This window comes from Paramormyrops kingsleyae, chromosome 1, assembly GCF_048594095.1.
Source record: "Paramormyrops kingsleyae isolate MSU_618 chromosome 1, PKINGS_0.4, whole genome shotgun sequence".
Taxonomy (NCBI): Eukaryota; Metazoa; Chordata; class Actinopteri; order Osteoglossiformes; family Mormyridae; genus Paramormyrops; species Paramormyrops kingsleyae.
Window position 1 is genome coordinate 36,419,255 of NC_132797.1, and position 121,896 is coordinate 36,541,150.

A 121,896-nucleotide genomic window follows, 5' to 3' on the forward strand; every position below is an offset into this window, starting at 1 on the left:
CAACGAGATAGGTGAGATCACCCATGTGATGATGCAGTAATTACAGGAATACTTACTCTGCTTTGAATGCTTTCATTCTTAATTGCTGATTTTTTTTTACAGCTTTCCCTTGTATGTATGTGTCCTTAGAAATATGCAGAACTGTCTATTCATCACAAAATCTTATGAATCGAAGAAGTGCCTTGTAGCAGGTTGAAAGGTCCTGCTTAAATAAACCCAGACAGCTGTGCAATTACAGATTACTAACACCAGGTGTCATCCAAGTGCACTTTCTAATAAATGGGTCATTGGCACTACAGTATTCAAATAAACTATTAAAGGATTGTCAGCAAGCTGTGGGAAAGCGGCACAGTCTGACACGCTAAGGTACAGGTGCAGGTCTAATCAGAGGCACCAAAAAACCCGGACAGAAGAGAAGACATGGTCAACCAGACAGACACAGGAGACGAGGGTTTTCTGTGTGGTTTACTGTTAAACATTGGTTAGAGAGGCCCCTGTAATTTCTTTTTAAAACTATAATTTTTCCCCTTCAAAATGTGGCAGTTTTTTATGGATCAGACATTCCTTTGGAGAGAAAAAAACAACACATGAAGTACAATACCGGCAATTAATGGTTTCAGCCAAGAATCCCAGGGAATGTGTGTTTAAAGGGGAACACTCGACTTCTCAGCAGCCGCTATCCTCAGGCCTCCCAGACTTATTCTGTCCTGCTGTCTCCCCCTGCTGCCCCCCCTCGTAGTTCAGTCCTGCATCTCCAAGCGTTTTCCCCAAACTACGGTCACATGGACGGGGATGTAGGCGAACGTGCATTTGTGTAAAATTCATTTATGCATGGTAAAATATTTCGGCCTGCGAGTCTTTAAAATGCTGATTTTGTTTTAAGATTCTGTTTGTCCACAAGACAAATGTCCAAAGGGTCCACTTGCTCCTGAGTTACAGCTGTGATATGTATATAAATAGCTACGATAAATATATATGTTTGCCCCCTCCCCTCTCGACCGCAGCGTGCGCAGGTCCTGCTTTATTCCGCAGCTTTGTGATGCTGGCCTGCACGTCATGCCAGTCTTCATATCTATACATTAAATGTGAGATGAAAGCTGAACCCACAGCCAGCCGCCCTGCCCCCGCACTGCCACCCCTCGGCCATGTCTCCTGTATGTTTACCTTATCATCACAGACCTTTATTGGTAAATAAGGGCTGCCCACCCAGCCCAGATTCACTGTGAAGTCTAACCACTGCTGATGTGCCTGTGTAACTATAGTGCTGAGTGTTTAGGCTATTAAAGAGCCTATTTACAGTCTTGAATTACCTATTGATTATGTCTGCCTTTTTCTCTGTTTACTGAGGAAATAAATAACATGTGTTTTTCTGCCTCCCTCACTGCAGCCCCCCCACCCCCTGATCCACTTCTTCCTCTCCTTTTTCACCACCAACTCATTCTCCTTATTCACTCTTTTAATTAGCATTTTACCTTTCATTGTTTCTTTTTCCCAGGATGTTCCCCTGGTAACATACGAATTTGCTCAGTAAAAAGTGTGAAATTGTACGTATTCTGCACACACTCAGCCATTCGCTAGATGGCTGTTTGTGGCAGATATAAATGCACAAGATCGGCCTTGGAAGAAGGCTGTAATCAAAATCCTCCGTGAGGCACAAGGAAAGCAGAGCTGGCAGCCCGAGGACGTGGGGTCAAGTGTCCTGCCGGGGTGAAGGATGGCATTGCAGAAGGCTGACACACATGGACAGCACACACACACACACACACACATGGACAGCACACACACACATGGACAGCGCACACACAGACACACGGACACACACGGACAGCAGACACAGACACACATGGACACACACGGACAGCACACACACACACACAGACACATGGACAGCGCACACAGACACATGGACACAAACGGACAGCACACACAGACACACATGGACACACACGGACAGCACACACTCACATGCACAGCGCACACACACACATGGACAGCGCGCACACACACACACGGACAGCACACACACACATGGACAGTGCACGCGCACACACACACGGACAGCACACACACACATACACACACATGGACAGCGCACACACACATATGGACAGCGAACACACGCACACATATGGATAGCGCACACACACACATGGACACACACGGACAGCACACACACACATATGGACAGCGCACACACACACACATGGACAGCGTGCGCATACACACACATACACACACACAGACACACACACGGACAGCACACACACATACTGTATGGACAGCGCACACACACACGGAAAACACATACATATGGACAGCACACACACACATACACACACACGGAAAACACACACGTATGGACAGCGCACACACACATACACACACGGACAGCGCACACACACACATTTAGTTTAACCATCACACACACATATGGACAGCGCACACACACATTTAGTTTAACCATAACCATAAACACACTGCCACACAGACTCTACCCCTGAAGGATGCACTTTATGACATTATGTCATTTTTGCTTTTGTTTTTTAATTTTGCTTCCTCCCTTTCTTCATTGCCTCCTGTGGCCCGTCTAGTTGTGGTCAGTCACTCTGGGCAAGTGTCACCCTCATCAGCCTGCCTGCTTGGCAAGGTGTGGATCAAACCAGTCCAGAGGGATAGATGGAAAGGCAGATAAGGCTGGTTAGCACCCCCCACTGTGCTCACTGTTGGGCTGGCCGCCTCCCTCCTGGGGATAGATGAAGCTCTCAGCCTTATGGGAACGCTTTAACTGGAGCTGAGTCCTGCCAAGCCGGGATCAAATCTACTCTTTTTTCACTGGCTTTTTGTGATTAAACAGCGAGGTGGTGTGTGCACAGCTGACCCAGTGCATCATGGGTCGGTGAATGAGCTGTTTTGGCTCTGCACTTTCCCATGCTGGATGACATCAACATGAAGGCCTTTCTGCATGAGGCACATGCTTGGGGAATAAGAGTGCTTTCCCCAGGCTAAGCTCATGTCAGGCCATCTTTTACACAGAGTGCATGCTTTTTGGATAGATTTGGGATGACCATGGTGTGTGTTACATGTTGCCAAATTGTTTAGAGAAATAGTGCACTGTAAAAGTAACTCTTTGACACTGCGGAATATTAAGCAGCTATTGAACAACAAGGTTTGTTCTGTAGGAATTCTCTCACTAACAATTTACATGCACACTTACATGTGCTTCTGAATGCTCCCCTAAAGTACTCGTTCTGCAGTTGTGCAAAGTCAGTTTAAGGGCAGATTTTATTGGAAGGGAATGGGTTACAGGGCTGTAAAATCTGCTGGAAATGCATAAAATTCAAAGTCATTCCTCAGATCTGGTTTGATAAAAAGTGGCTGCTGATTTTACTTATTACAAAATATTTTATTAGTTTGACAAAATTCCAGTTTACCTTAAGCAGATCATTGAACACACATATGTGACTGCAGCTACAAATACCTATTGGTTACACTGCTTTGTAACTATTTTTGACACAATGGAAGACCTTGGCTTGTGGTGTTTCCATCTGATGCACTTACCGTAAATGTAATTAAGCAGAATACTTCAGGATGGAGGCTTCTGGTTTATTGCATATTCTTACATACATTCAGTATATTGTGAAACCAACAAATCTAAACTGCTGCATAATGTATTATTTATCTTTACGGGTAAAACAGCATACTGCAAAATAAGATGTTTTACTATTAATTCAAGTCAACTGTATTTTTTATATTCTCCATAATGTCCCTTAATCATCCAGGGGTTTAAGACCACTGCCAGCTGGATTAAGTTTATTCTCTCATTCATCCAAACAAATCTGTGTGAGATACTGCGGCTTGAAATCCCTGTGTTTGGCATTGTGAAGTTCACTAGAATTATTCTGAAGAATGTTTTAAATACAGCTAATTAGTGGTAGGTTAACAGACTGCCGTAAAATTCAGACTACACGTTGTTCTAACTTAACTGATTAGATAGATAATCAGTACTATAAACAACTAGATATAGCTAATTTCTACAATGTCCTTTGGAAATAGCGATTAAGTCAGGGTTAGATGCAGATGCACACTTCTATGGGCTCCATCCAGTGCACAAGTACTGTAATATGGTAGCCTATGATTTTTACTTTAAATTGATCATTAGAGAAACACAGCTGTTTCCTTGCTCTCATACTGTACTGCATGCAGTGATAATGTTGCTGGTTGCTGTTTAAAGGCCTTGCATGCATGTAAGCTGGCGCCCAGGGTCCCATCTGCTTCTCCGCACTGCCTCCTAGCAGCCAGCAGGCCGTGTCGCCCTCATCCAGCCTCTATGCAGGGCACCCATGTGTCCACTGCCACCTTTTAAACTCCCCGTGCTGTGCACAAGCCTGTATGTTTTAATCAAATGCGTTACGTTGTCTGGGGAAGCTTTTATACCATTGGAAAATTCTCTTAGAACACCTTTGTAAGACTCCTTCTGGAAGCTAATTCACGTTCTTGGGTTAGTTTAAATCCAAATGCTTTTCTCTGAACTTCTGATCATTACCTAGCTAGAGTTTGATGATCTGACTGTGTTTGAGTAGCACAGCCATTATTCACCAACAGAGGGCAGTAGAAGATTGGTTAAAAAGCCAGCCAGCCGTGAATGGCCAGACAAAAGAGACACTTTATAGCTCTTAGCTACAGGTTGTTCACACTGCCAGAGGGCTGTTTTCAGCACAAGCGTCCCATTAACAGCTCCTGAAATCTGCCCATATTCCTGCCGCTGCACCGGGGGCAGAATGTGTGTGGCAGCGATCTGAAGGATTCCTGCCACCCACAGGCAAAAGGAGGTAGAGAGAGCAGGAGGAGGCCGGGGAGGAGCTGCGAAAGCTCTGTCAGCACCGGTGTTTACATGCCGGGAGATGGGAAGCACGTGTCCGTGTGGGACCCACACTGGCCCCGCTGTGCACGGTACTGGGGAGGGGGGGGGGGTGCTTCAACCCTCAGACTAAACACCAGCTCAGAGCAGAGGCACAGGGGGCTGTGGGCGTGTGGGACACTGTGGCCCGACACCCCTGGCAAAGCTCATGGGAACACAGCGGCCCCTCGGGGTGTCAGTCTGCCGAATGACACATGCTGGTACAGTGCGGTCAGACCGGACAGCCCTCATGCTTCCCAGCCCAGGCTGCTCCATCTGTTCTGTTTGGGGGCATATTCATCTTTCGTAAGTTACTTTGTAATTTTGCGCTAAAATGTAATTTCAGTAAAAATTTTATCAATCATGTAAATAATAAAGCCAATTCCAAATTTACAAGCACACGCAGACACACAGATATGTGTGTGTTGGCTGTTGTGTTTTGTCTATGGATAAATGTTAGCCGGGGGGCTAATTATCGCCATGGAGCTCTGGCCGAATAAAACACAGCTGACAGGGTCGCGCTAATGAAAGGGCTTGTCAGACTGATGGGATTTACCATGATTTACTGAACTGTTTGACACTATACTATGGTGGTGATGATGTAAGCAATACCTCACCAAGGGAATCTGAGCCAGAGGCCAAAGGAAAACATTTTCATGAGAATTAATTGTGCCTTGTATAATTTTAAGAGTCAAGTGTATGAGGGAATATTGCAATTAAGAGTTTATCTTACAAATTATTACAATAGTTATCGGTCACATGTAATTAATTAAAGCAAAGCTCTGTTCAGTGTAAAACCTAGGTGATTATATTTTCTGAAATGTAGTCAGGTAAACAATAAAACTCCTTTTTGCGTATGGTGATTCGCTGACTTTGTCGGCCCTTTTACACTGCAGAGAACCAATGGCAGCCAAATTATAGACAAATTAAAAATACATCCTTATAAACCAACACTAGCAATTACCTCGCTAAGTATAGGACGCCAGTGGGCCTGGTTTTACAGCCCATGAATTGTGTTACAAACGTGTCCCATTGACGTGTATGGTGTATGTGCCTGTACGTCTGTACACGTGTGAGACCGGGCAGCCCATAACCGCTCGTGTCGTCTGTGACTTGATGATTCTGAGGATCAGAAATTGTGTGTGAACAGCAAGTCCTCTCATGCCAGGGCCGAAGAAGCGATGTGCTGCAGTACAAAGACTGAGCAAATTATAATGATCATGTTTCCCATTACTTGCAAGAGAGTGTAATCCTGAAGACGGGTGTGGAATGGTAGATCTTATGAGGACGACACACTGCTGTGGCCCAACGGAACCTGCTGCAGCCTCGCAGGTGAATTCCCCCCCCCGCAATCCCCCCGGCCCTGTGCACTTTCCCTTGCCCCACATGATTAGAGCGCGACGAGCTCTCTCGTGCCTCGTAAACAGCAGCATGTGAAGGCTTTATGGCAGGATGGAGAATAGTGCATGGTGTGTACTAGCCATGGTGAGCAGGATCTCTGGTACGAGGGTCAGACAGGGGCCTGAGTCGACCCCACCCGCACCCCCGCCATCCCGGCCCCGCCCCAGTGACAGTGACCCGGAGCCCCAGATTGTTTGTGCTGACCAGGATCGCGGGGTGTGGCTGTCGCTTGTGGTCGCACTGCGGTCACCCTGCGGTCGCGTCGGCTGGCCGGCCCTCAAAGCTGTCCGCAGTGGAGCCACGGCGCCTGGGTTCTGGGCCAGAGCGCAGTGGAGCACTGGTCCACACTGTCCCTCCACGGTGGCCATGGCCCTTGTGGCTGTGTTTATAGCTGAGCGCTAGCAGAAAGCGACTTTCAGATTCTACATTGATTCTGCTTTCCGTAATTGTTTCTAGCTGCTATAAACACCTCCAGGATTGTCCTGATTGAGGTTCATAGATCAGTCATAATAAATAGAGTAAAAAGTGCTGTAAAATATCCCTTCCCTGCTGCCGAGGGCAGAGTGATGAGCCACCATGACATTACATTCATTACACTGCCCAAATTGTCACAGCAAAGGCACCTGTGCGCTGTGCCCAGGCCAGAGGCTGCCATGTCTGTCCTCCTGCCTAAATAGCCGGTAGCACCTTTCACACTATAGCTAGCTTTGGTCAGTCATGGAGGAACAGACTTCCGGGGTGCATGTGTGAACAGGCACATATGGACGGCGGAGGGGGCCGGCCACCCCGCAGGATACCGGGCAGCAGTACTGGGTCCGGAAATCCAGCACCGCCACGTGCGGACTGTGAACGACCTCGCCCCCCCCGCCCCCCCCGCGTGGGGAAGGTGCGCAGCGGGACGCCGGTCCCCCATGCGGTGCGGCTCTCCACGGGCGGCAGATGGAAGGAATCAGCGTGTTAAATTATGGACAAAGCCGCAGACCGGGAGGGAGGGAGGCAGGGAGGGAGGGAGAGAGAGATGGAGGGATAGAGAGAGAGAGAGAGAGAGAGGGAGGAAAGATGCAGTGCTTGCCGCGCCGGATGCCGCCAGCGCAGGACATATTTAGCGGGTTGTTTTTCGACAGGGCGCTCCTCCGGCTGCTCCCGCCCTCGGCGGCGACTGTCTCGTATTAATGGATAATGGCTGTGCCGTTTACAGCGGGACCAGAAAAACAAAGGATGCGGAGACAAAAGCAGCTGTCATGCAGAAAAACCGCAGCCATTATTACTTCTGAGGAGACCGTTCCAATGGTCCACTGGCTTTGTACTTAGACAACATCAAAATAAAAAACTGCCCCCCCCCATCCCCATGCAGGACCTCGATGGTGACCCACAAGGGTGTGGCCTCTGACCCGCTTGTAATACTTTCCAATTTTTAGTTTAACCATAATTTAACGGAAATTAATATGATCTAAACTTTGCCACAATTTCCTATGTTTGTTTTAAGCCAATATTGTGTTGTAGATTTGTGTAGTTTGTACTCAAACTGTATTTGAAAGCATATTTTACTATAAAAAATGTTTTGAAGACCCTTAGAGGATAAACTGATATATAGAAACTCCAGAAACTTCAACTCCAGACAAAAACACAGTGAGTTTGTTATTACTGATTATTAATAGTATAATACAACTAGAAGAGTTGAATAAATGATAAGATTTTCCTTTTACAATACAAAAGATGTCGTAATTGTTATAGACAGAATGCAGGTGACCTGCAGTACATTTGGGATGTCATTTCACATTTTGTACTGTGAACTGTTGTTATACTATAACAATCTTATTACTTAATGCACTTGCAAACAGGAGACAAAAAAGAGCAGAAAGGAAAAAAAAGATGCTGAATGCTGACTCTCTCTGGTTTATGACATTCTTCAGGGGGACAGTGCAGAAGTGACACCAGTACTGACCTTTAGAATGATACAATCAGGTGATGATGAGCAAAATAGTGATTGATTCAGATTGAGGCCTGTTTAATGATTTCTGGGGGGATTAGAGTGCTGTACTGTGCTCTCGTAAATGACCCCCTCCGTCTTTTAAGATAAGCAGCCACAGGAGGTGGAGCTGTTAGCCCAGACAACCATCTCCAACGGACCTACTGTACAGCTCCAGCGGCACAGTAACACTGCGGCCTTTTCTCGCACAGGCACGGAGTGTAACGCTGCTGCACTCACAGGGAGCTGACTATAGACATATGCAGCATCCCACTCAGCTAACCCAATCATTTATTTCATCTCTTTATGGTGGATATCAGCATCTGTTAAATTTTTATCATGAGTTTAAAATTTTTGGATTGCTATGAATTAATCATTGGAAATTAATGGATCCTTTTAGAAACATTATTATTTTTTGATTGCCATTTAATTATTAATAATTTGGTCCATTTTTCCCACTTTTCATTCCCACGTATTTATTTCTGCATTAACATCATTAATGATCTCCCCTGTTGAAATCTGATATTCCATTCCTTTTGAATTATGGTGAGTAGCCGCAGTAAAGTACCGCTAATATAAGCTAAAAATATGCTAATATATTATTACGTTTATTTAGTTCCCTAGGATGCTCCAAACTATTTTATGAAATAAAACTTTTATGAAAGTATCCTTCAGAAAAAATAAACAAATGTATGCTAGAAAATAGAAAAATAAAGAGAAATCATTACGTTTCATATTAATTAAATTAATTGACTTCCTATATATTTACTTAAAATATTTATGTAAAACTACAGTTCCCAGCATCCCTCTGCATGAACACCTCCCTCGTAATGTTAGCAGTCCATATGCACACATACATATGCATCACATAACAAAGATGACCTCTCTTCAAAAAATGCTACAGACCTTTTCTTTGTCAACTCACTGCATCATTGTTTCCATAAAAATATTGCATGATCAGTAAACATTTTACTTAAGCATGAATTCATTTCCTGATTTAATAAGCCGAGGCACCCAGAAGTGCAGTGGGCCGCCCTGTCGCCTGACAGCCTCAGGCTGTGTGGTTTGGGTTCTAGGCCCAGCTCTGTATGTGGAGTTTGCATGTTTGTCCCGTGTTTGCTTTGGTTTTCTTTGGGTACTCTAGTTTCCTCCCGCAGTCCAAAAACATGTTAAACATGTGGTTAAGTTAAACACTGTCTCTAAATTACCCATAGTATGTGGCTACATGTGAACGTGCCCTGCATTGTGCTGGCATCCCATCCTGCCTTGAGCCCTTTCTGGGGCGGGTCCTTGCTCACAGAGCCCAGTGATTGCAGAAAATGGATGGATGGATGGATAGATTACCTCAAAATGATTTCTCATTATGCATATTTGCACATATAGATTATAGATCTTGTTAAAGCATAATAAGAGGCAAATGATGTGAAAGCATTTTGCTTCTATAAAGAGAAGTATAAAATTCCATCCATCCATCCATCTTCTAACCCTTTACCCAATACAGGGTTGTGGTAAGTTTTAAAATTTAATTTAGACAAGACAAAAAGAGGCAGATTTTTAGTTTTCGACTTTGTATGTTTAGCATTATGTGAAATGGAGACTTAAATGACTGCTGGCTTGCCAAGGTTTGGGTCGCAATGAACACCTCATTGCAGTTTGTTACCTCTGCATCTGCAGGCTTTAGTTAAGGTACCAAGAACCCAGGTGAAAATAAGGCAGAACTTGAAGGTTCATGGGCTCATACAACAACACAGTCTCCTCCAGTACAGTCCCTGGAGTACACAGCACACAGAGTTCATACTCATAACATACAGCTTAAAGTAGGCTGTCACTTCTCTCCCACTTTGTGTGTTTGGAGTTCGTATGTCCTCCCTGTGCTGTGTCAGTTCCCCTCACTATCCAATGACATGCAGTCAGGCCAGCTGTCATCTCTGCATTGCCCGTGGTGTGAGCGCCCTGTCATGGCCTGGGGGTGTGGACCCCCTGCTTAATGCCCACGGCCCCCTGTACTGGGTAAGCAGCTGGAAGATGGATGTGTGAGCACGTCTGCGCATTGTAATGCAGCACATGGTGTATTTCTTGAAATGTAGTGGCGCAGTGGCCTGCTTTGGCTGCCTTGTCATCAGTAGCCCGTGGTGTATGTGACCATATGGTAAATAATTACCAAAGTGGATCCTTGATCTCCCTTTAAAAACATGACTCATCAGCACACTAGGGTAACATTGGGATTAGAAGTAACGATATTACAGCATATATATTTAAAAAAAAAATGGCAGCCATAAAACTAAAGTCATTTTTTATTTTATTGTTGCTTTTAAAATCTTTCTTCCTGGTCTGGACAAAGTTCTGAAAAGTTACGATGCCACCGTTTTATGCACGTGAGACATCTGACAGACACTGATAGATAGAAGTGGGTGTCTATAAAGTTTACTGGTTGCAGTTCACTCTGTATAAATGTGTCAGATAAATTTACATTAGGGTCTTTGAGGCATTTATATGCCAAATTATCAGCACAATTTAGAGAAGCCCCGGAATCGCTACAACAGGACTTGGTAGGAAAATTGGCAAAACAATGTTCATTTGCTAATGCATTTCAGCTAAAACCCTTTTTTTTTGTTTTGAACAGTATATCTTCCTACAACCCTGTGTTACGGGTCAGTGGTAGGAAGGTGGGTGGATGAATGGAGAATGTCTAACCCTCATGTAAGTTTTATGAACATGGCTCCCCAGGGATGCGCCAGTAACAGTGCGAAGTGTCTATGGTGGAGGTGGAGACTTGGTCCTTTCTACACTGCCCTGGTGTATCTGGCGAGGATGCCTGCCTCAGCCCAGGAGCAGAGCTCACCCAGGGTCTGTGAGGGTTGAACTCCCCCTCACTGATCTGCAGTGATGCTGAATGTCAGTCAAAGAACCACAAGGCTTCAGAAGTATCCATAATTAAGGGTTTGGCTCTCTTTTCAGAGTGATTCAAAGCGTGTTAAATCACCCAGTAAAGGCCGTAGACTGAAAAGATGTGGGCAGCTAAACAGGACATTGGTATAAGTGCATGTAGTGTTTGCCCTCCCAGGGATGGCAGTGAGCTATTCGAAAAAAATCCAGTAAAACAACAGGGACAAATTAAGGAAATATTGAGTATGCTTATCTTGCCAGCTTTACTGTTATGAATTTTTTACAGTAGAATGGTGTCATCGATTGCATTTTTTAAAGCAGTTTATGCTTTTATTTTTTGTAGATAAGAGTTAGAGTAACTGTTTCTGGTGACAAATGTGACAGCTGTAAAAGGGGACAGTATTAAGCCCAGTGTCCTTCATCAAACGCTGTATGGATTATCTACTATAAACAGAGTTATAATATAAAACATTGACTTAGCAGCTTTTGGAGTTCAAACTTTGAACTATCCAATAAAAAGGAAAAACTTGCAGGGAAGCAGGAATATTTTACGAGTTTTTTTGGCTAATAAAAATGATGACTGAGAACTGCAGCTGCCCTGTTGTTTGTTAATGTGTGTTACTAACTAGGAGGGGCGTGTGTGGCACCAGTCTGCTTATAAGCATAAAGTTTGAGTTATTACTGAAATACACTGAAATCTGTCTGCACTCATGTGCTCCGGTGCACGACAAGCCGCAGCATGCGGAAGGTAGAAGAGTAGATTATGCTTAACAGCTGTTTGTTATTAAAAAGGAAAAAAACTGAAATTTCCTGATTTAGGAACTAATTTAATGGGACTGTTTTATATGCCCTGTGGCATCTTTGTGACCTTAAATAAAAGTTAACAGTTTGAGGATGCTGCAAAGAGCTTTCCTTTAATTTATAGGTTTATAGATCACAGGCAGCAAACACCCGTTTGTTTTTAATGAAGGAGCGAATAGAGTTATGTTATCCTAGAAAAGACATGGGTGCTATATTCTGTTACATTATTAGATAGTGCTTACACATAATTCCTCTGGACTCTCAGGTTTCAGAAACATAATTTTCTTGCCTTATTGCAGATATGGGTGCAGAATGTTTGATTTGGAATATAAAAGCATAACATTCCCTTTAGGGTATGTTGTGCTGTTGCTAATCTTTTGAACATTGTGACATTAGCAATGAAACACGGGTAGACACATTAAAGGGATTCTCAAGACGATATTAAGAATCGCCTTATAAATAGGCCAAACTCTGCTTGACATTAAACGTCTATTTTCCATTAGGTGGAAGGAGGAGGTTTATGGCAAAACTTGAACTGGCATGGATTCTGTCATTCACAGTTATTAGAGTAGGTGGAAGCTGTGATTTAATCTGAGCCAAAAGTCTGGAGATCGTCAAGTCATGTGCTATTACATGAACAGAAAACACATTAGACAGCCCTCGATGTATTGATTTGCCCGCTCTCCCTCTCTGTCATGTTAATAAACCCACACTTATCAGGACTTACTCAGAGAGACAAAACCGGCAAACTAGATTTGTGACTAGTTTCTATTGATAAATATGCGTTTATCATTAAGATTTTTTATTTTAAATGTGGTTTCAGTTGATCGCATTGGCAGATGTTGCCTCCTGTTTGTCATATAAACATAATAATCAGAAATTTCTTTTTCATAAAAGTTCATTATTTTATGGCAATCAGCTTAAGTGTATTTTCAAGTATACAGATAGCAAATGCAATGGAAGAAGCAGATATTGCTCAATTAGCTGTGAGCGGCAGTATCACTGACATTGAAGAAGACTGGTTGAGAGGAACCCTGGGGATCTTTGGTGGTGCAGTAGATGTTCATACAGAGTGGGCTACTGTTTATATGCTTCTTCAGCTCACAGCAAGAAAATAGACACATCTGGCCTGTGTCCACATTGAGCCTCGTGGTTCTGTAAATTGGGCATTGTCATGCATGTAGATAATTTCCTTGATTATTCCTAAATTCGCTGTCATGGCCTTGATGAAGGGTAAAAAAGGCTGTTATACAGATCAGGTCCCAGTGGCAGTTTGTCCATCTGACCTCTGTTCTCACACCAATGAATCGTGCGAGCTGGCTTGCAACGGCATCTTTCGCAGGCTCACAGGAAGCCAGGTCAGGGGAGGCCTCCTTCCTCTAGGGGGCACTGTGCCGATCGGCTGTAAATTCCGTCGCATCCTCCCACTGCCGTTCAGCCACATAATGGTGTGTGATGAGAGCAGATGCTGAGCTAATGACAACCTGGTAGTGCTCAACCACATCATTAGCACCCCCCCAACCCCCAGCTCTCTCTGGCCTGCCTGCCGCCAGGACCTCCTCCCACACCGCCTGTCTGTGTGCCAGACCCCCCATGCCTGTCAGTCTGTCTGTGTTTATGTATATGCTGGCGTGGCTCTACATGGGTGTGTGTCTGTGTATGTTTGTGTGTGGATTATGTATATATTACATTATGGGGACCAAATGTCCCCCACAATGTGATCAAAACCTTTTATTTTGACGCTGTGGGGATCATTTTTCAGGTCCCCACAAAGATCTGTGAATACAATCAAAAAACTAAAAATGTCAAAAGTCTCGTATTTTTTTTGGTTACTTAAGGTTAGGTTAGGGCTGGGTTAGGGGTCAAGGTTGTCATGTTGGGATTAGCGTTTTCCCCATACAAATGAATGGAGAGTCCCCACAAAGATATAATTACAAACCTGAATGTGTGTGTGTGTGTGTCTGACATCATCTGCACCCAAAAAGTGTGACACTCAGTGCTGTGTCCTGTTACTCTTATATAAAGCTTGCTTCCAAAAGGCAGAGGTAGTGAGGTAGTACGATTACCGGTCAAAGCCACTAATGAACGGTAATCCAAACCCTGACCATTCCCTGGGACAAACACGCCCTGTGTCTGGAGGCTTGTCCCAATCACAGATGACTAACCTGCTTTTCCTCGATTATGAGCTTTGGCAATACATAAGGCTTAGTTTGTGTTAATAAACAAATCAAACTTTGAACACAGCTGACAAAAGGGAAGGAATGAAGAAGAAAGACACTGTGTATTGTCACCTGTGCCCCCCCCCCCCCACCACAGCCTATGGGCACCGGGGGTGAAGGAGGGCGACCAGGTGGGGAGGAAGGTGGTGCTGCACCTCCTCCAGCCAGCTTACTCCTCCCCTCCCCTTCTCCTATTCCTCCCCTGCCCCTCAAATAGCAATTGCAACTGCTCCCCCCTTCACGTCCCCCCCCCCCCCCCCGTCTCGCTGGGATCCCCTACCCTGTGCCACTCAGCCAGGCAGAAGGGTGTGTATGTAGGTGCCTAATGATGCAGGAACTTATGTGCAGATGCTGCTGTCTGGGATGCGATACTCAGAGAGGGCAGCCCAGCCAGGGCCGCCATCCTCCTAGCGGCACGTTAGCGAAAACGCTCTCGCAACGTTTCACGTCCGTGTGATGTGCCGTCCCTTGGGGCCACTCCGCTCTCTTTGTTTACCCTTTAGGTGGAGTGCGGAGCCCCGATGAGTTTTGCTGAGCGCTGCACATCAGGACTGTCCTTCTGATGCAGTGGCTGGCATTCATGCAACATCATTTCCATTTTTATTTATCGCATTATCTTGTCTGCATACCTCCCATGTGCAGCCTGGGAGCGACGCATTAGCCTTTTTTAATAAGTGGGGTGGAAAATGGGGCCTGGCAGTTCAGAGCTCATAAACGACGTGTTTACTGAACGTGTTTGTGAGAGGCCTCTTGGTTTTAATCAGAGCCATTAGGCTTGTAAGCTGCAACAAGAGAATAAATCAAGGAGACGTTGTATATGCCCTATTGTATCAGGGTGTCAGATCCGCAGTTAAATGTAATGTTGTGCCGTGGCCCCTGATTGAAAGCAAGAACAATGACCACAAGGAAAACGAAGTACCTTTCACCCAGCATGACCAGCATGATCAGCTGGCTGGCATGAGATTTTAAATTCGAGACTAATCTGCACACACATTTACATGTATGTAACAGTTTTATTACCTTGCATACTATCCCAACGCTTTTGATGTAGATGATTTTAGGTTTGTAATGGAATAATACAGATTTTGCATAGGATTTCTTGCGTGAGCCACCATGGTTTGGTAATTGCCTGAATATTTCAACATGTGATAAAGGGTAACACAATAAAAAAATGCTTAGACAAAAGTTAACCACCTGTCCTCCATCCAGCACTTATCCAGTTCAGGGTCAGAGTGAGCCTATGCCAGGGAGCACAGGGCACAAGGCAGGGGACGCCCTGGATGGGATGTCGGTCACAAATACCGGCACACACACTCTTATCTCTGGCACTTTACCAGTCCTGCCTGACCAAGTAGGACCGCAGGAGGAAATGAATGCAAAACAGAGAGAACATGCAAACTGCAAACACACAGAGTCCATTTTCGCCGCTATGAGCGAGCCAGTGGCTGCAGACTCGCTGCTTTATTTATCCCTGCGTGGGGACTTTGTTTGTCAATAGAGGCGAGGGCTGTCAGGCCACTTGTGATCAGACAGCGCTTAGTGGCGCCGCTCTGCCAGACTGTCACCTCTGTTCTGTATCTACCGGCTTCGGGGGGCCGCGCTGGAAGTGCAGAACCATGTCAGCGAACATGACCTGCTTAGAGTGGAGCTGGGAGCCAGGCAGCGGGCTGCCGATGAATAATACAGCCAGCCGCTTGCAGGCCTCAGTGGGCATTTTAGGATGTGGCTTAGCGTATGGCCGATACACAGCAGGTGCTGTAGTGCTGTTTAGACTATAATCAATGCCATCGCTGTAGACTTTGACTAACACTCTCAGTTTCTGTCTTCAGACTTCGTCCTGGGGGGCCGGCTCCAGGAATAGGCAGAACAGGCAGTTGCTGGGGGTCCCTGAATTGCCTGCACTGTGAAGGAAGTAAAATTTTCTTGGTTGAAGGGCCTTTGCCTCGGGCTCCTGAAAAGGTGCAGCCGGCCCTGTCACCTGTCTGTTTCCCAGAAAGCAGAAGTCTGTGTAGATACTGTACTCATGATCTGTTTGATGTTTACTAAATATGCTGCTGTATACCATAAGCTTTATCCACCCCTTCTATATCTCTTATATTCATATATTTCACATTGTCGATAGTTTAAGTTCTTGTTTATTAACTTAACTTCATGTCGTTTATCTTCACATGTATCACTAAGCATTGCTGAAAAATCATATGCATTGAATTTGTTGTAATTTGCAACAATGACAATAAAGACATTCTATTCTATTCTATTCTATTCATTATATTAGATATTTGACAGATATTGAAACGGTTAACCCTCACTGCAGGTGGTGAAAGAGGGTGAAACATGTCAGTGATTATTTGTCAGCTGCATATATTACAGCCTTCTTTGGATTTGTAGGGCATGAACATGATGATGAACAAAATGGACTTTATTTCATTTCTTGGTGGAATTTCCCCAATAATAACCGCTCAGTGATCACACAGCAAGCTCTTACTGGAAACTGAAGGACGCTGTCACCTTACTGCGGTGCTGTGTGTGCTGCTGGAAGCCATACAGATACGTAAAAGCAGCTAAATGCCTTATTAATTTATTAAGCTGAATTTTAATCCAGACTGGCTGTGGCTGGCAGCAGTGTTTGCCAGCAATATACTTACATTTTGCATTTTGTGTGTGCTTGGCCCATGGAGACTGATTGCTGATATCTTTCTGGGAAGCCTCTGAAGGTATGCGTTCCTCTAGCCAGGGCCCAGCTGGGTCTCTTTATTGCCTCGTGGCGTCTGTCTCTCAGGTCGGCTACTGGGCACCGGGGAGGCGCTAAATGCTGAGTAGAAACAGGCAGGGAGGGCTGAACGTCGACAGCTTAAATGCCAAGCCTCTTCTGGCACAGGATCCTGTCCCTGATCATCTACCGCAACCCCCCCCCCCCCCCGCCCCCCCACTCCATGTTTGTTCCCGTCAATGCGATTGAAGCAGGAGGCGGGCAGCACTTGGAGAGAGAAGGGTTAACTAAATGGGCCGATCGGAAAAAAAAAGCAACAATTTCCTTTATTGTTTGGTTTAATTAAATTTTCAGCTCTAATTACAATTAAGCCACTTAGTATGTATAATAATGTTTGCATCACAGAGTAGCACAGATGCAGTCCATCAACGCAATTAAATATTAAACTTGGGGGGGGCTTATTAATAGCGGTGCGGCACGCAGCCGTGCGGTCGACGTGCCAGCCGAAGCTGCCGGGACTCCTGCAGAGACGCCTGGAGACCCAGCGCTCCCTCTGCCAAAAGCACACGCCGCTGAGTGACCCATGTTCACCGGGCAGGCAGCGGAAAGCACTAGCAGGGAGCGCATGACAGCGAGTACCTCTCTGCCTCGCCGCGGAGTCATTAGCATAATGCTAAGTTACTGCCGTGGCCCGAAACAATTCATAGCATGCCAAAGAAATTAAATTTTAAGCCCAAATGAAATGCTTCTTACGCCCTCCTCCCCCATGAACGTTTTTTGCTTTATGTTGATCTATGTCCCCTCCATAATAGGCACAATAATAAAGTGATGGACTGCTGTCTCACACTGGGTGCCCCCAAACCTCGTCCCCTGTGCTGCCTGGGGGGAGGCTTCGAGGCCCCCCATCACCCTGTATGGGAGAGCTGTTCAAACTGCTTCCCCAGTATCACGTACTTGGGTATTATTATTATTATTATTATTATTATTATTATTATTAAGAGGATTAAAATACTAATGGTAATTATTTTATTCAACAACATAAGCAGAAAGTGTCTGCCTATGATTCCCTTTTTTTCTTCTTCATTCCCTCTCTTTTTCTCTTTTTTCCTAACTTTTTAAAGAATCGGTGCATCCCTTGGCAAGGGGAATCAGGGAATTATGGGCAAGTAGGAATGCATCCCTAGCGCAAGATCTGAACGGTTAAGTTCAGTTAGCGACTCCCCACTAGTCTGCATGCCTGCTAAATATAGCTGCCATAGAATAAACCTAAATATATGTCTTCTTTTGGGGTAACAAATGGGTGTTGCTGCCCTACAGTGTAATCAGACATAATTTTAGCTAAATATTTTTTTCAAGGAAACAAACAAATAAAGTAAAAAAAAAAAAAAATCGAAAAGGCAGTGCTGAGAAGAATGAGACTGCACTGGGTTGGCGTGTGTGGCAGGAGTGCTTGGCACGGAGACAGTGGCCAAGGGCCTGACCCAGGCCGTGCAGAGGGTGACACTGTGCACCCTGGAGACAGTGAAGTCCAGCATATCTTACCATGGATGTGGATCTTGCTGCCATTTGCTAAAGTTACCTACAGTACATGCGCAAGTGTCTGTGCGTGTTTGTGTGAGAGCTGGGATACAGCAAGCAGTAAGTCTGACTCAGAAACATGTTAATATGCAGCAATGTGTATAAATCAGTTGATTTTTCATGGAAGGTTCCCTGCAACCTCTCTACAAAACAAAAACAGTGGAACACACAACTCACCTCCATCCAAACCATTGTTAAACATCAACTGTTTCCAAACGTTGAAATATTTCCAAAGTTGTCTGTACGGTACCAACAAAAAGCTTTAATACATTTATAATAAATAATAAGCTGTTGCTATTTTCCCTTTTTTGAAAAAAAAGCAGTGCAAGCAGTTGCTTGTCCATAAAGTGTCCTGGTTCACAGCATAGGACAAAGGCTGCATGTGAGTGACTCACAGGGTCTTGGTATTTGTTTATACGTACAAACTGCAGGCTGTGAGGCCTCTGAAAGCTGAACCGTCACGGTGCGTCAGGAAAAGGATTCACTAAGACCTTCATGGAAGAATCCCCTCATCCGAGTGTAATAAGGGAGGGAACCATCTTCCGCCTTTACTCTGTACACTTTATGTTGACACTCTTCTTCCACTGGAGACTCGGGCTGATGTTAGCCTTTTGTCTGATAAAAAGTCCTGTAAAACCTTAAGATTTAGGTATGCCCACATTTTAGTGGATGGTACTCATGTTAAATGAATGGGAATTTCACTATGAGACCCCAGTGCTGATTAAGAGAGCACTTAACTAACAGGCTAATAAGCTGAAACCTGAGAACTGCTTGAGGGTGGGTGACATAAGGGGGTTGGGGGGGGGGGGTCCCATTGGTCTTTTGTTTGCATTTCTTTGGACGCTGGCAACAACATGGCCAGGCTGATGTACTTGGGACCCATTTCAACACACAGGCAGACACACACACACACACACAGACATGCACACACGCACACACACACACACACATGTAGGGTAAACATATCCTTATGGGGACCGCCCATTCATTTCAATGGGAATAATGCTAACGCTAACTATGACAACCTTAACCCCTACCCTGCCCTAACCATAACCATAAGTAACCTAACAAAATACAAGAGTTTTTGCATTTTTAGTTTTTTATAGCAGTCACCGATTTTTATAAAATAGAGTTTTCCCTTATGGGGACCAGGAAACCGGTCACAGCTTTTTATTAAATTGATTTTGCCCTTGTGGGGACAAGTTTTTATCACATTGTGGGGACATTTGGGGACACAAACGCACTCACACACACATGAAAGGCACAATTAAAAGAGAAATATTAAAACGGCATTTCCCAGTAAACATTCAGCGTAACGCTATGACCAGTACAAACTCCGCGATGCATGTAAATGCTTCTGAAAAAATAGGCTGTGACATGAAACCATTCGGGGTGCAACAAGTGGTATATTTACTGAGCTGCGTCACACGCGTAACCAACATCGAGCTGCCTATGAAACAGCCGTCTTATAATCCAGCCACAGAAACAACATGCATGACGTCAGAGACAGCAGAGCTTCTGGACTGACAGAACAGACACAGCAGAGCTTCTGGACTGACAGAACAGACAGTCATACATCATGGATTCAAAAGCCGAGCCTCTGAACTATAGGTGGGGGGACAGAATCCAGGGCAGCATTGCCAGAATCACAATCCCAAAATCCCTGGGATCTGGCTGAAACACACACACACACACACACACGCACATGTAGGGTAAACATATCCTTATGGGGACCGCTCATTCATTTCAATGGGAAAAATGCTAACGCTAACTATGACAACCTTAACCCCTACCCTGCCCTAACCATAACCATAAGTAACCTAACAAAATACAAGAGTTTTTGCATTTTTAGTTTTTTCATAGCAGTCACCGATTTTTATAAAATAGAGTTTTCCCTTATGGGGACCAGGAAACCAGTCCCCATAAGTGAAAAAAAATGGATATTTATCACGTTATGGGGACATTATGTCCCCATAAGGATAGGTAAACCCGCTCGCACACACACACACACACACACACATACTGTATGTACCCAGACAAGTGACATGCAGATCATTGCTGAAAGGAGGAATCAATGCAGCTCATAATGAAATGCTGAGTTTTATCTTAGCAATTTCAAAGCATGAATGCCGTTGTATGCTTCCGTTATGGCAATGCCTGTGACAGGCAGCAATGAAGGATTAGGACGTAACTTTGGGAACGGTTTGTACCAAAAGAGGGGTGGCGCCACAAGAGTTTTTCCATGCAAATGTGCAATATACTGTACATGTTACGGCCATCATTTATTCCTGATGTGATATCTGATGCTTTCTCTGTCGTCAGGATGACGTGGTTTGGTTTCTGATTGTTCAGAAGAAACTCTGTCCTGTGGGTCTAGCTTTACCATTGGTTCCTTGATTTTTAATATTCTTTAGACCAGTCTATAATTCACTAATGGTACAAATGAATTAATTGATGTTTCCTCTGATAAAGGATAAAACTATTTTGTGAAAGTCTCTTGTAGGGCTGCATCTGGGTATAGGGTCACTTTGAAATTTCTTTTAATTAACAATCAGCCTATCACTAATTTTCCTGTCAGGTGTCCTAGTAAAAAAATGTTATCTTGTAATAGCATTATGAAAGAGGGTTATCTGAATTTGCACCCTAAAATTGCAGTGAATAACACTTTTGTGTCTGGAGGGCATTACTATAACAATATGGGTTGTGGAGACATACTTAAAGGAAATGAAAGCAGGGAGAGGAAAATGGGGCGTAGGAAACACGTCCTGGCCTGACATCTGGGAGGAGGGTTACCTGTAAAAATGGCAGACTGGGGCCAGTATCTCTGTGTTTAGTCTCTGCTTGACACTCAAACAAACAAACAGGATGGAGAGCCTGCAGGGTCACATCCATGATGCCGCCTTTCTGCTCTGTGCTGCCAAGCCTCCCTGTAATGGGAGTAATCAGTGCCCCTTATCTGGGTCTGCCATCAGTGTCACTGGCAGTGCTATCACATGCTCATCTCCACTAAGCACGCTGTTCAAACACACAGGTGGGGGGGGGGGGCAGCTTTTATCATCTCTCACATCAGTCCCCAGACTTTTTGACCAATAGGTGTTCCACTTTGAAAAGAAAAGGTATCAATCATTCTGGATAAACACAATTCTCCTTACCTGTTTGTAACACTTTTTGAGGCATGCTTCAAGTATATGTTAAAATTCACCAGGCATCCATGAACGTTTTAGCGCATTGAGCCTGTGTGTGTGTCTGTGTGTGTGTGTGTGTGTGTCTGTGTGCGTGTGTGTCTGTGTGTGTCTGTGTGTGTGTCTGTGTGTGTGTGTGTGTCTGTGTGTGTGTGTGTGTGTCTGTGTGTGTGCGTGTGTGTCTGTGTGTGTGCGTGTGTGTCTGTGTGTGTCTGTGTGTGTGTCTGTGTGCGTGTGTGTCTGTGTGTGTCTGTGTGTGTGTCTGTGTGCGTGTGTGTCTGTGTGTGTGTGTGTGTGTGTCTGTGTGTGTGCGTGCAGAGACATATTTATGACTGAGGATTATCCTGATGTACCACAATGGGTCCAAAGAGCAAAGCTGCGCACCGGCACCACTGTCTTGTCTCTCTGCTCATCATTAACTCTGAACTACTTAATGGTCAGGCCTTACTGACTTTATGGCCCTTGATGGCTTCCTTTCCCACCGGTCGTCCTTGAATGTCAAACAGACAGAGAAAAGAACAGTGTCTGAGTGTAATAGCTAAGTAGGTAAGGGGAGAGGTGTGCAGTCTAATGAGGGATGGTGCAGTACCTTCACCCAGTGCCTGGGGGCAGTATGTACACAGAAGTTCCACCTGTGGCTTTCCATCCCACCTGGATTCACACACACGTCCCGTGGCTCTGTAGGGGTTTGTTTTTCTTAGCTCATCTGTAGATTACATCTTATTTTCACCGAGAGCTAAAATGTTTAATTGACATGCACAACAAAACATGACGGGACCTAAAACACACGAGTGAATGGGCAAGGAGATATTTTTGATGGCGCTTGTGTGATTTGTTGGGTCTTTGAACAGTCGCTGTGTGTTTTATATCCCACCTGCACTGCAGTGTTTCATTAAGAACATTTCAAAGGACATAAGCTGTCCTGCTGCCGAAAACCTTTTCTTATGCTGCAACAATAAGGCCTTGAAGGAGCTTTGATCTTCTGCTTACAATGGATATGAACTGGCATCAGACAGTAGTGATGCTTGGTTGTTTGGTTTAGCAGACTCATCGCTTAATAGCAACTAGGTGGAACCTGCACTGAAGCCCCCCCAAGCTCTCCCTTCCTGCTACCCACCCTGCATTCATCCATCAGTGGCGGCACCTCATTTTTGTTTTAAGATGCTGGGGGGGAGAGGGGGCACCCATCCTCCACAGATGGAGTAACCCCCGTACCGGCGTAATTCCCAAAGAGTACGCCCGCCCGCCCGCCCGCCCGCCGATATCCCCCCGCCCGCCGATATCCCCCCGCCCCCCTCTGCAGTGAAGCCGCTATATTTATCTGCTTGGTAGGAGCGGGGAGACACACTAAGTGGCAGTTAGAGCGCAGTGTGGTCGGCCCCAGCGGTTTCGGCGCGGTGTCCCTGTGATTCCTCGTCAGTGCCTTTAATTACAGCCCTGCTTGGGCGGTAGTGTGCAGCGTGCCCTAGGAGAGGCGCGGCCAGGCCTGGCCCACTCCCAGGAGACAGAAGACAAGGACCCAAAAGCTGTCCACTCGCCTCTTCCTGAAACAGCGCCCTCTAACTCCACTTTCTACAACAGCGCCCTCTAATGCCTGCGAAGCTTCATGAAATCTGGGAGCTTTTTTCCTGCATAAAAAGGCAAAAGTTTGTACAGGTTCTGCTTATTGAAACAAGTAGATAGTCAGTGGTATGTTAACACATAACAGTTGTACTAGTTTTTTTCTGTGGAGAAATCCTTACTTTTCCTTTTGTAGATTAATGTGTGTGGGGGGCTAAAACTGTGTTTCAGTGTGCCTGGTCTCATAGGGACACACACAGACAACACAGAGGCAGAGAAACTGCCATCAGCTGCCCCATTCTGTGGTAATTACTGGACAGCTGTGAGAGGGAACGGTGATGTGAAGCAGTTTACACACACAATTACTATTAATGCTGGAGACACATGTGCCGCCAGCTTTATTTATATATTTCCCACGCTGCCGCTGTGCTGACTTGAAGCGCGACTGATTGGGGGCTGCTGTGCACTTTGGAAGTATTGTAGCATGAGAAACGCACCTGTTAGACTCTTCCTCGCTCCTAGCTGGCCCTCCATTGTTACTCCACACCTTCCCAGCTGGCTGCTGTACAGTGTGCCCAACCTGTTCCTCAATCCCTGCACAGCATGTTCATCCTGTACCACTATCACTGCACAGTGTGTCCATCCTGTACCTCTATCCCTGCACATTGTGTCCATCCTGTACCTCTATCCCTGTACAGTGTGTCCATCCTGTCCCTCTATCCCTGTACAGTGTGTCTACTTTGTACCTCTATCCCTGTACAGTGTGTCTACTTTGTACCTCTATCCCTGTACAGTGTGTCTACTTTGTACCTCTATCCCTGTACAGTGTGTCTACTTTGTACCTCTATCCCTGTACAGTGTGTCCATTCTGTTTCCCTATCCCGTCTATGCGTGTGCCCATGTTCTTTGTTTGTTTACTGATGTGTTAATGCAATCCGTTTTTTCCCCCCCCGAATGTCACTTCCTTTTCTTGCTCATAAAAATGTCTTCAGTGGTGAATATTTGTCTTGCAGGATAGGGGGTAACAGCGTACCGTGCAGCGCTCTTTAGAGGTCAGTGCTGGAGAAAGCAGCACGTTGTCAGGAGTTGTCCTTGCTCCTCTTCTCCTTGTGCTCCCTCCATCTCCGCCTTCCTGGCTCCCTCTCCTCCTCCCTTGGATTGCAGACCAGATGCCAGCGTTGGCCAAGCCGTCTCTGGAGGCTCCCAGTAACATATTGGTTTATAATTAATGAAATTAGTGAAATTATCTGTTGTGAAGATTCGAGCTCTGTTGCAGGGCTATGTGCGAAGGGAGGGAGCGAAGCGGGGAAAGAGAGACTCGGAGCGAGGGAAGGCTGTGCCGCAAATGAAGAAAAAGTGCAGTCAGTGAGTGGAGACGACAGGGCAGGGGAGGAAGGACAGAGCCGGGAACATGGGGACGGGCGCAAAAGAGTGAAGGGCGGAACGGAAGCCAGAGCAGGAAAAGTAACCAAATGAAACAAAGGGGGACATTACAGGTAAACGGGAAAGCAAACATAACGATCAAACACTGAAAAATGAACCAAGGAGATGACAATGTAACAGTTAGTGTAGGTAGGAGGCAGGCCATCCAAAATTCAATTCAGTTCAATTCAATTCAATTCAATTTATTTTATATAGCGTCTTTCACAACACACTCACCCCAAGGTGCTTTACATGGGTGTGTTGTGTTACATTCCTGCATCAATTATACAGAATATTACAAAAATAGGAAAGACAAAGAAATTATAGAATGAAAGTCGGATGGCAATGAAGGAGAGGAACCAAAAACCAAAAAATATGTGCTCCGTCATATAGATATCAACATATCTAATCACTTGCATATTCAAGATATGCAACCAAGAGGTTTTCATGTGAATAACATCACTAATCATACACCTGGGTTTTCTTCTGGGAACTTGACCATAAATGTCCTTTAAGGGGTACTGTATATATCACGTGGTGTGGCCATGAATCAAACATGCTCAAAAACTTATCCATTACAGCCAGGGCAACGAACTAGGGCTGCTTCCTTTTTCCAGAGAATTCTTTTAGCAAAACAATACAAGGAAAACATTATAGCTGGCAGACCTTTGCAAGGGTGGACATTGTCTGCCCAGTATGTTGGTGTGACTCCCAGTACCAGCATGGCTTTTGCTGTATGCCACAGCCCTATTCTGATACATTCAAAAGTTCTCTGGGTCATTTTATCATCAAATATAATTCCTGCTCCCAAACACTGACCTCCCTGAATTTCACAGTAGGTGACCAAATTTTTTTCATGAAGGTATTTTTCAAAAGCGGTGCCCCTCTCGCAGACTGCTTCCGTAATGGTGCTGATTAATAGGCTGTTATTAACAAAAGGTGAATTGTTCTACCCGCCGGGCACTTTGTAACTGTAGAGCTCCATGTTAATGTAACGGCTTGTTTATGATCGCAGTGATTAACTGCCATTTGCTGCTCTTATCCCGAACCCTGTATAGACGTAACATAAATTGTTTCTCTTTCTCTTGTTTCCCTTGCGTTCCCTCATCCTTCTCTCTGCACTAACCAGAACAACTGATGGGGGGAAGACGTGAAGGAGAGGATGGCTAAGATGGGTAAAAGGAAGCTACAGTACCAAAGCGGAATACATAGAAATATAGGCGAAAAGGTAAAGAGAACACGGCGGTAGACATTTGCAATAAACTGCATTTTGGCTAGAAACAGGATGACCACACCAAAGGTCTCTATTAACCCAATAAAATCACATATGCATCCAATAAACTGCATAGTAAATTAGGCTGTCTCTAGGACATTTAGTAGGGGGCTTGCTGTTTCCACACACAGAGATCTGAGGGTTTTACGGTGATTTACACCCAGCACACTTGGACTGTGCCAACTACCAATTATAATATATGCATGATATCCGAAAAAAATTTGCTCTGAAGAAGATGACTTCACTTTTCGTTAGGTAAACAGACCAATAGGGTATCAGAGTGACATATGTCAGTCACAGATAGAAAGGTACAGATTCAGTTTATAACTAGAGAGCCTTTAATTCACTTGTATAAGTAGCGTAGTCTGCACTCTGCTTCTCCTTAACTCCACACAATGGAAGTGGAAACCTGCCTGATAGCTGTAAGGTAAAAGAGGATGGAAATGGTAAACAAGCAAGCATTTCAGGGCAGGGAGGAAGGGGGAGTGGAGGGACAGGCAGCGTCCCAATGCAGTTATAACACTCCCAGGACACTCCTGCCATCTTCTGATTCGTTTGGTGGAAATAATGAAAAAATAAATGAATAAATGGGGGAGCAGGAGTGAACACTGGCTGGCCTCCAATCTCGCTCCCCGGACGGACGCCTAATTACAGCAGCCTGCCTGCCTGCTAACCTCATTCCGCACTATCTAGTCCTCCACGTTAACTAATCCAATTACGCTTCATTTCAAACTTTGCACCGAAGAACTAATAGAATAATGCCCCCCCCCCCCCCCCCATACCCGTAAAATCATCTCGGCGCTCTGTGTTTGGGAAGTGGGCTTCTCAGTCTACCTCTGCAGGCCCCCCCTCTGGCACTGCAGGCCAGGCTGTAATAATTATTATGTAAATAAATGTGCTACACGTAATCATATCTATAGCACAGATCCGATTAGAGCAGCGCTACTCCACGCCGTCCGCCAGCTCAGGGCGGAAAGGTAGCCCAAACGTACAGCCGCATGATGTTCGTCCGCAGTCTCTTTCATATGAGTGTGTGTGTGTACCAATATACCTGCAGAAAAATGCCATTCACAAAGTGCTGTAAATACCATTTACTACCTGATATAAGTATTTGATTAGTGTGACTAAATGTTGAGGTAAGTAGCTAATCAATCATGCATCTGAGAGTGGAAATGCATCATGGGAAGGAAGTGTCGGCGTCTTGTCATGCTGATGACTTGCCTCACAGGGGAGAGGTAACTCTTTAGACTTTAAGTGATCATTACGGTGAAACAGATTAGACGACAGTTTTACAATAGCTTGAACACGCTCAGTCTCATTGAATCTTCAGTGCAGCTTGAATAAAGTTCAATTTGTTCTTTGAAAATTAACAATACTGAAAATGAACAGTTAACAATACTGACAATATTTATCAGATTGACTAGATATTTCTTGGATGTGTATTACCTACCTCAAATACTATACCTGAACATATGTTGAGTATTTAACACTCTTTGGCTAACATCAAGAACAGTCCATTGTTTTATTTTATAGTATAACTTAATTCTCACTTCAAATAGAACACTTGAGTTTATTTACATGTTATGCGAGGGAGCAAGGACAGATAAACTAATAGTGCATTTTTTCCATTAGTAAAATGTATCTATAATGAATTCAAAACTGGCCACTATTTCAAGCTGAAAAATTCCCTGTGCACTAAGGAGAATGGAGGAGACAGGGAGTGAGAGTAGAGGAGAGACTAAATAAATAAAATTCAATAAAATACAAATGTGAAAAAATGTATTCTTTTTGTTTTTTCCCCTGTGCCTCTACTTCCCTTCCTCTCTCTTTCTCCCTCTCTCTCTCTCTGCCTCCCTCTCTCTCTGCTGGTCGCACGCTATTAAACAAACACTCTTAATATTTGGGCAGGCTGGCAGTTTGAATTTCATCTCATAAACGCATCTTGTTTCTCTCAAGACTCGACTGTTTTGACATTTTGTTCGATTAAATTATAAACAAGCAGCCCTCTTGATGGCAATGGTGGAGCCACTAATTTCCCTAATTGTTTGCAGTTGTCTGGGGCTGGAGCAGGCTAGCCCTACCAAGGAGGCAGTGATTACAGGTCTAAAGACTTCCTTTGTGTGTTTATGCGCCAGATAGGCTTCAAACGCGGCGATTAGACAAATTACAGATTGGGGCTCTTGCCGTTTGGGGAGAAGGGGGCTGCCCAGGAGAGAAAGGCATCATGAGGCAGGGCAGAAGGGGAGGGCAGCTGAACCAGGCCAGAGGGGCACTGTGGAGGGAGCCAGGGGTGCTGAAGGACCGGCCAGACAAGCTGGGCCCTGTGTCTGTCACAGGGAAAGGCTTATTAATGAGTGTTTTAAGAAAGCTGATACAGACAGTGACCTACTAGTAACAACAGCATTATAAGTGCACTAGGTACAGAACACTATATAGATACAGAACACCATGTAGATACAGAGTATCATATAGGCACAAAACACTATGTAGATATAGAACACAATGTAGACACTGAACACCATGTAGATACAGAACACCATGTAGATACAGAACACCATGTAGGTACAGAGCACTATGTAGATACAGAGCACTATGTAGACACAGAACATCATGTTGATACAGAGTATAATGTAGGCACAAAACACTCTGTAGATACAGAACACAATGTAGTCACAGAACACCATGAAGATACAGAACACTATGTGGGTACAGAACACTATGTAAATATAGAACATCATGTACATATGGAACACCATGAAAATATAGAACTCCATGCAGATACAGAACACAATGTAGTCACAGAGCACCATGTAGATACAGAGCACTATGTGGGTACAGAACACTATGTACAGTAAATATAGAACATCATGTACATATGGAACACCATGAAAATATAGAACTCCATGCAGATACAGAACACAATGTAGATACAGAACACAATGTAGTCACAGAACACCATGAAGATACAGAACACTATGTGGGTACAGAACACTATGTAAATATAGAACATCATGTACATATGGAACACCATGAAAATATAGAACTCCATGCAGATACAGAACACAATGTAGTCACAGAGCACCATGTAGATACAGAACATCATGTAGACACAGAGTACCGTGTTGATACGGACTACAATGTAGATACAGAACATCATGTAGATAGAGAACCACATATGATATTTTGTGTTTGTCTGACATTTTTGATAAATCTTCATAGGATGATGTCCTTGCTGCTTACGCTGCTCTCTGGGTTCTTCATACCGTGCCTTTGTCTATCCCCCCTTCCCACTGCTGTGTGTGGCCAGGGGCTGGGTGCCTTTCAGAGAGCACAGTGATGAAGAGACCAGAGGCTATGTTCCAGTGTTATGGCGTAAGCAGCCCACTGGCAGAACACCTCCCCTGGAGATGTACCACACTCTCCCACTAGTCCAAAAAGGCAGAAAACCCAAACAAGGCCCCACTCAGGTCTAACACACAGAGGCGAGATTTGAACTCCCGACCCTGGAGGTGTGAGGCCACATTGCCACTCATTTTTGTAACTTAAAAACCCACCAGTATGCTTAACAAGAAGCTGCAAGAAAGGCATCTAATGACGAATTCCAGCTTCCCATGCATGGATCCAGTGCAGTCGCAGTTCTGCTATGCAGCGCTGTCCACACATGAATGCAGTATTGAGGTTATGCAGGAACAATGTCACTACTAGTCAAAGTTAAACTTCAGCTAGCTGGTCACTTTCAAGCTATTAGAAACAGTTAAGGTAGGAGTGTTTATGTTGAGCTCTTATGTTCAAATTTCTGCATGTACCCTGCAGTGCCTAATGCAGCCTGTAGGAGAGCTGATTACAGTTCTGTGTGAACTGTAAACCCCAAAGTGTGGAGCTGCAATCAAGCCCTGCACACTTCTACATCTACGTCTTGGTCTTGGTCTTGGTCTTGGTCTTGACTGAGACTGCTTTATTTGTAGGACAGCATAGTTGCAACTGTGGTATCTGTCACCCAAGGCTGGTAGGGTTGCTGAATCTGCCACCTGTGCCGCCTATCTACCATATCTGGGATATTAGTTCATGAGCCCCCTCCCTTTCATTGGCCAGATCTGTCGTTGGCACCAAGGCAGATGCAGACAGAAGGGGGGGGGGTGTGTTTGCTCCAGCCTGTGGGTGGCTGGCGGCTCCCACAATGCCTGCTGTGTAAGGCGCAGGTCCCTGCAGATGAAAGAGCCCCGTGCAGCTGTGAATGCTATCTGCACGCTCATCGGCAGACTGACTGCGCACGGCTCGCTGGGATCCTGAGACTCAATGCTATCACCGGGGCCATCGTGGAGCACGTCCCTGTCTGCGCAGGGTGGTGAGGAGAGGCAGCTCTGCACGCCCTCGCTGGCTGCTAATTGAGCGTGGCGTGGGGGTGATGGGGCTGTACAGGTGAGCTAATACACTCTCTACCGCCTCTGACCGCATGCACACATAGGCAAACGCAGATCAGCACGGAAAAGTGATCGAAAAAAACACAAGACGATGGGACACTGTATGTTTGAGAATAATTGTTAACAGAATTAACAATTTCTTGGAATATGTGTGCTACATCACGTACTTACCATTTATAGTGTTAAATGGCACACCCCCCCTTTCCCAATCTATTTATCTGTGTGCCTGTAATGTAGGCGGTCAGGTATGCGAGTGGAGACGATGTTATCGGGATGATCAGTCCTTGTCTGATATATCCCAAGACATTCACATCTCCAAGTGCTGCCAAATGTATGTGTCCTGGAGAGCGGAGGCTCAGATAAAGGGCGGCGATGCCGAGCGTGTCCCTGCATTCATCACTTATCGCGCACGACGCAACCATTAACCTTTTTATAGGTTTCTGAGAAAAAAATTAATGATTACTGTCTTAATTAGCAGATTTTCACCATTGCCGACAGCCGCCGCAGCTGACCCTGCCCTGTCACCACGGGCCGGTTGGCCTTCACTCTGTTTTCACGTCTCCTTAACTAGGTGTGGAAAATTAATGGTGGGAATGATTACCCGCATGGCACTGTCTGTCCTAATGGCGGGAGGGCAAAGGGCACTGGCTCTTAATACCACAGGAGTGCATGGGAGTTACCCTCCCACTGTCATTTATTAATCAGGACCAGGGAGGAAAATGAGGCAAAGAGACGCATGGAATCGCCGTGGCGATGTGCTATGGGCTGCTGAAGGGCGGGGCGGAGTTTGCATTGCATCAAAGTCATTATTAAAAATGACTGACAGCATACTTAGCATATTCATTCATGTTATATAGAAATAATAGGAAGGGATTGTTCAGCATTTTATACACTGAATGTAGTAGAATTTGTTTCTGAACCTTAAGAGGATTCATAAAAAGACTCATATTAGCTGAATGAAAGATTCAGCAAGATTCAGACTTGGGCTCTTTCATCCATTCTAGAATATATCCATCATTCTGCCCATGCTATCTGTAAGTGAAACAGTCAGAGTGCAACCAGAAAAAAAGAGTGATTTGGTACAAAGGGGGAACTTTGCAGGCTATTCAGTGATGGTCTCCATTAACATGGTGATGTGTTTTTAAAAATTGCTTTAAGAGTGCAGAGGGCATTCTGCTGAACAATCACTAAAGGATATTTGATGTGAATCTCTTTACAACATGAACACAGCACAGAGACCCCTCTTATCAGTCATGATCCCCTTTACAGGACAGGAAAGCACAATGTTATTTAATCCAGCACAGAATCCTATAGTCCCCTGTCTTCCTGACCTGTCTACCCCCTATAATGTGATGTTTGTATATGTATGGTCGGGTTGATGGCCTGCTTTGCGCTGGTACTTGTGACTAGTGACATGATGAATTGCAACAGCAATAAAGGGAATCAATCAATCAATCAATCAATCAATTTGCTGGAAAGAGCGTCAGGTCAGTGTGGAGCCCCCTGTCGCCCCTGCCCCCCCCCTTGCTCTGCATGCCCCAGCAGCCCCCGTGTCAGAGCCCCCCATGTGCTGGCCTGCAGGAAGCAGAGCTGCTCTGTCACCTAAGTGGCCTGAGGTGCCGGCACTGGAGGAAGCAGCCCATTAAGTGACAGCTCACACATTAATACTGGATAACCTGTGTGTCCGCGCGCTAGTTTGAGCATGTGTCTGTGTAATTTCACAGATTACTCATCGGCAGAAGCACAGGCTGACATCTTAACTATAAAACCAGGAATTGTCCTGGATTTGCTTGTGGTTTTACTTTGTATTACTGCAGGTTGGTTGATTTAGTGGTATGTTTGGATTTGAGTTATTCTGCAGGCTACATCATTTTAGGTCAAGGCTATGCAGATACTGTACTGTGCATTAAGGGAGTGTATTTTTTACATGGAATCATGCACACATACACACACGCACGCACGCACATGTAGGGTAAACATATCCTTATGGGGACCGCTCATTCATTTCAATGTGAAAAATGCTAACGCTAACTATGACAACCTTAACCCCTACCCAGCCCTAACCATAACCATAAGTAACCAAACAAAATATAAGAATTTTTCGTTTTTTCATTGCAGTCGCAGATTTTTATAAAATAGAGTTTTCCCATATGGGAACCAGGTAAAAAAAAATGGGTATTCATCATGTTGTGGGGACATTTGGTCCCCACAAGGTAAGGTATACCTGGAACACACACACACAAATGGCATAATAGTGATGCACTAAACACAATGTAAAGCGTATCTGTGGCGGCTGCTGTGTATTGGCTAGAGAATGCAGACATTTAGTTTTAATGCAGCTGGATCTCAGCAATGCGTAATCCTCCTTGTAGCACTTCAACTGCAAGAGTGTTGCTGGGATTAAATGTGGTGACCAGGCTCTTTTGGGAAGCAGAGATGCAAGCGCGCAGCATGACTGTCAGATCGTAGAGCGGGGTCCTCCACAGACGAGGCTGATGTCATGTGGGAAGAGGAGTACAAATGATGCAGAGCAGAGCGGGGTCATTCAAAGAGGGTGCTGATGTCATCTCGGCTGCGTGTGAGCGAAGTGTGGTGGGGAAGTCCTGACAGGCTGCAATAAAGTGGGGGCCAATGCAAAGCTGACATGTGCTGATCGCATTAGAGCCTGCAATACTGGACAAGCTAATTAGCTTTGGAAAAGGACTGCACTGACTCTCCTTGGGCAGGAGCAGTTCTGGCTCACAGGATACTCTGCTGAAATGGCAGTGGCCTAGTGGAATTACTGAATCTGTTATTTTCTTCCTTATGATTCCTTTGTATCTTTCTATTCTTTGTCGCAATTTTCATCCCTCTTCCAACCACTTAATCATGCTCACTCAGCAGCTGGCAAAGCCTCGAGTCACTCACATTGGTTTAGCTTTTTCCAGGCTTTCAGTGGCATCACATTGGACTGTCTATGGGCCCCCAGCATGTTAAACATACAGAACATGTGATTGGCCAGTACGGTCACTATCAAGCTGACCATTTTTTTTTTTTTAAGTATGGGCAGACAATCCCAGGAGCAATTGAGGGGTTGAGGGCCTTATTCAGGGGCCCAACAGATCAATCATCAGCTGAGCCACACACCACCCTAAGAGCTTGTCTGGATTGGTACATACATCCCTACTGTCAGATAGCAGAGCGGTGCAGCCATAAAAGCAATCAGGGGACATCTTCAGCAGTTTACCCATCCCTCCTGTGACGTGACATTGTCATCCACTGTATGTCATCGACCTCCTGAATCTCTTCAATCTGCTTGACAGAACGCCACAGTACGTTCACAGGTGACGTCTCTCAGCAAGCTGGAAGTCTGCAGGATGGGATCTCCTAACATTGCAAAGCTTTCAATATCTTTCATTCCACATATCAGAGGTGCTTCCCAAAATGCCACAGACGCAGCAGAAGGCACGGACTGGATGCTAACAGAGGGGTCCAGCCATTGCCGTGATTACCGAGAAAATGCTCTGCAGGTCTGCTTAACATGCAAATCCTCCGATTCCCTGACGACCTTTTGCCCACCCCAAATGACTGATTATTTAATCTTAGCTATTTTCACTTAGTCAATATTTAAAAGCCTGCGTTTATCTTGGTTGGCAATTAATACACAGATGTATGGCACCAGTATACAGTAGGGAGACATGTTTCTGTCTTGAGGGAAAGGACACTGGTCTATAGAGGTCCAGTGGGGTCAGATCTAGTCCAAAGATGACAGACAATCAGTAACCATGACCTTCACATTAAAATAAACAGAATCACACAGAATGGGGGGTGGGCTCGTCCACACCTTGCTTGGCGTTAATGGGTGATGGGGATTTAACCTGGCGCCCTGAGAATAATTATTGAACTGAAGCATGTAACAGCACAGTGTAACTTGTCAAAAATAGAGAGAAAGAAGAGGAGATGGGGAATAAGAAGGGGGAGGATGATATGGGAGGAAGGGAGGCATGAAGAAAGAGCAAACTGGCAACCCCGGAGTATGAGCCGAGTAAAAATATACTGAATGTAAGATTTCTTTGAATGACAGAGCATTTAGTGATGTCATGCTGTTGCCAGCCTAGTGAGTGTCTGTGTGTGCCCAGGGCCCCCCGTTGACATTCATCTGCCATTACAGCTACGCCTGGGGGGGCTTGCTGGAAGGGTGGGGTTCCCCTTCGGGGATTCCGCTCCTGCTCCGTGGAAGCAGCTCAGTTCTGACATCTAAGGAGTTCCAGTGTGTGAGGGGAGACAGACGTGATTCAGGCTGACAGCTCTATGATCCTTTTCAGAACCCCACGTTCTACGCTGAGGCTGGTTCTGCCTGGTTCCCAGTTGTACATTACAAATTCTGATACTGGATGAAGAGAAAATGTCATGTCAGAAACTTATTGATTGTCTTGACTTTAATTAATACACATATATATGTATATTAACACCCAGAAATAGAATAAATTATTATGAAGAGTTTAGTCTGATGTCCATAACAAAAACAGATGTGTTAGATGAAGTATTTATTGAAGGGACATATTTTTCCAGTAATTTGTTTGTTCTGTCTCAGTGGGTCAATTAAAGAATATAAAATTTAAATTTATGAATGAAGATTAAAGTAAAACATGAAAACAAAAGTTTTGTGGTAAATGTTTTATAACAATTGTTAATGTGTTTCAAGTATTGGATCTTATAAGTAATGAGTAACAAAGAATATTTATTTAACTACATTTATACTTTATATATTTAACTTCCTTTTTAATTTACTTTATGCCTAGAATGTAATTGTACACAAATTATATCAAGGTGATTATTAATGATTAGCAGGTGGATTAAAATTCCAACCAAAGGATCTCATAGAATCATTGCATCTTAGTGTTAATAATATATCTGGCCAGTCACTAAATTGCTTCAATCACACAAGTCTTTATTTGGTTTTCTTAAGAAAGGTACTATTAATGCATTTTTGTGTATGTAAAACTGTCTCTGTTTTAATCTGCGACTATTTAGAGGTACTCTTCAAAGCCAGGCACTTTTAATTGAGTCAAGTTGATGTAATTAAATGTTTGTTTTAAAGCAGTGATGTGGTTGCCTTCAAATCTATGTCGGCTCTCAGTTCTGTGTGGCCGTTTTCCCACATGTGCTGTTTTTATAAAGTGCATCAGTTTGGAGACGTCACAGTATGACATGAGAAGCCAACAGCAGCTCTGCTGTTCCCAAAAGGATTCTGGGAAGTTGGGAGGGCGACTAGTGCAGCAATCCTGAAACTGTCACAGTGTAAATTAAGCCCAGTTAAACATCGTGAAATTAATACTTTCCTGGAGAGTATGAGATGTTAATGACAAAATCTGCTGCACTCATTCAAAATATAGAAATCTCCATTTTAGTGAGGATTAAAGTAACAGGTTAGAAATCATGAAACATGCTTGCTGACCTGAAAAGACTACAATGGAGGGAAATGAAATATGTACTATTATTTCTCATGTGTCTGTATATTAGCGTGTTTATCAGCGTGTTTATTACGTGACGGAGCTGGGGACTGTGGGAGTGTGCTGGCAGGGGGTCACAGGTGTAAGCGCCCACTCCACAGAGAGTGCCCCTTGGCATTGTGGGTAATAGCGGCTCACGGAGCACCTGCGCCCCTCTCCACCCCCCTCCCTCCTCTAATGGCCTCTAATCATGCTGCCATCACTTCTAATACTGGGCCCTGCAGCTGCTCGATGGTCCCTGTGCAGACAGTGTCAATCTCACAGCCTCAGTCTTACGCAGCTTGCTGCTGACCGTGGGCCATTCAGGACACCTTATTCACTCTGCTTTTCAATTTGCAGCATTTGTTGCTTTTGCTGCATTTTCCCTATAACTGAAGGGTATGTAACGCAATGCATATAAATGCCAGCGCGCACACGATGCACTATCTGAGTGTGGTCATAGTGCATCCTGTAGATGAATGGGTGGGAGCCCTAGCTGGATTTGCCCACACTGCATGCTTCTGTGAAACGAGGTGTGGTAAAGTTTATGACCCCTCCCTGCCCCTGCGGCTTCCCCCAGTGCCCCGTCTAATTACCCCCCGCACTCCTGTCCCAGAATGTAAATTGGGGACCGTGTGGTGTGTGTGATCAGGGTGGGAGGTGTGCCCCAGCCAGATGCAGCACATCTCGGCAGCTGACTTACAGATTATGGGTTAGACGGACAGCAGGAGAAGCAGCAGGAAGAAGAGAGGGGAACTTCTATTATAATACAGGCCACCATGACTGAGCATCAGTAGCAGGTCATGTCCTGAAATATCGTAAATGTCAGTTTGGATTTTCTCATGCCAGACATCGCTCAGCGACACAAGCGGCAGTGTTGGCCTGCTGCCAGGACCTGGCCTTCCCTCGTCCCCCTGCTCCCCAGGGGGCTCGTGACATGGCCTCTTATCAATCACCCCCTTTCCCAGTCCTAATCCCTCCTTGAGCTTTCTGTGGTGGATCTGAATTCCTCCACACTTCTGCAGTGTAGTCTTCAGTAGGCTTCCAAGTGCCATAAACTTCATGGAGGTCAGACTTGTTTCTAATCCTTTGGGTCTGGGGAACTCCCCCCAACTCCGCCACCCACCAGAGCTCTATCAAACCACCTGTAGAGCAAACATTTACCCCCCCAGATTTACAAGTTTTGGAATGAATACTGTCAATACCTTGTGAAAAAGCCACATTTGTTACATTTAAACTGATGTACTATGCTGAACTTGTTAGGAAGATAGTGTTTATGATATTTAAATACCCTTGAATTTTGTATGTTACTTTCCATTGTTTGGAGAACATTGTATGTCAAATGTCAATGACATCCAGTTCATAGGTTTAACAAAGTTCTTTTTTTAGTGTGAGACACAAATCAAGTACATTAAGAAAATACACAAATGGGACACACAGAATCTGAAATGAACTTTCCATTGAAATTGGGAATGAACTTTAAATCATAATTATAAAATAAAAAAACAGTTTTATCCTATGTATTTCTAAGAAAATAAATGTAATGAGATCTGTAAAACATGAATTGAATATACAAAAAATAGTATGAGTAAGGAATGTTGGCTTTGGAGGGTCTGCGTGCATACTGAGTCGCATCTTCCTTCATCGCATTTCTCAGCTTGTCCTAAGGGACAAGTCAACAGGCAGCCTTTATATGGCAGCATCAGTGTCTGGGGACCATTTGAGGGATCTGTTGTTCATTGTTTCATTGTCTCATTTCTGTAACCAAGATTTCACAACGCCAACATCTAGGCTATAGACATCCATCAAGCTAGCAAATAAAACGGTTTTCAGTGCTGATTTATATTCCGAATTGAATGTACTAATCGGAATAAGAAATATTATAGGGGAACGTAGCTGAACGTCTGTTTTTATACTTACCCAGAAATCCTAATCGCTATAAGGACGAGCTCAAACATTTGACATTTACTCTGAATTTACCAAGTCTGTGTTTTCTATAGACTAAGCAGAGTCTTAATTCTATTGGCCATCAGTGAATTTGTGATTTCTGTGTTTTTCACTTGATTTAGGTCCTGCAGGCAAGGTACTTCCTTGCTTTTCTTGTTTTTTTTTTATTAGCATGTTTTATAAATCTGGGATTTGGTATAAGAATGGGAATTGCCTGAATGCGGGACGGCACATCGCAGCTCCATACTTCAGTGCTTCACAGAATTGCGACGGCTAGTAGCACAGTCTCATCCTGGCATCATTCATCCTCATAAAAAGAGCCAGATGGTCAGACTGTTGAACAATCTCTTTTCCGGGAAGGTAGCGTTTAAGAGTGACACAGTTACACAGTGTATGGGGGCGCTGCACATTCCAAAATGCAACTAATCCTACTCATAGGCAAACACAGCCCGCATCCTAAGATTATTAAACCAGAAGCGCTCATTTGTTGCAGTTACATTCAGAACACATAATGCTGGCCTTTTTGCAACCTAAATTTCTAAATACTTCCAAGAGATGAACTTTTATTATTTTCTGTTGTTCTGGAATGTCACAAATTAATAATAAAACCTATATTAAAACCAGAATTTATCTTTGAAGAATTCTTTCAAAATATTTCAAATGAAAATACGCAAGGCATTTGTAGTAGAACCACCCAGTATTCCTAGGGAACGTTAGAGAGTGCATTTCCACAGCGAGGCTACTTAGAAGTTATCACATTTCATGGCTTAGAGACAGATTGATAGACAGATAGCTGGCAAGTGTAACATCAGTGTCACAATTCCTTATTTGGTAACAGGACCAAATAGTTTATGACCATATAGTCTATAAACTTGTGGAACTTGTGGGGTGCAGATAAATTGAAAGTACAGGTCTGCATCGACTTACGTTCAGGTTACATTCCGGAAGTGAGGACATAATTCAATCTGGACTTATCGCGATAATTACAGGGGAGAGGTCAAATATACTGTACAAGATATAAACGTATGACATAAAATATCACACACATTTAACTAAATCTCTATAGCGGCAGTGCAATCAGTTTGTGGCGCATGCTGCAGGTGGGGTAACATATCTGCAAACGTCTACTACATCTGCTTCCGATACCTCTTGATAAATTTTATTAAAGCTCTTACGGGACCTCGGACATAAGTATCATTGGACGTTACTTAATATGACGTAAGTCGACAGATGGCTATAAATCACTTTTGTTCGATACAGTAAAGCTGCATTAACATGAGGACTAACGCAGCTCGTAGACGGCAGCCTGCTGTATCCCGCCTTGCTTTCATCGAAAATAGTTACAAATAGACTCATCCTCTTATATACTGCGTGTCCAGCATATGGAAGTTAAAATATTGCTCAGACTATATAGGCAATGCAACCTTTCAGAGATTCTTGCAATACTGGCCACTGCAACGTCAACATGCCACCATACTGCAGTTACTCACAGGAGCATTGAGAAGAAAGTGGATATTTTTTGCACCTTTATAGGTGACACGTTCCATGCTGACCAGCTAACGAGACCAAAATTGGCTATAAAAGGCATGATGGAATTTTGCCTAGTGAGCTTTCCTACTAAACGGATCAGATTTCATCCTTCATGTACGCCGAGTGGGACGTCAGCCCCGATGGGCCAAGCTGATCACTTATACTTTTCTCAGCCATAGGCAGCCCTACGCAAAGCTCTGGGCCTCGGCTGGCTGAGAGCGAGTCGCAGTGTCGTTGTGACACCGCCCTCCTGCTTGATTCCCCAGTCTCTGTTTATAATTAACAGACCGCAAATGACTGCATGTCAGGAAACTCTGGGAGCCCATATGGCCACGGTTTTGTGGACACAATAAAAAGGCATCATTGTACATTGGGAGAGGCCGAGATGCGCTGGGGAGCCACTGTCTCAGGGCCGCTGCGTGCAAGCGTGTGAATGCTCTGAGTTCATCTGTCTGCGGGGCTCCAGGCTCCTTTCTGCATGTGGCTCTGTGTTTACAGCTCACAGAGTTGTTTTCCAACAGGTCTATTGTTACCCTCAGGACTCTCCTAAATTGTACTATTGTTTTATTCCTTTTTTTCTTTTTGGTCAATTGCATGACCTGTCTGCGATTGAATTCACTGGGTGTTATTTACTGTTGGCTGTACTGACTAAACCATGAAGTTTGTCTAAGACCCCTGCTGATATGCTATGATATAAGATCTCAGTAATAGCTGAGTTACTTCCTCTGGCTATGCAGCTAAAGATCCCATTGACATGTGGACACAAACACCACGGCAGCTGAAGGACAGCTCGTGAAACCCACTCATCTCACTGCCTATGGCAGATGGGGCAGCTCTTAGTTCATTGTACTCCACTCTACTTTTTACAGTCTACTTTAAACCACCATTGAACAAATAAGAAACATCTGAGCTTTTGAGCCAAGCCTAATTTAAATCCAACCAACCCTTAAAAGAACAATTCTAATAATTTCTGTCTTTTAATTTAAAAATGCTTGATTAATAAAAAACATATTAAATACCATTTCTATTCACGTCTGCCTGTGGTGCGCTGGCTCTTTATTCTAGCCTGGGTTGGAGCTGCTGTAGTTCCTTTAGCTGACTGTGTAGGGCCAGTGTTCCCTCGATGGGTGAGTCTGCTGGTTCCTCTCTCTCGTCTCTGTGCAGAAATGCTCACAGTGACCTGGCAGCCTATAGGACTGAAGTGAGCTTGGAATGTTAGCGCAGAGTCATAGGAACTAACCCTGGGTTGATCAAGGTGGCTAAATGGGGCATCCAAATTCCTACACCCCCAAACAGCCTACATCTCCAAACAGCCTACACCCCCAAACAGCCTACATCTCCAAACAGCCTACACCCCCAAGCAGCCTACACCCCCAAACAGCCTACAACCCCAAACAGCCTACACCCCCAAACAGCTTACATCCCCAAACAGCCTACATCCCCAAACAGCCTACAACCCCAAACAGCCTACACCCCCAAACAGCCCACATCTCCAAACAGCCTACACCCCCAAACAGCCTACACCTCCAAAAAGCCAACATCTCCAAACAGCCTACACCCCCAAACAGCCTACACCCCCAAATCCAAGGTTTATTGAAGGTGCCGTATTTAAATGCTACTTGAATTGTTCTTCAGACATTCATGCTAAGTGATGGTAAAGAGAAAAAACATATACCAAAAAGGATCTGTTCTTTAAATTATTAAGTTACTTTATCATTTGGCGCTCTGAACACCTTTGTACCTCCAGGTGAGCTTTGAGATTATAAACCTAGTGCGTTTCAGAGATATTTCACAGGACGTGAATGAGGTTCACTGTGTACGACTGAAGCTACATGAATATGAATCTGCAGAAGGACATGAAAACCTATATGTAAAGTTGATTCAGTTGACTGTAGTAAAGATATTGTTTCTTGGGTTACATATTCTCAAAACGAAAGCACCTGTGTTAGCACACAGACAAATTGAAACTGAAACCTCAGAAAAGTATCCCTAAAAAGCACTATTATTTATTGACAAAAAAGATTGCGTTATTAATGTCAATATAAAATAAGCATCATATAAACCTGCATGCATCTGGTGACCTCAAAGGCAATGTAGCAATAAATTGACTAAATATTTCTGTCAGGTAGTTAAATATTCCAAAGTGCCTAACGCCAGACCCCAACACAGATGATTAGTAAATGGTGTAAATATATTTTCACTGATTCTGTAATGTTGTGCTCAGTGTCTTGCATCATCACATAAACCACGAATAGTGAAAAGACCAGTGTCTGTTTCTTTATAATATATTAGGTTTAAAATGCATATTCTGTGTTTATTTAATTATTCATAATGTTTCTGGGCTTATGCTCACCATGAAAATTACATTTTTAAATTAAGTTAATCTGCGTTTGCTGTAGCATCTCAAGCTGCCTTTTCAATTTATTTTTGCAGTCAACATCCAGTCCTACTACAGCTCAACAGAGGCTCCTATCCATCACCGCTCTCAGCATTTTTTATTGATCAATTATTTACTGAGTCATTTACCATTTTATGATCCCTTTCATTTCCATATATGAAATGTACATGCATGTTTCCTCCATAGATCAGCTCACTAGGGTACAGTCAAGCTGTCCATATCATAGCATAAGTCAGTCATACCCCCTGCTAGATTTACCTTACCATACCAACATCGGAGGTCCAGTACCACAAGCTTATACTTGTAGTTTCAGCCATTAAAACGCTGTGAAATAGAATGTATTATTTTTTTTTATTTTTTTTATTTATTTTTTTTTAGAATAGAATAGAATGTATGTTATAGAATGTGTTATTTAGGCAGTTACTATTGTGGTATCTAAAAAAATTAGGAAAATCTTTTTCTGTATCTTCTGTTCTTATACCTAGTTTTAGTTTACAACGGCAGTGTGTTCGACAGAAGAAAAATGGACATAATCACATTTAGGTCAACTTTTATTTACTGCTTATATCAGGTTTTAGGGTGTCCAGTGACCATGAAATACTCTATGTTACTCTGAGGCACTGTGTGTGCACACACAGGTTTTAGGGTATCCAGTGACTGTGATGTTTGGTGTGTTACTCTGAGGCACTGTGTACACATGCAGTTTTTAGGGTATCCAGTGACCATGAAATACGCTATGTTACTCTGAGGCACTGTGTGTGCACATACAGGTTTTAGGGTATCCAGTGACTGTGATGTTTGGTGTGTTACTCTGAGGCACTGTGTACACATGCAGTTTTTAGGGTATCCAGTGACCATGAAATACTCTATGTTACTCTGAGGCACTGTGTGTGCACATACAGGTTTTAGGGTATCCAGTGACTGTGATGTTTGGTGTGTTACTCTGAGGCACTGTGTGTGCACATACAGGTTTTAGGGTATCCAGTGACTGTGATGTTTGATGTGCTACTCTGAGGCACTGTGTGTGCACATACAGGTTTTAGGGTATCCAGTGACTGTGATGTTTGGTGTGTTACTCTGAGGCACTGTGTACACATGCAGTTTTTAGGGTATCCAGTGACCATGAAATACGCTATGTTACTCTGAGGCACTGTGTGTGCACACACAGGTTTTAGGGTATCCAGTGACCATGAAATATGGTGTGTACACCATGGGCGTCGCCGCCATTAAATCTGAGGGGGACGTGTCCCCCTCACATTTCATAATTATTCATTTGGACCCCCCCACATTTAACATAAAATATTAGTTTTATGCCAGTGTGTCCCCCCACATTCAAAATTCTTCGGACGCCCCTGGTGTACACATACGGTTTTTAAGGTATCCAGTGACCATGAAGTACGGTGTGTTACTCTGAGGGACTGTGTGTGCACATACGTGCCCTGGACTGAAGATAAATATAAATACAGATTGAAAGACCATTGACAGTGAGGTGATTAATAGACATAAGAAAAAATACATAAAATTTTACTAAACCTATGCAGAAATTATTAATACCATGTCAATCATGAAAGCCTTAATATATGCACATTTGGTGTATGATGAGGATATTGTACTTTATTTGAGCTACAGCCAAAGCAGACATTGTCTTTAAGCTTTAAGAAGACCTAGCTAGAAACCCGGTTTAACTAACTTCAGGAATCTATAGCTAATACAAAACAGATGATGGGCAGAAAGGTAGCTGACATCAGCTAAATGCTGTATCAAAGAGAAAAATGAAAAATATTTTCGGCATGACAGCGTTAGCGTAGCATGCTGGCTCAGAAGGTGACACTGGAGCCTCGTAAGGTGACAGTCCCCTAGCCAGTTGTTTGTGTAGCATTTGCATGTTATTCCCGTGTTTGTGTGTCATTTTGGTGGGTTTATCCCATGGTCCAAAAACCATGTTAGTTAGGCAAAATGTTTTCTAAATCTGAAACACAATGATGTGTGTTTGTGCCTTGTGACAGACTGGCATCCCAACAAGGGGGTCCCTAACTTCATGGTCTACTGTAGGCTCCAGGCTCTATTTCCTGGATGCTAAGGTCCTAAAGATCTGAATTGCTGCAGCACATATAATGTTATTGCAAGGATGGCTTCACAAATCTCTTGGAGATGTCGCAAGTGGGTATGCAAATTTGAGTAGATGGGTGAGTCATTTATTGCACATTTAAGGCCAGGTTAACCACAGTCTCCCAGCTATAAATTTATGACACTCATCAGCTAATTGCAGTTTTCGTTTTTTCCTGTCATGAATATCCTTGCATGACACTACTAGAGAGGATAAAACTGTTTTAACTATTGAGGTTCTTCAAATCACATTCAAGCATGCCTGACAGTGGAGATAACGAGCTTAGTCAAGAACCTTACTCATACTTTTGTCCCCAGCATGAGCCACATGAGAAAGAACCTGTGCAGGATTGTGACAATGTCAGTTAAATGAACCTTTTAGCCGTCAAGTGAAATCCAGTTTCCCAGTCTGGGTGGTCCTAGTACACTGGACTAGAGTGTGAATTGGCTCTTATCACAGAATAAATGAATACCACTGGAATCCTGCAAGGCCAACAGTCTTAATCTCCCATGCTTAAATGTTTTGTTTCTAGAAATTTCTTTCTATAATCACAAACAGTCCCTGACCCGCAGGAGAGGGTTAAGGTGAGCCAATTGGGCGAATAATGAGTTCAATTAGGAGATTTGGGACTCATGCAGGATTAAAACCAGAAGATGTTGCTATCTGCACAAATGCTGAGAAAGGCAGAGAGTGATGGATGCCGGCCAATAGCAGGACTCAAAGGTCTCAATAGCGAAGTAGCTCGGCTGTGGAACAGCGACCAGGAATGATAACATTTGATGAACCTCCAGTAGGTCAGTAAATTCCATGCCCCCCCCCCCCCCCCACTGAAAACAGACGGCATGTGCCACGAAAATTCACTCACAGGATTAACAGGGTTAAAAACTATTCTTTTTCACACTTAGTGAAATAATAAATAGCTTGAAATTATTATCAGCTGCCCTGGCAAGCAAATGGGACATGAAATTGCACAAAGTTAACTGGCCTCATAAATAAATCTTTCCTAAATAAGCCTGCTTTGCATCCCCCATCCCATCCCATACATACATTCTCGCCTGAACTAAGCAGAAAACAAACAAACAAACCAGTGCTCCTTGTATACTGAAGAGTCGTCGTCTATCCTTTTTGCTCGTTACAAATCTCATTTGCTTCCTTATACAGCTCTATGTGGTATGCGTGGGGGGGGGGGGGAGTTGCTTTTTAATGTCCTGCTGGCTGATTTACACTGCAGTAATCTCTGGCTGATTTACTTTCCTGAATATTTATTTAAAAAATATCCACTGATTAAGTTTAACCTTGAAAGACCTGCTGAGGTGGCTTTACATTTAAGGCATCAAGCAGAGTGCCACTGTACCATCAGTAACAGCTTGTTTTATTTATTCCTTGGAAAGAAAAAAAATTATATGTGCAGTGTCAGAAATTTTGAGTAAACTGATATAATTATTAGCTTTTCACAAATTACATATCACCACTGAGTAACTCCACTTGTTACACACACAACATACATTAACACACAATAAATAAGATATAGACCAATACCATTGAATGGTTTTCATTGAATGCATTTTAATTAAACAACAAAATTTAAAAGAACAAACTCTAAGAGCCTAACAATGCAAATAAGTTAAAAATTAATCATCACTTAGTGATAACAAAGATGAATTTGATTTCCATAGATAACAAAAGGACTGATCCACATAAAATAATGTTTATTCACATTGTCAATAATCATACTTATGAAAACTTTGATGACAATGATGGTGATAGAACTGATCCTGATGGAAGCAATCATGGTATACTGTTGTACTGAAGCAGGCTGTTGTGCTTTATTTGTGAAGCAATACAATAAATGATAACCCCAGAACTAAACACATCACCGCTAAGTGGCTACAAGAGATGAAACGGTCAATTTGAGTTGGGTCTCTCAGTACTGCTTCCCAGAATATTATTAAAATAAGCTGCTATTGACTGGTTAGAAAGGCTCAATTTTTCAATCATCTGACTGGTATGTTGTACAGGCATGTATGGAGGTCCTCTCTGTTCTGTTTCAGTATTAATTATGTCAGGTACACAACATACATCCAATATAATTCCCTCTTTATGGTGTATTCCTTTAGTTATCTTTTGTTTATACAACATATACAACATATTTACTTCCAGGCTGCATAATGACATAGAGAATTCAAAAGTTCTTGGTTTAGGCATTTTCCCATGTTTACACATTTTTGGGTCGAGACAAACAAATTCTGGAATGAAGGACCTGTGCCCATATGTGCCAATGCTCTGAGGCTCTAATCCCTCGCATTTCATTCCCACATGACTCAAAGCAAATCTTGCACTGCAGGATGGCAGTCTGCTCCAATTACATCTCGCCACATCATAAAGGAAGCAAGTTTCTTCCTTTAGGAGCCGGAGACGACGGAGACAGAGAGCGTAATTGTATGTGACCCTGACACTGCGCTCATCAGGAGGGTACTGCAGTGTTGGTGTCCTGCTGCTCTGCCCCTCCTCCTGTAGCGAGGCAGGAGGCGGAGGACTGGCAGAGAGCACGGGGCAGCATGGGAGCTTACAGCAGGTTAGGCGCCCTCCACAGCTCCACAGCCTGTCATCCATAAGCACTGGTGTATGTGCCTGCTTGGTATCCCCCCCCCCCCCACTCACACCATTTTACTTTACTGCAATTTGGGCAGAATTGGGGTGAGGTGACATTCATCAGCACTGTTTGTCTGCTCTGCATGTGGGACCATGGGGGGTGTGTGGAGTTGCCGGGATACTAATAGCCTGTCTGGACTCTACTGGCCTAAGTGCCGGGTGACTGACAGGTAAGACTGCAGGATGCAGCCCAGTGGATGCACACGTCCCTCACAAACCATACAGAGAAACTGGCATGTGACAGGAACCTGACTTAGAGGACTCTCCGGTAACCCTACTGCTAGGAAACACGGGTCAAGATCAGAAATAAAAAGGCAGTTTGATTCAGGAAAAGGGAACAACTTCCTTTTCTGAAAGGTACTGAAATAGTTAGAAGGCGAAATGTAAAAAAAAAAAAATAAGCAAAGAACCCTACAAGGTCAGTACTAAACAGCCCGTGGCGTTTAGACTTCAGAGAAAAGGACGGCTAATGAATAGCAACGAGAGAAGCTTGCAATCTATGTCAATTCTCATTCTATTTAGATCACAGCTAGATGCTTTTGGAACAACAACATCAGAATTTCTACATAAATGACTGTCATTTTCCATGCGTGTTTTATTAGTAGCCAGACGTGTGTGGCTTTTGTAAGGCCTCTCATTGAAACGGATGGAAAAGATGGACCTCCATACTAAGGGTGAGCCTAGTCCCTAACCTGGTAACATTTTGAGCTTTTTCTTTTCATTTCAAGACAATTAAACACAAATAACCCCCTCAGTAATATTTTCGTCAAAAGTACTTCAGTCGTAGTGTAGATGTACAGTTGTCTATAGATGCCGAAACGTTTTTGGAAATATAATTAAGTGATTCCTTGTCATAGTAGTACTGATGCGGTGAGCAGTGTTTGTGCTGAATGGATCCAGGTAAGCCTAGATCAATGGTTCTCAAACTTTTTGTCCCTGTAAGCCCAAAGAGAAAAAGTGATATACAACCATGGAAAAAATTAAGAGACCACTCTATATTTGTAATATAATTTGCATTTCTAAATACTGGTTTAATCGTTCTGTTGCTGGCAGAAGGCTATGCTGAGCAGCAGGTTGCTTCCAGGTGCAAAATTTCTAAGACAGTAGAACCCAAGAACAATTTGAGGAGATACTGGGAATGACCAGAAACCAGGCAGGTAAAGGGTGGAAGTGACTTTCTAATGCCAGAGATGGCCAACTTATCCAACAGTGGATGACATCAAGTGTCCTTAAAAAGGAATTGTTTGTATCAGGCTGATAGAAGCAGGACTGATGTCCCATAAAGCAAGGAAGAAGCCCTTCATTAATGAGAAGCCGGGAAGAACCAGGCTGCAGTTTGCAAAAAATAAAATAAAAATATTCACAGATGCACACCCATGGTCTCTTAATTTTTTCCATGGCTGTATTTATGACCCCCCAGATAGACATTCCACTGATTAAATGATATCTAGCATAGCTGGCTGCTTTTTCAAATATGCTGCAGAATTATTTTAAACCAGCTGTAGACCATCAAGGGATACATTAGTGACTCATATATTTAAAAATATATGAAATACATTTAAATTGTAGTTTTACGCATAATTTGTAATATTTCCTGCATAATCTGCTATGCTGTTATTAGACACTGGCAGTGAATGGAACATGTCTCTTTTTTAAGAAACATGATATAAAGGATGTCACCAACACATCCAATTATATGTAAATTATGAGAGGCTTATTTTCACCCAGTGTGACATGGCAGACAAGCCATTGCTGATTTCTTGTAGGTCAGCCACAGCTGTCTGGGAAGTCAATCTTTAGCGTTATTGAACTGCACTGTTGACTCCGTCACAAGGTCACCAAATCACAAAGGCAGAGTAGTACACCATTACGAGATGCAGTCATTTTAGAATATGCAGTCACATTTTTGGTTTCTTTTTTTATTATCTTATCAAATTATGGTGGACTATTTTCAAAAAAAGAAAATAAAAATGACACCGTTGCATGTGTTTCCTGGCAATATCGTAGTCAAATAAAAATCACTCAATGCGTATTCCAGAAATGGACGATAAATATTGAAGTTTGCAGCATTAGTATTGTTATTAATAAGATCCATACCTTAACATGAGGTTGTGACCTAGTTTGAGAACCACTAATACTGAAGTTCTGCATATGGTTTCACTCTGAAACTGGGTTTATTTCCTCTCCATTCACATTTCCACTATGATTTATTAAGTCACTGCACCGCAGTGCTTAATGACAGCACGGAAAGGCAGTGGCCCTATTTAGTAAAATCTCTCATTTGATAAGACGACGACCTAAACCCAGAGTCAAGGAAAGGAATCTTAATTTAATTACCACTTTTAAAAGCCATTTTTTCATGATTTTATAAATAAGAAACGATTGTAATCTCAGGGATAAATATTATTACGTAGGCAGCATATCAGTGTGCCAAATTGCGATTATGTATTTTCACAGTTTCCCTGATTTAAAAGCAATGTCTTGGTATGTCATGTATGCCAGGCTGTGAACTTTAAAACAATGAAAGAGATATGATTTAGTATTTTTCCGTGATTCTGATCACTGACACACATGTGTCATGATAGATGAGGGCATGAAAAGGTAGCAGCTGACTCTGGATAACCAATCAGAGCAGGATCTGAAAGACCCTTTCTTTCACTCATGTAGGCAAGTCTAACATTGATTCATACACACAGTTATACTTATAATATAAATATATTTATAGAGAGAGAGCCTATCATCTGTGATTGGCTCAAAATGGCGATTGTCAACATCTGCAGCCGATGTATCTTTTATTTCTTATTTAAATTCTTTTGGATTTAATTCTGTTCATTTGTATTCTCTTTGGAAAAGTATATAGATAGAACTGGTAATATACAGCATTACATGGGTTATTTAATATCCTCAGTAACTACCTCTTTTTCCTGTTATATTTAGATTTTTCCCTTTAAATATCTCTCATTTCCAGGACAACTACCACACACTGAAAACCAATAGTAGACAAAAATAGAAATAACACAACAACAGCAACTGTAATAACAATAATAATAACAATAACAATTATAATCATGGATAAAGATAGTAATAAATAGGGATGTGGAGTTAAGTGTGGGTAGATGTGGTAAAATTGGAAAGCGTGGGATCAAGCTGGAGTGAAAAAGAGCAAAGAGACAGGGAGAGCGACGGCAATAGAACCAGCACACATAATTGGCCAGACTGTTTGCTCACTGGGTCCTGCGTCCTCAGCGTTCACGTTAAATGCCTCTTTCTGCTGTAAACTCTTGGGTGATCTGGTGGCAAAGAGAAAACTGTCCTGGGCAACAAGGAGCGAGCGGCAGAGGCAATCTGGAGGAAGAAGTACTTGGTCACATGTGAGGAACCACGTCCCCTTAAGTAGATATTACTCATGTTTTCTCCATACACATCCTCGTGAAGCATCTCCACTGGGTTTGTCTCTTAGTAGCTCTTTGCAATGGTGAGCAAAGTGAATGAATCCCAGGGTTTGAAGGAGATACTGGAAATACAGCAGGACACAGCAGGTTTTCACACTGGACATTTGGAGCTGAGAGAGACAGAGCCTGTTTGGGGGACAGGCGGGAGTGAAGCGTGAAGTTTGTCACTGAAATGGATCCTTATAAAGTGCAGGATGTAGGGAAAGGTTAGAAGCCTATCTGAATGTAAGTGCTTCAGGTCACTCCTCTTCCTATGCATACAGTATTGGGCAGTGTTTCCCAACTTGGCCCTCAGGGACTCCTGGGAGCTGGAAGGGAGCAAAAATGTGGACTGACTGGCAGGGAACTAGGAGGGAGCAAAAACATGGACTGTTTGGGGGGTACCTGAGGACGAGGCTGGGAAACAATGGAATAGAGGTTGATGGGCAATTGGATGGTGTACAGAGTAGAGATGAAGGTCTTTTTATTTTCCAAACACTGTCAAGCTTGATTGTGGGCTTTGGAAAACCTGTTATCTAACTCTTGACTTTATCCAGAAAGACCCATCACCGTGTCCCTGTATAGCAGGGTTATTCAACTCACGGTCCTCGAGGTCCGAGCACTGCTGGTTTTCCAGCCTTCCTTTACCTGTCAGTCAGGTGTGAAGCCTCTGACCAATCAGAAGCAGTAATTATTAAACAACTACCTGGGAGAACTGAAAACACGGCCTGGATTTGGAATCGAGGTCCAGAGTTGAAGAACCCTGCTGTATAGTATTGAAATCACTGCAGGTACAACTTACTGAAATGTTTCGCTTGTGTTTTTCGTATTTTTTTTTTTTAAGTCTAAACGTATGCAACCTTAAGATATCTCTAAATGTTACGGCCAGCAGAAAACTGCGGCAGATGCCTGAAAAAGGGGGGACTTTTCAGTATTATCTTGAGCAGGTCTACCTGAATATCCTGTTCCAGTCAAACACTGAGTTGGGGTAATGGCTGTCTTGGTGAACATAGTAAAAGGATCAGAAGATGAGAAACGGCTACTGGTAACTTGTTCAGGAATTCAGCACATTTTTACTATGCTCCCACTCCAAATGCATGGTAATACAGCCATTCGTCTACCCAGCTTTCTCCATCACACACGACTCCACAGTTTATCTTCTGAGGTATCACTCTTCCTCCATAATGGTGACTCTGTGAGCCTCTCCGCATGTCTGCTTGTCACCCATCTCTCTGAGCATCTCCTAAGGTCTCTGCACCCACCACCACTGTCAAACTCAACATGGAAACCCTGTTTTGTCTTGCAGTTCCCTGTCCCTTGGTAAATTTCTGCTGCATTATCTCTGATGCTCGGTGTCCCGTGGGCTAGAGGAGGTGTTACTGGGGGGCAAAGAACTGGGGCGTGTGGCTGTGGCCTGGCCTTTGTCTTTCCCCTCTTCCGGCCGGACACTGGCTGCTCCACCCTCTCCGCCATAGAGCTCTTCGTTGCTGTCCTCGCTGGACTCTGTGTCTTCGGAGCCCGAGAGGAGCTCGTCGTCGCGGTACTCCGACACATCCACGCCTCCTCCCTCAGCATGCTCCTTCAGCTTGCCATGGTGCTTCACATGGTAGCGCTGGTTCTGGAAGAACTTGATGATGGTGTGCTTGGGCAGGTCGAGCTGGGCAGACAGTGTGTGGATTGCTTCCTGATCGGGGTACAGACCCACATCCTGGATGAAGCTCTGCAGGATAGCAAGGGCTTCTAGGGAAATCTTTGTACGCGAACGTGGCTTCTTGCTTACACCTCCCCCCGTCTGGGCCCCTTCTTCTCCCCCCATACTGGGCAGAGGGATGGGCAAAGGATCCTCACGAATGGGAGAAGGGTCCTTCAATACCTGGGAGGGCTGTCTGTGCAGTGCCTGCTGACAAATTACAATGATAATAATAATTAGTACAAAAACCAGTTATGGAAACAAGAAATACAAAACTATACTATAACATGAGTTCATTTCTAATCCTTCGCTAAACAGTTTTAGGAATTTATTAATGGTGTTTGAGAGGCATAATTATGTATGAAATTCAGGTTTAAATGGAATGGTCAGTTTTAAGCAGCCACAAATTCACAGTGTTTGTGCATAAGTATATAAATTTGGATTTGATCATTGTTTTTAGAGTGTCTTATGGAGCAGCTTAAGTGAAATTTGCCGTCGGTGTCTCAGTATGTGGTCTGATTCCTAAAAACCCAGGTTCCCAGGTTTTGTCAGGATATGCTTGATGTAATAATCACACTTATTTTATTCAAGGATTAACTAGCTCTAGTAATTAAGTTATCAGTCTAAGAAGCTTTGTATCAAAGTAAAGTTTTCACTCTATTTCATATCCTTCCACCTTTCAGTCAGTTTATTGTGCTTTTCAGTTCATTAAGGAATGGCCAGTTGCCAGAAAGTGAACCACCTGCAATGGACAGCTGAATGACCAATGGCCAGTTGCCAGAAAGTGAACCACCTGAAGCGGACAGCTGAATGACCAACCCCTATTGTATTATTCTTGTAGCTTAATTCAATCTGGGTGCAAGATTTGGAAACACATCCAAAACAAATTCAGTACAGGTGAGAGTATAGATAAAAGGCTGAAGTTCTGTTTCTCAATACTGGAATATACCAGTTCTGCTTTTTGGTGTGATTCCATTTCCATTTTTTGCATGCTGAAATAAAACAAGCTGAATGTTTCAGCCCTACTCAAAACCAAAACGCCATCAGGAACCATTTCAGAAGAGAACTACTTTCACTGGGGTAATTTGGTTTTAAATTCTATGATTATTTAAACATTGTGAAGTTACATAGTTCATGAGAGCTTTGCAGAAAAAACTTTCTTTTTCTAGAGCTATTTATAAATATTCCTCACTGGAAAAGCGGTTTTCAGTAAATATAGAAAAAAAAAAAAGTTTAATGGCAGTATTTTAAGTACTTAGACCTAATAATTTATTTCTGTTTCAGCTCAGTTTTGGCCAGTGGGACTTCGAGTCTGAAATGAAAAAGATTTCATGTTTGTTAATATTCTGCTCATCTATAGTCTATATATATGTGGAGATCCACAGTTTTTTTTTTAATCCGATGTTAGTTGTGTTGCTCGCTGGTTGGTTTTACCTGCTGCTATATAGATGTTATGTTTTGATTTCTACTAGATTTTTTTCATGTTTGGGTCACTTGGATTTGCCCCTGAAATAAATTTTATCATTTTGTACTTAGTATGTTATTTCATTCACATTTAAATTGTTTTTCTGTTGTTCATGGGAATTTGAATGGAAATCTGCAAGAGTAAATCAGTACAAATCACTGCATTCACAAAAGAGCACGTTTTTATTTTGAAAAATGTATACGCCTCTATATGGTAATGGAGCTATACACATTACAGCCATGATGCTTTTGCCCTGTTACCTAGATTGCAGCTTTATATATTACATCATCACCTCATGTTCAAGGCCTCAGCCCAGATTAATTGAATTGGTGGAAAAACAACTGGAACAAAATAAATCTTGGCTGGTCCGGCCTCGTTCATGCACGGCACGGTACTGGGAAAATGACTATAGCCAATGAACTGCTGTCAGACATCGATTCTGCGTTTATATATAAATCCATATACAGCATGGCAGCACCCTGCGTTGCCTGCATTTGTAAGAAGTCTGGAGTTTGAGATATTGGGCTTGAGATCGTATTTTTAAATGCAATATAAATTCTGAATTTGAAGTGCTACGGATTACACTGAAATCAACTACTGTTCTTTCAAACAGTTTACAAGAGGAATTTAACATGTCAAAATATAAACTTAGCTTAATTTGGCATGGGGCACATAGAAGGTGATGTCAGGAGGCAGCGGTGTAATCAGGGATGCTTCCTGAAAACCAACAAATCCAACCAAACAGGGGCTGCGTATTATTTACTTGCGTGGCGACGTGACACAGCCGCCTCTTTGCTAATAATAAAGGGAGAGGGAGGCAGGAAGCTGGAAGGTGCATCTCGAAGACTGTCGTCTTGCCCCCGCTGTGTTTATTATAAGGGTGGAGTGGGGGGGCCTCAGCTCTGGTATGCTAGACTATAAATCTGTGGTACATTAAAATTAAAGGTCCCACATAAGGATAATAGTAATTCTTTTTTTCACTTCAATAATGACAGGGTATTTTTCAAATAATACTGAGGTCAGGCCAGACCATGAAATATTTTTTATTTCTCCTACGGCAGCTGTTGGTGCTGTTGGTGCTGGCGTGAGCGAGCCGTGTGTCGGCTTGATATATTTCTCCCTCTCGCTCTTGCACACACACTTTCCTGCCCCATTTATTATCTGTATAATGTGTTTATGAAAGAAGCAGTAGATTGCAGAGGTCGTGTTGAGTATTGAGATGTGACACATTAAAAAAAAAGAAAAGAAAAAAGTGCAGCTTCTTAGTCTTGCTAAATCGGATATCTATCATTTCATTTGAAGCCGTTACCCTTTGTAGTGGGGGCCACACACAGAATCACAGACGCTTATGTATGTGTGCACCCACAGCATAAAAACGAAAGACGATACACCGAAACGTTGTTGAACAGACACAAACATGTGAGGAAATAAAGGCCTCAGACACGTATGTGCTCAGTACTCCTGACTCTCTGGACTCTGTCCCGGAAGAGACCTGCCCCGGCACCAGCAGATCAGGCTCTGGGATTCCTCACGGAACATGAGGAGAACCTTGGATCAATACTCCAGTGGGTGCAGACAGACAGGCCTGCGCTCAGTCAGCGAGTAACCAGGCCTGACCAGTGATTCGGTTTTACTCCCAAAGGTAACTTGTCCTGTAGTATTTCTACAGAGTGTCGGAAGCCAGAAAAGCTGGACCTATTTCTTAGCAACAGGATTATATAATATATATGTCTAAAAAAAAGCTATTTCCAAATTAAGTTGTCATGAAAAAGCCATTAAATGTATCCCTATGTAAGGATACTGGCTCTTGCATTGTTGTCAGTCATTCACACCGCACTGCATTTTAACCACAGTGTACATTTTGGAAAAATATCTCATAATAAAGTAAGTTACACATTTCTATAAACTATTTTAATGCTTATTAAGGGTATTTTGAGTTTGCCACATTAAAAGGCTATTTATACAATCAAGTAAAAAAAATGTTTTAAAAAAATATGAAAGTATTATAAAATATAAATGGCTTAAGCAATTCTTAATGAGGAATAGTCCTGGTGGGTGTAAAAACAGATTCTGACAGAAAGGAGAGAGACACCATTGCAAAAACATTAAATCACAGATAAATATGTAATGATCTGAAATACACGTTTTAGTGTTCTATGTGACTTCACCTCCAGTGTAAATTGAAGCTAGCTGTTTTTCCATGTTGCTATGTGAGTCACAGTGTGTGTGTGTGTGTGTTTGTGTGTGGGTGGGTATGGGTTTGCATAGATCACATTTGGGGACCAAAATATTGGCAAAACCTGAAACTTCCTTACTTTTGTGGACATTTTTCAGGTCTCCATTTGAACAACCTGAAGGTTAGGGCTGGGTGGGGTTAAGGCTGCTTGGGATTAGGGTTTCTCCCATAGAAATGAATGGAAGGTTAGGGCTGGGTGGGGTTAAGGCTGCTTGGGATTAGGGTTTCTCCCATAGAAATGAATAGAAGGTTAGGGCTGGGTGGGGTTAAGGCTGCTTGGGATTAGGGTTTCTCCCATAGAAATGAATAGAAGGTTAGGGCTGGGTGGGGTTAAGGCTGCTTGGGATTAGGGTTTCTCCCATAGAAATGAATGGAAGGTTAGGGCTGGGTGGGGTTAAGGCTGCTTGGGATTAGGGTTTCTCCCATAGAAATGAATAGAAGGTTAGGGCTGGGTGGGGTTAAGGCTGCTTGGGATTAGGGTTTCTCCCATAGAAATGAATAGAAGGTTAGGGCTGGGTGGGGTTAAGGCTGCTTGGGATTAGGGTTTCTCCCATAGAAATGAATGGAAGGTTAGGGCTGGGTGGGGTTAAGGCTGCTTGGGATTAGGGTTTCTCCCATAGAAATGAATAGAAGGTTAGGGCTGGGTGGGGTTAAGGCTGTTTGGGATTAGGGTTTCTCCCATAGAAATGAATGGAAGGTTAGGGCTGGGTGGGGTTAAGGCTGCTTGGGATTAGGGTTTCTCCCATAGAAATGAATGGAAGGTCCCCATTTAGATAGAGCAGGTAGAATGAACAGCTGTTGTGCTACAGCAGAGCTGGCAGAGGCTCACTGCACAGATCCAATCCAGAAAAATCAAAGCAGAAGTTATTAATGATGCCTACGTCCTCAAATTTAGCCAAGGGCAGCGCTGTCACCTCATTTATGTAAATATCAGTAGAGAATTATATATTATAAATAAGTCCATGCCCCCCCACAGCTGCCCTGTGAAACTGCTGTTAATATCGGAGAAGTTGCACTGAATTTTCTACAAGTTCTGATCTGAGGTTCAAAACTAGCGACAGACAGGAGTGGATACAGATTGCTGAGCTGCCTGAGGAGTTAATAACAGGCAGAATGTCGCACCGCTGGCTGTGAATGTACAGGCACCAGCTGGGTTTACACGTTGGATGCTGCAGCAGTATTGACGTGCTATAGGTGCTGCCTTACAGGCAGCTTTCCAGGGGCTGAGTGTAGGGAGCTGACAGTGTGACCATGTAATTTGGTTCATTCAGGCCTGTGCTCGTACGTTCGGGGTTGTGTCAACCCGTGTGTTACGGTGCTCATGTGCGCGTGTGTGTGTGTGTGTGTGGGGGGGCACGGGTGAGACTGATCGCTGTTGCAGCTGGGAGCCATGTGTGGCCTGTGGTGGCAGGCTGGCTGGAGCCGAGAGGGTGTGGGGGTGCTGTGGGGGCTGATCTGAGGAGGGGCTCTCGTTAGCAAAGCGAAAACCCCAACAATAGCTAAGCAGCCTCACCGGGAGCGGCCACCCAAACGGGCCGCGGTGTAGGATCCGGCCACACCTTCACGCAGCATCCCCCAGTCTCCGGCGACTGACCGTGCGCACAAAGCGCCCCACCCCCCCGCCCCTGTTTCCCCCTCGCCCGCTATGACCCCTCCGCACTGCCAAGTCCCTCCCGGCCCAATCTGGGCCGCGCTGCCTCTGTGGGATGTTATTTTTAGCCCCTTTATGTCCCAGCCTCTTTCGGTGCTGCCTCTGTGTGAGAGCAACACAGGAATGTGTTAATAGTACGACCACAGTTTCCTTCCTAAGATGCTCATTTATTAAAAACAAGTAAAGGAAAACGGCAGATCGCAGGAGGCAGAGAAGGCGATTTGGCGGCCGTCCCGGGGGGGCTGGCTCAGCTGGCTTTCCCCAAGCGATTGCTCAGTGCCACTCTGGACAGCGTGTCTCGCTCAGCCACACAGGGGGACACGGGGAAGAGCCGGGGGGGGGGGGCTTTCAGGATGCTGTCCCCCTGTGGTCATATAAACTGCCCATTAAACAGAGTCTCGTCCATTGGACGTCAATGCTAATACGCTCATATTCGCCCTGTGCTCAGGATGCAGTTCTGCCTGTTTCTGTAAGACCAATGCAACAAACAATGCAACAATGCAAATTACTGCCTCATACAACGCTGCTGTTTCTGGATCAGTGCCGCCCCAGCGTTCCATCCTGAAAAGTCCTTGGCATTACAGACGATAGGAGGACAAAAGGGAACGGTTTCCAAACAAGCTGACTCGTGCTGATCTCACACTGACCTCTAGCCCCCTTAAACATGCACCCTAAGGAACCCTGCACCCCCGTCTAGCATTAAAGGACGTCACACGCAGATTCCCAGTGCGTTCCGGAATATCCTCCCTGGCACCCAAGATCAGCCACTAAGTGCCACACATTCAAACGTGCACTATGCCAAATCACCATGAGCTAAAAATCACAGCACTCGTGCCTTCAGATTGCCATAATAGCATGTCGCATGAAGGTCAGCGTGACGATCCTGCAATCAAAGCAGGAGGGGTCACCAGTCTGCTATTCACCAAGGGGAATCAATTACAAATCAGACCGTCATTTTTCCTGCTACAGCGGCTGTATTAGTTGATTATAATATCCTACGCTCAGCTCAGCTGAGACACCATTAGACGAGCGGCAGATCCTCCTTACTGACCCCTCTGCAGGCTCAGGGAATTTCAGGGCTTCCCTGAGGTATGCTGCCAGAGCCTGCAACCCATATGATGCAGATGAGTGAGAGCAGCTTGGCTGAGCCACACGCTGCCCCCCGAGAGCTGGCACGGCCCCCGAGAACTGCAGGAATATCAGGGGAGCGGGGCGGCTGCGGGGGGGCAAGGTCAGGGCGTGTCTCACATCTCTAATGGGGTATTTCCGCCCCAAGTACAAAGACCTCATCAGCTACACACTTTCAGCATGCTGATGATGTGACTGGTGGAGAAGGGGTTGAATTACCATTAATTAAAATGCGACCACTTTCGATAAAAGACAAAATATTTTACGCCCTACAGTTCGACACAAAACTAGAATATGCTTTTAAATCGGCGGTACTGAGAAAACTCATTAATTGTATGTGGGTATATGATATATGCTGCTAATGGAATGATGCTCATAGATGTGAGTATATCCTTCAGCAGCTTATTCAGGACAGGGTATAGGGGAGCCTACTGTCTTTTCCAGGCAGAGGAGGGTATAAGGCAGCTAACGCCTCGGACGGGATGCCGGTCTGTCGCAGATTAATGCCATTAGCTGAACTGGACATAGACAGATGTGATGAAAGAGGCGTCAACAGCAGCGACGGCGGAAGCCGGAGTTGCAGCTCATGGCTGCGGCGCTGAACCAGATACGGAGCGCTGTGCGTGTTGGTGTGTTTGCAGTGCGGTGCTGGAATGATTCTGGCAGGCGGCATGGAAAATCAATTTAATCAGTAATGCTGGATCGGGGGTGGGGCTGTTTGGGGCAGTGGGCCGAGCCGTGTAGGGCAGTGGGCGGGGCTGTTTGGGGCAGTGGGCGGGGCTGTTTGGGGCAGTGGGCCGAGCCGTGTAGGGCAGTGGGCAGGGCTGTTTGGGGCAGTGGGCCGAGCCGTGTAGGGCAGTGGGCGGGGCTGTTTGGGGCAGTGGGCCGAGCAGTGTAGGGCAGTGGGCGGGGCTGTTTGGGGCAGTGGGCCGAGCCGTGTAGGGCAGTGGGCGGGGCTGTTTGGGGCAGTGGGCCGAGCCGTGTAGGGCAGTGGGCGGGGCTGTTTGGGGCAGTGGGCCGAGCCGTGTAGGGCAGTGGGCGGGGCTGTTTGGGTCGACGGGGCTGCGTGGGGTAAAGGGCGGGGCTGTCAGTCTTAGCGAGGTGGAATTCTGCACTGCAGATGTGTACTATGGCAGCAAGGACATGCGACACCCAGCCTGCGGGGGGCGACTCACCTGGGGGTCGGAGGGCAGGTGCAGCACAGTGTGCAGACGCTCGTTGTGATGGTGTCGGGACTCCTCCTCGTACACTAGGTCCCGCTCGGCCTGCGGCAGGTTCAGGAAGCGGCGGATGGTGCACAGGTTCTCCCAGAGGGTGCGGTTATCCGGACTCGGGTTCTCTTTCCAGCGCAGCAGCTCGCACAGCCAGCCCTGCAAACAGTCAGAGGATGCCTCAAATCCACTGCGGGGCCCGGTCGGAACATTTAACTGCTCATACAGTGTATAAGCTAAGAGTAAACGGGTAGAAGTACAGGCAAGGGGGAGCAAAGAGACGAGAGGCGGGGGGGTGGGGGGGGGGGCAAAGCACAGGACGGCAGGGGAGCAGGCAGAGAGATCTGATTATCTCTGCAAGACTGGGTCCCGTCCTGGCACCAGCTGCCGTGTGCCCAGCCTCCTCTGGCGAGATGCTAATAACTTGATCGTCACTCTCCCTCCCCTCTGCCCCAGCTTCCCCATACCACATCCTCCTACGGGGGGGGGCAGCAGATGGGGGTGCTGAAGCGTGACCCTCCCTGTGACCAAACCCCAGTCCGGCTCTCGCTGGTGACTGCGGTCTGTCTGTCTGTCTGTCTGTCACACAGGGCTCCCCAGGAATATGTCTATGAACCACACGCACATTATCTTAACCTGCTTAATGGTGCACAGCGTGCAGCCTTTCACAGGGACAATGGCGACACAAATACAGCCGTCACAGGTGATTTAATGATTTAATCCAGTGGGCGGCAATAGTTCCTCAAATAACTTCCAAAAAAATGCTCATCCTCTGCCATGGCCATAGGCAGCTGCCCCGTAATCAGCCTGCGGAGCCCCCCCCCCCCCCCCGAATCAAACGTGGCCACGCCATTCAGACTTTCTTCTCCACCTTATCCTCCCCACTCGGAAAATCTGTTCACAATAACCCCAGTTTACACACACCAAGAGCAGGCATCCGCAGAGCTGTTCACAGACTCCGTCTCTTCTTTCAAATTACCATTATCTTACAGGGGAACAAAGAAAAACATATGGAGAAATTGTCACTTTTGTGAATCCATCTGAAAGTCAGGCCTTGTGAAGGGGACAGAGATGTGTACATATTAATCATAACAATCACGGCAGTGTGGGTAATAAAATAAAAGTCCCTGATAAAGATCTCTACGATGACTCATGCTGCACAAAGTGATCTCTTGACGTGATATAAACAGAGCCTGCTCCGTGGGTATGGAACGCATTTGCGGGGGCTTTGATGATGATCTGTGGAGTAAAACAGCCCCCCACTGGCATGCAGGCCGCCTGCCTCTTTATCTCTTGTTGTGCCCGGGCTGCCTGTATTGTTTATCTGCTGCAGAGACACGATGGCACGTCGGACTGCACTCCGTGCAGCGGCCTGACCATCAGATACCACAGTCTGGGGAGGGCGTGCCCCCCCCCCCCCCCCCCACAATAATGTGCTCATGCTGCCTGAGGACTGGAAGGAATATAAGCCTAAACAAAGATGCCCTGTAGCCTTTAACTCGAAGCCAATTCCCCATGTTTTAATATGGCTCGGTGCATCTCAAAGTATTCTATAGAAAAAAATAATCAACCACAATCAAAATGAAGAAGAGAAGAAGAGAAAGGATGGGCATGGATGGACCTCCAGAAGACTCGGAAGGCTCCAGGTGGTAGACCGAGGTCGTAATGGCCATCGATTGGAAAATATCTGTTCTCCATGACTGCCATCTTGCAACCAACATGTTTTTTTTTACTACAATTCAACTAATAGTGACTTTGTCACTAAAAGTCATGGGGAGGCAGCATCCCGTCCAAGGCTCAAGGAAGTCTGCAATCTGCAGAATACAGCACACTCAGGCTCAAGCTAGCCTGCAATCTGCAGAATACAGCACACTCAGGCTCAAGGAAGTCTGCAGTCTGCAGAATACAGCACACTCAGGCTCAAGCTAGCCTGCAATCTGCAGAATACAGCACACTCAGGCTCAAGCTAGGCTGCAATCTGCAGAATACAGCACACTCAGGCTCAAGCTAGCCTGCAATCTGCAGAATACAGCACACTCAGGCTCAAGCTAGCCTGCAATCTGCAGAATACAGCACACTCAGGCTCAAGGTAGCCTGCAATCTGCAGAATACAGCACACTCAGGCTCAAGCTAGGCTGCAATCTGCAGAATACAGCACACTCAGGCTCAAGCTAGCCTGCAATCTGCACAATACAGCACACTCAGGCTCCAGCTAGTCTGCAATCTGCAGAATACAGCACACTCAGGCTCAAGGTAGCCTGCAATCTGCAGAATACAGCACACTCAGGCTCAAGCAAGTCTGCAATCTGCAGAATACAGCACACTCAGGCTCAAGCAAGTCTGCAATCTGCAGAATACAGCACACTCAGGCTCAAGCTAGCCTGCAATCTGCAGAATACAGCTCACTCATCCTCAAGCAAGTCTGCAATCTGCAGAATACAGCACACTCAGGCTCAAGCAAGTCTGCAATCTGCAGAATACAGCACACTCAGGCTCAAGCAAGTCTGCAATCTGCAGAATACAGTACACTCAGGCTCAAGCAAGTCTGCAATCTGCAGAATTCAGCACACTCAGGCTCAAGCAAGTCTGCAATCTGCAGAATACAGCACACTCAGGCTCAAGCAAGTCTGCAATCTGCAGAATACAGCACACTCAGGCTCAAGCTAGCCTGCAATCTGCAGAATACAGCTCACTCATCCTCAAGCAAGTCTGCAATCTGCAGAATACAGCACACTCAGGCTCAAGCAAGTCTGCAATCTGCAGAATACAGCACACTCAGGCTCAAGCAAGTCTGCAATCTGCAGAATACAGTACACTCAGGCTCAAGCAAGTCTGCAATCTGCAGAATTCAGCACACTCAGGCTCAAGCAAGTCTACTTACTTTCATATGGTGAGGATTTTAGCTTAAGCAAATTCTCGTTTGTTGATTATTATCTCAAACATTCATATGACTAAGACATGGGATTTCTATTTGAACAGCACTCTACAATTAGGCTAAACTTATATTTCACATTTTAATTACTTTGATCCCATGTAGCTTAATTGAATAAACTTGCCTTTTTAAAATAAATCAGCAGTTTTTTCACAATATATTAAAAAAAATCAATAACCAAGCCATAAATCTCTGTTAGTGTTATCGAGAAAGGCATTACTGCAGTGGAAGGACACAAAATCACTGTAGCCTAAATCACCTGAAACTCTGTTGCACTAATGGGGCACTGATCAGCTGGGTTAAAGGTGAATAGCATGGTGATGTCCATAGGAAGCTTGGGAGGCTTTGTTTCCAAATGGAACTCACACTCAAGGGAAATTTAACAAGCCAGAATCAGAAGCTTTAAGAGAAAAGCTTTCTCATTAGCAAATGCTCAGTATCTGCAGTGCATGCTACTGTAAGAATGTCTAAGAGAGTTCTGGTTTATGTTTCTCAAACTCTCAGTTACTGAATTTAATTAATTATTACTCTGGATCAATGCAGCAGTCCATGGGCACCAACTGTTTTGAATGGTTTGAGAAACATGCAGTATGATTTACAAGATGTTTACTGGAACTGTATGATGACATGAGCTCTGGTCAGGTTGTCTGAGATGCTGTGGCACTGACATGCCACTGTCTGTGTTAGTCTTCCAGAACATACCTGGCTCTTGTTGGCAGCCACCTTGGCAAATAGTGCCTGGGAGACCTTTGCCCTCTTCATCTCCTGCTGGATCTCATCATAGATAGATGACGTGATGTTTATGTGGCAGTCCATCTTCAATGGTAAGTCGGGACTGGGAACCAGAACCTTTGGCTGTGGGACATTCAAAGACAGACCTTAGGAGTGAAGACCCTAAGACACTCTGAAATTAAAAACCACAAATTCTGCACATACCTCACAGCAACGCTAAATAACCCTAGATCACAGATCACAATAAAATCCTAGCACGTTTTCCACAATAAAGTCCTCACACTATTCTGCGTTTTGTAACACCGAGTAAATTAAGGAGGGCAACACCAAAAGTAGACCTTTAAGGAAGGTAAGAACCATTTTCCAACATCTTTTTATTATTGTGTTAAAGAAAAAACAAGCTAAGTAACCATTTTATTTTTCTGCACTATAATACACAATTTTAACACCGATTTGTGTATGTGATTGACAACAGGAAAAATACCAGTTTTAAAAAACACACAACTCTTTGTGTAGTGTTAAAAAAAACAGCCTTTTTTCCTTTTTGAAATGCTAATCATAATTTGGAAACAGACTAATTTATAATTAAAATGCAGTATTTGGTTAGATATTTGTAAACTTCTGAAAGGTGAGTTAGACGGTTTTGATCACATATGCTCTTAAAACAGTAATATTATGAGAATCCCAAACAATATGTGAAACTACAGATTAACTACTGTCTGTTCCAGCCATGTTGTAAACAAATAGGTCATTGCCCTTCTAGCCTTTATTGATTTAGCAGACATTTATGTCCAACGCAATGACGTGGGATCAGGGTCTGCCAATGTCCATGGAGAATTCGGGGGTTAAGGGCCTTGACCGAGGTCCCACTGGTGACATCACTCTGTCAGCCATGGGATCTGAATGAGTGACCTGATCCCAAACACAGTGTCGCTCCACAGAGCCGCAACCTGCCCACCTCTGCTGCCTCTTATTGCACGATGCAGCAAACATCTCGGGCTGTTTTTTCCCAAATAGTTGCTGGTGCTTCAGTAGTTCCTCTCTGTTTTTTTTTTCACACAAAATCTCAGCTGGGTAGCAAAGTCTCCAAATGTATTCAGTTTTTGGAAATTTTTCCAATTTCCTTTGTCCTATAAACTCTTTTTAGATGTTTATCATTCTCTAAACAAAAAAAAATCAAACGGTAACTCCCCATTTCGTATTTATACTCAGTGTTCATATTATTGCGTCATTATTAAAGCATTTGGACAGCTTGGAAAAACATTAGTTGTTTGTCACATACAGACTGCTGGCCTTGAATGTCACACAGAATGTCACACAGACATGGTCACACACTGGAGCGCATGCCGGCCTATCAACAAAGACACCATCCCTGACCAGACACAAAAGGCTCACGTGCTCTTTGGCAACATGTAGTGACATAAAAAATTTTAAAAAAGAGAAACACAGACAAGGATTATGCACAGAATGAAACAGTAGACTTGGAAACAGTCTGATGCAGAAAATGAACAGAAAGCAGTGCAAACAAATCTTGCAAAACGTAACTGTAAACAAACATCCAAACAAAGGAGAAAATGTGCACAATTGATAAATCTCACAGATAAAACCTGATGCAACATCAAACAGTGTCTAGAAAAAAAAGAGGAAAGCAAACATTCAGAGCTAATCTAATAAGCAGGCTGTGTCGTGGGGGGGCTCGTGTTTTGGTATGCGAGTACCTGTGCCAAGCGAGCCCCTCCCGTGCAGGAGACAGGGGTGGACGGCAGGCCCACGGGCGGATTCATGCTACGCTCACGCTCCTCCTGGTAAATGCGATCGCGCTCCCCCTCGGGCAGGTTCAGGAAGTTCTGCATGGCCTTCAGGTTGACCAGTAGAGACTGCGATGCGGAACGTGGGTCCTCCTCTTTGCGCAGGATCTCCGACAGCAGGCCCTACGGGGCAGGGGGGGGGCGGACGTGAGCGGACAGAGCGGCCACCGAACGTGCAGAGTTGCTCACTGTAACAAAGCCCAGCTCCGGCAGTGTCACCAAGCACACATACAGACCGAGCCCAACTACGAAGTACGTTAAGTATGTAATGATGGGTCACATGCTTTCATACCAGAGACGGAGCAAGAAGCCAACAGTGAAACTTAAGAAAATTACACTGCAAGCATCATATTCACTGAAACAGCAGCTTCATAATAACAACATAGTAGACGTGTGTGTCCTTGGGTCACTGCCCAAGTAATGTGTGCATTCTAGTAGGTAAACAGGTGACTTATGCTCAGTGTGACTGTGTAACATGCACCCCACTGAAAAAACTTTTTTCTTAAACTTTCTCATTGATAAAAACCAACTGATCAAAACAACATCATAACAGCTCTTATAGCAAGCAATCAATTTATTGATTGCCTATAAACTTAGTCCATTGGCAGTATAGCTGGCTGTGAATCCGCTGCTGTTCACAGTGGAGAAAAGCAAAGGCAGCAAGAAAACTATAGCAAAGAAACGCATGTGTGACTTTAGCCAGTCTGCTGGAACAGAGGCCTGTACTGCGCAGCGGGTTACTGGCTTATCCGGGTAACTTGTCGGATTTAAGGTACCACAGTTTAAATGGACTTCATATTTATTCACTTACACTTAAGATTGCCCAGACAATCTTAAATCTGACAAGTTACCCCGATAAGCCAGTAACCCCGCTTCGTAGTACAGGCCCCAGATCTAATAATAATAATAATAATAATAATAATAATAATGATAATAATAATAATAATGATAATAATAATAATAATGATAATAATAATAATGATACTGCTGAGCTCTCTGATCACTGACACAGTGTCACATCAGGTCCCAGGGAGAGGATAACGGCGGCGAGTGGGACGTCTGATGGGTACCTGTGTCCGGTTGAAGGCCACGCGCGCAAACACGGCCTGTGAGACGCTGGCCCTCTTCAGCTCTTCGCGGACCTGCTGGTAGATGTCGGGTGAGACCTCCACGGAGGAAGGGTTTCCCCCGGGCTCGCCGGGCTTTCCGGGCCGTGGGATGGGCGGGTGGTTGAGGAACTGCTGGTTGAGGGCTTGTGGGTGCTGGTGGGCGAGGAGCCGGCTGACGGCCAGCTGCTGATTGATGAGATGCGCCATGGCCAGCTGCTGGCGCACCAGCTGAGGGCTGAGTTGGGGGGACAGCAGCCCCCCGGGGGTGAGCAGCGGCTGCAGTGCGGCTGGCGGGGGCACCTGGCCGTGCAAGGGAGGGCTGTGGTGGAGCTGGCCGTGGGCCGACGGCTGCTGGGGCTGCTGGGATGGGGGCTGCTGGGGCTGCTGGGTAGGGGGCTGGGGATCACCCGATCCAGTCTTCACCAGGGAGCCACTGCCCCCCAGGGAGCCCAGCTGGGACAGGCCAGCCAGGTGGGGGGGGGGGCGCTGCCCAAGGACACAGAAGTCGGCCAGGCTGTCTCTCTCCACTGTGGGCACGGAGGCGACAGGCGACATGACAGTGAACGAACTAGAGTCACATGACGCAGAGGTGTAAAAAAGCCTGTTTGTGAACAATACTGTGCACCACTAAATGACTATCAATCTCTAAGTCAGGCTTATTCAAATCACGGTCCTCGAGGTCCGAGCACTGCTGGTTTTCCAGCCTTCCTTTACCTGTCAGTCAGGTGTGAAGCCTCCGACCAATCAGAATCAGTAATTATTAAACTAGCTACCTGGGAGAACTGAAAACAAGGCCTGGATTTGGAATCGAGGTCCAGATTTGAAGAACCCTGCTCTAAGTCATGGTCATCACCATTATCCCAAAAGAAAACACAAAATGTAGGCATACAGCAATTATCAGCCATATTCAGACCAGGTAACCCACCTTTGATTTCCAAGTTTTCCCGACTTGGCCACATCTTATCCAAGTATTCCCCTGCAGGAATATCGGGAAGGTACAGAGTGATCATCAACCCCATGGAGTGCAGGTCACACAAACACTGAAGTCACTCACCAAACTGCCAAAAAATTATATTACACTCTCATTAAGATCATCTAAAAAGTGGCAGGAAGCTTAAATCCTTAGTTAGTCTTAAATGAAGACATTGGATTTGAGAGTGTGGTGCGAGAAGATTGTTCCCTTTCAGGTGGATGATGGGGAAATCATTACAGCACTAAGACTGACAGGTGGGAGAGCCAATGTGCTTGGTAGACTGCCTGTGTCCTCCCGCCCTCCGCGGGGCTCACATCTGGAGGCTGACAGCGGTTGTTTTTTACAGAGAAGCATAGACCAGAACTAACACTAGCGGCTGTGTAACCCGACGCGATTCATTCTGTCAGCACGTCACCAGGATTTTTTTTACTCTGTCTAACTTGACTTTTTTTTTTCTCTGTTTGGGGTTTGGTGTCAACTTTGATCTGCCGTGAGGCATATTTATGCTGTTTTGGGGGGACCAAGGGAAAAAAGGGTCCATTTTGAAGTTAAAAGGCTAAAAAACCAGAAGAGGGGGCAGACTATATATGGGGATTTGTAAGAAGACCCCTGAGTTTAGAGTGGAAGAAGCACTGGTTTTGATTTGGACAAAGGAGTGTTTATATCCCTCTGCTATATTAAGGGAGACATTAGGAGATAATGTGAGCCATGCATTGTGGAGGCCTGTCTGTCATCCCAGATATCCCCAAGTTCTTAACACCACTGAGGGGTTAATTCAGGAGATGGAATCACTCTCCCTCATTATCGCGCATTAGCGGCCCTCGCAGGCACTTGGATGGCTTAGCAGTTAAAATCAGGAGCAAAGCCGTCTGGCCACGATTCACGCCGTCGGTCACTGTCAATAGCCGTCGATGGCTTTCTGCGTGCCGGCAAGACGCTGAATCGCAGCTGCACTCTGCAGCTCTCCGGCTCACCTTTAATCTTCTTGTACTTCTTGTACCAGCGACCAAACTCTTGACACTTGGTGCTGGAGACGTTGGCATAGTATGAGCTGTTTACTAGGGAGGAGATCATGCTCTGAGGGAAAAAGCAGAAACAGGGTGTGAGAGGCCTGTGAGGGGGTTAGGGTTAGGGTTAGGTTTAGGGTTAGGTTTAGGGTTAGGGCACAGCACACAAAACCACACGCATACGCATGCTGATGATGTAACGATCATTCAGCTTAAACTGCATACGGTGCAAGAACATGTAGAATGTATGAAATAGTACCCGTACAATGGCATCAAGCAGAAAAGTGAAAGTGTGAAAAGCTAGAAAACAAACACATGACACAAACATGAGGGTGGCTCCTTCAGGAACGTGTCACTGACTGCAGAGAGAAGGTAGGCGTTTGCCACTGGGCCTCATTTCCCCCCATTTGCTTCAGTCTGAGTTCATTATCATGTTGGTTGTTCAGGCCTTAATTTTATGGTAATTATATATGTGGAGGATGTATGTTTGAATATTTGCAGAATGTGTTTTGTGTAGTGTCTGTGACTGTCGTGTGCGCTTTGTGTGTGTGTGTGTGTGTGTGTGTGTGTGTGTGTGTGAGAGAGACGCAGCGCGGCCCTTATGCGCACCCCTGTGTTAGTGCCCCTGTGGTGAGGAATGCTGAGATGTTTTGGCCTCCCCTTCAGCAGGCTGGTAATATATTAACCTCAGAGGCATCGTAAGGCACACTTCCCATATGGTGTGGCATAAGTCACTCACTCACAGCACCAGCACTGCTCACTTTGCATGTGGGCAAATGCATTAGCCTGGCGCCTGTTACACTTTCCTCTGATTTCCTAATATAAAATTCACAGTGGAAAATGGTAATCAATAGGTTCACTATCGAGGTCGCTGGCTTGACGGTACGGAATGCCTATTCGCTTCAGCGTGTGCATGCAGGCCGGTTTACAGTTTTTGACCTATTATAACAGCCATGTGTATCACCTAATCAATCCAGGATACATTGCGCAAGAGTGCGACAGCAGGGGCTTCTCCAGGGGGGGTTGTGTCCCTGCTCTTAACCATTATTAACAGATGATACCCCTATATTCTGCACACTATAGCAGTGTCCCAATTCGGGGGCTGCATGCTTTGAGGAATGCGGTCAGCATAGCCTTTGTAAGCCACGTCCTTCTAAAAATCCACATGATGAATATTGGGTTAGGTCAGGCTGCAAAGGATCAATGGGATGGATCCTTCCCGGCTCAGGAAAAGAAGGATGCATTTTTAGGCCGCATTTGAAGGAGCCTTCGAAATGGGACAGCCTTGTCATGCTGCAGCCCCTGAAACGGGAGCCAGCTTATGTATCTGTAGATATGGAGGGGGCTGCGTAAAGGGAAGTGAAGACTGAGGGAGGGGTGGGACAGGCTGTACCTGGGAGAGTGGGCACTCCTTGGCCAGCATGTTTTGGTTCATCTCCTTGAGCAGCTCCTTGAGGGCGTTGCGCACGGTGGCGTGGTTCCACTGCTCCCAGGGCAGGTCCTCCAGCTTGGCAAAGCTGCAAGCATGAAAACCTTCATTTGCTGCCCACTGGATGCGGGACCCGACCGGGAACGTCGGCAGCCGGTCTGGCCCGGCGCTGCGGCCGACTCCAAATGAGTTAATTGGGCATTACATTGTGTCAAGCGACACAACACGGAATAGGCGTTTTGTAAATCAACTGGAAGCGAAAACCACTTCTTGGGGAAAGTGGTTGAAGGATATGTTGAGTGGTGGTAATTTTCCGCATCCAGCTGAATCCAATCCACACTCTTAACGGTGCCTCCGTTCCCCCAGAACCCACGCGCCCCCCCCCACAGCAGCCCCTGCCGGCCCGCTTCGGATGGCTGACCTCTGCAGCTGGATCCGGAGGGTAACCATGTGGTAGACGTCCAGCAGCATGTCCGCCACTGTGGCCTCGGGGGCGTCGGTCAGGTAGTGAATAGGAAGCGGGTTCCAGCGGCCAACTTTGATGATTCCTGATAGAGAGAGAGACACAGACACAAACGCACATTCGTATTCATATTTTTGTGTGGACTGTTCATCTCTATGAGCAAAACCCTAATCCCAACATGACGACCGTAACCCCAACCCAGTCTTAACCTTAACCGTAAGTAACCAAACAAAATATGAGACTTTTGGCATTTTACGTTTTTTGATTGCATTCACAGATCTTTGTGGGGACCTGAAAAACGTCACACCATCCCCACATAACCTTGGTCCCCCACAATGTAATATAACCCTAATCCACACACACACACACACATACATACGCATAGGATGTGACCTCATCAGTCCTGAATGAGCTCAACCTATGACCTCATTACTACAGCCTCCTTCATCCATCCTGCGCTCATGATACGATCAGCTTAAGTTGTCCTGAATTAACTGGAAACCATGAATTTCTCCCAACCACAAGCATCACCTTCATAATGCAAATCAGGAGCGCTGCTTTAGTATTTGTGGTCCTGTACATATCGCTCCCTCAGACCAGGCAATCTGAAGAGGAAATTATGTTTCTGTTCATACCTCATATACTGTGCATGCCCTATATTAGGTCTTGTCTTTCTGTAAATGAAGACAGTTAGGGCTGTAGGATGACATCACATGTGTGGGGTGTGACCTTGCCAACATTTAATTGAGGTAATAAAAATAATCAACATTAAAAAACTTTTTTCCCCTAGATGTCAGGAGGATAGAACATAGTTTGTGGTCAGCCTGCATCAAGTGTCTCCACATGAGAGATTGAATCAGCAACAGGCTGATCAGCAACACCTTTACTCAGCATGTCAGGGGAGAGTCACATGCTAAAAATCACAGATGCCCTTTTGGTGCAGGTGGTTGTGGGTGAAACAGGAGCAGGATTGATGCCCCAGGGAGGTGCTGCTGCTCTGCTCTTGACTGAAGTGTTTAAGCTGCCTAACTGTAATATTTTTTTCAGGTGTATAAAAGTATAGGACACAGTATACTTTAGATATAACCATGCAATGGGAAAATATATCATGCATATTATTTACATAGAAGTCAGTTATAGCCCATAATTTACCATATTTCTAATCATTTGCAATTTTACTCAAAGTGACCTCTATAAATCGTCTACTTAAAATGGGAAACGGCCTTCCATTGTTACCGGCATATTGAGCTTCACTACTGTAAGGCTATCTAATGCTAAGAGGAGGAGACTTTATTCTAATATGCCAAGTTGTTTTCACAGAAATCGCCACTGTTTTTTTGCCACAACGTGCTTCTATGGGTTGGGCCCACAGGAAATGGATCCCACAGCCCTCTATTCTGAGTTCTCCTGCTGTCAGGGCATGTAAATGACCAGTGTTGTCCACATTCTCAGTAGGTCTCCAGGGCGTGTTGGTATAGCAAGACCACTTCCTATATTGTGGTCATTGAGGAACCGGTAGGAATCGACGGAATGGGGTCTGCAGGAAATGCTACTGACTAAGCAAGTCAGCAAACCCACAATTCATGCCACCATGGGAGCACAACACCAGGCACTGGAGGCCACTGGACTAGAACACCTTCAAGACCTAGTGCTGTGTTTCCCAATCCGGTCCTCGGGGACCCACAGACAGTCCACGTTTTTGCTCCCTCCGAGCTCCCTGCCACACAGTACACATTTTTGCTCCTTGGAGCTGGAAGGGAGCAAAAACATGGACTGTCTGTGGGTCCCCGATGACCGGAAAGGGAAATACTGACCAAGTGGACAGTCTTGATAATGGACCCTTGATCTATATTTCAGTCTGCTATCCTTACTGTGATATAAACTGTAAGTACATTGGTCCCTTCAGATCGTCAGGCTGGCATCCTCCACCCGCAGAACAAACGACGTATCTGACAAGCATCCTCGCATGTGTACTCCACTGCATTCCCTGCCTTCCCCAAGACTGTGGCTGGAACTGTGAAGCTAAACAATGCTAATCGCATTACCGTCTGCTAAATCAAACACAGCCGGGATGGGGCTGATCCCCTGCCTCCACAGGGAGCTCGCAGCGCTGGGGCTCTGGACGCTTGTCTGGGGTTTGTGCCTGCAGAGCAGCAGAATCACACTGGCAGCCGGACAGCAGCAAGTCACTGGTGGGTGCCGTCCAGAACCTGACCTTTGGCTGCCGTACCAGCATGCAAAGAACACCAGGGGAGTCTGCAACGACGACAGTGTCTCCAGTGACCAGCCCAAGCACCCAGTGGGGGTTTCCCCAATTCCTCCAGTATCGTTAACTGTTTGCCTCTATGGAGACTAGGATGATTTTCTGGACTGTTTCTGTAGAATATAAAGCAAGCCAATTTCAGATCTGTATTACTTACCTTCACAAGGAGAGCGAGAAAATTGCAAATGACAGAGCCATGGTGCGCTGCATCAGCGGCAGGCCCGGGGTCACGGGCCCCGTCATTCCGTGTTTTCGCTGGATTATTCTAAGTGACTTTGCAGAGACATATTCCCCTGGTAGTGAATCGCAGAAGGGAAGCTAAGTGGACAGATGAACACAATTTGCGTATGCCTGTTTCCCCGCCCCCCGTAGAGTGTTTACAGTGCACGCTGAGCTTTGATGCCCTGCATCAAGCCTGCTTTTCTCATCGTCTCCTTGAGTAATGGAAATGCTCGCCCCCCGAAGGCCAACCTGCCAAGGGCCTTAGGGTCTGTGTAGGACAGCTCTGCTCTTCCACTGATCAGGCCATTGCTCTAGCACTCCACCTGTACCTGCCCTACTTTCGCCTTCAAATGCTAGAAGTACCATGACCTACCATGAAATACCATGTATATATATTTATATATTAACCACTTCATCTCTCGAAGTCTGGCACCAACCACCAAAGCAAATTCCTTGTTTGTGTGAACGTACTTGGCAATAAACTCGATTCTGATTCTGATTCTGACCTGCAGTCAGTTAAATGTGTCTCTGAGAGTCTGTGATAAGCCGACCAAGCCACGCCTTCCGATGTGTTGCAGCTCCCTCTAATTAATGATTCATTGTTATTTAAACAGCACTTTAAACAGCCCACACCAGTTGCTATATTTTTATTTCCCCAGTAGAATGCTTTCTCCCATGTTTTTTTTTTCTCATGCGGTCAGATGGTGGCTTAGTGTGGCCCATTAATTCCCATCCTCACGCACAATCCCAAAAAAAGTGGGCTGCTGCACAGTCCCGCACGCATGTAACCGGCCTAAATTTGGCCGCCCTGCTCCCAACCCACCCTGCCCTTCAAGTATGCATGTGCGCCTGAAGCCTGTGATTGTAGCCACACCTCTGCGCTTATACATGAGTATACTCCATCGCACAATGCATATTTATCAAAATGCTTTTAGAGAGCGGTTAAAGGGGCATGTCACAGCATATCATCAAGAAATAGTCACTGACAATCCACTCTTCAATAATGATTAAAACCATCTCGAATTCAATGCTTTTTTTAAAATCACAATTTCTAAATTCTCATGAGAGGAGTGGCTATAAGCTTTATCATAGGGATTCTTGGTAATAGCACCTGAAGTGTATCTGACACTGCGGTCAGATGCAGAATATCAGCTGCGGCAAGCACAGAATCAATTTCCAGGCAAGGAAAAAAGCTGTACAGCACAAGATTCATTATATAAAACAGAGAGTATTAGAAACATGTTTCATGTACTGTAAGCCTGCTCTGTCATCATTGGATTCCTTGTTGCTAATGTTTGAGCAAAATTTAAACAAACATGTGCATCACTGGTGGGTTGTGACTAGTTATAAGGGTATCAGGGTTACTGTAGTGAAAATCTACACCAAATAGGGTCTCTCTTGTTTTCATAAGAAAAAAAAATATAATTCTATTCTTCTCCTTTCCTGTGTGAATCATGGTATTCCAGCTTCATGGAATTTATTGGAATTATTTTATATGTTTTCATAATACCAAGTTTTCAAGGGAAAGTGGGGGTTAGCAACCAGAAAATAAAAAGACAGATGCTGCCTTTTATATTAACTATCATGGCATTGGAATCTTTCACAGATAGACTGATCAAGGCGATCACTAATGCAGCTCAGAAAAGTCAAAATCAGGGTTAAAATACAGACAATTCCCAACGTGCCTACATTTGATTTTGAAAGATTAAACTGATCGATAGAGAATATCTCTTAGTGATAAATACAGAAATATTTGGAAGTTTTGGGAAACAAAATGTTTAAGGTGCATGTAATTTTACCTTCTTTGGATGTGAAGATAAAAAGCATTTATCAGTTTTGGATGAAACTCCCCTTAAATGTAAAGCAAACAGCTTTATTCTTAATTGTCGTATATTCAAAACACACTTTCAGGCTTTCGTCTGGACATACTCCAAATAATTGTCTGAAGCCTAAAAATACAGATCTGTCCATGCGCTGCTTTAAAAGCCTTCAAACCCTTATAATTGAAATAAACAATATCTCCCAGTTAATTACTGGCTGGGTTAATTAAAGAAAGACCATGGCACTCTGGGAAGAGTTTAAAAATACGGCTGGGACAGAGTTATGCAGGACACAATTCAAACAGGGAGAAAATAGCAGGGACTCTGTATAATTTTGGTTGTAAACCGCAGAGGAAAAATGTATAATTTAAGCCAGAAATTATTCATTTAACATAAACGCTTATTTTAAAAAACAAAAAGTATTCATTTGAGAGGAACGGGGGGGGGGTGGGGGGGGGCAGGGTGTAGCCGGCCAGTTTTATATGTGTGTTTACGGGACAGTACAGGAATGTGGACCAAACTCATTGATTCTCTTTGTGCCTCTTTGTCTCATGCTGCACGCTCTTGTTTTTCTTCGGCTGAACTTTTTAACTGGCTGGGTATTTCTGCTTTTCCCCTTCTATATGCTTTTTTTAAAAATTCTGTGATGTTTTGCTTAATGTCCGGTTTTGTTTCGCTGTTTAGACAGCCTCCTTACGGTTGTTACCGAGCGGGCAGGCCAGACCTCCTGTAACCCTCAAACCAGACGCCTACCTTTTCAATTCACAGCCGCCATCTACTGTATCAGTCCTTTACCTCATCCTTTAATTATACAGTGTTGCCTGCACTGTGTTAAGCCTGATGTTCCGCATTCAAATGAGAGAACGGTGAGACAATCATCTATAACTGTTTTGTTGAAAAGTGTTCTTTCTTTTTACCAATTAACTAATTTAAATGCCCATTCGTGTCATTGAATATTGCCCATAACTAGCTAAACATCTAAATGAAAATAGAGAAATTTAAAGGTAATATCTTCAATATATAAGCTATATTTGACCCTTTTAACTAGTGGAAATGAATTTTGTATTTGGTATTGGTGATTTGTTTTTCAAAAAGCTAATTTGCTCAGCCAGTTTTGGATTTTCTCTTGCTGATTGTATTGTGCTTGATGCTGATGCACACAGCTGTACTGCATGGGTGTGCAATTCATATTACAATTATGGCCCAGTGGGTTCCATGTTTGCCTTTCAATTAGGCACAAATTTACACCTGGCGCCCCAAATACCCTGACTCATTAATGACCTTAATCACACAGCGAGGAGCAGTGGTGGGCGCCAAGGAGCGAGCTCACGCTTCCTGCTGGAGCGGCCTCACAGAGCCATTCCCGACCTCACAGAGCCATTCCCGACCACACAGAGCCATTCCCGACCACACAGAGCCATTCCCGACCACACAGAGCCATTCCCGACCTCACAGAGCCATTCCCGACCTCACAGAGCCATTCCCGACCGCGGCTACCTTCTCCTCCGTGCCTCTCACACATTGAGCGGCATGAATTCCTCCGCTCGTGCAAAACGAAACTTCTTTGTCTTCACAGTTGAAGATGTGCATAAAAACAGCAATTACAGAGCGTGTAGTTAATCTACTGTATCTGTCTCTTAGTTTCACAGCTGTAATTTTGTGATTTCAGTCTTATTCACCACTAAGGTATGGCTCAAAGGAGTGAATTAAAAAAAGACAATACAGCCTTAATTGGACGGTACATTTTAGGGCAAACTGCAAACTGCAAACTGCAAACAAATGTTGATTATCTTTCGCAAACTCCAGGCTGACGTCACACAAGCGCTATGCAGTGCCCACGTCCAGTAATAAACAGCGAAAGTTACTCTCAACCTCCGCACTCATTCTGTCTCAGAAGAAGTACCCTAATTCAGGCCTTTGATCTTTTATGCTAAAGAAGACTTTCTTCCTTTCTTCCATTCTCCGTCCATGTCATCCCAAGCCCATTTTGATTAGTTTAACAGACACTTTTAGATGTTTTTTTCATGTATTTCCTGGTTCTCTGTGACAAAGTCATGCTTTACTATTAGATCAGCAGCCTACTCTTTGTAGTGGTTCTGAGTTTCACATACTGTTGCTCTACTCAAATTAGTGATTTAAATAGTGTTTTTTTTAATTAAAATGAGTGATTTTACTTTTGTTCATGGGCATGGTGCATCTGGAACAGTCATTAGGGGGCGCTGTTATTATTATTACACTGCAGCCTACCCAATGTAGGCATTCCCTGCATTGCAGCGTCCCCCCTCCAGCCAGACCTACCCTGAGCCTGGGCTGCTGAGCTGTGGGAGTAGCCCAGGGCCAGCAGGGCCGTCTCCACCAGCTGGGTGAAGAGGATGTCCTTGCGCACCAAGACGAACTCTGCATGCTCCTCGCGGCCCTCTCCGTCTGAGGGCACTGCACCATCCACCTGCTCCACCACGCAGAAGACGGGAATCATCAGACCTGCAGAGGGAGAGAGAGAGAGAGAGAGAGAGAACAGCTCAGCATTCAGTTCAATTCCCTGTGTTGATCAAAGCATAACCCCAGAGCTCTGTGTATGTCAATGGGGTATCAACATATGCCAGTGCTGCCCATCCCGGGTCCCACTGATGCATGCGATAAAGTGCCATACGAAACTGGGAACACTGGTTAAGCTTAAGTACCTGAAGTGATTTAAATAAAAAACAGACTGAGGTCTGTAAGAAGTGGATAATAAATTATGTTTCCATTTTTTGGTGACTTTTACTTGGATATATTATTTATGGTTTCATGATGAAGTGTAGCTCACATCATAACACAGACATCAGCTTAAATAGGTCACAGGGACCAGTGACAGACATCGCTGCAATAGTCAGCTTTCAAGTAAATATAAGCAGAGCTTGAAGACAAAGACCATCGCTAATACATAACTCATGATACTTAGAATGATTTATTGTAATAAATCTATTTTATTTACTTAGCTAAAGCTTTTACCACCTTTTAACAAGTCACTCATATAGCTTGCAATATTAATAAAGCTAAATATTTATATGCAGGGACAATATAGGCTTAAGCTCAATAAGCAAAGCACAACATGAAACATTTCCATCACAGTTTATTTACACACACACACACACACACATATATGTAATATATGTGTGTGTGTGTGTGTGTGTGTGTGTGTGTATGTGCAAGCACTGGAACTATATATATGTGTGGTGTGCGGGGTTGCTGTTGACGTACGACCGTGATTGGTTTCCGAGTGACTGGTGAGTGATTTGGTCGTTTGTTTTGTATGCAAAAATTGTCATATGTATAGTATACTATGTACTAAAATTATATCACCTTAAAGTCATATTGTTTGGTGTTTTTTTAAACCTTATATAGTACCAATCAAAAGTCTGGACGCACCAAGTCGCCTACAAAGAAGACTGATCGTGTCACATCACCTGAACTGGCCAAGCACAGCAGAAATGTTTTACGAGGAGTTTGATGCTCATGGGAGTTTTACAAAAATGTCCTGGGGGCAGAAGGAAAAATGACTGGTTCTGGGAGATAACCAATCAGATTATAGAGGGTGTGGGTCCAAGCTACTAGAGGAGATGAAACTAAATAATCAGATGTCTTGATCCTGTCTCCTCTAGTTGCTTGGACCCTCCCCCTACAATCTGATTGGTTATCTCTCTGAACCAACTATTGTTCCTTCTGCCATCAGAACATTTTTGCGTAAGTAAAACTCCCACGAGCGAGTATAACCAGAGAGTGAAGGAAAAGCGGCTAATGAGTACTCTGCATATTTGGGAACTCCTTCAAGACAGCTGGAAAAGCATCCCAGGAGGTGACCTCATAAAACTTGTATAGAAGAGAAAGTAGGGTCAGCCAGCCCCTGGAGCATTTGGGGTTAAGGGCCTTTTTCAAGGGCCCAATGGTAGGATCACTCTGCCAACTACAGGATTTGAGCCTACAACCTACTGAGCCCCAATTTGCTCACTCATATCCATCTATTCATTTTCTATACCCGCTCATCCAATGCAGGGTCATGGGCCAAGGGAGTCATTCACGCCTATGGGCAGCTTGGGGAGGGGGGGGAACCAAGAGGAAACTCCATGATGACGCCGGGGAAACATGAAAACTGCTTTGTATCTGTTGGCACAACCTGCTTCAAAAAGTGCAAGAGAATCTGATCATGCTGTTGCTGTTAATTTTATATATACAGTGTCAGTCAAACCTTTGGACACGTCAACCATAGAAAGGTTCATTTGTACTGTTCTCTACAATTTATAATAGACATTAAAACTTCAAAATAACACATATGGAATTATGCACTGAGCAAAAAAAATGCATTAAACACCTCTGTGGCTTGAGACGCCGAAGGTTGCAGGTTGAAATCCCATAGTCAGCAGAGTGGTCAGCTACATATACAATATATGGACAGAAGTATTGGGACACCTGGCCATTACACCTACAGGAACTTTTATGACATCCCATTCTAAATCCATAGATATCAATATGGAGTTGGTCCCCCCTTTGCAGATATAACAACTGCCACTCTTCTGGGAAGGATTTCCACAAGATTTTGAAGTATCTGTGGGAATTTTTATCCATTCATTCAGAAGAGCACTTGTGAGGTCAGACACTGATGTTGGACATGAAAGGCTGACTCACAATCTCCATTTTAGTTCATCCCAAAGTTATTTGATGGGGTTGAGGTCAGGGCTCTGTGTGGGCCAGTCAAGTTCTTCTGCACCAAACTCACCCAACCATGTCTTTATGGACCTTGCTTTGTGCACTAGGGCACAGTCATGCTGGAACAGAAAAGGACCTTCCTCACACTGTTTCCACAAAGTTGGAAGTATAGAATTGTCCAAAGTGTCTTAGTAGGCTGAAGCATTAAGAGTTCCCTTCACTGGAACTAAGGGGCCTAGACCAACCACTGAAGAACACCCCCATACCATTATCCCTCCTCCACCAAACTTTACAGTTGGCACAATGCAGTCAGGCAGGTAATGTTCTCCTGGCCAAACCCAGACTCGTCCAACAGACAGAAGCAGGATTCATCACTGCACAGAATACATTTCCACCACTTCAGATTCCAGTGTGGCGTGCTTTATACCACTCTATCTGATGCTCGGCTTTGCGCTTGGTGATGTGAGGCTTGCATGCAGCTGCTCGGCCATGGAAGCCCATTCCATGAAGCTCCCAGCGTAGGTTTTGTTCTGGGGTTAATGCCAGAGGAAGTCTGGAACTTTGCAGTTATTGAGCCAGCAGAGTGTTGGCAACTTTTACGCACTACGCCTGTTAGCACTCGGCGACCCTGCTCTGTTACTTTACGTGGTCTGACACTTTGTGACTGAGTTCCTGTTGTTCTTCCACTTTGCAATTATACCACTTACAGTTGACAGTGGAATATCTAGCAGGGAAGAAATTTCATGAACTGACTTATTGCAAAGGTTGAATTCACTGAGCTCTTCAGAACGCTCCATTCTTTCACAAATGTTTGTAAACCTGACTGCATGGCTAGGTGCTTGATTTTATACACCTTTGGCAATGGGTCTGAATGAAACACCCAAATTCAGAGATTAAGATGTGTGTCCCAATGCTTTTGTCCTTATAGTGTATAACTGGAAAAATGCTGGTTAAGCACCTACTAATGTGTACAACTGGTCTTGACCTGGTAACCTTTCTGGTTACAGTCCATATCAACAGCCATCATACCAATATTACCAACACTGTATATTATAAAGGAACAGAAGTATATACGTCACACTGAAAAGCACGAACATCACAACAGTGCAAATCACCTGAATACTACAGAAAAACTTAATTTAATCCAGTTCTTTACAGTTATCATGCAGGAAAATCTCTCCGCTAATCTGTTAAATAGTGATGTCTTAAACCAGTGTTTTCACATGGAGAACTGGTATTCGCACAGAGGACTGCTAAGCTCTGGCCAAAGGGTTTAGGATTGAGGTGGACGCACATAACTGCAGAATATGGCGACTATCTAGGTGAGGAGGACATTTAATAAGATTTCCCTTTCCGCAGATAGACAGTGAGAGTTTGGGATCAGACCATCATGCACATAACTCTTCTATCTAAAACCGTGTTTCCCAATCCGGCCCACGAAGAAGTCAACGATTTTGCTACCAGGAGCAGGCGGACTTAATCAGTGAGGGAAAAGCCGATCAGCCCCCCTCCCAAAATGGGTGCCGACTGCATCCCATTCCTACATATGCGTAATTATTCATATCTTTACACCGCAAGCCTCTAATGAATATTTGGTTATGGAAAGTAGATTATGGATTATGGATAGATTATGATTAAGCACATATATCATTGTTTTTACATCCATGACAGTGATGGGACTGGCATAAACCTACCAGCAGATTCTAGATTTCAGGTAAAAGATGTAAATAAAGTTAAGCTATGAATTGCTGATGGATACATCGCCCAGCCGTTCCCAGTCTGAACCCATTCCAGCTGTGCTAGACCTCAAAATTAACAGGCTCATTAATATAATTTCACCAACTCTATATGGAGGTCTGACTATGAAAACTGCCTTAACACAGTGATATCTATTAGTCATGCATACAGTATGAAGCAATTATAAAGACTGCTTTTTTCCAGCTGAATGTTTATTGACATGTACATTTTAGTCATTGTTCCACCAGACCAAAATGTTGCAACACACTTGTTTATTTGCAAGAAAATGCATTCTGCATGCCTGATTTCATCCACAAAAGAGATTGGCCTTTCGGCTTCTAAATGCACAAGTGTGCATGCAGAACTTAATCTGTGATGTTGCAAATTCTGCTGCTATGGTTGTGATTTTGCAGGAGAATAAAGTGCAGCAGTAAAGGGCAGCGACCTGGAGAGGGGCGGAGCCAAAGCCAAACCACCCACGCTCTGCCTCCGCACTCCAGCCTGCTCCTTCCTTCTCCAAAAACACTTAACATGTCTCCTCTCTCCTACGGGCTTCTGGGGGGGGATCCCCTAACAGTGGCACCCCCCGTTTTGCCCCCATCCTATATAAGGTGTCCCCTTGCACTCTCCTCCCTTCAAAAAACCTCATTTACAATAAGAATGGGACTTTGTTCTTGGACTTACTGTCGACACATAATTAATTAGTTTGCCAAATGAACGCGGAGAGAAATACGTAAAGCCAAAGCCCTGGTAGTAATAACATGGCGGCCTGGAAACAGAGAGCCCCTCCCACCACTCAGCTGTCCCTTGTTTTAATCAGTCAATTCCTATATTCCTATTTCCTACCCATTAATCATGCCTGCTCCCAGTTCGGAGAGCTCTTATGGAGTGAATTACAGACTGGAAGCTTGTGCCAATTCAAGTAAGTGAATTTCCCCCAACTGAGAAATATAACTGTCAACGCGGAGCAGCACTGGGCAGTGACCCCTCTTCTCTCTTTCTCACACCTCTCCCTGCTCCCCTTTGCTCAGATTGTATCTTCCGCTCTGTACGATCCCACTGCATTCCTCTCACACCCCTGTGCCCACTTTAATACTTCCTTTCATCGCCTCTCTTATGCCTCTTTTTTATCCACCTTTTTTCATGCACTGTCCATCCCCTTCAGTCCCCTTTAAACTCCTCTGCTATATCAAATCCTCAGTCCCCTTTGCTTTGCAAGTAGCTTGGGTGCAAACTTGAATGAAGACCTTCATGCTGGTCATCTCAGGCTGATCTCCCTGCTATAATCAGATCTCACCGCCCTCTATTCGGCTTTCCTTGATTGTTTCCTTCCTGGTTTAGCCCTAGTGTCCTCTCTCTTTGATTTAGGCTCCATATTAGTCTAGGAGCAGTGGAACTCCAAGCACTATCAGTGCTACAGCAGAAACCCTGGGCCAGCCACACGCAGTGGAGAGGCACAAGGGAGAGCACTAAATTGCTGAAGAAACTGAGGTCTTTACAGCTATCGTGCATGACGTCAAAACGCTCTGGTTCCAAAACCAAAGCCATACTCCACGCTCCATTCGGGTATTCCACAAGGAGTAGTAGCACTGGGGGAATCAATAAAATGTTTGACAGCCTCTAAAATAAATCAAATCCCAGAGTTTAACACGTACCCCTGGTCTTCAACATGAGGCTCAGGCAGCATGGCTGAGCTCACGCAGTTTGGCGTGTTTGTATTTTTGTTTGTGTGCATGTGAAAAGAAGGGTGTCTGTGTTTATGTATGACTTTGGGGGTGTGTCCATGTGTGTGGCTGTGCGTACATGTCTGTATTAGTGTGTGTGCATGCATTAGCTGATGGGAATGAGACCGAGCAACTGAGAGCAGTGTGAATCCATGCATTTGCGCACCTCAGTGAATAATGTGCATATGGCTCACACCCCACTGCTGATATTTGGCTTTGAATAGTCACTGGGAGCTCTCCCTCATGCTGAAGCAGAGTCACACAAAGGGAGCTCTCCCTCATGCTGAAGCAGAGTCACACAAAGGGAGCTCTCCTTCATGCTGAAGCAAAGTCACAGCGGGAGCTTTCCCTCATGCTGAAGCACCTTCACACAGAGGTAGCTCTCCCTCATGCTGAAGCAAAGTCACACAGAGGGAGCTCTCCTTCATGCTGAAGCACAGTCATACAGAGATAGCTCTCCCTCATACTGAAACACCTTCACACAGAGGTAGCTCTCTCTCATACTGAAGCACTGTCACACAAAGGGAGCTCTCCCTCATACTGAAGCACAGTCACACAGAGGGAGCTCTCCCTCATGCTGAAGCACCTTCACACAGAGAGAGCTCCCCCTCATACTGAAGCACAGTCACACCAAAGGAGCTCTCCCTCATGCTGAAGCACAGTCACAAACAGGGAGCTCTCCCTCATGCTGAAGCACAGTCACACCAAAGGAGCTCTCCCTCATGCTGAAGCACAGTCACACAGAGGGAGCTCTCCCTCATGCTGAAGCACAGTCACACAAAGGAGCTCTCCCTCATGCTGAAGCACAGTCACACCAAAGGAGCTCTCCCTCATGCTGAAGCACAGTCACACAGAGGGAGCTCTCCCTCATGCTGAAGCACAGTCACACCAAAGGAGCTCTCCCTCATGCTGAAGCACAGTCATACAGAGGGAGCTCTTTCTCATGCTCACTTTCCTCTCCCCATACTCCCTTCTTTAAATACTCAGCAGATGGGCTGTGGCATTGGGGTGACACGTGAAGCATCTACACATGAACAGAATGCTCCTTCTTCACCGTCACGCCTTGGTGTCCTGAAGTACTATCACACTGTGTACTACTTTAGTGTTGCTCAAACTGGTCCTAGGAGACCCCCAGACAGCCCACGCATTTGAAAAATTGTGGACTGTCTGGCAGGGAGTTGGGAGTGAACTGGCGGTGAACTGGTAGTGAACCGTCTGGAGGTCCCTGAGGACAGGGTTGAGAAACACTGCACTATTACCACACTGTCATTTGTGAGCCCACCATGCAAACTAAATTTACACACAAATATACACACACTCATTGACTACACAAATGCACATATTCATTCATTCATTCATTCATGTTTTCCACACCCACTTGTCCTGTGCAGGTTTGGGGGGATCCACAGCCTATCCCTGAAGCATCAGATGCAAGGCAGGAAATATCCAACTCCAATTCAACTTAGGATTTTTTGGGGGGGCAAACCAGATAACCCAGAGGTAACCCCATGATGAAACAGAGCTAATAAATTCTTCAGTTTGTTAAGTTTTTAGACTATGCTAAGAAAAGCAGCGATGGTTTATCTTTCTGAGAGTTCATTCACTGCACTGTGCCATTGCTGTATCTATACAGCGATTGATGGCAGGCATGGAGACAATCAGTGATTGATCATCTGATGATGTGTAGATATGTGGCCAAATAACTGGCCAATTGGTCACATCAACCTTTCCCTTAGTCCCATGTCTAACACATGACCAACAGCATGCAAAATAAAATACCAACATACATAATGGATAGTACACATTATTTGTAGTACAGTGGTACCTCAGTTCTCGAACTCATTAGAACTCGAATTTCTTAAAAGTCGAAACAACCAGTTCGAAAAAAATGTTACCTAGAACTCGATCTGAATATCAGAAGTCAAACCGTGAACGCCGACCTAAGATAACTTGTACACACCGAGAAATTAGTCACGCGGCACGTCTCTCAGGGGAAATAAAGGGTAAAACTTCAGTCTCCGCTGTGATAGCATCCTGCATGTTTACACTAACTGAATACATATATTTAGACAGTAAAAATACATTCAGACAATGATAGTGTTGTATCTTCTGGCGGGTGAGTGGGGAAGCAGGCGAGTCAAGCCGGTAAGACGGGCAAACGGGGTTTATTAGGCGACACAGGACTGATGGCAACAAACATTAATGACGGATCTAGGGATACTGACACAGACGCGGACTAAATACACAAGAAAAGCCAGGATTCACAGGAAACAGGTGCACACAATCGGGATAGCACACGTAGGTAATGAGGGGGCGTGGCACACACGAGGATCGTACGAGCAAGTCATGACAGATAGACAGTAACAGTAATTGTTATTATATAATAAAATACATTTTAAAATAAAGATTTCTTATTCATTATTTTAATATTAATAATAAAACCATTAATACATTTAATTATAATAATATTGTCGTGACAAGCGGCGACGGAACGGGGACAAAGGCGCAGACGTCAGGGTATCGGGGAATACGGGGTTTAATTACAGGTAAGGCAGGGAAACCGCAGACGGACAATAGAATGACCGGACTGGGGAAACAAACTGAAACGCGGACGAAATACAGAGGACTAATGACAACAACCAGAAACAGCTGATCACACGGGGATTCCGCACGGGGTTAACGAGGGGGCGTGGCACACGGAAGGAGCGGACGATCGGGGCAGGACACATTGTTTGGATACGTTTATTTTCTTACTTTACAAATTACTGTTTTGATAAATGTGCTTAGATGTGTTTAGTACAGTATATGCTCTTCTTGTTTTATCCTGTTCATAAACATATTTAGGTGTATTTTTTTGGGGCCGGGAACCAATTAATTGGTTTTCCATTATCTCTTATGGGGAAATTCGATCACAACTCGAACTTTTTAGGATTTGATCCGGAGTTCTGAATGGATTAAATTCGAGTTCTGAGGTACCACTGTATTTATGAAAGTGTACTATTATTTGCTGTATTGTAAAATATAGCAGTACCTCAGTTATACTTTAATGCATTGAACTGAGGCACACTATAAAAAAACTGATGTTTTTTTTTTATATTTTCTTCTGTCTTGTTCTGACTTTCACCATAAATATGTGGGATTATACCTCCCAAGGACTTTAGCGCGGCTCCATTGTGGCGACTCCGTGGCCCTGGGGGACTTCCGTTGAGCTCCAGTCGACCCATCTTGCCAGGTGGGGGCCCGCTGAGGTCTGGGCTACCACCGCGCCTCTCAGGACTCTCCCGTAGCCGGGGGCTCTCGCTACCCCGCTCCATCCCCCTCCAACCACCAGGGGGAGCTCCCAGCAGAGGGTATGCACCTGTGACAGGGATGCAAAAGTAGTGGGAGATGAAGATTATGGGATTCTCGTGAAGGCAAAGTGAACTGCAGTACAATAACAAACATACAGGTCAAATGAATTCTGGGAGATGTTTGTGAATGTATGGTTTCGGTTTCATGAATCTGTTATTGAAGCAATTGAAAGAACACAGGACACAGAAGGGTGACAACAAGGACTTAAGCACAATGTGCAGGGACACAGGAGCCCTTCCATGAGGTCTCCTCAATACAGCTGCTGCCAGTCAGTCCATAGAACCTACATTTTTTTCTTTACACAATCCAAACTCCCAGATATGATGAAGACACAACACACACTCCAAACACAGTGGCACAGCGTAGAAATCAAAAGCGATTGTGCTGAGGAGCCGGGCTGACCCAGAGCAGGCGGTCACTTATCTCGCTAATCAACAAACAGAACGCCTTAGCTGGAAATCATATATCTACGCCAGCATGAACAGGGAATGTAAACAGGTCGGGGGCTGGGAGGGGAGCGGAAAGGGGGGGGCTTCAGACAGAAGGTGCAACCCCCCACCCCCACCCCCTTCCAGCTCAGTCACTCCTCAATCATACACTCAAGTGAATAGGATGAGATGTCGTAGAGTATGTGCATAGGTAGAAAAAAACTTAATCAAAGGGTTTATGCTTTTCAGCCAAATATCTCCCGCAGGCAGTATCTGTGACACAGCATGATCAGTAAGCTGCATTTGTCTAACACATGCTTTTGTCCAAAGAAACATCGTTTTTTTTGAGAAAACAGGGTCAACCAATCCCTGGATCAAATAAAGGTTAAAAGTGCTGCTCAGGGGCTAAACAGTGAAGTCATCGGGCCCACCCAGGGATTCGAACCAATGACCTTCCAACTGCAGGCACAACATCTGAAGCTGCGCACAGCACTCCAAGGGGAAAAGGTCACCTAGTGGCACCTCATCCCACCTAACATTCTTTGGGAAAAAGCATGAACAGCTCACAGGATAGATCCCACACAAAAAGAAAGGGCATGTGGAAAAAACAAAAGCACTCAAAACTTAACTTATACCAGTAAGAATAAGAAAGAGGAGCCACATTTCTCCAAAGGTGGACGAGAAGGGGAGTGGAACAAGTGACTCAAGTGTGCTGGGTCAAGGACCAAAGGGGTACACTTCCAGATGAAGCTTCTCAGCCACAAGTACCCAGCAAACACTAAGGGTATTTGCTTTATTCTGGCTTTTATTTCCAACATAAAGGAGACAAACGCAGCAGCTATAAACAATCCAAATAAAAGCACAGTGCTTTCAGCCTTGCTGATATTAATTAACACATTAGCAGCACAAGAAAAAGAAACCATTATGTCAAATTCTTGGAAATGAAGAATTTAAAGAGGCATCAAGCTGCAGATTTAACTGATGGCAACAAACATTAATGACGGATCTAGGGATACTGACACAGACGCAAAAGAGAATTCAAGCTGTCACTCAGATACAGTTAAACTGAAAGCACAGTACTAAGCTAGCAGACCATTCTTGTGCAATAGGGGCACATGATCACAATGATATATATACAAAATTAATAGCTGGCATTAAATACGCCTTTCCAGCATAAACAGAACGCTCGCTCTGCTACAAATCCCTCCCTTGACTGTGCTGAGCCACATCCTTTAGAACTTTACCACTTTGTACACTTTACTGGAATGGGGGGATCCCATGGGCAACTGAAGGCCACAAATGAGGGGCGATGGAGTGAGTCTTTTGGAGGAAAGGTCCTTGCGCTCAGGAGGTTCCTGATTGTCTTCAATGGGAACATGGGTGACTGAAACAGTGTAATGCTAAAATCTAAATCTAAATAGGAATAAACGGGAATAGAGCCTGTAGAAATGGTCTGAATATCCATGCATTTGATAGGTATTTGCAGCCGAATCATTAGTATGATATGCGCAGTGCTGCCCCCGCAGGTTAATGGTGGGATTGCTCAATAGTCAAGAAACCACTTTGGGTGTGTGGCCCACTCAGCTGCGTAGGACATTCTCTTGTGCTTCCTGCACATCATTCCAGTTGAACCCGAACTTAATGGTGACTCGGAGCACAGCGTAGCGTGCAAATATATTTAATGCTAATAAATCTTAACAACTCTGAGTAGCAGCGCCTGCTCCCCCACCCGCTCATGAGAGACAAATGCGTCTGCTTCTAATAAACAGTTTTGCACGGCATTAGGGAATGGCAGGCGACGGATTAGCCGACTGGGTGCTCCCTCTGCCCCCTCCCACTACTGTAATACAGCCATTAATAGAAAGCAGTGAGTCCCAGAGCAGGCCCCTTACTCGCAGCTTACAGCTCCCTCTCGTTCACAAGAAACAAGCTTCAGTTCCTCTTTTCTTAACCTCTCCATCACTACCTGATACTGCCTTTGTCTAGCATCACCTGTCTTCCTCGATTTATTTTTTCTTGTATCATTCCTTCTTTGTACCTGTCAGTTATATCTTTTGCACCCAGAGCCAAAATCCAACTGTGGAATAGTAATTAACAGTAACAAATGGATGTGTGGAAGCAAGGAAGGCGGCAGGCCTGAATCTAGCTGTGCCCTGTAGAAAGTACAGTGCAAGGCAAACTTTCAGCATTACAGTGCTAACACAGACTTGCAGAGAATGCAGCCGGGGAAAACGTTATCCAGTTAGCAGTTAAACAATCTGGTACATAAAAACGAATCAAAAGACAGGGTGCCGCTTCCAGCTTAGTGCTGGGAGCCTCTTCTCCCATCCGGGGCTCTGTCCTCCGCAGGGCAGCGCGCCTTCGCTTGGCTTGTTCCCCTCTGATCTCCAATTACACATGTCATAACTTGAACAGATCTAGAATTCCAATAATGCTGATCTCAATCAATGCCACTCCTGCATCTCACTGTTCATCGAAAAATACGTAAAACATTTTACAGACAAGATGAACTTTGAGATTATACAGAACCATGAAGAAAATATGCGAATATCGCCTTAGAATTACTGCACCCTCGGGGGTACTGCCCCTGTCAAATAGGGCACTTTTTTTTACCTCGGTCTTCTACGCAGCATTTGGAGAATTGAGATCGGGGTTGCATATAATCTTTTCCTGATAATTTGATCACATTTCAATTGCATAAATGCATATTTTAGTGCTTTTACATATGTTTACAAACTTTCCGATGCTGTAAGATTTCCATATATTTTTATAGACTGTGCATTTGTTTACATGACTGATGCTGTCGAATCACATTCTTCATGATGAATCTAAAGTGGATTCTGAGGCATCAGCTCACAGCATCACTCTCAGGTGCTATTATAATAATTACTGAAACCTTTAACTGAAGGTGCAACCACAATGGAATCACTTAAGAGTTGACTGTGATGACTCCTGACTACAGAGTAACTGAATCTTGTTACGAGGCAACAATCTGTTCATTCTTCTCTCGCTTTCTTTATGTAAATTCACTTTACTACATTCTCCTCATTTTCATGAATAATACTCCAGCTATTTTAAGGGAGAAGCTGAGGTTAAATATTGACACACAAGACCTTGCAGCACCATTTGTTTTTTTTTCACTGCAGTAATGTATATTAATACTGGACATTAAACTATTTCAAATTATTGAAATAGCCTCTTGATTGAAAATCAGCTCAAAATCCATTCCTGCAACTATAACAATACATACATTTCTTTAGGATACATACATTCTTTAATAAAATTTACAAAATTACAGTGGGATTCCTTTAGATGCAATATTGGTTCAAACTGCTTGTCACTTATATTTTGGCTAATTTTGGCACATTTACATTTTATGTTTATTAAGGTGCACTGTCCATGTCAAATAAACCATAAATAAATAAATACTGTACCATAAATTTGTTGTTATTGTTATTAATTACCAGATAAGCACGTGAGCACTATGAAGGACCAACTGCAAGTATTGTGCCACAACTATTGCAATCAAATTATTTATCATTTGTTAAAAGGAATGATACTTAAAAACGTCTTGGTCATAATCACTGCGGTGATGAGCTGTGATGTGACTTACTGTGCCTGCTTTTTGTGTTACTGGCAGTGAGGCCTTGGTCTGAGTCAACTGTGCTACATACAGGACGCCGAGGGCTGCTGACAACACACGACTGATCAGAACGCACTTACAGGCGTGCACAGGCAGAGAGGCAGATGGGAGAGAGACTGCAGAAAGAAAGGTGGAGAGTGAAAAACAGAAGAGTGATATGAGACGGAGGACAGATGCATCAAGGGTAACAAAGACATGATGTAAAGCATAAGAGGGAATGAAGAACCCTGTATGCAGGTAAATGTGGTCATTTCAGCACGGCAACAAATGCAAATTAAAAACATGTGGCATTATGATGACATGGATCTGTGACGGTGCAATGAACCGCAGTTGCCAGATCTCTAAGATCTGATTCACAGAGGTCAGCTATGGCTTTTCTATTTTTACGCAGTTGCTTAATTGACTTAAGCAATTAAGTCATTAATTAAGCAATTAACCCTCGTTAGAATTTGAAACATTAAATAGCACAGCTGTAATGTTGGTGGTTTCTTATCAAGGCGTATTAGGTTATCGCAAACATGCAACAGACTCACGCTAATGTCTACTAATGAATATGACCCTTGGCAAAAACCATGCTCTCTATCATACGTCATAACTATACCACCAAATGGAATCAATTATATGTAATTATCATCATTTTTACAAGATCTGCAGCTCTGTCTGCACACACGCTTTTACTGTGCCTTCATATCTGTGCAAGAAAGAAACTTTATATGCACATACGTACATGTGCATGGGACTAAATTAATTTTTATTTTAGTTCAGGAAAGTGAGAGATGGATATTGGTGTGTTAGGGGCTGTCGATAATTGGGTGACTTTTGTGGAGTGAAGATGGGACAACAGATGTTCTGCCGAACATGTTCGGCTCTTTTATAATCATTAAAATCTGATCATAAAAGATAAATAGTTCACAGTGGGTCTTTATTATTCTTTATTATGTTCTGTCCACTCGGTGTGTCTCTCCACACACACGCACGCACACACTCACACGCACAAGTTCACACACAACCACGGAAACCACTGCTGGCACAAGACACAGGCTCACTCCTCTGACACTCACAGGGACCACACACCGACCCACAGGACAGGGTGAACGCAAAGCCTCACACAAGGGAGTCAAACTCAGTGATTGCCAGTGCCACAGAAACCCGAGCAAATTGCAGAGAGTCACTATGCACGGTGCGGCAACAGCGGCTTTGGCGTCCACACACCAAGGGCCAGATCCTGTGTGGCACAGTCTAAACGCAGCGAAGCAAGGAGCACAAAAAAGAAGTGCCCTGTGCTGGGAGCAGCCGAGCTAAAGCCTTCAAGATGAAAGCAGCTCAGCTCTCGATGGGATTCTTTGCTGTTAAAGCATAAATATACATTTATGTTGCATATGCAAAAAGATTTTATTTTCTGCCTATAAAGGCCTCATTTAAGGCTGCCATTTATCACCTACAAATAACATCTACATCTGCAGAATTTTTTTTTTTACTAAAATATAACAATAAAGATTAAAAAACAAAGTAAAACAAGCAGAAGGTCAGAGTGGCATTTGTTAATTCTTATTGACAGTGACACTGTTGCAATTATCAATATTGCAAGTTCACAAAATATCGCCTCTACCCCAAGTCAGGGGTAATGAGGAGATCACCTCTAGGCACAAACCAAACACCTCCTTGTAATTGCAAAACTTGTTCTAATTACACTGCAAATAGCAATAGTCTAGCTTTGAGTACTATAGATCAAAGTGACTTCATCCTAGAAACCAAAGCAAAAGCAAACAAAATACTCGGCTGTTGTCTCCCCTATCTTGTCTCTCCAATTATTACCATTTTAAATAACTTAGCAATCCGCTCCTCACTTTTACGGGCCAGTATCTCATCAAAGCCGCACCTAAATGCAAGGTCGCCCTTGTTCTCCAAGGCCGTGCAGTGGAGTTGCGCTCCACGCTTATTTTGGACACTTCAGCACAGAACAATTAGCATGGCTTTTGGATTCCAGTTCATTTTACTGTTGCCACAGTTGGCAAACCCATAATTAGTTACAGAACCTTAAAGTTGAAGAGGGATTATTATAACAGCTCTATGGTTTAGTGTTTAATTTTCTAAAATTATATTTGGTGCAAACTTTCACCTGTTTTGCTGTTCACACAGCTCTGAATTTGTTGACAGCCACAGTGTTGATCTGAATTAACTTTGAAGGTTCCCCTGAAATACACATTTAGCAGAACACAGACATTGCACAGTAAGACTCTTTCTTTCTAATATGATGTTTATTCAGGTCTTCCGTATTTATTTGAGTCATGGATTTAGGTTATGAGCATACATACGCTATATATTATATCATATTTGCGAATTTAGATTTTGTATAACATTCCATCTAGCAAATTAGGACAGCCGATGGCAAAGCAATTAAAATGCATGTAAAAAACTGATTCATGTTATTATTACAAAAACCTTTATTTTAGATAAATGTTAGATTATCTGCAAGGAGATTAAACACTACCAGAATAAATGATACTATTTTACATAGCTTCATAAAGTTTTTCTACATTATGTATATATTACATATTTTGACCTTTAGTGATTAATTTTTAACTTATTTTGAACCGATCTTTGACAGTCTTTATTATATTCACATTCAACATCACATAACAATTATATGTTAATTTATAATGAATATAACAGAGAAAGCGTGTGGTATTGTGTCCTTCTTAGTTTCTTGTTGCTTATCCTGCCCAAAGGTGCGAATGACGAATGGCGTATAGTGGGCGATGCCCTGGCACAGGGCCCCCGGGAAAGCAGCGGGCGCCCTGTGATGGCTGGTAACAGACACATCATCCTGGGATGAGAATCCAAACTGCTTAGGGCAAACCTGCCACAAGACACACAAGGCCCTGCAGCCCAAGTGCAGCGAGCCTCTGCTTACTGGGCTGGTCACACAGACTGCGGCACAGTCCCTCCAAGCAGTTTGCTAATATGCAGCTATAACACAATGCTGAGGTGACTAAGTGACCCTGATTCAGTTCCTGTGCTGCAGTGCTTTTAATCAAAATCATTTGTAAAAGAGTGTAATACGCAGATCCAATGGAATACTGAGTAAGTAGAACACTGGCCACACCAAAAAGAGAATGAAACCATTAGGATTGTTCCTCAACTTTAATGGTAAATAATCACCAGAAATAGATCAGACAAGATTTCCTGAAACGATCCAAATACTGAGGCGCTGCTTCCCTGTGCTCTAAACAGTGCCCTGTCGTGTTCTATCTCATCTGCTGTTTAATAGCCCTGACACACCCCTGATATCTGTGGTGAGATAGGTCAAATCACACAGGGGACCAGGAGGAAACGGATACTGCGGGTGTGAGGAAATACGGCAAGCAGGGGGGTGTTTGGGGAGGTGGGTGTGTGGGGAGGGGGGTGTTCAGGGGAGCTCATATTGCTGATCCCTCTTGAAAAGTGTAGCGGAACGGCAAAGGTACATAATGCATAATACAAAAAGATCTACAGGAAGCAATAAAGAAAAGCATGTGTAAAAAAGAGGGGTTATTTATAAGGATCATACATAAATCTTATTACTAATAATTCTGCTTAAACTCTTCCAAAAGACATTCTCTGGACATTTTCTGTGACAGAGTGTCATGCACACTTTAGAGGGACTTTTTAATTGTGCGGACAGAACGGACTGTACACAACCCACACAGCCCAGTAAGTGGCTTTGAGAATTTCCTCAGCATTTTCCCCTTCCACAGCTTGGTCTAACTACTAGAGATTATCTGGCTCTAAGATAATTGAAGACAGTGATGTAGAAACATTTGCAACTTTCTGGTTAACCCTGGGTCAATTGCTCTTAACTTTCCCTGCATGCACAGGGATTTAATTCAAATACAGCGCAAAACGCTGGACACCGGAAAATAAAAGTGATCTTTTATTTCTTCATTCTAGTTTAATCTTTCTTGTTAACCATCTGTGAGTTATAAACTTAAATCTGCAAAAATCCTGTGAAAAAAGGAATATGGAACCAAGGCCAACACTGAAATAAAGTGCAGAGCAACAAAGAACTGGCATAAATATAAAATTTTGCTTCTCAAGCTGAAACAAATTTGTTTTACATTTGACTTGGCAGCACAGGTTCTCGGACAGCAGCAGAGTGATGTTTGTTTCAAATCAAGTACGCTTTGATCATATTGTTAAACGAATACTGTTGACATTCTGTGAAACAAACAAACAACAGGTTCTAAAGAAGACTGTAGAATCATTTAAATGACATTTACAGGCTTGCAAGTATAAGTCCTGAAATTAAACTGCACTGTATGAAACTAAAACTGATTTCTACTTCTAAGCTGTTATTTAAGACAATATCATACAGGAGAGCATGTTTTTGCATGTTAAATTACATTTTTCTATGGGCTTTAACTAATATAAACAGATATTTCACATTTCTGCCAGAACAGAATATGTGGAAATTAATGTTAATAAAACAAAGTGAAAACGGACAATATTTATTCATGCAGTTATGATATTTAGAACTTGTATAATTCTGACAAAGAACAAAGAAAAAACTGTATCCACTTGTTAAAAACACATTATTTACGAGACTTATTACAGCTGTATTGTTTTTAATCAAATGCATTTCTTAGTATTGACCGCAATAGGCCCACATATTTTTGTTTTCCCTGCATTGTGACTGCACGTTGTTGACCTATCTGTCCATGATCCGTTTCGTCCTGTATTCGGTAAGCAATACACTCATGAAGAAAGCTAATTTCATCAGGAAAATAGATTTAAAGCACACATTAATATATTTTACAAAAGGTTCATACATTTTTAAAAACTATTAATGGTTAACAACAAGTTAAACAATTAAGAATATATTTTAATTTTGATTTTTTTAAATTGCAAATATTATTTGATCATCGCAAGTCTTAAAGGTTACCATCATTTTTTGTTTTGCACTTACTCTTTTATATACTCACAAACTCATGAAGCCCGAAATATTATGGTAGTCTGTTCTTAACGGATTTTGCAGAACGCCAACGCGAATATTTTGATCATTTGTAAGATGCAGTTTAACTGAATGCTGTGGTATGATACGTTAAAATGGAAAATTCGCTTACAATAAATTCAGACCTTAAGAAATACAATAAATGTATAAAAAGGAAAAAACGATACCATTAATATATCTATTTTAAACTGTTGATATTAACCTCGAAAGATACGCTTGAGTATTAAACATGTTACCACAAAGACATGCTTATAAAAATGTGTCATAAGTACAATTCCCGTTTTGTTGTACTTATGACAGCATCAGTAAGTGAAGCGAACCATGATGCGTTAAACATAAGTCGAAAAAAATCTGCTTTTAGAGCTCGCAAAATAAAAATTTCACTCATTCTCGGACTGGTTGAAACCAGCATGCGGCCCTGCACGGTGTCTGTAATAATGAACTCGAAATCTTCCCCAGAAAACGCCTCGGGTCACAAGAACGTCTCGGTTTACACCTTTTTGTAAATAATAGAGCAATAATACTGCACTTCATAACATAAACTTGTAAAATTATATCTTAAACACTAAGCTAAAAGAAGCTTAAGCTTAAACACTAAAAGATCATGCAAATGGAGAAAAATTATTTGTTCTAACTGAACACTGTGTAACTAACTCGGCTGCAATGGTAAAACTTAATAAATATATAATATTTTATAGTAAATAAATACAATGAAATGCAGCTGATTAACTACAATTGTTTCTAAGGTAATCATTACAAATAAATCTATTTTAAAAGCGATTATAACAGTTTCTTCTACAGCATAATGGTACTAGTAATTATTAACTTCATTAATAATGAAGAGTATATGAACCGTATAACAACAGCAATTTAACCAGAAGTTATCCTTAAAAATAAAGACGTTTACTGTTAACAGATGAAGGTACGACGGCAATTGTGCAAACGATCCGGGTTAGTGACAAAACTCGATGTCTTTTATATTTTATTGTGATTATGGTACACACGTGTTGCCCGGTGAGGTTTTCCGGGGAAAAAAGTCTCAATGTCTGTGTACAACACAAAACAAATGCAATTTCTCATCTAATACCCAAAGGAAACAAGGAAACAAGAAAACTTAGATCCCGTACAGCTAAAGACGCACCAAAGACATATGTAGGATTTCGCATTGTAAAAAAGAATAATTCACCTCTTCTTGTTTTTCTCTTCGTTCGAATAGACGTGGAGATACACATGAACACACACGGTTTTGTCTGTTAAACGAAGACCCAGTATTTCTGTGAAACATCACATGCCCCCAGGAATTAACCACGGAAGATCTGAGATCTCAGTTAATGCTTCCGATCTGTCAAGAACTGCCTGGCAAGCACGAAACTTTACTGTATAAGGCGGTCTTAATTGTATTTTTAGTATAGATGCAAGTCAGCGATAAAGTTAACATGGGCTGTGTGACAACAATTTAAATAAATATCAAAAATGAAACCCACTAGTTTTCAAGATAAGCAAAGTTTTCTGTGTAAGATATTGCTTGGTAATAACGTTCAATCCGTTTTTCTGTGAAACAACAACTTATCTCTAGCTAGGAAGTAAGCAAACGGAAGTATTCCGTGTAGACAGTAGTGAAACTGCATTAACATTAGCACTTATAAATCAAATTCATGTATTTTTATTGAGAATAAATATTATCGTTGTTGTCGTTGGGGTTGCATTTTGTTTGTCATTGCTAACATTCGTTCTATCCATGGTGACCCCCCCCCCAAGGAGTGCGATACGTGATTTTTACTAATAGATGCAGCTGGTGCATGATCTGAAAGTTGGATTCCTGATCATGCGGTATAACAAAGACAATGTAACAAAGCAAAGAACACATTACTGGTAATATCTACTTCAGAACCAGAAAGAAAACATTCACATTGTCAATAAAATGCATGTGAGGAAAGTTAAAAGAAATGACGATTAAAGTTGCACTTACTGCTTATGGTATGTCTGTGCCTCGACTGGTTGGGAAGCAGGCTCTGTCCATTGATTAAAAGTATTGAATCCAGGGCTGAAGTTCTGTTTGCTTCAGGCAGGCTGAAATCTGCTCGACTTGGAGCTGAAAGCTACTTCTCTGCGCGCCTGACGTGGGTGTGAGGGTGTATGATTGAGTGCGAGAAAGGAGGGAAAGATAAGACAGATGTAGCAAGAGTGAATAGGAAAGATGAAGAGAGAGAGAGAGAGAGAGAGAGAGGAGCCGGCCAGTATTCCGGGATTCGCTGGCTGTAGTGCGTCTGGATTTTATAGGAATTCACGCCGGTGCACCTCAGGCCACAATTTAACAAGGGTAGAGCTCGCTTCTTTTCACACTCATTTTTCTTGTTGTGTTTCCTTTAAAGTGACCGGGAAGCGATATGTCCTCCAGTTCTTCTGTCCTCCTCCTGGACTTGTGGACTTCTACCTTCACAAGCCGGTGAAAAGAGAACAGATCACATTTGCTGGAGGCGTGAAAATTCAGAGACAAGACGAATTGTTAACTGAATACTCTTCGGAAGAGCAAATAACTGGTTCAGATTCTTCATCCAGCTCTAATGTTCGGACAGAAGAATGAATATTTAACTCTCAATCTCTTCCCCGCCAACGGGAGCGCTGACTGACAGCCAGATCATGAGAAACGGAGCAGAGGAGGAGACAAAGGGGAGGGGATGAAAGGACTGCGCGAGAAGAGAAGGAGAGAGAGAGTGAGAAGCCTCAAAGCAAATTATTCGTTACAATTAGCAAATGGTGTCCATTTATTTTCGTAAAATCATTGAATATGCGGCCGTTCTGATAAAAAAAGAAGCACTTTCAGCAGACTAAGCACTTTCTCAAGCTCCGATTTTCGTACAACTTCTGTTATATACGGTTACCCCGGAAAGTACGCCAGTGTTAAAACGACGCTGTAGTAACAGGAAAGCAAAAACCTGATCGGTAATTAAAATACTTACAGTTAGCGTGCCAACTTCTGTAACAGCATGACGTTTTTGGATCTGATTATTGTATATGCTGACATTTAAGTCCACAAACATCCATAATAAATCCGAGGTCTGCGTTAATGAGTAATAAGCGAGGAATAAAAATGCAGTGGTTCTCTCTTGCTCATCCGACTGTTTTATTAGATGACTTATGTAAATAAACCTAGTGCACCGTCAGGTGAAATTAGTTAATAATAAACCACACTCTTGATAGACAGATGTCAGGGCCTTTTAATAATTTATGAGGCTAACTTTAAGCAAAAAAAGTTCTACTCTGCTAACAGCGGCGGAATATGAATGCTGGTATTACAGACAACCTACCATTTACGCATTTGACTGTCCTCATTCCCTTAATTTTACTTTACACTGACAATAACCAAAAGCTGTTAAGCACGAACCTTGATATAGGCTAGTTTAGAGTCGCCAGACATCTCCCGTTATATGTAAATTTGCTGTTTTACAGATAATTCTCAACATTATTTTGCTTACTACGATAAACAAAAGTAAAATGCAAAAAACCCAGTTGAAAAAATTTTAAGCACCTGAAAAAAAAAATCAATAACGTCGTTTAGGGTAATACCGTTATTGGTATACATGTGTGAGGAAGTAAATGAATATGTAAAAAATACTTTTTAAATTAAATTAAGACACAGCAGAATTGTCTTTCAACATTGTCCAAAATTTAAATAATCAATATTATTTAGAACCAGACCATCAAATATATAACCAAACCATTATATATTCTCATTGCCTAATGATGAATTCGGGAATCAAGCATTGGTGTGCAGTACTGAATGGAGAAAAGCATCGAATAAGTATGTACCTTTGACAGGACAGCCAAAAGAGAGTTTGTCCATAGAAACTGATGAAATTGTTCAAAAGGAAGGCGATAAAATCGTAAAAATTACCCTCGCGCCATCCCTAGTTAACCAATAATGCCGAAATAATACTAGTCAAATACATAGTTAAAGAAATCAACAGTTGACTACCCTCATGGGCTAAATTAACGGAAGGTTGAGAGGGTGACACTTTCAAGATATCTTTTTTATTGAAATGAGATTTAAAAATTATATTTTGCTTTCTTTTGTATCTGGACTTTTAATCTTTGAAGAAAGGTTCGATATACACGCGACAGGATCAGATAGGCAAGTCTGGATTCTGAACTGTACTATATAATAACATATTTAAATGAGAAAAATAACGTTTCGGATCACACGCAGAATGGGTGTTTAAGTTCAATTAACCTTACCTTCGCTCGGAAGAATATTAAAAAATATTAATTCGCAACCGCGACAAAAGTAAGCGTTGACCGCAGGCAAATTGAACAAGACGAGAATGCTTTGTTTTGCTGGGTAGGGGCAAGTGGTCTATGCAACTTAGTCTTCAGTTCCCACATATGATAATGATGATGTAGCATTCTGTAGGTTCACGTAACCTATGCGCACTGGTTTTACGGGGAGTGTTGTTTAAGTGATGTTAACGTATCATTTTAAGATATAGGCCTAACAGAAATTGTGAAATAAATAAAACTTTATTACCTGAGAATGGAGGTGCAAGCGATGGTGTCAATACTTCAAACGCAAAGAATTAAGTTTTTTAGCCGTTAAAAGAACAATGTTAAGTCGTGTTTATGATACGACTTTGAAATAAAATGCAGTAGACGATAAGACATTCATCCACGTACATTTTTGTGTTTATATAGTTTAAATTTAGTATAGTTTTGCCGTTACTTATAAACTGAAGGAAATAGCTGAAAAGTACAATTGCCATTCCAGCAAAATATGAGTACTGATGTGTGGAGAAGCTTTAAAAGTACTTTTCTATGGCATAAAAAGTAAATAGTTGTACATAACACCGAAGATGGTTTTGCCTGTATATTTACAATTGCGATGCTTAGGCTTGGGTAGGCTATAATAGGGACAAGTAGGGATATAGTCGTTGAGCAAATTCCTATAGCTTCGAAATTCAATGTACAATGTAAAGCATAAAATTCAAGTGCATATATTGTATAAATTAAAACAATGCTCACTTTATTACTTATTCAGGATGTCCTAGTTTTCAGCACCGGACGTGATTCACGCCTTATTTAAGAAAAAAAAACCAAATCGTTCGAAAATTCATGTACTTGTGGTTCCTTATAAAATTGCAACACTTTCCTTTCCGTTTTGTATAATTCATTAAGCTTTGCGAAGTGCAAAGTTAACCTAATAGGTCTGCAGCCATGAATATCATATAGCTACACTTGATAAAAAATGGCATGTAAAAAGCAAGATAAGAATGTGCGTTTTCTAAAGAATTTTTCAGACCGTTTCCTAAACACTGGATTATATCAACATGAAATTAATTATCTCTTGTTAATAACATTGTAGCATGCAGACAAAACTTATTTTACTCTGTACGTTGAATATACATATATCAACTTTAATAAATAAATACAAGTCATACATAAGTTATTTTCTGACGTGTAGTTTCAAAGAAGCGCGATAATTTCGGACGACTGCTTCTGGAAGACACATCTCGGCGAATTCAGCAACCCGCGCGCTGTGCAGGTAAGGCGTGCGGAGGCAACTGACAATCCACGCAAATAAACACAAATGCATGTTCCGTGGCCGATGGAGAAAGGCTCGGATTTAAGTGCAAAAAAAAGGAAAAAGGTGCTAGGGACATACATATTTTCAACAATAAACTTACGACCTAATATACTTGAACGACCCAATGTTTGATTCGCTTATTTTGCAAAGGCTCAAACTAATCTATATATTTTATTTTTCAATAACAAAATAAAATCCATTTCAACCTAGGTGTGTGTGCGTGCGCGCGCGTGTGTGTGTGTGTGTGAGAGAGAGAGAGAGAGGTCAAGAAACTGAACCCTACCGTTTAGTAGCAGCCTTTCAACTAATATATTTATTAATTTTTCTGTTTAATTACAGAACGTCTCTGTTGTGTCATTATTTTTAAGATTATTTGAGAAACAAAAACTAGATAAGTCCTCAGATGCAAAACGTCTACAGAAAGCTTACTTCATTTAGCAAAAAAGAGCAAAAGTATTTTAAAAAGCTGACAGGTAGTTGTATGATCTTAACTATTTATTAAGCGCAGTAAATCGGTGAAAGGACATTTCAGATGACCGCGTGAAATATTTTTGGTCTTCTTAATATATTGATTTAAAAAATAAAATATGCTGCAGCATAATACATGCTAAATTCAGCATCTTACAGTTAAAACAGTGGTTCTGTACCTTTACCTAATTATTATTATTATTATTATTATTATTATTATTATTATTATTATTATTATTATTGGAACGCCCTCCGCAAGCAGTCCCAGGTTGCTAGACCAGTAAAAGACCAGGAATTACTGCGGAGCTCCATATTTAAAACTTACCACGTATTCTATGTCACCTTGAAGTACTTGCTGCATCACTAACGTCTTTAAATCTAACTTTCTTCTGGCATCCTAAGTTACTGGATTGTACTGGAAATGATCTGGTGATCTTACACAGACAAAAATCGTAGAGCTCATTTAACTGTAAAATGTCAATGAAATAATTTGAGAAGAATGCATCTGGAACATATCAACCAGAAATTTATTGTTTTTCATCCAACTCTGCTATATTCGATGAGCGAAGGACGCCACCCTAAAACACTCCAGTTACACAGGACAATGTAAAACTATTGGTCCAGTTAAATGTGTATGTCCATGACTTCAAAACCAAGCGTCGTGTGCACTAAACGTTTTTGCTTTACAAAAATCTATCACTTGACGTAGAAACAGCACACTCCAGTGGTGATCACACATATTCGAAACGCCCGTAATGCTGGCTGTCAAGTAAGCTCATATATGGAAACACTATTTTCTGGAGACAAAAGCATGTCAAACTTTTTTTTTTTTCAGCTAACAGCTCAGTCATAAAATCAGCAGAAACGAGGATTTAGTTGAGCAGTAGTGGTCGCCGCGTTTAGTATCTGTCTTGAATGGCATTTGGAAGATTAAACAAACATGGGCGTCGTTAGGTCCGTTCAGTCTGGGCTATAGCCCGGATTATTTTAAGACTATATCCCCTTGTATTTTAGCCCCGATGCCAATCTTCCTTCAAGAAAAAAAAAAAAGTCAAGCCCCTGGTCAACTTCACTTAGCCCCTGATCTTTCCGATAGATATAGAAACTCCCCTGGTCACGTTTTTGCCTTTATCCACACATCTACATGAAACAGTCCGTAAATCAGCATATTAAGTTATTTTTTAAATGGAATCATAGAAGTATACAATATATTAATGCAAATGTACGGCATTAACATGTTTAATATTTGTGTGCGTTTCCCCTCCTGGGTGTACCCCATTCTTCCGAGGATGGGTCTCGTGCTTCCCCGGGCATCTCACCATTATAAGATGTTGGAAGACGCACGGATGGTTGGATGATATAATCCCTATTACATGTCATTATATGTAATATGTCGTTTTATAGAAATTATCAGAAAAGAAAGTGACATAAATGTTAAGTCCAAATGTTACCGGATTAAATATATGAATGTATAATCGTTTGAAAGTAGTGGGGTTCTTTTAATTTATCACGTCATGTTTCACGATAATGCTATATAAAATTTTCATTAAATAAATTAAGTTATACTAAACGCCTATAGGCGCGTTATAGTCGCGATTATCGATATACTTGCCAATTTCCAAAAGTGAAATCTATATAAAATTCTTTCATAAAAACATATATTTATGCTAGCAATATTTTCAACAACGGAACAAATTTTGAATTAATTCGTAAAGTTCAATAAGAAAAAAAATCAGAAGATTAAACAATTATGTTTCTTTAATAGCTATCAAGAATGCTGAAATCAAACTACATGCTGCATGGCCTGGGGTCCTATTCAAAATTCCGAGTACTCTTTCTTATCACTTTAGCGTTTTCGTTGTATTTAGAAAACGCACTTCTCAAGATATGAAGAATATATGTATCCTCAATGTTTTTTTTAAATGACATAAATGTTTAAATCTAAGTCAAAATGTAAGAAGCAATTAAACTAAATATGATCCCGGTATTAAGAATTACAAACTTCAGTACAGAATACATAAATGTATTTTCATGTGGACTGTTAATTGACAATGTCTATTAGTTCATAGGCTACTTTAATAGGCTGATACAATCAATTTAATTAAAAAAAACGAATCTATCAAAATCTTACAATTTTGAACGGTAAACATATTTACTCTTTTATGTAACATATGTAATGTTACTCGGGTCATAAATAAAGACGTGATCCCAACGTATCGTTTCGCATATACAATTAATAATCAGTCATAATTAATTTTTTGTCTTAGTAATTAATTTAATTAGATAGCCTATAATCCATGGGCGTCGTTAGGTTCGATCACTTGCGGCTATAGCCCCGAGTACTTTAAGCTTGCCCCGAGTATTTCACCCCCCGATGCCGGTCTTCCTTCAAAAAACAAAAAAAAAGTCAAGCCCCGGGTAAACTTGACTTAGCCCATGATTTTTCTCAATAGCTGGAGACGCCCCTGACATAATCTGTTGGGTTTCATCGATCACCATCCAGAATACTATTCAGTTTATTTATAATTTATTATCGATTAAATTATTAAACAGTAAAAATATAAACGTACAGATTTCAAACTTATTTTTTTCCCTGACCTTTCTGACTGTTATTTTAATCGTGCGCGTTTTCACAGTTGAAAATGTTTGAAGAAATAAGAAAGGGCGGGTTAGGAAAAGCGCAAGTCTGCAGACGCTGACTAATGACAGCCGGAGATAATGAACATGTTAATTATCCTGAAATACGCAAAATTCTCAGGTATAGTCTTCAAAGTTCAAGTTCATGTCACTAAATTGTAGGTTTATTGCTAAATAGTAATTTTCTTCTTTCTTCCTCTACAAGATAAACCCGGGTAGACATGCACTTTTATGTGTCAAACCTTGCAATTTATTATTATTATTGCGAAAGAGCATATATATGTCCATCGATCTGTATAATTTATGATAATTTCACCGCAATAGCTATTTGTCAAGTGATTTACAATATTTACATTCAGAATGAATAATTTGAATCCATGGCTTGCTATTGCAATGTTAATAATGTGCGCTTAATAACTTACCTAAAATCTATCTCAGATATCATATTCAGCCGCCAGCTGTTTCCTTTACACTGCCGGGTTCGATACAGTAAGGAAGGCCGCACCTGGATCGCTTCCAGGTGAATGTACTTAAGCGAAATCTTTTTTTAGCTGAGTTTTCTCGACATTATGTAAATCAGACATTGCAATACTTCGCTACCCGTAATAATTGTATTATAGTGATGCATTTGACTGTTAAATTCACATTAATGTTTTGTAATACTGAAAACAGTTGCCGTTTTAGTGATAAATCCCGCTCATGCGATTGATTCACGGTGAGCAAGTATTAACCATCATATTTTATGCTGGTATTACTATTTATTCTGGTGTGTTACGATGATCTGCAACATTTCTTAAAATTGTGTTTCGTTTCGTGGAGAACTTACGTAATCGTTAAGTTATCTATACATAAGAGGATTTTATCAATATATGTATACTACAGCCTACGCACTCAATTCACCAGCACACCATTAAAAACCAATACTGAATAATTGTACAATACACCTCATTACCCTATTGATTTGAAGTTGATTCTAAAAAACCTCTGAAGTCATCCAAACGTTTATTTTGAAAAGTAGTCTTACACGATATTTCCCGACTATTTCCTAGATATATATTACAGAGAATAGGCAGTGCAATATTGCCTGTTGTAGTAATAAATTGATGCCTACCCCCTGTTGCCCAATGTGCAGCCTGAAGAGGAGAGAAGGTGAGCACGCGTAGTGAACAGACCGGGTCCATGTGACATCCTTGGCCCACAGCATTTCTCTTTCACGCTGTGCCATCACAGAGATTCTGGCACTGAAGTGCAATTACACATTAACTGAACTCTTTAATTGTATCTAGATTCCTGAAGGCCAATAATTCATTTATATTTTGCGTTAAACAGAAATGTAAAGGATGATTAATTTAGAGAGCTACTTGAGTTAAAATTATTGTAGCTATCAACTAAAGACGTATGATTTTATAGACAGTGTCATTGCCATTTTATTGGTCACCGACAGACCACTTGAGTTACTTATTCTGAGGGCGTAAGTCACACTGCCCGCTCCTGATTACACTGCTAAGGGAAGCTGTTAGGTTGATGGTATCTCCCAAGGACAGCAATCATAGGAAGTGCGCGCTCACCTAAACAGCTCCATGTACTACAGGCAAACAATTTCTACCTCGGATTGTAGCTTGATAGCACCATTCTAATTGTTACTAATTCTATTACGGAAACTTTTTCTAGACGTAAGGGATTTGGTTTATTAGATCGCTCTGTATTTAGCTAGAGGTTAAGATTAGTAAAATTCATCAATGAATGGTTATGTTATTTGGCCAGACCATTTAGGTCCTTTAAATTTCCAGTCCGTGACTCACCGTTCATTACCCCACGTAGCTCCATTTTTCACTCCCTTTGTTTTGTTAAGTGCCCGTGACTGTTGTCCGCACAGCCCCCCAGTCGGGTTATAGCGCTTTATATCTGCTTATGCTAACCAGTTTGGTTTGCCTAAAACTGACTGGCTAAGAAGGATATAATAAATAGCTCAATTAAAAAACAGGGAACCGAAAATGCCACATATTTCACTGGTATTGAATTTAACGGGATTCTTGAGCTCAAATTATTGTAAGGACTACGTAGGACCTCACTGTCATTTTATGGAAAGCGTCAGATTATTGGTCCATTTCGGACCTAAAATGCCTAAAGGCGAAAACCAACAAGCAAAAAAGACTGATTATATGTAAGTTCTAATAGGGTTCTGGTGTAAAGTACAATAAAAGTGATATTACAGATTTACAGAATGAATGCGCAGTGTGTTGTTCAAAATTGACATTTTTGAACTTTTCAAGCGCAACTAATTAAGATTAAATGAAATTAGTATATTCATTATGTTCGATATATGATGATATATAAATATAACAATGATAAACCGGAGTGTGCCTGGCTGAAGTTTACCTCCGCTGCTTTTGCATGAGCTCTCCATGCGCCTTCAAAGTCAGTCACAATGGCCTCGCTTGTACGTGGGTTTGGACAAAAGCATCTGGTAAATATGCACATGTAAATGTCATAATCCTTTGCTGTTTGACACACTCATAGACAGTGTGGTGCGCTTGTAAGAAATGTAACAGAAATGACCCGAGAAGGAGAAAAACAAGAGAACTGGTTACGAAAAAGCCCTAATAAAACACACAACACCTTAACAAAAAATCATTAAAACTATGCTGTTATTATGCAGGCCTGACATAGGTCATTGTGTAAGGCGATGCAGCTAAGCCACGGGGCTAACCTTCGTTTTAGCAACGATTATTTTGAATCGTAGAAAGTAAATTAGGCAAAATAATTTAAGTGAAAGTGATTACAAACATAGGCAAGGTTACTCCGAGAAGCTAAATAGAACATATCTCTGGCTAACCTCGTATTACTGGGTGAGTCTGTCAGACCTGAATACATTCTTTTAAGATATAGTTGCATTGCAGTAGTGCTGTTGTACTTTTTAAGTTATGCTTTACATTACTGACAGGACTGTATTTTCATTACCTTTTACTGTGATGTACTTCCACACAACAGGTTTTCCATCCTTATTCAGACCCTCATTCGCTATCCATCATCTTCCTTCTGCCATATTGACGATTAATGGAGAAGGCACATTTTAATTGATGCTGTTTAAAAATCCAGTAGTCCAGTTATTTGAGTCGTGACATATCTAAATATAGATTATTGTCACACAAGACATATGCAAATGTAAAAAAAACTTTAAAAAATAACTCAAAACAAAGGAAAGCACACAAAATTAAGGGCAAAATAAATTAACCTAGGCCTATTAGTCGAAATTATATAATTGGGCTCAAAACGTGACGTGGCTACCTTGTAAAAAAGAAAATTGAAAACTTGTTTAGGAGGTGACCAAAAATAAGTTATAAAGAAATAGCTACTGCAACGCTGTGCAGTATAGCACACACAACAATAAGAGCACAGTGGCAATCAGGAGAACATCTTAGACCCCTTGAGGATTTGTGCAGGTGCTGGAATTGCATTTTCCCTCATGTCCAGAGTGTGCTCTACTACAGTGCATTTTTTGGTATATGGTGTTATATCTCTCCTCAGCCATTGTTTGATGATTCAACACTGGAGCCAGTAGGTATTCGTTAAGATGGGATGTCTCCCAATAACCTGACACCCGCAAACTCACCATCCTTTGCCATCTGACACATTCATAAGTTGGACCACATATAAGCATCATGTGTAACTCCCAGGCCACTTGGCGACAATGTCTGTAAAAAGTCCTTGTTGGTTACACATCACCTGGGCTTTTAGGTCTACTGCCAAGAACCCTTCTTGACAGGTGCAGATGGGATTGAAGAAGATGGGAGTATGAATAAGGATGAATGTTCCATCCACTCCACCTACCATACCAGGTATGCATGAAAACCAATTTTAATGTCATGCTAGGAATTTGCTCCTGCTGGAAATTATATCTAGTTGCATACATGGCGCATAGTAATCTGATCACTGCACGTACAGGTTTATACGCAGCATCCTTGCTGAAGCTGTGTGCATCACTTACGAACTGTCGGAATCCACTGGTGGTGCAGAAATGGACAGCTGTCAGAAACTGCACAGTGGGACTGAGGGCAAAATGTTGGTATATTCCCCTTCCCAGTTCATCCTACCAATGAGGCTCATTATTATACCACAGAGCAGCATATATTTATCTATTAATTGTTTATTACTGAGATGGTCCAAGGGGTTCATGTCTGACTTGGCTATTTGGAGGGTGTTGTCTGGAACAGAATCTCTGGTTGAGTTGCACAATTCTCTGGATAGCTGCCATTGTCATTGCTGGTATAGTAAAGGGTGCTTCACCTTCCCACTTTAAAGGATGTGACTGAATTCATAGTCAGTTTGATTGATCAGGGGTGAGTTCTCCAGTAATGGTGTCTAGGATGTTAGGAAGACTTGAAAGGCATACCTTACTTAAATTGTTCGACGTCTGTTTTCTGAACTGTCCCTTAAGTGGGTGCTTAAAAGATGGCTTCTTAAGTGTGACATAACTAGGTGTCGTCCATGGGGATGGTGCCGGATTGGTTGACATTGATGGTTCGAGAATCAGTTATTCCCTCCACGCAGTGACTGCTTGACTGTGGCATAAGAGAAAGTGTTGTTCTTTATAGCTAAATATAACACTACAGGAAACCTTCAAAGTATTGCATTTATCAGAACTTGAGAGATGCAAAAAATATAATACAAAATTTAAAAATTGAATCATCTAACCATAAATATGATTTTCGTCAACTGGATGCATGAAACTGCCTCCCCAGACTGTGGTATCGCACTATTTTATTTTTATTTGTTCTATAAAACACCTGCATGCATCAGTACGTGTGTATGTTAGTGAGTTTGGGATGAACAATGGCACAATAGCCAAAAGAAAATTACTGTCTTAACATGAGAGAACATTTCTCTGCTACTTTGACTACTACGGACTATTCCGGGATTCTTTTGGGAGAAAATATATTAGACTTATGTGTAAACCTGCAGTGTCGACTCTAATCAGCCTCATGAACCAAAATTTTGATATACTGCGTCTCTGGAACATTAGAGAGGTGTACGTATTCCTGGAGTGTAGGAAATAGGGGGGGATGCGTGCATCCCAGTACTGTAAGCCACCTCCCCCCACCCCGCTTCGCAATAACTAAATAAATACATTATCATTTACATACATGTACATTAACAATGCCTTCCTCATTTGTTTATTATGAATTCGCGCGTTACTGAGGTCAATTCGTAGCGCATGCAGAGCGCGAGGACGAAACATATACCCGACGAAGATTGTAGTCATGTATCAGACAAAAACATTTTATTATTCATTAATCATTTGAGTTTTAAAAATATATATATATAGTTGTGAAACTGTACCCTTAAAATTGTTAATCTTATCTTAAACGGTTAAAAATCTTATTCATTATTTTAAAATAATACTAAAATCTTTCTTATCGCATCATTTCACGATATGTAGGATGACTGACCATTGTGATGTTAAGATATAGCCTACATCCCCCCACCTCGCAACTATGGGTATATTGGAGTGCATACTGCTTTTACAAATTTCAGATGCGTGCGGTGCGAACAGTGGGGGCCACTAGCGGTATGAGCTAACAATATCGATAAGTTTTAGCTAAGAGTAGTTCAGAGCAACCGCTCTACAGAAGGTGTAATTAAGTGAGAACGTTTCGGAGAACACCTTGGAACATTAAAGTACAACGTCTAACATACGAATGACGTACCGTTCAGAAGGCTTCGGAGACCTCGGCCTAGCTCATCATGTACCAGAGCTGAGCAGTATTCAGAATTTATGAATCAATTACTGAATTGGATTAGAATTTCATTGCCGTTCTCAACTGAATTCTGATCGACCAATCCATATTCTTCTTCTTCTTCTTGTTTATTATTGTTGTTGTTGTTGATGTTGTTGTGCAAAAAAGAGCGACATAATGTTTTTGTGATCAGTTTCGGGAGACCTGTGTGTCTCTGACACAATAGCATGCAGGCAAAATTTCAAATAGAGAACGACGCAGAAAATAACGAATGAGTTGGATCACTCGTTAATTTACGAACGGAATCACGAACATTTAGAAAGGCTTTCTGGAAACTCGCTATAATTTACGATCACAAGTACGAGATAACGAAGTAGCCTATAGGCTACTTAGTGTTACGAAGATTTCAGGAAACGCATGCCAGAACAAATAGGGTTCGATTCTCCCACGTGCCTAATTCAAAAGCGCATAACATTTTAAGCGCTATTTTGACTGAAGCGACTGATGGGAGAAAAGACAACTAAAAAGGCGATTCTTTCTATATTAACACCTCTTATCATTCACCATGGTATTTAAGAGACGTAGTATAATGAATGTGAATGATTAAAATGTTTAAAAGTGTCCGCTAAATTAATGAATGTACTAGGCTATCATAAATAAGACATATTTCAATTAAATACTATTCTGCAACATGACTTTTGGTATGGTACTTAATGTATATTATGGATTCTCTTACAAACGACAAAACAGTGAAAGGCCTTGATTATCATATTATATATCATTGCCCGAATTAATTAACGCCGTGTACTGCGGTCTGGTTTTAAAAGGGGGCTGATCGAATCTGTATTTTCATGGTGTTCCACTAGCGCAGAAGATGCAGCCCATTTACTAAAGGAAACGTTTTAGCCCCTAGAGGACTTTCTTGGGATGGCCCTATAGCGCCATTAAGGTCAGGACCCAAAGTTCAGAGCCGTTTAATATTCAGGGGGCCGTTTCACGAAGCGGGTTTAGTGAAAACTCGGAGTTAGTTGTGTGTGAGTTAAGGGAAATTCAAAGTTTTCGGTTTCAAAAAGCCAGTTGAGCCCAACTCTGAGTCATTTACCGCGGTAACATACCCCGTGAAGCTAACCTGCTCGCTAGCAGGTTTAATCCCTGTAACTCTGAGTTCCTCCTCTTTAAATGAACAGTCAGATTGAAGCAAGTACTTTCTCAGACATGGCGTGTCCTTTTCTCGAAAGACCGGTCGACATCGAAGCACAAATTATCCGCAGGAATCTACGTCAGGAGAGGGTGATCAGACCCCGTTTAGATATTTTATCGTTTACAAATGATTTTCTGTTAGAGCGTTACCGTTTTTCATCACAGACAATCATTTATCTCAACAATATTCTTAGCCCTCATTTTGCTCGTCAAACACACCGTGGACATCCTCTCAGTTCCGAGCAAATTCTTTGTACAGCACTTCGCTTTTTTGCTAATGGCAGCTTTCTGTATAATATTGGTGACGCTCAACATGTTTCTAAGGCAACCGTCTGCCGGTGTATCAGACAGGTTACTCTTGCGCTTAAACATTTTCTCTACACGTTTGTGGCATTTCCTGGTCACAGATGTAGTAGAATAATCAAGGAAGAATTCCACAGAATTGCAGGTATGAAGTAATAGCCTCATATATTTAGTAATATGCTTTAAGATTTGAAGCAATAAACAATTGTAGGTTAAGACTAGATAAAATACAGTTACACTTTTTGCATTGTAACACCATACAAAACTAGAAACTGACTGCAGTACCTGTTAAAATTAAGTAGACTTATGCCCTCTTTGTTAGGATTTCCAGGTGTGATTGGCTGCATAGATGGCACACATATTCCCATTAAGGCTCCTTCAGTAAATGAAGGAGACTATGTGAACAGAAAGTCATTCCACAGTATTAATGTGCAGGTAGGTGTTTCTAGCTTTTAGTAGTTTACTGCATTGAATTATTGGCCTACTTTACAGTACATCTACAGTAACTAATCACTGTTCTGCATTGTGAAGATTATATGTGATGCAGCCTATGTCATCAGCAACGTGGAGGCAAAGTGGCCTGGGTCTGTGCATGATGCCAGAATGTTCCGTGAATGCACACTGAGTGCTAGACTTGCTCGTGGTGAGTATATAATGTAGCTACAGTATATTATAATCTTTAAGCAATATCTTGTTCCCTCATATTGCACCTTAACATGTAAACTGTCTACTCATTATTGTAGGGGAGTTCAGTGGTTACCTACTCGGTGACAGGGGGTACCCATGCCAGCCCTATCTGCTGACCCCATACCCTGATCCTGAGCCTGGCCCACAGCAAAGATATAACTTGGCTCACAGCAGGACCCGGGCCAGAATAGAGATGACCCTGGGCATACTGAAGGCCCGTTTCCAGTGCCTTCGTGGCCTCCGTGCCACCCCAGAAAGGGCCTGTGATATCATTGTTGCATGCGTAGTCCTGCACAATATTGCAATGATGAGAAGAGAAACCTGGGTTGCTGCCCCAGAGGTTGACCCTGATAACAACCCTGACATTCCTGTTGATGCAACAGATGGACAAGCTGTTCGAAACGCAATATGTTCTAATCATTTCCAGTAAATAAGTTGCAAATAAAAACAAATGACATTCATTTTATGAACTCTTCTTTATTTCCTGTAATTGAATATGCAAAACAGTATTTTAATATTTTGTTTTGAAAGACAGTTAACGATCCATCAACTTGTGCCACTACCCACCTTTAACTGATGTTCCAATATTTGTATTTCTATTAGGGTTTTCTGCATTTTTTGTTTAATGTGTTCCATTTCCAGATCCGATTTTTCAATTTGTTTCTCAAGGTATATTTTGTACAACTGCTTTACAGGGAGCTATTAGAATACACAAAAATGTTACATCTTGGCAGTATTGCACTGTGAAAATTGTACCACTATGAATATAACTTAGAAAACAGACACTTGTAGCTAACAACATTTTCATTTAATGAGAAGAATGATTCTTAATCCAATTTTTCAATAACTGGCAGGCAAATACTGAAGCATCTTACAGAGGTAAGCTGCGCTGTGGCTGTGGATGCAGTCGGTTCACCCTGGAGATTCTCTGCATTGCTCTGTGAAGAAAGGATAAATGTTTTAAAATGGTGCATCACTTACATGACGTATTTGTTAGAAAGTGCATACCATAGGCTGCTCTACATCTTCCCTCCCTGTGACAGCTGACAAGGTGTCTTCATCCTGTAGTGAAGACTCTCTTACTTGCATACACCAATAATGAAAGACATAGTATGAAAAATCTCGAGAAGAGTATGTACCATTTCATGGGTGTCTGGCGGTTCCACAACAGAGATTACTCCATCAGTAACTGCAAGACAATGTGGATTACAGGCAATTCATCAACAGAGACCTGCACATTTTGAATATAACTTTTACAACAGTGGGCAGTCTTTCAAATATCACAGTCTTTCAACAGTATGTACATGAAGTAATGACATCTATCAAATTATACTCATCTATAACTTTTAAATAAATTACAATCGGTTCGATTATGATGGGTTTGATGATGAGTTTAATGGATAGCCATCACTGAGCCAACACTGGACAAATGCACATACATCATTCATATGAATTACTTACTTCTTATGTAAGAACTTCTGTCCTGGGGCATGGCTGTATCGGAGGAGCTTCCTCCTAGGATGCCATCAGCCATGGGCCGGCCAGTGTTTTGGCTGAGAGCCATCTCTTCAGCCTCTGTGAGAGGTGTTGGTGGTGGACCCCCACCAGTTTTTCGGGCCTCTGCCTTTTTCCTATTGGCTAATATGTAGGTAAAATGTGAACATATGCACCCAAGCCCACATTTAGAACCTTGTAAAAAGATTTAAACAATATTACATGCTGCCAGATTTAAGATGAAACTGTAGCTTTTGTGTCTTATAGACAAGCAAAACCTCCCAATCGTCCAGTGCCTACCTGTTTGTACTATATTTTTATACTTCATCTTTATTTGCTGCCAAGTGCGCTTTATGCCTGCTGGGTTACAACTGTAACAACGAAATTAAATTAGAGAGAATATAGAAAAACTAGTATTATTTCTTAAATATACATCAATCAACATCGTTCTTATCAATACTTACGCATTCACTCGGTCAGCTATTTTCTGCCACGCTTGTTCCCGTTCTTTCGCAGCAGCAATCGTGTTTCCTTTTTTTGATATGGCATGCTCATATTCAGCATACGCCATCATTAATAATTCAAGCTCCACTGGGGTGAAATTGGAAGCGCGAGATTTGTTTCCTTGTGTTGTCATGGTGAATCATTTTCTCTGGATGCCATTGATAGAGCCTTTTTATGTGCTCGTGCACGCGTGACAATCAGGGTTAATTGAACTCAGAGTTTTGTAAACTAATCGTTATCACCTGTTCTGAAACCAAAAACTCAGAGGTTGACATCTCAGAGTTAATCAACTCAGAGTTCAAGTTTAAACCCAGAGTTTGCAAAACCTGCTTCGTGAAATACCCCCCAGGTGTCTTTCTTTTCATATTGTCACCAGAGTAATAATAAACTATCAAAAAGTCGTAAACATTAACATACGAATAACCGACATCATGTAGCTTTTGGGAAACTTTTTTAATTTATGCCAACGATATGTATCGTTGCGTCAGTAACTACAGGCCTGTTTTGTTTCTTATAATTAAATATATTGGCCCGCATTCTACTACATTATGCAATATGCATTGCAATAGACAGAAGAAATATGATACACTTTTTATCATTTTAAGTAACATACACACGTGTAGTATTTGTCAAAACTGAAGTTAATGAGTACAATTCACATCTATCTATCTATCTATCTATCTATCTATCTATCTATCTATCTATCTTAGTGTATAGTGTATAGATGTGTGTGTGTGTGTGTGGGGGGGGGGGGGGGGTTGTGTAGGTATTGTAAGGTAGACACACATTACAGTAACTGAGAGTTTGTTTCACATTTGTTTCAAGTTTATCGGTCTATTTTCAGATGGTATGTCAGCTTTGAAATCCGACTTGATTTCACTACTGCCCATTCAAATGAACAGATTTTCATACATGACATTTTATATCGGATATGAAGTTATTAGAAATGATAGTCATTTTGTGGTTATTATTTCAGTCCACTTATTTATTCTGAGTTTTCTTGTTTTGTGTGTCTGGCTGCTCTGCCGTCTTGCTTCTCAATGAGCTTCACCTGAAATCAAATCCGCCTGACCTGCGCTACGGAGGGACAGCAATAGAAAAAGAGAGTAGTTAGCGCCAGTACTCTGCGCTATGTCATAAGGTTGAAGTATTTGACAGTTGGAATTATCTGTAAATACATCATTAGTCTGTGTATGCCTTACCTCTTGTGTTTTAACGTCCACTTCTGGTACGATTTACAAATGATAACATAAACAGCATAAAGAGGAACTTCGGTCGTGTTTGAAAGGAGAGGAGAACTGCTTAGGAATTTGATCTGCCCACTTAGTAACAAAACAAAAAGACCGTGTAAGGAGGACTAGGGCATCATTCTATGGTATGCGCGTGTTTATTAAAACAAGCGCCGAACCCTAAAAGATTTTCAGTGCTCATACACATTCTCAGAAATTAATAGACAAATGAAATCTCTTTGGTTACGAAACTAATTCAGAGAGATCATATGATTTTGCTGTTCATCTCTAGATAGTTTAAATAAATATTTTGTGTTGATTTGATGTAGCAAAAAAAGTTTCGAGATGTTCAACGTTATCAACTCAATTCATCCACTTAACGTAGGCTCCATTTAGCAAAAAGAGAGGCCCCAAATTTCAGATTTGGTTTTCCACACAGTGTTCCACAACAATACATTTTTAGCTGACGTAAAGAAGAATTTATTTATTTATTGGAAATGTTCTTACTGGCCAGTTTATTTTAATGCGTGTAAATATTTCTGAATTCTTTGTTAGGTAAACTCGCTTTGATAACTTTGTTTTTTATTCCGATACACTTAATCTGACTCACTTAATTTGCTAGTTAATGAATTAGGTTAATTTATATTTAACGACTCCTTAAGAAATAAGCAAACAAATTATCTGTTTTACTCAGTTAAATTAAGCGTACATAGAAAACAAAATCGCGGTTCTTGCTGGTACTTTAAGAAATGCTTCCGACTATTTAAACAGTGCTATTTCGATTACTATTATACAAGGAGGCACATGGCAAAAACCGTAGTAAAATTACAGGTTTGAACCCCCCACGAAGTGTATTTCAGTCTACGTGCCATAATACAAGCATATAGCAGCAGACCTTTCAGACTATCAAGTATAACGAAGCGTACACAGTCCCCAGGACATGACGCGAGAAACCTGAATTAAACCATTTCAGCAGTTCATCAAACACATTTTATCAGGTGTTTGAGAATTTTGTGCATATGCGGAAATTTTACAGTAGGTGATTTTTGGCTTTCAGTCAGAGGAAGAATCTCCGCCTAGCGGTTCTTTCCATTTTCATGGAAAGAATAAGTTCTTCCAGGTCAGTGGTACAGCTTCCCACGTTAATTTTGCCAAGTGCTTTTAAACTAAATCAACTTCAAAAGTTAGCCTTACAGTATATCTCAACAATCGGGAATGCATGCTTATTCATTTAACAGGTAATTTCTTCTTCTTCGTATATTACTTAATTGAACTAAAGATACATGGAAGGTAAAATGTGCCTAATTGTTTTAATTAATAATTTGAACAAGTATAGTCGTTTTTGTCGTCACAGGCAACCTGGCATTGACTGCATGTGAAGAGCCAGGGAATCATCTTACCAGGATTTAAAGTAAGTTATGCATCTGCTGTCTACATATCATGTATGTGCAAGAGTGAACACTTAAAACAGGGGTGTAGATTTGGGTATGGAGGGTAGGGACATGCCCCTGCTGGTGATGTCTGTTTCGGGGGGGGGGCAGGTTTGGGGCTGATTTGGCTCCTACCAGTGTTGAAGCCAATCCTATATGCCATTAATTTAAAGCGCCGCTTAAAAAGACCTTCACACTGGACCAAATCTGGATGTGAGGGAACATAACTCTGAATGTCTGACTGTGAGAGACACAGCATCAGAGGCAGCTTCTGAGACCATGAAGAAAACATAGACCCCGACATACATAAACCACAAAGTATCAACTATGATGCACTTTAATTGCTGTTTATTATATTCATGGTTTTTCTTTAACAAACTGCCAGATTCTCTCTTAATGGGCTCCCTTATCGCAAGGTTTTGTTTAACTTTCTACTTTGATCTTTTATTGTCCTTCTGTGTCATCATTATCCATTGTGCTCAGCATCCTTAACAGCTACTTTGTGCTTTTCCATTAGGATCTTTAGATTAGACTTAATTATTTAATGTGGGTTTCAGCATTAGCATCCTAATAACATCCCACCTCTGGTAAGCAATCCTAATTACTCATTTTAGGGGAGAAAACCCTTCCTTCTTATGATAAACTGTGTGAAAAAAAACCTTAAACCTTAAGATGAGAAAAATTAGTGATAAACGTCCAAGAAAAGTATTTGCAAGATTAAGCAATAAAAAACATGGGTTATGAGAATATAACAGTGGTTCTTAGTTAACTTGATAAGATCTGCTACTAATCTATAAAATCTTCTTACACCAATTTGAAACCCTACAGAGCATCTTCACTGTTAAATTGTTAACAGGTTTTTTTGAAGGTAGTTGGAGTGAAAATCCAGGTAAAAATGTGCTTCTTAAACCAAACTGTCTGATGTGAAAATCAGCCCAATATGTATGCTTTCTCAATATTTACATAATGTTGCACCAAAGGTATCAGAGCATTTGATCAAAGTTGTACAAATGTTTGCCTTACTTCAGCTGGGAGGGTTACTTCTGCGTGTAAAAAAAGGTTTAATCCTTAAGCGTACAGAGCAATTGCCTGAGTAGCTTATTGTCTCCACACAGTGCAATGTTGAAACTGACTCATGTCCAGGGAGTGTGATATTGATCTATTCTGCGGTGAAAAAGCAAAGTTCAGAGGTCACACCATGACTCTGATCCTGTGTTTGTTATTGCCGTGCCGACCTTGGACACGTTAACAGGCCATTATAGCGACTGCTGGAGTGCTGATCAGAACAGTGATGCAATTTCCAAAAAGTGAACGATACTTTAGATTAGATTAGATTTAGATTAGATTTCCTTTTATTCTCATTTTAGCACCCACTTCTTACAATAAAGAATTAAATGCCGTTCCTCCTAGACCAACAGTGTAAATAGATCAATTAAAAATAAAAACTAAGAACATAAACACATACAACACAAGTCCACGGTGATCCATACAACACAAGTCCATGGTGATCCATACAACACAAGTCCATATTGATCCATACAACACAAGTCCATGGTGATCCATACAACACAACTCCATGGTGATCCATACAACACAAGTCCATGGTGATCCATACAACACAACTCCATGGTGATCCATACAACACAAGTCCATGGTGATCCATGGCACAGTAGCAGCATAAAAAATCTTTTTAGCAGCATAGTTTTCATAGTGTGTTAAAGGAAAATGTAGCATGAACTGTTAAATAAATAATAACTGTATACAGGTCAATAAATATATGCTGATTAGATAGATAGATAGATAGATAGATAGATAGATAGATAGATAGATACTTCATTAATCCCAAAGGAAATTGCAAGTTTACAGTAGCTCAATAGGCAGTAAAAAGCCATTTGGACATTGATAGACTAACAATGAATGATAGACGACAATAAACAGTAACAATGCAAGAAATGTCAGGGCGAGTATTGCACGGAGTTCTGTAGTAATGGCACAGAAATAAAGAGTATTGTATAGTAGCAATCTTCTGTGAATGTACCTGAGTGGTTCTGGTCCATTCAGACAGTCGGTGGTCGCCCCATAGGGTGACTTGCTGTAGAGTGTAATGGCTGAAGGTAGGAGAGATGTTACATAGGGCTCCTAGAAGCAGTGCACCTGTACCAGTCTGCTGCTGACGGTAGGAGAGATGTTACATAGGGCTCCTTGAAGCAGTGCACCTGTACCAGTCTGCTGCTGACGGTAGGAGAGATGTTACATAGGGCTCCTAGAAGCAGTGCACCTGTACCAGTCTGCTGCTGAAGGTAGGAGAGATGTTGCATAGGGCTCCTAGAAGCAGTGCACCTGTACCAGTCTGCTGCTGACGGTAGGAGAGATGTTACGTAGGGCTCCTAGAAGCAGTGCACCTGTACCAGTCTGCTGCTGACGGTAGGAGAGATGTTACGTAGGGCTCCTAGAAGCAGTGCACCTGTACCAGTCTGCTGCTGACGGTAGGAGAGATGTTATGTAGGGCTCCTAGAAGTAGTGCACCTGTACCAGTCTGCTGCTGACGGTAGGAGAGATGCTAAGTAGGGCTCCTAGAAGTAGTGCACCTGTACCAGTCTGCTGCTGAAGGTAGGAGAGATGCTACGTCGGGCTCCTAGAAGCAGTGCACCTGTACCAGTCTGCTGCTGAAGGTAGGAGAGATGTTACGTAGGGCTCCTAGAAGCAGTGCACCTGTACCAGTCTGCTGCTGAAGGTAGGAGAGATGTTACGTAGGGCTCCTAGAAGCAGTGCACCTGTACCAGTCTGCTGCTGACAGTGCTCCTCTGCAGAGGATGGCTCTCATTATGCAGGCAGTATAGGCAGCAGTCTTCTGAGCGCTTTGTGTTCCACTACAGTCTCCAGTGGGTCCAGAATGACTCCTGGAACTGAACCAGCTTTGTTGATTTTTTTTGGCATCACCGATGCTGATACACTGATGCCATTGCCCCAGCACACCCACTGCATAAAAGACTGCACTGGTAACTACAAACTGGCATTATGCGTGTGGGGGAGCCCTGTGCACGGCAAAGGACCTCAGTCTGCTCAGGAAGTAAAGGTGACTGTGACTGATCTCATACAAAGTCTCTGTGTTGGTCGTCCACAAGTCTGTCTGAATGCACCCCATGGTATTTTAGAGTATTTGCCATCAACAGCAATAGTGTTACTAACTATTGCAGTGTGGGTCTGATGCATCACCATCTCCGTCATCTTACCGATGTTGAGATGCAAATAGTTTAGTTTGCACCCCCCCCCCCCACGAAATCCCTCTCCAGGGTCCTGCATTAATCCTCCTACCAGCCACTGACACACTACTTCTGTGTCATCAGTGAAAAAATACTGATGAAAGAGTAATTTCTGACTTATTTAACACAAATGATGACAAATGTTGATGTATCAGAGTGCAGACTGATCATTTTCTTTCCCAATGCTTTGACAGGACAGATAAAGCGGGGCTGTTAATCATTATCAAATAAAAATGACTGAAAATGTATGAAGAATTTGTGTGATTTGTAATCATTTTGTAATTGTCATTTTGAATTTCTGCAAATGTTCTCATAATATATTATCAATAATATATTATATTATAATATTATAATTAATAATAATACACCAAGAGAAAATTGCAGGAGTTGAAAAAGACAAGAAAACTTGCAATTCCAAAAGATTTACGAAAAAAGTACAGTTTCACTTTTCATTTTAATCTAAATTTATTCTTGGTAAGAAGTAAACACCTGCACAAAGCATCCATCCATCCATCCATCCATCCACTTACCCAGCATAAACCTGGGAGTCTGTCCCAGGCAGCAGAGGGCAAAAGGCAGGACCCCCTGGATAGGATGCCAGCCCATGACAGTGCACACACACTAAGGGCAATTCTGGGACACCCAGAAGGTGATGAGTCACCAGGCCACCTAGTATACTTTATATTGTGTGTAAACTGGCACAGCATATAAAAGAATAAAATGCTAGTGAGATACCACATTAGAATGTGGGTAAGGAATCCAATGTCCCAGATCTACAATAGGTGCTAAATGAGTTGCAGTCTGCTGCATCTCCACTTTGGGTGGGGTGTGTGGTGGGGTGTTGTTGGGGGGGGGGCAGCTCTCAGAGGTTTGTGGGTTCGTTCCTACTTCCCCTGCAGTCGTTACTATTCCCCACATCCCCCCTAATGCAGAACACATTGAAGGCAGCTCCCAGGCCAGGCAGCAGTTAATTGGGCTGAGAGACCCGGCGCAGCCACTTAATCAGCCATTATTTATGGCTCTCAGTGGTTTAAATCAACAAGAGCAGGAACTGGGGCCAGGCCTTATGGGTTTATAAGTGCTGTCAAAATAATCACATACAGATATATTCATCAGAGTCCAAACTTATATCCCCTGCATTTCTATGGCCACCTCCCTCTGTCTGTCCATCTCAGCTCTCCTCTTTGGCAAAATGGCATGAGACTTCACCCCTCCCTTGGTGTTTTTGAATGTAAGGAAAGGTGATCACATAGGAAATGATGTCATCAACATCAGTCTGTGATAGGGGGGGTGGGGGGTGGGGGGGTGTGAGGAAAAATTAAAAAAAAAGTGGGAAATGCAGAATAAATATTTGGCAAAACCAAATGATAATCTAATATGAGTAATATACAAGCAATACTGTACCCTGCAAATATGCATACTAATTAGTATGACTAACGAGTTTGGTTTGGCAATGGAAAGAGAGACAGCTGAATTTGGGGTAAGGTGAAGGTGAAGCAAGTGAGTTTTTTAAGGCTGGTAATTCATATCTTTCCATGCCGCATTGATACATATTCATCATCTTTCTCTCATATGGAAAATAAAGATTTCATACAAGCAGGACAGAAGGCATCTACTGTATGTTTGTTGATAGATTGACCCTGAATAGAGTGAACTGTGCTTCAGTGATCATTCTCAGATGTGCCGCAATAATATAAATACATACAGTCTAAAAAATACAACGAAATGGTGAGACCGACTTAGCCTTCTGGCACATAGTGGTGGCTAAACAATTCATAAAAAGCTGTTAATGTAGTTGCCTGACCACTGGGAAAAAGTTCTATAGTTATAGGGCAGTGAGAGAACTAACATTCAGACAGGGCAGACATCACTCGAGGGGGACAAACTGCAGCACCAGTTTTATTGCAACCGTCTGGAAGATTAAAACAGAAGAGACAACGTGTGAAAACATTTGCCTGCCAGACGTGACCTTCATCCTGCGCTGCTGAAGGCTCATGATGAAGTGCTTGGAATTAGAGATAAAGCCCTGCTGGGCAAATCAGCCAGTGTCCTGGAGCACTGCCAGTATAGCAGGATTAAGCACCCTGCCCCTCTCCATCGCCCCCCAATGGACACGTGTATATACACATGCATATACCACGTATAATAGTTCTTCCCTATTAACCTTTGGAGAGATAGCAAAAACATTTCAAAGTATGGGGCATTTTTATTTAAGTACACATTTAGTGTCATGAATTTTTTTACATGAAGAGTTGGAAACACTTTACTTAAAGCAGTCACCTTAATGCATTATAATGCATTGATAAAGTATTATACACATGGCTGTAACTGTTTATAATAAGGTGTAACATATTATAGCCATCCTATTATGCATCATGAATGCTCAATGAAGCTCTCATCCATAATGCATTATAATGGTCAGTATAAGCTATTATAAGTTATTTATAGTACATTATATATGAGTTTCATAAAGCATTCATAATGCATAATAAACATAGCTATAATGTGCTATGCCTTTTTAGAAATATTATAGCAATGTTTATAATACCTTATGAATGCATTATAATGCATCATACATGGGTGCTTTAGGTGTTACCAAGAGGGTTCCTGAATTTTTATTACATTTAGAAGTATAAGTTTATCTGTAGTTTATTTTTTTTTCCTGCCATTCGATATTTACAGCCAAACTTCTTCAGTGTTCCCACAACGTTTGTGTTTTTGTTACTTTGCTTTTTGTTACATAGCATGAGCTATGTCTGGTTGAAGGTTTAATTTTACGTGTTTCTTCAACAAAGAAAATCTATAATGGTGTCTG

General features: G+C 42.8%; 2 protein-coding genes and 1 long non-coding RNA gene across 6 annotated transcripts; 1 reads left to right on the top strand and 2 right to left on the bottom strand.

The window, feature by feature from the left end:
- Positions 1-45,318: 45,318 nt before the first annotated feature.
- Positions 45,319-97,168, bottom strand: satb2 (SATB homeobox 2). Of its 2 annotated transcripts, none has more exons than XM_023805640.2 (12): positions 96,520-97,168; positions 85,284-85,496; positions 76,293-76,475; positions 69,648-69,774; positions 69,191-69,314; positions 67,765-67,867; positions 66,743-66,793; positions 65,779-66,344; positions 64,619-64,831; positions 62,871-63,023; positions 59,201-59,395; positions 45,319-51,752 (listed from the first exon to the last, which is right to left on the bottom strand). In XM_023805640.2, exons 2-12 carry the CDS (start codon positions 85,450-85,452, stop codon positions 51,192-51,194), a joined length of 2,445 nt encoding a protein of 814 aa, XP_023661408.1. In that variant the 5' UTR covers positions 85,453-85,496; positions 96,520-97,168; the 3' UTR covers positions 45,319-51,191. The 2 variants fall into 2 exon arrangements, with proteins under 2 accessions (XP_023661408.1, XP_023661407.1); XM_023805639.2 differs by having other exon boundaries at positions 45,319-51,755.
- Positions 97,169-109,959: 12,791 nt separating this feature from the next.
- On the top strand, positions 109,960-111,611 carry LOC140592238 (uncharacterized). 2 transcript variants are annotated; one of them, XR_011992537.1, is made up of 4 exons: positions 109,960-110,619; positions 110,797-110,909; positions 111,006-111,117; positions 111,218-111,611. It is a non-coding gene; the product is annotated as an uncharacterized lncRNA (long non-coding RNA). The 2 variants fall into 2 exon arrangements; XR_011992536.1 differs by having other exon boundaries at positions 109,960-110,909.
- Positions 111,612-111,622: 11 nt separating this feature from the next.
- On the bottom strand, positions 111,623-113,497 carry LOC140592239 (uncharacterized). 2 transcript variants are annotated; one of them, XM_072715060.1, is made up of 7 exons: positions 113,120-113,497; positions 112,956-113,026; positions 112,623-112,799; positions 112,301-112,350; positions 112,170-112,223; positions 112,037-112,099; positions 111,623-111,860 (listed from the first exon to the last, which is right to left on the bottom strand). In XM_072715060.1, exons 1-7 carry the CDS (start codon positions 113,290-113,292, stop codon positions 111,708-111,710), a joined length of 741 nt encoding a protein of 246 aa, XP_072571161.1. In that variant the 5' UTR covers positions 113,293-113,497; the 3' UTR covers positions 111,623-111,707. The 2 variants fall into 2 exon arrangements, 1 of the variants encoding a protein (XP_072571161.1); XR_011992538.1 differs by lacking the exon at positions 112,170-112,223 and having other exon boundaries at positions 111,623-112,099.
- Between the last annotated feature and the right edge of the window lie 8,399 nt (positions 113,498-121,896).

Coding starts and splice junctions, on each gene's coding strand:
- satb2 (XM_023805639.2), bottom strand. CDS start 85,452: ATGGAGCGGGGTAGCGAGAGCCCCCGGCTACGGGAGAGTCCTGAGAGG. Junction 69,315..69,647: donor CTCCGGATCCAGCTGCAGAG/GTCAGCCATCCG, acceptor TCATGCTTGCAG/CTTTGCCAAGCTGGAGGACC. Junction 64,832..65,778: donor TGGCCTTCAACCGGACACAG/GTACCCATCAGA, acceptor CCTGCCCCGTAG/GGCCTGCTGTCGGAGATCCT.
- LOC140592239 (XM_072715060.1), bottom strand. CDS start 113,292: ATGACAACACAAGGAAACAAATCTCGCGCTTCCAATTTCACCCCAGTG. Junction 112,100..112,169: donor AAGATGTAGAGCAGCCTATG/GTATGCACTTTC, acceptor CTTTCTTCACAG/AGCAATGCAGAGAATCTCCA. Junction 111,861..112,036: donor CCACAGCGCAGCTTACCTCT/GTAAGATGCTTC, acceptor GTATTCTAATAG/CTCCCTGTAAAGCAGTTGTA.